Source organism: Dreissena polymorpha, chromosome 11, assembly GCF_020536995.1.
Source record: "Dreissena polymorpha isolate Duluth1 chromosome 11, UMN_Dpol_1.0, whole genome shotgun sequence".
Lineage (NCBI taxonomy): Eukaryota > Metazoa > Mollusca > Bivalvia > Myida > Dreissenidae > Dreissena > Dreissena polymorpha.
The window spans coordinates 60409793-60553971 of NC_068365.1; the positions used below are offsets into that span (position 1 = coordinate 60409793).

The 144179-nt window shown below is 34.7% G+C and overlaps 4 protein-coding genes across 8 annotated transcripts; 1 reads left to right on the forward strand and 3 right to left on the reverse strand.

The window, feature by feature from the left end:
• Positions 1-24476: 24476 nt before the first annotated feature.
• On the reverse strand, positions 24477-39030 carry LOC127851919 (uncharacterized). 4 transcript variants are annotated; one of them, XM_052385910.1, is made up of 2 exons: positions 38883-39030; positions 24477-26535 (listed from the first exon to the last, which is right to left on the reverse strand). In XM_052385910.1, exon 2 carries the CDS (start codon positions 26509-26511, stop codon positions 25099-25101), a length of 1413 nt encoding a protein of 470 aa, XP_052241870.1. In that variant the 5' UTR covers positions 26512-26535; positions 38883-39030; the 3' UTR covers positions 24477-25098. The 4 variants fall into 4 exon arrangements, with proteins under 4 accessions (XP_052241870.1, XP_052241869.1, XP_052241868.1 ...); XM_052385909.1 differs by lacking the exon at positions 38883-39030 and adding an exon at positions 38433-38840; XM_052385908.1 differs by lacking the exon at positions 38883-39030 and adding an exon at positions 33123-33610.
• A 752-nt stretch (positions 39031-39782) lies between these two features.
• On the forward strand, positions 39783-111298 carry LOC127851915 (TPR repeat-containing protein DDB_G0287407-like). The gene is made up of 20 exons (XM_052385902.1): positions 39783-39893; positions 50145-50341; positions 50667-50777; positions 53324-53479; positions 54671-54855; positions 56209-56319; positions 84027-84144; positions 84771-84866; positions 85951-86077; positions 87880-87993; positions 88313-88333; positions 89720-89838; positions 90722-90830; positions 94114-94247; positions 94740-94946; positions 100043-100255; positions 102135-102326; positions 103258-103406; positions 104784-104856; positions 106714-111298. Exons 2-20 carry the CDS (start codon positions 50267-50269, stop codon positions 107050-107052), a joined length of 2649 nt encoding a protein of 882 aa, XP_052241862.1. The 5' UTR covers positions 39783-39893; positions 50145-50266; the 3' UTR covers positions 107053-111298.
• Positions 66394-68569, reverse strand: LOC127851920 (E3 ubiquitin-protein ligase TRIM33-like). The gene is made up of 2 exons (XM_052385912.1): positions 67961-68569; positions 66394-67202 (listed from the first exon to the last, which is right to left on the reverse strand). The coding sequence occupies exons 1-2, from the start codon at positions 68290-68292 to the stop codon at positions 66884-66886; spliced, it is 651 nt and encodes a 216-aa protein (XP_052241872.1). The 5' UTR covers positions 68293-68569; the 3' UTR covers positions 66394-66883.
• On the reverse strand, positions 73326-81773 carry LOC127851918 (uncharacterized). Of its 2 annotated transcripts, XM_052385906.1 has the most exons (4): positions 81151-81773; positions 79048-79119; positions 75916-76916; positions 73326-75738 (listed from the first exon to the last, which is right to left on the reverse strand). In XM_052385906.1, the coding sequence occupies exons 3-4, from the start codon at positions 76901-76903 to the stop codon at positions 75386-75388; spliced, it is 1341 nt and encodes a 446-aa protein (XP_052241866.1). In that variant the 5' UTR covers positions 76904-76916; positions 79048-79119; positions 81151-81773; the 3' UTR covers positions 73326-75385. The 2 variants fall into 2 exon arrangements, with proteins under 2 accessions (XP_052241866.1, XP_052241865.1); XM_052385905.1 differs by lacking the exon at positions 79048-79119 and having other exon boundaries at positions 81151-81771.
• Positions 111299-144179: the final 32881 nt, after the last annotated feature.

The window sequence follows — 144179 nt, forward strand, 5'->3', positions numbered from 1 at the left end:
GTGGTAGTTATTATGCAATGAAACTATACTTAGTATTTGATATGAGTGATCTTGTAAATACTATTTATCTAACTGGTAAGGTACCCGTTAATCAACAAATCAATTCGTAACACGTAAAAAGCCTTTCAGGCATTCTTTTCATATGGCGTACGGCTGTAAGTATATACACACTACCTGTACTAGCGTTGCACGTGTCAAAATGCGCCACTAAAGCTACACCATATTCAATAAAAATTATTCAACCTGCCATAAGATTTTATTAGCAAATTTAATGTTTACTGCACTTAAACGTACCATCCTCGCCATATTATCTTATACACGCATATTTGGATAAGTGTTCTTTCATAATATTCAGTGCAATGCATGACTAGCCAAAACATCCCTTTTAAATTGACATGTTCACTGATTTTCTGATTTTTTTTTAAATGTTAACGAACAGGTATAGTCTATACATGTACTAACAATCATATTTGAAATAAAAAAATAACCATCTTCAAGACGAAAATGAAATTAAAACGTTTGATTTACGTAGGATTCGAACCATCGACTTTTAGCAGCAACAATTTACAACTGAACCACTCAGGATGTATTGTTTATATAGGCGGATACTTCAAACACTATTCAGCAATGCACGTATATTTATTGCAACATTGTGGGAGAAATCTCCATACTTAAAAAACGATTTCATATCTACATCACCAAAACAAATTTTTGCGTATACATTCCAATAAACGCTAAATTTAATACGTTTTTTGCTAAACGTTTTAGGTGCATATTTATCGTGTTTGCATTTAAAGTTAATTGGAATACGATATATATTTATCGTATTCCAATTAACTTTAAATACAAACACGATAAATATGCAACTGAAAACGTCTAGAAAAAAACCTTTTGCAGAGAAAATTCGGTGTTCAATACAAATTCCTTGATCCACATGCGTTTGTTGCTGCACATGTAGAGTGCAATCTCCATATTACAATATAAATAATTTTCGTAGCTAATCTCTGTGAAATGGCAGGGCTAATCCTGGTTTTTACGACTTGTATACGTCAGCAAATGTTTTAAAACGTTATTGTATTAATTTAGTTTCAGTAAGGACCATGTTACAATATTAAGTAAATATTATGAGACCATATCTATTATATATTTTAAGTCCGCACTAAAACACATCATTTAATTATACAAACGTGACAATATTCATTCGCAATCTTTTAAAAACGATATTGTATTTATTTAGTTTCAGTAACCCCCCGTTCACACATGGACGCCACTTCTACTACGATCAAAGTGTGGCCGAAAACGTGGCCGATCGTGACAAATCGCAGGAGAAACGTAGTGGAGTCTTCATAAGCGCAGTATAATCGCGGAAGAGTCTTCATGATCGGAGAGCTCTACGCTCTCGCCACGCTTATTTTGAACATGCTCAAAACAAGCGTAACGGGATCGTGGCAACCAAGAATCGGTGTAAAGTCGTAAAAAGAGCGTAGTAGAAGCGCCGTAATCGTATTGGCAGCGCGGAAGCATCGTGGAGAGATCTTTATGATCGTAGTAAACGCGCAGTAAAAGCTCTGAGTTGCGTCGTAGTATGATCTTGAATGTCGCGGCAGTAAACGCAGTAAGTGTTTGACGTAGGGGCATCGTAGAACGGTCGAAATGAAGACCAGAATTTTCCAAATTGCTCGATTAAGTCTCCGATCGGCCTCGATCCTTTTTGTCAGATCGTGGCTTGATCGGGATGATCATCGTAAAGTCGCAGCTATGTGTTAACGGGGGGTAAGGACCTTGCTACAATACTTAGTATTTATTACGAGGCCATACCCATTATATCTAAATCCGCACTTAAACACATCATTTTATTATACAAACGTGGCAATATTCCTTTGCAATGTTGGGACAGTGTAAGGTCAAGGGAAATGTTTTTGCAGAGCGCATTAGCAAAATGAATCCAATAAATTATTCAATATTATCAGGGTTGTGGCATTTAAAAATAATTGCCACCATTTTGTAGAAAACTTAAGCCAAAAAAACAGAGAACCAATGAAGATCATACCTTTGGGATTCTTATTTGTATCGACTGCTTTTCATCCTTGTTTCGTACACGGGTTTGAATTTTTTAAACGATTCTCGCGTAGAATTACGAATGTATTGCGAATGTCGATTTCATGTTAGCTATGTATTGTTCTAGAACGTATTGGTATTTCGTAGTACAATCGATTCGCACAGTTTCTCATTAGGTAAGTTATTTGCGTCCACTTACATCAAAAGAAAAATGGTGTTTATAGGTAGGTCAGCAAAATCCTTTTCGTTAATTAGTTTACTTAAAACATGTTAAAATAATCAATAAAAGAAATTTTTCTATCTTTCTAACGTATATTTTTGTGTATGTTTATTTTTAGAAGTTTATTTTGAGAAAATTATCGTAAGTAGCACAAACGAGTAAAAGTTCAAACTGTAATTCCCCCTCCCCCCCCCCCCCCCCCCCTATAAAAAACAACATTAATTGGGCATGTATGAATTATTATTTAAAAAAATGACCATTTACGCGCATATTATATATAGTGTGTGGAAAATCATTGTTATTATCAGTTGTTTGTTTTGATATTCTTCACCAAAATGTGCGTATTTATCACTACTCATAATGAATGTGTGCATGGTATGAGTGAATCAACAAACACAGAAAGATAGGACGAATAATATCGTTTGATATATGAACAACAAATCAACGAATATGTATACCAACAATGAGTAAGAAAAATTAATAATATTTATATATTAAGACTAATATGAAACAACAAACATGGGACAAACACAATTTCTTTGAAGCTAAATGACACACAATAACGTCTATGCTTGAATGGCACATAACACGCGATACATCCCGATAGAAATAAGGCCTTCTATAGTTGTTAAAAAATGTGACATTTTTACGGTATCGTAAAATATGGAAATAACGACAACCTATAAATAATGTATTAGTTTGCGAGCAATGCTGAACATCTGTACGAAATAGCAGCCAATTGCTTGTGAATTCGAAACAAAATATGTTTCGCTAATAATTAAGTTTACTTAAAGTATATGATAAATATATATTCGCATGTTTGAAAAAAAATAATGATATGATTGAGAATTATTTTTATTGTTATCCTTGTTTGGCATTGTAAATCAGTGTATGCGCATGATCATTAGATCGCATTTTAATGTCTTTCGTAAGAGACACAAATCGGTTGTCAACATAAGTAAAGTAGTTGTCTAATAGTTTTTAACAGGAGTAGTAATTGTATTATTTATTCGGAACACCAATACGTGTCGTTATAATGTAACGAAAAGCAATTGTTAGTAATGCTAGAGACAAGCAGTTGTGTATATGTTTTATGATTTGTTTTATTTAGATACGCAAAGGACGTTTCTTATCAGGGATAATATCCTCTATATGTAATGTAACTGCTCGACATTGATTATTGCAGTTTCGATTTGCTCACAAATTAAATGCCACAAAATCAGAAAAACAAGGACGTGGCCGAAACCTCAATGGTGTGTAAAGTACAGCCATTCCATATAAAGATATAGAAAATAAATCACATTTAACGTGGAAATAAGCAGCAAATCGACCGAGTCATTTAGCTGCCGAGAATGCAAAATTGTCTTCTGTTACCTACATTTGTCAGACATCTTCACAATTGATGTCTTCGGTTTAGGGCTGGGAATATTCAAAATAGGTTCAGCTGCCTTATAATGATATATGTGACATGCAGAAATGTTTGACGTTGCCACGATATTTGCAAGTACATGTAACGGACAATTAAAAGGTTTCTTACTGACACAGTGTATCTGGTACTGATACTATGTCAATTGATAAAGAAGTTATTGATAATATTGTTTTCCTCAATGATGATTTTGCAAACACACACGGCAACGTGGGTACACTTTTTTACATAGTTTGGAATGTTGTTACAGAGAAATACATGTAAATGCTAAAAGACAAAAAGGCTGACGTTCCTAAAGGTATAATGTAAATGTGGTTTATTTGAGTATGTGCACGTGTTTAGTTTGTAAACATATAATATGTACTGTAAATATTCAATAATTGAGAACACCACCGAAGTTCACAAATAAGCCAAATGGCTTTGCTATATGATTCATGTATATTGTAAGTAATTGCAAAAGGTAAAACGAGGAAACAAACAACAAAGATTGGATATGCCTCCTCTTGTGAATACTTCTCTCCTCTGAGGCTAGAGTTGTTGTATTTGATTAGAGTATTACTAATTAGAGGATTTATAATAAGAGTAAGTATAAATCTGAGACGAACATTGTGTAAATGTGCAATAAAAAAAACTGGGTCAGTAACTTGCACCATTGTCATGTTATTATCCGATCATTAGATATTGTTAAGAAACGCGTTGAAGAATGGTTTTATTTTTCTTGAGAACCTAACTTGTCGGGAAAGACTAAACAAATATCACAAGAACAGGTAGACAGTGTAAAAAGGCTTCAAACGCCGTTTTAAACGTTGTTTTATTAATTGATTATAAAAGGTTTGGATGGATAGTATAACCCATTGACTCTGCTGTATATCATACAAGTTTAAGTTAGCTATTGTTTACTATATTTATTGCTTTTTTACTGAATGTTAGGGTTGTTGTTTATATAACTAATTTATGATATATTTAATATTATAATAATTAAAAATAATAGTTACTTGTAATATTGATATTTTAATATTTTGATATTGTGTTGACATTGTGCAGTCACATTTTTTTCATAATGGTGTTGTTGTATTCTTTTCGTAAACACCGGACACAAATTTAAATTAATACTAAAATGATAAATGAATGGTAGTTTGTAAGGTGTTGTTAGTTATTCGTCCCCCAGTCCTTATGACTTGTGATATGGCATTTGCATGTAGATAAAGCTCGTTTCTGAAATGCATAAATGAAAAATGCGAATGGGGCAATATTTTACTACTATTAATTGAACATTCAAGTGAAAACTCAATTCACTTGCTAGTTGGCAAACAAACAACAGTTTCGATTCTCATATTGTGTCATTTAAATACAATAACTACAATTACCCCATATTCTCATAGTTTGTCGGAAATTAAAACCCAACTAGTTCAAGAAAATACACTACGTTCATACCATTGGAATTCTTAATTGTATCACATGTGTTCGCCTTTGTTAAGTATGCGCATTCGACATTAACGAATTATTCTCGTGGATATGACCTATGCAGGAAAGAAAGTTATTGATACTGTTTGATAACTAAATCGCATGTAACGGTCGTGTAATGTTTTGTCACATTTTCTAAATTAATAACTTATTTAGTGAACATACTTTATTATGCTATTTGCAGATAATCTAATGACAGCATATGTTTATTTGGTTTACATATAAAACATATGTTTCATGTAAACTTGTAGTCAAATAATTATAACGCTAGAATAAAAACTAATTGCAGTCAATTAAAATTAAAAATATATGTTATAAATATAAATATTATTATATTATTGATTATTAGACACGCTATCGAATGGTTGGAGAAGGCTACATGGTTACAACTAGGCTGTGGTATATTATAAGTACCGAACACTAGCGTAAAGATTTTAATTCTTCCAGAATCAATACGTTGTGTACAACCAAACGATACTTGTTAATAAGACAGACGTAAATTAGAACAGCCAATAACATGTACTAATGAGAATGAGACACGGACATGAGAATGCCTTATCATATTGGCATATTCTTTGTAAATGTATGAGCTTAGATATGTGATATGTACAAGTCTTCGATATGTCTGATAACCGAGGCTATTGATTAAATTGTTTCTTGGCGCGGAACATTACGCAATTCATTAAATTTATCAACACTTTTATCTTAAGCATTATATCTAGCGCATTCTTCAACCGTGTTATCCGGGTTCCCGCACTGGTATCTGGTCCTGGGGGTGATTGGTTAAAATACAGCGCCTGGGATCGGGTTTTACAATAGTCTGGTCCGAGTTTGTCAGCGCTTGGATTTGGTTTACAGAACATGCATAAATGAATAAGGATTTAAGAACGGAGCTGTTGTCATATGTGAAATAAAGGTCATTTGAAAAAGTAATGCATACTTCTGTTATAACGCTTAATCTGTATGAAAACAATTAATTTCTTGTAAAAACATGTTTCCCATTTTCATTACAGTGTACCGGAGATTGATATCTGGTTACAAATGTCTTTCAACATCTTAAAATTGCTTTAAACTAAAACACTTGGACATCTGTGAAGAGTTAAATCTGTATGCAACATTACGCAACGGGAAATTAATTTGAAAAATGGAATGAATAGCTTGGACCTATTCTTGATAGGAAAATGAAAAGCATTTTTTCTATCACTTTGTCTTTGAAAAACAGTGAAAGCTTTGTATAAAAATAAGGAACTTAAACTGTATCATGTAACGTACAGTTTGTATTGTTTAATTTTTCTTCGCGAACTCAAAACCGAAACAATCATGTTTAGAAATACAAAGTATGTGTACAAAGTATATGTTATCAACAAGCCAAGTTAGTCAACGCTTAAATAATGTTTAAGAGTTTTAACATAAGCTATCATTTTTGTCCAGCCATGATTTTTGTCGATTGAATTATTTCCGAACATTATGGCAGCTAACACGGGCATATATTTTGTTGCAAAACAAAAACGAACATCATGGATTCCGTCCATTCTATTTACACAAACATGCAAATTCATTTTAATAACCAGTGTGTCATAATTGAAATACGCATTCCACCGAACACATTAATTAGTCAATAAGAGGCCTACATAATGTCTTTCATGAGGCACTAAACATAGAAACACATACGATGAAATGAAATACGAGCACGAGATAAGTCCCTGCGGATATAAGACCGCCTAGATTACCCATAAAATGTGACATTTTTATGATAAAATAACAAGAGCAAAGTGAAAACATCAATTAATAATTAATAATATATAAATGATTCTGGTATGTTAACACTTCCCATAAAAATACAGTAACAGGACATCCTCTAGGTTGACTTTGTAGCGACGAGACAGTTCCGTGTTCTTTGCGCGCATGAAAGTGTTCCATCGATCAGGGTTGTTCCAAAAAATCCGCTACTACTTCTATGCATCTTATTTCAAATGGTGTACTCATTAAAACATGTTATACACAACATAAAATTTCATTACGCTAACAGAGAATGAACGTTTGATATTCATTAACACAGTTAATGTCGGTAAAATTTTATCAAGTTTGTGCTTCATGTTGGTGGAAATAATAAACTTGATTATACATTACACATTTAAGTAACGCGTTTAAGAACAATTTTCTGACATGCAAAGTATTCCTTGCACTGCATGTTTGGGTTTCAAATTCACAAGAAAAGGGAAAAAATAGTACAAAATTTCATAACACAATCTTGTTAAAAAACTGGAGCTGTGTGTTAATAAATCAGTACATTTCTTTAATGTATTGAAAACAACTTGCTAAAAAAATTCTGGAGGAAAGAACAATCAACTAATAGAGTTCGTTATAGGAAAGCTTTGAATGAATAATACATTTGTTTCCGAGGAATTCAAATATCATGACGGAACCCACATTTGTTACTCAAAAACCGTTATTAATGATGTCACTGAGTATGACTTGGGGATATCTAGAATTGTGTATGGTGCCAGACAATGTTAGGTCAGAGTGTCTTTGAAATATACTTTTCGTGAATAAGCTTATATTCCGCACATTTCTCTATATTTATTTAAAGCCCTCATAGCGGGTTCAATCACAAATATTTTTCATTACCCTTTCCCATGCGATGAACATGAATCTTTGTAATTGTATTGTTTTTATTCTGTTTCAAGACTTAAATATAATAATAAGGATTCCCTTCCTGATAAGGTTTCTGAAGTTTTATTGTTTGCTACATTTTGTATCAAATATGTAAAGCACAATTAGAGATCATGTTGTTAATAGAAATGAAACAACATAAGTATGCATTGTTTTGATTTCACAAATTATCAAAGACAGAGTGACTTCAGTGACTTAAGTGATTGTCAGACTGTAGATGTGGAAATCAATGTATATGAAATGCACCTATCTTTAGTTTATTATAAAGAATTGTAATGGAATAAGTTTACTAATCCATTCTTGCAAGACCAACACGGAAATGCGTTTTTCCCTATCCCTTGGTCTTTTCAAAAGATTACTTGCTTGAAACAATGCATATTAATAAAATCGTTAACATTGATATGCACCGTTAAGGACCAGCGAATAGACTTGGCATGCAAAATACGGACTTCAAAGTGTACCTCTTTACTATTAGTCGAAACAAACTCATCAACAATATGAAGTATACATATCAATCAGTCGAGTAAGCCAACGTGATTTAGCCTGCGATATCCTGCATTGGCTTGCCTATAGACTACGTGTTTGAATTACTTCAATCAATAGTTAAAGTAATGCCCAGACAGTATGGTAGCGTTCATTATAATATCTTTGGTAGTCAAAACACAAGCAACTTTACAATTCAGCAAGGCGGTAAATAATTAGGGGTTTTAAGGTGGGATACGATTTTGCACTGTGACTATAACGCATTTTTATAATATAACAAATTAAATATTTTTTCTATTATTAAATCATTTTATCATTATTACTATTATTTGCAAAGCGTTATTTGTCTTATATTAAATGATTCAACCTAATAGTAAAAATATATCAAAACGCATTCACTTTATTATATTAGATCTAACAGCTAAGATTATGCAAAATAGCATTTTGTTTTATCAAAAAATGAATAAGATTTAAGAGTTTGGCTTAATTACTTTTTTATTATAAGCATTGTAATGGTTTTGTGCAAAATAATGCCCTGATGTCCATTGATTTAAACCATAAATGTATATCAAGTAAGCATTGGCTCCTAAATTAGGTAGCATCTATTATCATATTAAAATACCAAGAAAAGCATTACTGTGTGGTCTATGCAAATGTATACGTATATGTAATAAATACATTTTGTTGAAGACTTTATTAAAAAAAAACTCCGCGCTAATCTACAGCTTTAACACACACAGTCATACTGTTAACTAAGAAATTACAATTGAAATACACGTTGCACTGAAAACATTAAATATTTGACAAGAAGCCATCATAACTCAAGAAGCACCGGACAACTATTGAAGCTTGCACGTAGGACGGGGCATGTCCCGATGGCTTTACGACCACTTAATTGTCCATAAAATGCCGCGTTTAAAAAAAGTGCCTACGTAAAAACAACAAGGAATGAATGAATACACTGTTCTTGTATAGTGTTGGCATTTGGACAATGCCCAACTCTATGCATTAAACGGACATTCTGCGGTTTAATCGTGTAGCTAAGAGTGAGTTTCCGTGTACTTACTTTTTTGTGTGGAAATTGCCGAATGTTCCAGATAAATTAATAGAAAACCACTTGGATGTATCAATTTTTTAAATCGAATATACATACCGCTCACAACAGGTCTCTCATAACCACTCTTCATACAAATGGTTCATATGAATTGCACTAGTATATTATATTGCAGCTTTATTTGTTTGAAAGGTGTAACAAGTGTATATACAGGCTTAATCAGCACGTTTTCGAAATAATTTCTAATTTGCTAGGCGTGTCTTGCAAATTTACGGGATCAGATCCAATTTGCACAAAATGTTATAACATTATATAATTTAATTTAGAATTTAGAAATTTGTTAAAATAAATTACTAACCTGATTTGCACACATGTGCCATTAGGACTAAATTAATGGTTTAAATTGAGAACACGAATTGCGCATTGGAAAAAAAGGAATCGTAGGCCAAATTACCTATACAAATATATATCAGTCACATGATATATTGGTATATAAAAGCGTTCGAACGGCTTATGACATTTGTGACCGAGTTCAATAGTTCGGCCTTTTAACTGCAAGGATGCAAACAAATATTTTCGGAGTTGAAACGTGGAAAAAATAAATAAAAGAGGTCTCTGGATCTATCGAATATTAACAGAACATACGTAGAATAAAGAACCTTTGAATAATTAAGAGAATTTAGTAAATAACATTTACAATACAAAAAAGTGAATGTGCACTTCTGAGCAGCGTCATTTTTCCCAATGTGTTTATTTAAAGTTACAGTGCAGTGAGTATGCCAAGAGAACGTCTTTGATAAAAAAAAATCAAATGCTGTGTTTTATCAGACTGCATACGATCAACTAGGCCATACGAATTCCATAGAAATGCAAATTTTCTTGCGGAATCTACATTTGCAGTACACACTGAACACACTTAAAATATGTGACATATGTTTAAACTTTGGAATATTCAGAATTTTCAGAATTTAGTTTGTGACTCATTGCTTTTATTACTGTAGATCGCAAATTTGCTGAGTTGTGTATAAAGCTGGTATTTCCAACGTGTCTGTACCTAAAATGTGAGCCTTGTCCTAGAAAAAAACACACTGGAGTAAATGAGTGCGAATAAAGTATCGTTCCATATAAGCCTGTGCATGCAGTCCGCACAGGCCAATAACGGATGACAATTTCCGCTTTAATTGATTTTTTACTTGAATTGAAATCTCTTCTTAACCAAAATCAAGTTCTGACTATACTGGCTTATCTGGGACGACACTTAACGCACATGCATTAATTCCAGTTTTCCAGAAACGAGGCTTAAATTTAGGTGAACGAAAAAATGCACCTACGGTTAAGGAATCGATAATACGGCTTCCTTTACTTATGATATTCTTGAAGTCGTTTGGTTATTATCCCAAAAGTTAGCAATGTAAACACATAAGTGGATTGCGTAAGGTTGTCTTGAAATAGTTTTGATGACTGACAGATCACATACACTACCTGTAGGCTGCTCACATGCATGCGAGACAGTGCCAAGAAATCAACACCATCATAAATATAAACTTTTCAAGAAACGAGTGTAGATATTCAACATGAAGACTTTAAAACATGCATTTTATTCTGCAAGCAATACGCTGATTTAAAGAAAAGAAATTGAAGGTTTAAATTAAACCTGTAATCGAGAGAGAATTGATAAATCCAAGTGGCACTTTTGTGATTAATTTAAATATGAAATTCCTATCACCGCCTGCTGTTAAAATGAAGAAAAACACGATATGTATCTGCATGTGTTTTGTGATTTTCCAATAATAGTGTTCCCGATATAAAATACCATAACGCCTGAGCAATGCATAACCCGTCGGTACAGAATATTTATTTAAGATATTACATTTAGAACTCGACTCACAAAATCGATCGATTGTTTTTTTTGTAGTTTTGAAAATCGTTGCTGATTCTTTTGTTTTGTCGAGGCAAACGATTTATGCAACAGAACATACGTTCGTTCTTGTGTTGTTGTTGTTTCGGTTATGATATTTTATTGCATCCTGAATTTTAATACGTGTTATTTCGTGCTTTATTATGCAGGTTTGGCATATGACGTGAGAATTTTTCACTGAATGTCGTTTAAATTGATTTGTGTTTTGCATATTTTAAGTTCATATGTGAACACATCACTGAAAAAAAACGTAACCGAAACAACATTGAATTACTATTTCTGAAGTGTGCTGAAAGGTTGCCGAAAAAAACAACAACAGCAATTCAATCTTGTATTCAATAAATTATGCAATATTTACAAATTTGATAAGAATAGCCCACATTCGTATAGCTTGTTGAAAATAGCATCGAAAACAGTATTCCACTCCAGCGGTTAAAACGTACATGCCAGCAACCGAAATCCGTTGTTTCAAGATCTCTTCATAATGTAGGCGGGAGTATAAAAATGGATAAACAATTAAGTTTATTGTTTACTTAAAAAACGTGTGCTTATTAAGTTCGAATAAGTGTATAAAGACAATTATGTTACTGGCGCTATGCAGTTCCTTATTATTGTTATAATTCTATGTTTTGCTGTGTATTTACTCACAGCTGTTACAATAGTTAAGTATTAAGTATATCCGACGTTGACCATTAGTGATTATATAAATTAAAAGAAACCACAACTTAATTGCGTTTTTGTGTGTATACTAAGCTTTAAAAGTACAACTTATATCAAATAGAACACCCATTTGCGTTAAGTAATATTCACATGACATTTGGTTATTTACGCAGTGTTGTAATAACGCTGAGTCATTATACCAAGTGTCTTTATTATATCTATACTTTTTTTCATTAAAGTCATTTTTTCCCATTTTGATTACAGTGGTTCGGCCTTTGAACGCTGACGAAAAAATGTCATGCACTATCTTCACATTGCCCTTGACTGAATATCGTCTGCGCTTGGCGGAATGTAAAGATGCAAATCGAAACGCATCAATGCGCATCGGTACCCTGTCTTTAGTTTGATAAATGGAAAAGATAGCGATTACATGGGTCTATTCTTGCAAGATGAACGCGGAACAACAGGGTTTTTTCTCGAATGCACGTCATTTAACAAAGTTAAATGCTTTATACGAAAAAAGACAATAAACGTTCTTTAAAAATACGTCTTAAAGACCTCCATCTTGATATGTAGCATAATATTTTGAGCGTTTACCTTTTCATCGCGACTCAAAACCGAATCAACCAGCAATAACAGCACCAACAATAACAATCAGGTGAAGTAGGAAGTCGAGTCGGGAAACGCCTTAATATTATAACAAACAATAACTTAAGTCGTAACATTTAAGTGTTTCAAACTGGGTAATCATTCCTATTCCTTCCGTCTTATCTGTTGAATTACATCAATACACAAGTTTAATCTTCTCCAGATAGTTTAGCAGCGTACAATAACATATATATTTGGCTTTATATTTATCCACAACATTTTATTAGTCAGTGAACAGGTAATGAATATGTTACTGTAATAGCGAATATTAGAAACTTTTGCATCTAAATTCCTTTGTTTTAATTAAAATAATAAATGTTCTTTTCTCGACATGATAAAATCGAAGGATGGTTTAAAAATGATGAGCATTGTCAAAGCGCAGACTAAGTTCAGATATACATTTTGAATTAATTTGTATAACCCAAATAATGCACACTATTAAAGGCCAATCACCGCGTATATTGTTGTCTGCACATTTTTCGAAGCGTTAACAGAGTACAATGTTTAGTTACGATTAAACCTATATAACTTAGCTCGATTGAATCGTAAGCCTAAGACTAATTAAAACGCTCTCGAGATTGTTTCCTAGGTAACAATTACGTGGTGTCTTTGAGAGAGATCTTAAAATCCCTACACTGGGGATCGAACCAGTAAACTCCGTTCCCTAGGAGTACACCACATCCATTACGCCATTGCGACCGACAGTGTTTAGCCATGCATTTGTTACTGTTGGTAGCTTATAATCTACAGTAAATTTGAATTGATATTTTCCGGTTAGTATATATTTATTTAACTGTACATGTAAGAACACTGAACATAGACAAACAATATTGTACGGACTTATGTAATATTTCAATAATTGTTGTTTATAGATTTTAAAGATGAAAAACATAAGATCGTCCATAACTTTCAAATGGTACGTCCAATATTATAATTATAATGCCATAACTATTTAATTCATTGAATATTTTAAATAGTCAAACAGAGATCGGCATCATGTCGGTCTAGAGGCACCGAATGAAAATGTAAACAAACGAATGGAAACAGAGCGCACGAAATGTATTAAGGCTTAAAAGCCTCTTCGATTGCGTATAAATTATAGCAACAATAGTGAAAACAACATTGTGTGTGTTTTAAATTACAAAACAACTAGTTTAGAATATAGACAACGTTCATACCATCGAGATTCTTAATTTATACATTTGTTCGCTCTTGTTTAATATGCGCATTCGACATTAACGAATTATTCTCGAGTATAATTACGACCTATACAGGAACGTAAGTTCTTTAGGCTGTTTATATATTATGCCAATCAATAAAACTAGTTCAGAAGTAACGGTCTTGTAATGTTTTCGTCCAAATGTCTATTATTCATAACTTCATTTACTGAACTTACTTTATTATGCTATTTACAGATTAATCTAATGACATCATATATTTATTTGGTTTACATATAAAGCATTTGCTTCATGGGAACTTGTAGTCAAATAATTACTCCGTTAGAATAAATTAATAATTGCAGTTAATTATAAATATTATTAGATTATTGATCATTAGACACGCTATCTAATAATTCGAGGCCTTAATGTTACAAGGAAGTTGCGGTATGTCATAAGTACAGAGCACTAGCGTAAAGAATTTAATTCTTCCAACATCAATACGTTGTGTACATGCAAAAGATACTTGAACAAAATAAGATATACGTAAATTAGAACAGTCAAATTACATGTACTAATGAGAATGAGATACGGACATGAGAATGCCTTAGCACATTGACATATTCATGGTAAATGTAATAGCTTAGACGATGTGATATGTACAAGTCGTGGATAAAAATGTCTTATAACAGAGGCTATTAATTATATTGTTTCTTCGTGCCTACCATTACACGATTCACTAAATTTATCAACATTCATATCTGAAGCATTATAACTAGCTCATTCTTCAACCGTGTTATACGGATTCCCGCACTGGTATGTGGTCCTGGAGGTGATTGGTTAAAATTCTGCGCCTCGGATCGGGGTATACAATTATCTGGTCCGAGTTTGTCAGCGCTTGGATTTGGTTCACAAAACATGCATTAAAACGAATACGGATTTAAGAACGGCGCTGTTGTCACTTGTGAAATATTGGCCTTTTGAAAAAGTCATGCATGTTGTAATAACGATGAATCTGTATGCAAACATTTCATTTCTTGTAAATACATGTTTGCCCATTTGCATTACAGTGTACCGGAGATTGATATCTGGTAACAAATGTATTTCAACATCTTATTATTGCTTTTAACTAAAAGCAACTGTGGCCAACTGTGAAGAGGTTAATCTGTATGCAACACCACGCAACGGGAACTTAGTTTGATAAATGAAATAGATAGTTTAAATCTATTCTTGCTAGTTAAATGAATAGCATTTTTTGCTACCACTTTGTTTTGAAAAACATTAAAAGCTTTAAAGGGACCGTCAACCGCGATTGACGATAAAAGAAAAGTTCAAAAATACCGTATTTTTTTTACAATTATTAGTTTATATTGATTAAAATATCACGAATGGTATATAACATTACTTGATATTATATTAAATATACGTAAATATACGTAAGGAACTTAAACTGGACATTTAACTGGACAGTTAGTAATGTTTAATTTTGCTTCGCGACTCAAAACCGAAACATCATATATACAAAAATAAATTATGCGTACAAAGTATATATAATCAACATGCCAAATTAGTCAAAGCCCACAACAACATGCATTTCGTCTATTCTATTTCAACAAACATGCGAATTCATATTAATAACCAATGTGTCATAATCATAATTGTTATACGAACATGCGAATTCATATTAATAACCAATGTGTCATACTCATAATTATTATACGCATATCAACGAACACATTAATTAGCAAACTAGAGGCCTACATAATGTATATCAAGGGCACTAAACATGGAAACACAGACGATGTAATGGAATACGAGCACGACATATGTCCCTGTGGATATAAGACCGCCTAGATTACCAATTAAATGTGGCATTTTAATGATCAAATAACAAGAACAAAGTGAAAACATCAATTAATGATTAATAATAAATGAATGATTGATTCTGGTGAATGCTTTCTATCAAAATACAGTAACTGGACATTGTATGGGTTGATTTTGTAGCGAAGAGACAGTATCCGTGTACTTTGCGCACATGAAAGTGTTCCATCGATCAGGGGTGTTCCAATAAATTCACAACTACTAACATCAACTTCTATGTATCTGGTTTCAAAGGGTATTCTCATTAAAACTGCTATGAACAACTAAACATTAACACAATTAATGTCATAAAACTTTTATCAAGCGTGTTCTTCATTTTTGGTAGAAATAATAAACTTGATTGTACATACGCATTTAAGCAACCAGTTTAAGAACAATTTTCTGACTTGCGAAGTATTCATTATACTGCATGTTTCGGTTTCAAATTCACAAGAAACAGGTAAAAATAGTAAAACAATGCTATAACATAAGCTTGTTAAAAAAACTTGAGCTGTGTGATAAAAAATGAGTATTTTTTTTAATGTATTGAAAACAACTTGCTATAAATTATTCTGGAGGAACGAACATGCAACTGCTAGAGTTCGAGTATGAATTTGGGAATATCTAGAATTGTGCATTGTGCCAGACCATGTTTTTCGGACAGAGTGTCTTTGACATATCTTTTTCGTGAATAAGCTTATATTCCACTCATTTCTCTATATTTACTTAGAGCCCTCAAAGCGGTTTCAACCACAAATACTTTTCATTGACCTTTCCCATGCGATGAACATAAATCCTTGTTTTTATTCTGTGTCAATAGTAAAATATAAGAAAAAGGATTCCCGTCCTGATTATGTTTCTGAAGTTGTATTGTTTGCTACATAAAGTCGAGTCAGCCAACGTGATTTAGCCTGCGATATCCTTCCTTTACTTGCCTTTAGACAACGTGTTTGAATGACCTCAATCAATAGTAAAAGTAATGTCCAGACATTGTGGTAGCGTTCATTATTATATCTTTGGTAGTCAAACCACAAACAACTTTTCAATTCAGCAAGGCGGAAGGTAATAAGGGGTTTTAAGGTGTGATACGTACACTAATTTGCACTGTAACTATAACACATATTTATGATATAACACATTAAATCATTTTTACTATTATTTAATCATTGTATAATTATTACTATTATTTGCAAAGCGTTAAAAATATTAGTCTTATATTGAAGGATTTACCCAATAGTACAAATAAAAGTCACACACGCATACACTTTATTATATTATATCTAACAGCTAAGATTATGCAAAATAGCATTTTATTTCATAAAAATGAAATAGATGGAATAGTTTGGCTTAATTACTTGTTTATTTAAAGAATTGTAATGGTTTTGTGCAAATTAATTCCCTGATATTCATTGATTTAAACCATTTATGGCTATCAAGTAAGCATATGCTCCTAAATAAGGTAGAATCTATTATCATATTAAAATACCAAGAAAATCATTACTGTGTGGTCTATGCAAATGTATAATTATGTAATACATACAATTTGTTGAAGACTTTATACAAAAAAAACTCCGCGCTTATCTACAGCTTTAACACACAAAGTCATACTGTTAACTTAGAAATCATAATTGCCATACACGTATCACTGAAAACATTAAATATTTGACAAGAAGCCATCATAATTCAAGAAGCACCGAACAGCAATTGATGCTTGCACGTAGGACCCGAAATGTCCCGTTGGCTTTACGATCTCTTCATTGACCATAAAATGCCGCGTTTAAAAAAGTGCCTACGTGAAAACAACAAGGAATGCATGAAAACAATATTATTGTATGGTGTTGGCATTTGAACAATGCCCGACTCTATGCATTTAACGGACATTCTGCGGTTTAATGTGTAGCTAAGAGTGAGTTTCCATGTACTTTTTTTGGAAATTTCCGAATGTTCCAGATAAATGAAAAGAAAACCACTCGGATGTATAATTTTCTAATTGAATATACATACCGCTCACAACAAGTCTCTCATAACCCCTCTACATGAAAATGGTTTATATCAGTTGCACTATTATATTATGTTGCAGCTTTATTTATTTGAAAGGTGTAACACGTGTATATACAGGCTTGATCAACACGTTTTCGAAATAATTTCTAACCTGCTAAGCGTGTCTTGCAAATTTACGGGATCAGATCCAATTTGTACTAAATGTTATAAAATTATATAATTTAATTAAGAATTTAGAAATTTGTTAAAATAAATTACTAATATGGTAAATGTGATTTGCACACATGTGCCCATTAGGACTAAATTAATGTATTTAATTTACAACATTACTTTCCCATTGGAAATTAAAGCAATCGTAGGCCAACTTTACCAATATGTATCTAATATCAGTCACATGATATATTGGTATATAAAAGTGTTCGAATGGCTTATGACATTTGTGACCGAGTTCAATAGTTCGGCCTCTTAACTGCAAAGATGCAAACAAATATTTCGTATATTTCATCGTGTTTTGTCCTGCAATAAGCATTATCTTCTTTCACTTTTCGGAGTTGAAAAGTGGAAAAAAACAAATAAAAGAGGTCTATGGATCTATCGAATATTAACAGAACAAACGTAGGATAAAGAACCTTTAAGTTAGAGAATTTAGTAAATAGCATGTTCAATTCAAAAAAGTGATTGTGCGCTTCTGAGCAGCGTCACCTTTTCCTATGTGTTTACTTTATTCACAGTGCAGTGAGTATGCAGAAAGAACGTCTTTGATAACAAAAATCTAATGCTGTATTTTATCAGACTGCATACGATGAAATAGGCCATATGAATTCCATAGAAATGTAAATATTCTTGCGGAATCGATATTTGCAATACACACTGAACACACTTAAAATATCAGTTGAAACTTTGGAATATTAAGAATTCTCAGAATTTAGTTTGTGACTCATTACTTTAATAAAGGTTGATCGCAAAATTGCTGAGTTGTGTATAAATCTGGTATTTCCAACGTGTCTGTACCTTTTATGTGGGCCTTGTACTATAAAAAACAGTGAAATAAATAAATGTGAATAAAGTATCTTATGATATTCTTGTAATCGTTTGGTTATCATACAAAAAGTAAGCCATGATATCACATAAGTGGATTGCGTAAGGTTGTCTTGAAATAGTTTTAATGACTGACAGATCATATACACTACCTGTAGGCTGCTCACGTGCATGCGAGACAGTGCCAAGAAATCAACACAGTCATAAATATAAACTTTTCCAGAAACAATTGAAGACATTCAACATGAAGACGTTAAAAACAGGCATTTTATGCTGCAAGCAATAAGCTGATTTAAAGAAAAGAAATTGAAGGTTTAAATTAAACCTTTTATCGAGAGAGAATTGATAAATCCAAGTGGCACTTGTGTGATTAATTTAAATATGAAATTCCTATCACCGCCTGCTGTTTAAATGAAGAAAAACACGAAATGTATCTGCATGTGTTTTGTGATTTTCCAATAATAGTGTTCCCGATATAAAATACCATAACGCCTGAGCAATGCATAACCCGTCGGTACAGAATATTTATTTAAGATATTACATTTAGAACTCGACTCACAAAATCCATAGATTTGTTTCTTGTGTTTTAGAAAATCGTTGCTGGTCATTTTGTATTGTCGAGACAAACGATTTATGTAACAGAACATACGTTCATTCTTTTGTCGTTGTTGTTTCGGTTATGATATTTTATACGCGTCTGAGAGTGGGATTGCATCCTGAATTTTAATACGTGTTTTAATACTTTATTAGTATGCAGGTTTGGCATATGACGTAAGAATTCTTCACTGAATGTCGGTTCAATTGATTTGTGTTTTGCATATTTGTAAGTTCATATGTGAACAAATCACTGAAAAGCGTAAACGAAACATCATTTATTACTATTTTTGAAGTGTGCTGAAAGGTTGCCGACAAACAACAATCGCGAAATGTATTCAATAAATAATGCAATATTTACACATTTGATAAGAATAGCCCACGTTCTTATAGCTTGTGGAAAATAGCATCGAAAACAGTATTTCAATCCTGCGGTTAGAACGTACATACCAGCAATCGAAATCCGTTGTTTCAAGATCTCTTCATAATGAAGGCGGGAGTGTAAAAATGGATAAACAATTAAGTTAATTGTTGACTTAAAACACGTGTGCTTATTAAGTTCGAGTAAGTGTTTGAAGACAATTAGGTTGATGGCGCTATGCAGTTCCTTATTATTGTTATAATTTTATGTTTTGCAGTGTATTTACTCACAGCTGTTACAATAGTTAAGTATTAAGTATAACCGACGTTAACCATTAATGATTACATAAATTTAAACAAACCACAACTTAATTGCGTTTTGTGTGTGTATACTAAGCTTTATAAGCACAACTTATATCAAATAGAACACCAATTTACGTTAAGTAATATTCACATGACATTTGGTTATTTTTTTAAAAAGCATACACAATGTTGAATTAACGCTGAGTCATTATACCAAGTGTCTTTCTCATATCTATACTTTTTGATTAAAAGCATTATTTTTCACATTTCGGTTACAGTTTTCTTGCCCTTGAGCGCTGGCGTAAAAATGTCTTACACAATCCTCACATTGCCCTTGACTAAATATCGTCTGCGCTTCACGGACTGTAAAGATGCAAATCGAAACGCATCAATACGCATCGGGAGCCTGTCTTTGGTTTGATTAATGGAAAAGATAGCGAATACGTGGGTCTATTTTTGTAAGATGAACGCGGAACAACAGGGTTTTTTCTCTTATGTACGTCATTTAGCAAAATTAAGTGCTTTATAGGAAAATAAGACAATAAACCTTATTTGCATAATACGTTTTAAAGACCTCCATCTTGATATGTAGCATAATATTTTGAGCGTTGACCTTTTCATCTCGACTCAAAACCGAAACCACCAAGAATAACAGCACCAACAATAACAATAAAGAGAAGTAGGAAGTCAAGTTAGGAAACGCCTTAATATTATTACAAACAATAACTTAAGTCGTAATATTTAAGTGTTTCAGAGTGAGTTATAATTCCTTTACCTTCCCTCTAATCTTTTGAATTACTTCAATACACAATTTCAATCTTCTCCAGATAGTTTAGCAGCGTACAATAAAATACATATATATTTAGTTATATATTTACCCACAACATTTTATTAGTCATTGAACAGGTAATTAATATGTTATTGTAATAGTAAATATTAGAAACTTTTGCGTATAAATTCCGTTGTTATAAGTAAAATAATAAATGTGCTTTTCTTGACATGGTAATATCGAAGGATGGTTTCAAACTGATGAGTATTATCAAAGCGCAGACTAAGTTCAGACATACATTTTAATTAATTTGAATAACCCAAATAATACTATTAAAGGCCAATCCCCGCGAATATTGTTGTCTGCACAGTGTTTCGAAGCGTTAACAGAGTACAATGTTTAGTTACGATTATACCTATATAACTTAGCTCGATTGAATCGTAAGCCTAAGACTAATTGAAACGCTCTCGAGACCGTTTCCTAGGTAACAATAACGTAATGTCTTTGTGAGAGATCTAAAAATCCCTACACTGGGTATCGAACCAGTAAACACCCGGTCCCTAGGAAGACACCACATTCATTGCGCCATTGCGCCCGACAATGTTAAGCCCTGCATTTGTTACTGCTGGTAGCTTATAATCTTAAGTAAATTTGGATTGATATTTTCCGGTTAATATATATTTAGCTAACTATACATGTAGTTGGAGAACACTGAACATAGATAAACATTATTTTGCGGACTTATTATACGTACGAGTATGTAATATATAGCAATAAGTGTTGTTTATAGATTTTAAAGGTGAAAAACATAAGATCATCCATAGCTTTTAAATAGTACGTCCAATTATATAATTATAATGCCATAAAACTTCAATTCATTGAATATTTTAAATAATCAAATAGAGATCGGCATCGTGCCTGTCGAGAGGTACCGAACACACATGGAAACTGAGCACACGAAATGTTTCTAGATTGCGTATAAATGATAGAAAAAATAGTGAAAACAACGTATCATATAATAAATCAATATATGATCTTGGTATGTGAAATGTGCCCGTCTTGATATTGTTTACGGTTAATGGATATCCTGATGGTTAATTTTTACCGACTTACTTTCCGTGTTCCTCGGATGCAGGTGATTGTTTTATCGATCTCGAGTGTTCTAAAGTAGTTTATATTGTGAATATAAATGTCCATGCCATAGCATTAGAATGGAATATACATGCAAATAAAATCACGCCCTGCATTCATTTATTTGGCATTGTTCTCACTCACCGATACACTTTTTATTATTTTATAAAAAAATTGTTCAAACTATTGTTACTTGGAAGGCATGTCGGGGTTGAAAATCATATCAAAGAGGCATCATATGGTATCAATGTAACCAGTAAGCTATACGCATTTCGTAATAATTAGTATTTATAAAAAATCATTTATGAAGTTATATACAGAGAACACGTGCTCCATTTCTTATGGAAAAAAATCCGGTTTAACATTGACCAGATTTATTGTTTGTTTAAACTACTTGCTTCGTAAGCCCAACCGCTACGATCTCCTAACAATTACGAGCGAACGCGAGATTTGCTTCGGGCGGCACATGAGAACTACGTCGTGCTTCCCACTGCCTGAGGCCAATATCGCGTTCGCTCGTAAATATTGAGATATCGTCGCTGGAAGTTCACATAGAATATATTGTCACACAAACAAATAAAAACGAGCATTTTGTACCTTGTATCTTGTATCTTGTTAAATATATGTTACCATACCACATCTAGCGTTGAAAGTTTGCTATTGCTTTTAGGAACACTGATTTTGTATGGTTTACGAAATATTTAACGAAATATTGGTTGATTTTGAGTGTTTATGTGGCTTTAACTTCAAAGACTTAACTAATTTAAACATCTTGAGCAAATAACAAGCTACTACTTGAGAGTTCAAAATAGTCAAGCGTTCGTGGAAGCATTCTTACATAGCATACTTCAACATGCCTTAACTATATATTATACAGCCACATAAATTGTTTGATAGAACAATTGGAATTTTTATATCCGTGTTTGCAATAGTACATCGACTCAGATACATGATTTTTGAATCGGCTAGTTTTATAATACCTAAAGCTTGTTGTCTTGTTTGAACTTTCCTCGCGACTTGTTTTTGCTTTCATCTTTTGGTATATTAACCTAGTATTTGTTTATTTTTGTACATTGATTATTTCACTTTTATATACGCAGGGAATGGTTTCAGTTTAGGGCGAATGTTCTCCATCTGTAATTAACACATTCACATTTAAAACTGATGATTCGCTTTACGTAATGCCTTTGTAAGGATAACAGACAATCTTTTGCACGACGGTCACATTACATTCACCTCTGTGTTGGGCTCAGAAAGGACTATTGTTATGAAAGCGTCTCATTCATGTCATGATCATTCCAAGCGTTCATCATTAAGGTTACAGTATACTAAACAATCTCTTGCACGACGGTTACATTGCATTAACTGCATTAAAGAAAACCATCTCATACCATGATATCTTATATCAGTCTTAATTCATTATTATATATAATTGATATGTTTTTTATGTTAAGAAACCAACATACATACACACGTCGAAGCAATTCCTAACGTCACTCAATAAAAAAGTATGTTCAATTGTGTCATTTTTGAAGTGCATGGAATGATTCCATCTGCGTAAATGGGCGATAAAATAGTTCCAAAGAGTTGCATTAAAACTCGCATGTTTTTGCACGAATTATCGTACATTTTAAAGTCATATTTCTTAATTTAATGCATGCGATCTTAAATATCTAATCAAATATACATTCGATGCGTTTGTTCGGTTTTAGCTATTTGGTAGACAAAATGGCGTGCTGAGCCTTACGCAGAGTTGTATGTGATAGCAAGGAACGACAACTCTGCGTGGAGATTGGATAACAGAGTGCAAAATGTTATGGAAAGTTTCCATAGTTTCGTATAGAGATTGGTACATATTCAACGAGATCAAAATTAAGTAGATTAAAGATTTGATGTATATTTGTTTATAAGACTAGAAAAAGACTTTTCCACTTATATCATGTATTTTTATTTTAATTGTTTTCGCACGGTTAAGTTATATGTTTATATTGGGCTGAATTTTTGACAAGAAAAGCCTGAAATGACTCCTGTATGTTCAATCCACTCTCAATTATGTGGTTTTATTGTCATTGTATGAAAATAGTAAAAATAAATTGTGTCTATAGAATGTTTGCAAAATTACATAATTCTATCAAATATATAACTATAAATAACAGAGAAGTACACAAGACAAGTGTGTTTTTCTTGGCAATATCCCATTTAAAACGTGCTTCCGTATACCAAGTTTAAAATAATTGTACGCATGCACATAACTTTTTGAAAATAGCTACGATAACAGTGTACAATTTAGGTTCGTATCTTGGGGATTTTTGTTTTATGGTGTTCGATCTTGTTACATACGCAGGTTTTACATGCACTTACTCTTGTCGCGTATAAACACGAGCAATGCTTGAACGTCAAATACATTAAGCAGTTTAAATATTGTATTAGTAAATATTCCTAACTCAGAGGTCATGGCGTTTCAAAAGTCGTGTCCAGTTTCTTAACTTAAATGCTAATATACATTGTACGCAACACAAAACTGGTGCACGTATAGTTATACCAATGTTTGTTTAAGTGAATATTCCAGTTCATTATTATATAAACATACACTTCTACATGTGATTCTGTGTGAATGATTTATGTGTGATAGAAGCTGCTAGTTGACGGAAAAACGCAGTTAAAGAGTAGAGGCTTTAATGTCATTACATTCAATGCTTTATGTACAAGTAAAATGTATATTATGTAAATAAATCAGCAATAATTATAAGAAATCAGTCACTCACATATACATACAGGCAGTAGTATATTGGGGTTCGGTAGTCGTGCATGCATGCAAATGACGCAACGGCTCAATGTTAACCACATAGCATGGATTGAATAGTTGTATCGAAATCAATCGTATTTTCCACAAAACTTTACAAAGTTTTATTTTATTATACATACGCATTTTTCATGGCTTTGGCATTTTGCATATGTTTTCATATTCATAATAGTTACTTAATTGTAATTATTTACTCCCAGTTTAATTTGTACTTCAAGTACATGTTAAATGTGCAATTGGTCACTGTCTGAACTTTAATGAATGGATGATAATAACTGTATCTCTCTTGATGATATGAATCTAGAGATTCATTTGTTTTTACATATTAACGAGTAATAAAGTGTTGTACGTGTACTCATGGTTACATCAAAATCCTCATACATATGTTTCATATTAAAGTATAAATATGAAATCTGATAACTTTTGAACAATATCGACAGGTAAATATCATGTAAATCATTTTGTAAAAATAAGTCCATTATTTCGAATTCTTGGAAGAGTTTCTGTCCTCGGACGAGAGTCCAGAATCTACACTACTCGAACTGGCGAGAGTCAATTTACTTCCCAACATGTTAGGCAAACTGCCTGAAAGCGAATTGGAATCAGTCGCTGTTCCGGTAACATGCTTAAAATTAAACGGCGCCGAAATTTCGTTGACTTTCGGTGAACCTTTTCCCGCGTTTGACAAATCCGATTCTGACATTGGGCGATCTAGTTTCGTAACGTGAACAAAACAACACGGCTGGGATATTTCAGTTTTCTTCGGGAGTTTGATTTTCTTCTTTTTGTCTCTCATGGATTTTGATTTTTTCTTTATGTTGCCTAGCTTAAGCAGATCATCATCAGGGTCAGAAGTAAGCTTCTCTAAATGGCAATAAAATTCTTTGGCTTTATTAGCGTCATCGTAACTCAGGCCGGCTAACTTAGTGTGATCCTTAGATAGATGCATTGTGTGGAAATTTGCATTGGGCGTTTTAAAGCTGGTTAGATTGTCAATGACCTCTCGCCATATGGTAAATCCAGTACCCTTTTCCGCCAGCACAATATAAAGTTTTCTTTGACGATGATGCTCGCCTGAGTCCAATAATAACAAAGGAATCCCTGTGGCGTTAAACACCCACTGTTCAGGGTTTTTCACTGAGCCGATGTACATGTTGGCTAAACAACCACAGACAAAAACGTCTGATTTATGACTTCTGTAGAACGTATCCACCTGTAGCAAGTCCTGCTCGGTGACCCCTTCTCGGTATTTCTCCGACATTATGATCTCATTTAAGGACAAATTACCGGTATCACTACTTGATGATAGCTCAGGGGACCGCAATGGTGTGGTTGGTATATTATCGGTATAGTCGTACTTTTCGTTTGTAATACGAGACCCGTCTCTCGCAGTGGATTCGCTTGTAACTATTAATGGCACTTGGTTAGAAATTCCAACTGATTGGTTCGTTCTTGTTTCAGTGTAGTGAGCACCTTGCTGACCGATGCTCATAGGATGGCTGCTTGGTGCCGATCCTTGCATATGATATTGCTGAAATAGTGTCCTATCATTAAATTGATCGGCGTGTTTTTGAGGCGGATTATAATTAGCACTTTCTTCAGCCATGTTATATGGATTTTCGTACGCGTCTCTGCTGCTCGCGGGATGATAACCGCCTGGATATTGGTTAATGTTTTGAGCGGTAGGACCGGGATATGCCATGCTCTTGTCTGAGTTCATCTGTACTGGGATCTGGTTCATAGACTTTGGCACTGAACAAGTATACGGATTGGGATTTACGAACGGCGCTGTTGCCATATGTGTTTGTGCGCCTGTGTGTTGCTGAGGTGGAGGTCTAACTCCTGTCGGTTGACCTTGCATGCCAGCTATCGAAACTCTGTGTTTTAACATCTCTTCCTAGTTTGACTAGATGTCCTGAAATATACGGAAAAGAGAACATTTAAAGTGTCTATTAAACAGAAAATATGTATGAGTTTTGTAACATTTACTGCCACCTGCAGGTACATGTTATTGTTACAGGTTCGTCGAAAATGTGAGTTGGTATTGTTTTGTATTTAACAGACCATTTGCCATTGTTCTTATAGAAAGGACTAATGGACAAATAGTTCTCTCATAATAATGTTGTGGAGTTTCATAGATTGAAACAAGCCTCCAATTGAGCCTAATGTGTGTACCAGGTTTTATGTGGTGCATAACTAACGTATTGTACTTTTAAAGTATTAGTTTCTAAATATTTTAATAGCATTCACATGGACTTTCAACTCTTGAAAAAAAAATGCATACAGTTGTCATTACGATTTACATGTTATCGAATACTCCTTAAATGAAACTTCTGATGCGCAAGCAGGAGAGAAAACCCTTATAACGCATTCCTTTATTTAGGGCCGGGAAACTAATGTCCGACAGAAGGACTAAAAGAAAATGTACTAAACAATAAATACATTGAACGTTTTGAGAAAATACATTATAATCATTTGTCCAATAGTAGTTTCAGTGTTAAGTAATATGACCACACGGAAAAGTCTTGCCCACTATTCCTATTGACTTGGACTAAGCAATTTCAGCGATTCATGGACTTTGAGGAGGCAAGTCTAAATGCATCAAACGCAAAGTCTTAAGTTTGATACATGAGGAAGATATCGAAACGTGTTTATCTGTGCGTGCAGGATAATCACCGTGCAGCATCTCTCAGTTTCTAAGAAACAATAAGTGTTTAAACAAAAATAAGATAATGGGTGTTATTGTTAAGAACGCTCTAAAAATCTTCAACTTAACATGTGACAGTTTGTATTTGCTTATGGATTTAGGTGAAGCGGAATTGCATGGGGCCTTACAATTTTCATTTACAATATCGGGCCCCGAAAGCATTATATGACCATGGCTTTTAAAATATGCCCGAACCGTTTTATCCGTTTTTCATGTACCAATGTTCTCGTAAATACAGACACATCAAACATGTTGCATTTTTTATTTACGATTTTATAGAATAACGTGCGGTATTACTTTATAGTAGCATTTATTTTGTAATAACGAACATACCTCATGGAATATATGCTTACCGGATCATTAAATATAAGTACATAAGTGGAAACAGCACAATTAAGTCACGTGCAATAGATCAAATTTAACGTTCGAAGGTTTTTCACGAATCACCATCCCCCTTTTCAAGCCCCTGGCATTTCATTTTTGTCTCTCTACATCACTACTCACAACCGAAACAGTCAACAATACACAATACATATTATCTATTAGTACAATGAGTTTACGCCTTAATTAAAATACAAACAAAAGATAGTATCACATTCTTCAGGATTTTCAGCCCGAGTTAAACTTCCTCTCCTATCCTTTAGTTTTGTCTTTTGAATTACTTCAATAAACAGTTTTCAATATTTCCAGCCATTGTGGCACCGTTTAATTACATTACAATTGGTTTTAAAACCACAAGAAACACTTTATTACAGTCTTGAGAAACTGAATGTGTTATTATTATAGCGAATACGTGCACGTGTTTGCATGATATCCCAACAAACCATTGTGTACACAGGGAAGCGGACAAGGACAACGAGCGAGGCATGGTAGTGTAATGCTCATGGGGGGGTTAGAGGGTTAGGGTAAGGGGTAGCGTTAGTGTTAGGGGTCGGGTTAGGGTTAGGGTTAGCCTTAACCCATACCTTTACCCTAACCCGATTCCTAACACTAACCCTAACCTAACCATAACCCAGAGTTATCTCCCCTATACCATGCCTCGCTCGTTGTAATTGTCCTCTGTCCGTGTACACACCGGTCTTACTGACCTGTGTGCTAACGCGAAAGGAATTGTGGGTAGGACTTCATTTACGAGTGAAAAGTGAAAGCGAAAGTAGGTCAGATATTCGTGCTTCTGATAATCGCTATCAGTCTTAATAGAGATTCAAAATCACATTTAAACATAATTAAATAACATTTCTTTAAACAAAATTCCGTTTTAAACACACAATAACAAACGGTTTTTATTTAATAATTAACATTTTCATTCCTACGCTGAACTACTTTGGCGGAAGTATAATTCCCTAAACCAGGAGAATGTGATGCGTCTTAGTATAGAGATGACAATAACGTAGAGACGTTACCATCTATGATTAGAATGCCAACAAACGGGCTGTCATTTACGTGGTAATATCGAACACTGGTTTTTACCCTTATGCATCTATATTATGATCTGTTTGCACAACCGTAAGGAATATTAAACAGACCTGGTGGACTAATCCAAATAATGCCCCATATTAGTAACAAATCCAGTGTATACATAATGGTGTATGGACCGTGGTTCGCGGCTTTAACAAATTAGATGTTTAGCCATTCCAGTAAAGTTTTGAGCTTCGAATCTAACGGGAAAGTGTGTGAACGAAAACCGTCGAAAGGGCCTTTTCTCGTGGCAAATAGTTTATTTTACTTAAGCTTTATATATAAATGGTCATATACCAATACAACAGCGTGAACTTATCTCAATAATATGTTTTATATGAAAAAAGTTAACGATACTTGACCAACGTCATGCTTGGCTATTGCACGAAGTCAAGTTGTTTTCAATAAACCGTCATGAATAAAATAGCACTAAGCATATCAAACAGCCATCAAGAGACCAACATAATGCCTATCAAAAGGCACCGAACAAAAAATGGAAACATAGAAGTTTGAAAGGAACATGAGCACGTGATATGTCCCCTTGTATAATAGACCTACTAGAATGTCCATGAACGCTGACATGTGTGTGATACACAGAAAAAAATGAAACAAACACTGCATGGTTAATAATTAATTAATGCATGATGATGGTATGTGAACAATTATCAACTCGATGCAGTAACCGGAAATCCTGTGGGTTGATTTTATAGCTAAGAGTTAGTTTCCGTGTAGTCGACGCCTGCGTGATTGTTTCGAGTGTGGTAAGCATGCCAAATACATGTCATTCGAAGTTGACATGACATAGACCTAGTATGCTGATACACGTTCATAATAATTATAATATATAGCTAAAAATATTGCATTTATATTATATTTCTCATGCATGGGATCGAAATATTTTAATACAGTGTATATAAAAATGTATATATCTTTACTAGCAAGTTTACGAACTATTTTCTGACTTGCAATACATGACGAGGTTACACATTCAAATAATATTAATTGTGTTTCTAGTGCTATCCGTTTATCTAATTTATTTCAGAAATTACAATGTCATTATCATAAATGAGCAATGTGGTAACTATATTGATTTATTTCATAGACCAAATTAAAATATGTAATTGGCGCTCGATTGACATTGACAGCTCGGGTACGACTTAAATGTACGCTGGGTACACTTAAGTATACTAATACTTAAGTATACTTAAGTGTACCCCGGATACGGACAATATATTAGAACGTGCCCGTGAATTCTAGCGCTAAATTGGTCGTTGTCAGCCTTTTTTTCCAAATGTATTATTTTGATATTAATGTCGATATTTTGTCAAATGGCCTCAATAGTGGTAAAACTTATACTGAAAAAAAAAGAATGCTGAGGCAGGTTTTATTAAAAAAGAATTGTGTTTCGTAGTCCGCAGCGCGTTTTACGACATTGGATTTTGGGTGGGACTTAAACTCGGGTACAGTCTAAATTGGTCGGGTACGTGTTATAATATTAACCGTACCCGGTGTACATTTAAGCATACTTAAGAGTGCCCGGGGTACATTTCAGTAGTACAAGAGCCGACAATGACCAATCGGTTGTAATCTTTCTAAATTGGATCAATTTATTTCCAAAATTAGGGATGTCTAGTATATTTATTTCAATATTTAGAAAATTTCGTACAGAAATTCCTTTACGCCAACAGCGCAGACCCTGGTGAGACGCCGCATCATGCGGCGTCTCATCTGGGTCTACGCTGTTTGCCAAGGCCTTTTTTCTAGACGCTATGCATGAATGGGTTAAATTTAAACATAAGGTGATTTTATGTAAAAAAAGTTCCTTGTCTAGAGTCATCGTTTGTTATCCTTAAGCTTGTGCACCGATTTCCCTTTCACTTGATTATAGTTATCGTTTCAAACGTACCGATAAGCAATTATAATTCATGCTTGAAGCAAGTATTTTCGTAAACAGCTGTAAACTCATCATTGCAAGAAAATGTATATACATCATGGATGGGTTCAGTTCAGGGCGAATGTTCTCTTTCTATTATTAAAACATGTTAACCATCAATATTTAAAATCCAGTTTACATAAACTTCGCACTCAGATTACAGATATGCAACATGTTATCGTAAGGAAAGTAGTCAATTTTCAAACAGGTGAGATGTACATTTCTGTATAGTTGTTATATTCATAATTGCATTGAGGCGGGTTCAAGTCAGTGGGAATATGTTCACTGGCATTACGCAACATGCAACAATCAATAGTACTGATTCGGTTTACTGAACAAGTTCGTACGAATATTGACAAAAAGCAACATGTTATCGCATGGAAAGTGGCCATTTGGTCAAAGTAAATTCAAAATGGCACTAATTAAAGATATGATTCCTATAACTGTATTTGTATCGAAGAAGAACTGGCCAGTCATGAAAGTTATCAGTATAATAATTGTGTTCGCATGATTAGTAAAGGCTGAAAGAACTCGTGCTATTCCATGCAATCGCCATAATTTGGTTTCAATTTTTGGGTATGAAATAAGGCCGTATTATTAACGTTTGTCTATAAAACGATAACCAAGGAAATCAGTCTACAGAAACCAAATTAACAGAAAAAAATAGAATGAAATGTACGTGTGTTTCTTGGCAACAATCCATTTTTGCAAAGTACATCCGTAGACCAAGTGCAATAAAGACCAAACAGAATGTCAGTGATCAGATAATTTATAACCATGATTTTTTTCCAGACTAAATGCGGAAATTTGCAGCTGATCGACTTTGTTATATTATTTCCCGAGGAATGCAAATAGTCTGGCGGGACCCAAATTCTTACACCAACATCGGTATAATTGATGTAAATGAGTTCTTTTGATCTATAAAGCTCATATTCCGAACATGTGTATATGTAACGAAATGAAATGTAATGAAATGACACATATTTGATGACATGACTAATTGTACAAAAATGTTGTTTTCTTTCATTTCTTGTGGGACAAAAACCGAAAGTAAAAACACCATGACACATTTTGCTACATGCAATATTCTTGAATTTGAGGACTCAGGGAAATAGGTAAACCGTAAAGCGCCTGTAGGTAAACCGTAAAGCGCCTGTAGGTCGATGCACATTAGAGACTTTGCCAAGAAAACAACACCATCAAACAAAGTTATACTATAAAGACGACAAGTCAAAACAAGGAATTCATAATTAAGTAAGTCATGGTGCATGCATTGAGCTTGTGTTGAATAATAAAATCATAAATTGTGCACCTGAATGTAAATATATCTCACTGCACCCGCGATGAAATTGATAATGAGGCAAGTGGCACTTATGTGTTTCAATTTAAAGATGAATATCGCACCACCTCGTGTGGCTTAACTGATGATATACGCCAAAAACAATGTGCATGTGGTGTGTGAAATTACAATAACGCCGAAATAAAAAAAAACGTCTCAAGATACGGTTTATTACTTACGACATTTCATTTAGAACACTATGACCATTACGTCTTAAGACATTAAATTGTGATTACGCTTTTGGTAATTCATAGTTATTAATTTATGATAACATAATTAGGTATTTTCTAAAAATATAAAGACTTATTTACAGCGAATTTTACGGATACGATTTAGACATCAAACAATAATGCCCTTAAACACCGAAGATAAATAAATAGAACGGCTTTTACTAGGTACATGTGTAAAAAAATGTGATCCATGCTCTGTGAAAAAGGGGTTTAATGCATGTGTGTAAAGTGTCGTCCCAGATTAGCATGTGCAGTCCGCACAGGCTAATCAGGGACGACACTTTCCGCTTTTATGATATATTTCGTTTCAAGAACGTCTCTTCTTTTATAGCAAAAATCCAGAAAGTGTCGTCCCTGATTAATTAAACATTCATTTACATTCATTAAACCCCCTTTTCACAGAGCGCGGCTTAAGTATTTCTGATGGCAGCCCATATTGATACATGAAACATCAAATTTTAAAATAAAATGTTCACTAAATGTTTACAAACATATGTGTAAAACATAAGGCAGGGTTTTTAACCAGTTGATTCCTACAGCATGTAACAAACTATGGATTACACATTAGATTCGCTGCCTGCTTAGTGTTCTGACAGCGATAAGCCGGATATATGGCATCTGTTTCAAAGACAGTTCATGTGTTTAATAACTTTACATTGTTGTTTATCGTATACAACAATATTGGCAGAAGAAAGGTAAATAAGAAAATATTACGTAGCTTAAGAAGTAAATACGTGTGACTCGCTTTACAAAACTAAAAAACAAAACAATTACACAACGTTAAGACAGTGGTATTTACCTAGAAAACCATACACATAATTTTAATGTGACATACCGGTGAATCTTATCCATCAGTTTTTACAGGTACACAGTTTTGTTCAACATGACGACTTATCATGTAAAGTTATCATACACATAATTGTATGCACTGACTAAATCCATGTTTCAAGTGACTGTATTGATAATCCATACACGAACTGTTATCTTGCGCTATTTCAATCGAAATGACAAAGCCAGTGGATTTTTTTTAAAATAAATTCCCCGAAAATCAACAAATGTGTTTTTTTTAAAGATAGTTCCACAATTCTCGTCTGTTGACAAGGAAATCCACAAAGATCCACATCTATAACGACTATTTTTGAATGTTATCTAATAAGAAATCTTTTCGCACACACAAGTCTGCATCCCAATAAACTTTTTAAACAGCGATACACTTCTCCTCCCGCACAACCCGTGCGATGAATAATGAAACGATATACGCATGTGTGAGCTATGGTGTTAGCCTGTTGCAACATTGGGTCTCGTAGGGGGTGATTCACTTTCAAGTGGTGTTACTACTGGGATGTGTTTAAAGCGGTAACGTCACGCTGACGTTTAACCCATTTATGCCTAGTGGACTCTCCCATCCTTCTAAATTGGATCAATTTATTTTCAAAATTAGGGATGTCTAGTATATTTATTTCTATATTTAGAATATTTCTTATAGAAATTCATTTAAGCAAACAGCGCAGACCCTGATGAGACGCCGAATCATGCGGCGTCTCATCTGGGTCTACGCTGTTTGCCAATGCCTTTTTCTAGCTAGTCATAAATGGGTTAAAGCGGTAACGTCACGCTGACGTTTAATCGTCTAACAGAGCATATCGACATATATAATCTCGTGTTTTTTATTGAAAAGGCAGTCGACGTATTGCTGCCAAAGCGACTTTTGTTTATTACAACACACCTAATGAAACAGTGAAATTCGGGGTTTTACAATAATAAATCTGGAAAAAAAACGTAATTCAAGGCACTGTGTTACCAATCCTGTGTTGATTTTATTTATTCATGGAAGCATGCACGTTTTTGGGCGCAATCGCACTAAATCGCAGCAAAAAGTAATATACTTGGTAAATACCAAAAAAGTACACATACCAACTTTCCAATAAGTAAGTATATCAATCGACCTTATGGCATTTGATTTTCAAGAATAATTAAGTTGATCCATTTTAAAAAGTGGTTGGTCAAAACAGGTCTCGTTAATATAAAGGTTATGATTTATTTTCATAATGATAAACGTTGCCACTGGGACACCTTTAGCGGGCGCTGGAAAAGTAAACTCGTTATAATTGAAATGTACACGATGTACCTATATAAGCATGCGCAGTGTCGATAACGAGGCTTTAATGTAGTACGTTCTTATTTACGTAGTAATTTTTTGTAGGCGCGAATCCGAGTCCCACGATAGGCATGTATCGAACACATATTGGTATTTTCATATATATATATATATATATATATATATATATATATATATATATATATATATATATATATATATATATATATATATATATATATATATATATATTTTCTCAACGATTTTAACAATATAACAATCTTACTATATAAGTATCTTGATGAAAACACGGAAAATGCAATGTTTAATACATGTCTTACTTGGGGAAAAGGCCTTCATTTACGATCACAACAATGTTGCTTTAATCAATAACACGCAATAATGTAAAAGCGACGCCTACACGATCATATATCTGGATTCTGGAATTCAAATAAGAGCCGGATAAAATATTTAACGATGCGGTAGACTCGGATTATCATTGATTTCACATCCTCGCCATGGGAAGTACTACTTGTTGATCGGTGGTATGCTAATCTTATTTACGTATTTCATGTGAAACAGGACTTTGATCGAAAATGATGGCTATAGCGTGAATTCCAGATTAGTAATTGGACAGAAATATGTAAACACGTAATGCATTGTTGTTTTTTTAGGGCTGTTGTACTTTTAACCATATTTGTTATAACCATATTTAGGCAGGCGTGATCATTACATACATGTTCATATCATTTGACCATTAACAAGCCACATGAATAGTTATATTCTTATGTACAAACATATATAGAAAATAAAAGACATTTTAAACCATACAACCACGGGAAAACGAATATTTGTGCTTGGCGGTCGAGTAGAGAACGGTTAATGAAGTCTTGTTTAAGAATTATTTTTTAACCTTTTACAATATAGTAACAACACAGACTTATTGTGGAAGCTAATGTCATCGAAAACCAAACATTATAAACTGACACGTTTCCTTAAAAAATCTGTCTATACTTAAACATCCATATTGTTTTCTTCATTGTCAATGTACGGATTGTCAATAAATACATAAAAACGACGGAGGGAATTATCTTATATACATGAACATAAAAAAGAACATTTGCAATAAAGGTACTGATGATGCTTTCAGTATATAAATATTACATGGCTGACAGGGTGACAGTAAATTTGTCAACTTGAGGAAATACTGTCAACCAAGGCGAAGCCGAGGTTGACAGTATTTTTCCGAAAGTTGACAAATTTACTGTCACCCTGTCAGACATGTAGTATTTATTTTATTATACCGAACAAACTATTCCAACATGAACAATTTATATGAACCATTAACAAATTTAATATTCATTAATTGTATCTAAATTCAGCAATGAACAACCATTAATATGTTGAGTGGGTCAGATTTTCGGGCCGAGCAAAATAAACTTCGCTTTATTCGGAACCGACCTAGTAATCGATTTATCCCATCAATTTTCTTAGTCGTCAATTATTTGTTTAAAAATATATTACCGAACCAGCTTTCCGTATTTTATTTTCATCACTTGATTACGCAATTTGTGACGTACTCGTGTGATGTCATTTCGGTGACGAAACATTTTGGGACAACAATATGGACGTGGTGGTTTTTAACAGTAAAATATTTGTTTAAAGAATCGAACGAATCCAAAACGTATTTCGGATTGCGTGTTTGTCATGCATAACACCTTAAGAACAGACACTGGAAGTGTATATCGTTGTAACTAAGCATTGGATTAAAGTTACCATTGAGGTAAGCGTGTCGTTTATACTAATTTGATTTTTTATGACTCCTGTCAAAGCTTAAATAATGGCATTAATCTATTCTACAGCACAGTTTCAGCTGCAATCGATATTTTAATTATCCAAACACAACAGATATGCAAAACTGCGTACTGCGCATGCGCGAATGGGACAGTACAATTTTCGAACATTCCGCAAGTGATTGCTAAGGCAGCGGGATACAGTATTTTTTGGACAGTAATTTTTTTCCCGCTGGTGGCACGTGATTGCCAAGGTAGCGGGCGACAGTATTTTTTGGACAGTAAATTTTTTCCCGCTGGGTCTTACAGTATTTCTTTGTCACGATGGCCTATGGGAGTTTAGCATTGTGAATAAAAGTGAGGTATAATAATAAATAATATGAAAGTAAAGGTTAGGGAATGGGTGTCACAATGGTGAAAAGTAAAGTATCCCCTCTCTATCGAATACACGTAAATATGTTTAAATGTTGCCGTTTCAATAATAAATATGGGGTCATATATGATAAACAGAAAATCTGTACTACAACTGTTGTTTATAATACAAGCCACTGCGAACATGTTGTTAAACTTCAGATGCTGAAACAAATATGAATGAGCCTCGTCCGGGGAAAACAGGGCTTAATGCATTTGCCGAGAGTTTCGTCCCAGATTAGCCTGCACAGGCCGCACAAGATAATCAGGTACGAAAAGTTCCGCTTAAACTGGATTTTCGCTAAGAAGAGACGTCCGTTAAACGAAAAATACACTTAAAGCGGGCAGTGTCGTCACAGATTAGCCTTTGCGGACACTTTACGCACATGCATTTACCCATTTATGCCTAGCGTCTAGAAAAAAGGCCTTGGCATGAAGCGGCGTCTCATCAGGGTCTGCGCTGTTTGCTTGAAGGAATTTCTGTATGAAATATTCAAAATATTGTAATAAATATACTAGACATCCCTAATAAGAAATAAATTGATCTAATTTAGAAGGAGGAGAGAGTCCATTAGGCATAAATGGGTTAAACACGTTTCCCCAGAGCGAAGCTTAATTATAAATGAGGATATTTACCGCATTTAACAACTCTAGAATATAATACTGATCAAAAGCAGTAACAATAATAAAACAAATCGGACTCTTCCGGGGAACCCCTTATAAGATATAATATTAATTTTCTGTATGTGATTGCGTAATTTACATTCTTATGATTTTTACAACCCATGACAAAGCAGCTTTAAGAGAGACATCTTACAAAATTTAGTTAATACCTACGAAATAAGAAACATGTGCAATTTCAAACGCCCACTGCATGAGTAGGTCGAGTCAACTTCTCGCTTTACAAATTCGTTCAACAAATGTAAACACCCGTGAGTGATTTATGAAATAAATGTCACGCTAACTCAGTTATTAATCAGTTGATCAAATGTGAGATTGAGATAACACGTGCGCTTTAAACGTTTATGTGTACCCCTGCAATTAAATGCAATGAAAGAAAACTACACCCTGAAACTAAGTTTTCGGCTTTTCATAATTGCTGATAATACAAACGGTATTTTAAAGTAACGAGTTGGCGACCAGATTTGTAGGCAGTTAATAAAAATTTATCCGTTCATTTTCTAATGTGTGGTGAAAGAAAGAAAGAAAGAGTTGTGTTATTACGAAAGTCACTCGATTTCCTTGCAACATGCTTGTAACCACTTAACTTGGCGTTTCGGCTTATACCGGATGCGGCGGGCCGGAAGCATGTTTGTATGTTCACTTGGGAGTATGTTGCTGTGGTGAAGTAAGTAAGCTAGGATGCAAAGTGGTTTGTTACGCGCAAGTCTCATATTGAAGCTCTGATGAATTCTTGATGTATATGTACGGCTGCTTCTATATCAAAAATAAAAATTCTCGCATTGCTGCCTCCCCCATTGATGTGCTCTGCTCGTAGGTTACCCGCCTGTAGTTGTGCTATTGTCAGAACCAGTCATAATCCATTTCTGTGCGAATGTTTAATATTAACAAACATGATATTTCGTGGGCAACTACTCGAACTATACTTGTATAGCATATACACTCATACTTGTTAGCCTTATTGTCAGCTTGAGAACTGTGCAAGTATGGAAAGTCGGAATCTTTTATATGTTTAAACGTACGTTTAAATGTGGTTTTTAAACAAAGCTATTGAATAATGAATTAAATAATCTTGTTCTAACTTATGCGAACACATTTAAGATCGATACAAGTTTCCCATAAAGCAAAGTAACTGTTTATATGAAAAGGTCAATGCACTTACCGAGGAGAGTATATATTCGAATAGTACAATTCATTTATCATCTGATGTGGCAATTATTTACGTCTAGTTCACATTCGAACGAATTATTTCGGCAAACTAATTTTTCCCACACGTACTCGAACTAAATGACACTTTGCATCCACATATCTTCCCGATTTTAAATTTTAATACGTATTTAAAGCGCTAAATCATCACAGAAATAATGATCGGTATATATGCAGATACAAGGAAGTTTCCTCAAACGAAAGTTTCAGACAAACACATAAAATCGCAAGAACAACTTTTAGCTTCCTGTTTTAATACCATATATGGTGCTATATCTGATCAAACTCGTCCGCTTTCAGTAGCTGTGGTTAAACTTGAACACTTCATTTCAAGCTCATTATACAATTTTACATTTACCGCAATAAACAACATCACAACAAACTAGTATATTTTAAACCCGCTTACTCGTACATGTTTACCGTATCCAAAGCAACACGTTCCACTCGTGCTTTCAAGAAAATACTGAACGCGATAATACGTTCCCTATTAACCCATATAACTGAAAAACAATAATCAAGGTCCATGACTCATAACTACAACAATATTGCTCGAGCTAGCGCGCGTGCGAAGCATGAAATTCAGTAGCTGAAATTGATCGATATAAAAATGTCCAACACGTGTGTTTTTCCGCAACATTGACTGTAATTGATCGGACCGATATTGGACTTTGTTTTGCTGCTGTAGTTTTTCTAAGCTTATTTTCTGTCTACATATGCCTGGCGCACAAAACCTTCCATTTTCTTTTCAACTAAATAGGATGAACGCTGCTAAAATAATGGCGTCTAATCCATGTATTTTCCATAAGGCAGGTCAGAAATTATTGGAATTGAATATTATCGTCATTCTTGAAAGTTGTTTTCTGGATCGATGTTGATCTCCCTAGCTCGTTCTCCCATATATATTTCATAACTCATTTGCATATGAATAAGTCGAATGAATCACTCAATAGAACTAAAGACTTTAAACGCGAACACAACATAGTGTGATAAATAGATGATATTTATAGATTTCATTGAACGATCATTCCATGCGTGGTCATCCAGAGCATATATTTTCATGAGTGGCGGACCTTCGAGTAAAAATAATTGATTTATATGGTCACAAATGGAAATTTTTTTTCTCTTGAATATATTTATTTCATAGTCGCTTTTGTTGGTCTAAAGGCATTTGCATGATCATGATCAGCATGAGACATACAATGATTGATATAGATACCAACATGTGTAATTAATACATACACGTGCATATTTCTAAGAATAGTTTAATGTAACCTACTGAAAATCTTTAATTGGAGTCGCGACTGGTATCGATTTCCGCGCGAAAATGTCAAGATTGTATGTTGGATACCGTTGTTTACATGGTTAGACGCGTGGTTTTGTGAGATATTTGTGCACAAAAGCACGGACTTCTTCGTAGGTTTGTAACACCATAACTTTAATGACAGACTTAGAATAATTTCCGTTAGAATAAGGTCTAGAATTTTATTTAGCCGTTACTTTATTTATCAGTGAGGTTGTCCGTTCCGAACCTTCCCACACCTAGTTTCACCTAAAATCGGTCATGTGTTTTATAGTAAAGCTGCAACAATTCACCAACAGCTCGATTCGATTCGATTTCGATATCAGACAGTCCGATACCGATTGTTTCGATTCGGTTTATCTTTCAACCTAGTTTTCATATATTTACTCTTCTGCCTCAAAATAAACATTTCTGTTCAAATGTGTTGCATACCGAGGCATACCTAGATATCTTGGGCATTTGTGTGTTTGTTAGATTTAGTTTGGTTGGTTCAACAGTGTTTTAAAACTGTTAAAAGTGGGTTAAATTAACATTTGTAAGAAAAACTTAGCAAGAAACAGCCAATTTTCTGACAAACTATGTCATATTTCAATAAAACACATAAAAAAGAATAGCAAATTAGGAACTCGATATCAATATCAATAAACTTCTGACTAGAAGATTGTGTTAACTACACAATAACATAATAAATAAATAAATAATAATAATGCTGGCGACTTGAGTAGTTGAACTGGTGCTACCTCCTGCTAAATCAACATTATGATTGCGTTTGACATGTTGCATTAGATTAGTGGTTGAGCCAGACTTAGGGTACGTCCGTGAAGCAGAGTTTACACGTAGCTTTATCGGGAGTGCTACCAATCCGAAACCTAAAATGCTGCCACACTTTTGATTTAAGCTTCTTAGGCTCATCTGATAATTTCAATTTGTCGGCCACAACCCCTTCAGCCATTTTGACGCTTTTTCGGAAAGTAGACCGTAACGCGCTTATTGATTGGATGACTAAAGTAATAAGTAACCAATCGCGCATTTTTACCGTTAAAGATAAAACCTATACCTTCCCGTATCAAATAGTCAGAGTACAGCGCTCTTTATGTATCCATGACTATATGTTAAATTTGTAGGGTTGGTATCGTAATTGAATAGACGCATTAAAAATCGATTTTCGATGCATCGGATTGAATCGTTGCAGCTCTAATTTATAGATCTTTGGTTTCACACATTAAACCAACCTAAGTCAAACAAATTTGGGATTCGATGGGAAATCCCCAGTACAATGTCCATCTTTGATTTAAAAAAAAATCGTCAGGCAGAGCATTTATCCTCCAGTGACCAAATACCTGTATATTAATTGAAGAAGTTACAGAATTTCTGAACTATTGCAAACCATGTAACAACAAACGATTTACTTTCAACAATTTATTAATTCAGTGAAATCTGTGTCATATTTGTTATTTTGCAGCATGTTTAACCACCCAAAGGTGATAATTCCATACACACTTAAATAGCATACACTACTTGTGCTTTCTTGATTGACTTATTTTCAGTGACTTCACACCAAAGGGCTAGTCTTATTTATAAGACGCGCAAAGAATTTAGAGATACTTTTTATATGGGCTAAATGCTTTGGAACGTCTTATCGGGGAAAAGTTCAAAATGTCACATTTTGGACACCAGAAAGTTTAAATTTTAATTAATTTGCGCAAAATTCCAAAATAACATTACCAACTCATTCAGTTTTAGTTCAGAAATCCATTTTTACCTCAAATATCGTTGAATTGAAGTTAGAAAGGCATAAATTCTTCAGTTAAACTTCTGCTTAAATCGCAACAATATCACTGACCTCTTGCCATATTATGAAACAGATTTAAATATCAACCAATTATAAGAAGGCATTACGGTGTAACGTGTACGCGTAATTTTATTTAACATGAGCTTTTAACACAGACTTTTACCTAACTAGATCTAGTATGCTCATCGTTGTCGATATATGTTCAAAACAGATATGGTGCAGTTTCTATTCACTCTTCTAAGTTTCAGCAACTTTTTCATGCATGACTTTTTCGCACCTCTGTCTGTGTTGTTTTATGTAAATACATTCTACGTTACATAGGACGTTATACTGTACGATCTGTATCAATATTATTTATGTACAGTATAAAAATAAAAGATGTAATTTATTTCAGAACTGTTTAATTGTCACTTTAGAAAAAAAACAATGCTTAATTTATCCAGAAAAGTATCGTAACATCGGTTACTATGTAACGCTCTGCTTCATAACAGAATTAACAGACGAACGCAAACTGTATTTTACATCGTTTATTCTTCCTTATTTAAACCAGATGCTTTACATCGAGGCCGTGTTATTGATTTTATATCTACACAGCGAGCGAATCCAAAGATATTGAAAATTTGAATAGTGGTTGGATTTAAATTGCTCAGGCATGCAAAATTCAAAGAGTCATTACATAATTTTTACGGAACATTATTGAGAAATGAATTATCTACACAGGTATGTAAATATTATTGCAATCCGTTGATATTAAGTGTCTGATATTGGGGCTTGAATGTTGCACACAAAATCCTTGCGCAACAAAGAAGGAAAACAGTCCACCATTAATTGAATGGTACAGCCGTTGTACGCTCCAAATATTACCAATATAAAAAGTAGCTTAATATTTGAGAGCGTCAACAAGTTGGACAAACCAAAGGGCGAGTACTTCATTGCAATTGGTATGAGAAGTGATGTGTTTACACTTCTGCAGTCGTCTGCTTCACTACGCAATTTATATGGAAATCACTTGAAGGGGACCAATAGAATGTTTAAATGTATGGAATATTGATGAATTTAGATCATCTACAATGTAAGTTGAAGTACGATTTTGAAATGCAATTATACCTGTTTTTGTTTTCTAATTTTTATTGCTTTTGACTTTATTTTCAATCATAGATAGTGAGTCAAAAATACTCAAACATATGCGTGTGAAGCCATTACAGTCAATATACTCAAAACACATGCGTGTGACATCTTCACAAGAGTCTTGTTCTTAATGTTAACACAACCACTGGAAACAGGTCTCCACCAATATAATATTTCTGGAAAAAGCTGAAGGATAGATCTCATGGTGGTGTAAAAATACATGTTCTTAAAATATACAGGATATTTGTCTTTTTATACGCCCGTTTTAAAAAAACAGGATGTATTATAGTTTTACCTTGGCGGTGGGCGGGCGGGCGGCGTCCACAGCAGTTTCCTCTCTCTAATTCAAATAGTTTTTATCTGATCTTCACCAAACTTGGTCAGAAGTTGTATCGAGACAATATCTATGTCAAGTTCGAAAATGGGTCATGCGGGGTCAAAAACTAGGTCACAGGGTCACTAAGTGCATTTCAAGCATTTAGCATAGTGTCCGCTCTCTAATTGAAATAGTTTTCATCTGATCTTCACCAAACTTGGTCAGAAGTTGTATCTGGACAATATCTAGGTCAAGTTCGAATATAGGTCATGCCGCTCTCTAGTTGAAGAAGTTTTCATCCGATCTTCTCCAAACTTGGTCAGAAGTTGTATCTGGACAATATCTAGGTAAAGTTCGAATATTGGTCATGCTGGGTCAAAAACTAGGTCACGGGGTTACTTAGTGCATTTCAAGCATTTAGCATGGTGTCCGCTCTCTAATAGAAGTAGTTTTCATCCGATAATCGCCAAACTTGGTCAGAAAATGTATCTAGACAATATTTAGGTCAAGTACGAATATGGGTCATGCCCGGTCAAAAACTAGGTCACAGGGTCACTTAAACCATTTCAAGCATTTAGCATGGTGTCCGCTCTCGAATTGAAGTAGTTTTAATCCGATCTTCACCAAATTTGGTCAGAAGTTGTGTCTAGACAATATCTACATGTAGGTCAAGTTCAAATATGGGTCATACCAGGTTAAAAACTAGGTCACGAGGTCACTTAGTGCATTTCAAGCATTTAGCATGGTGTCCGCTCTATAATTGATGTAGTTTTCATCAGATCTTCACCAACATTGGTCAGAAGTTGTGTCTAGATGATATGGAGATCAAGTTCAAATATGGGTCATGGTCATGCATGCCATAATTTTTCAGACCAATTCCGGGACATTTAGATAAATTGTCCGGGACTTTTGCCGATTTTCCGGGACATGTATAAAAATGTAGCGATATTTATAGACATATGCATTTTTGGTACGTTTTTTTTTTTGTTTCGCATCGTTGATTGCAAAAGTTCGAAAGCCTATCCGAAATACACTTGATCTATTAACGTCAAATTAAACATTACTACTTCCGTTACTAGATACAAGCCACGTGTTTTCAGTGTAAGCGTTCTAAACATAGATGGTGACGTCACTGCGTTATTGTTATTAAGACCGGTGTGTAACGCGTAGTTGTTGATACGCCTTTATTCATTTATAACATGTATATAATAAAAAATACAGCAATACAGTACCGATAGATCGTCAACTCAAATCAATTCACAATACATACAACCAATCACAATAAAACAAATACAACAAAACAGTAACGTCTTTGTCGGTTAAACGTGCAAACATAAACTGCTTTTAATTTTTTACTCAGCGATGTTGGACTTCAGATGTGTGAACAATTATCCTTTGCCCTTACGCAGCGGGAAATAATGACGTAGTAGATTAAAGTCAATTAACAACCACATTAAACAATGCCGCCTTTTCGGTTTGACCGCGAACGTGAGACAATCGATATGATAACAGGACCCCTGTTAATTGATCGATTTTGACACGTAGCGTAGTCTGCCTATTCGGGTAGGCATTGTCATGGAAACGCTGCAGATATACACAGATTCGAGGTGCAGTTAAGCCTAAGATAAGGTACATGTATATATGGATTTTGTAAATTCCGGGACATTTGACAGATTTCCGGGACAGCGGGACAAGTTCTTCATTTCCGGGACTGTCCCGGACAATCCGGGACGTATGGCATGTATGGTCATGGTAAAGTTATCAAGTTGTCCAAAGCCTTAAAACAGGGGTATCTTGTGACAGTTTAGCACTCTTGTTTCATTTCGTATAGGCTCAGGTTTAAGGTTCCGAGCTCATTTCTGTAAGAACAGCAAAACTTGGGCGATTTATACACAATTAATCAAAGCAATATTACATTGTATGTCTCTACAATTTATGTTTTACCCTCTTGTGTGTGTCAAAGAGAAAACTTCTGATAATAGTCTTTTTTGCATTAGCACAGACAACATATTGGTGTGATTGCTTATTGTATGTTAGTGTATGTTTAACCAAACAAATTGTTCGAGGAAATAAGAATAATGTACTCAGATAGATATTATAACTTACTGAAAATTGACTTAATAAGTGAATGAAAAAAGTCAAACAATTGCAAATGTAAGGGTATTTATATGCCATAACTGCTCTGTTAAGAGGGTGTTCAAAAATCAATTAGGACATTTGTCTGTCCGTCCGCTAGTCTGTTTGTCTTTCTGTCTATCCTTCTATCTGTCTTTCAATAGAAACAAGTGTTTGGGTTTCTCCTTCATTTTTGAACCTACAATATTGAAACTCGCGGACATTATGATATGAAGTTATACACGTTTTATTTTTATCATTCGTTGTAAACAATTCAAAAATGATTCTCCCTTTTCAACATATACATTCCAAAGCATCATGTATCATCTTTTCAAATGCAGTGTTTAGGGAAGAGGGGTAATCTTCAGCACAAGTCTTAAAAATTAAGTTTTAGTCAGTATGAATATGGAAGATAATGATTATAAATGCATTTACTTATTTAGGTTAAATTTATTAATAAATGTGTACAACTTGCAGAAAATATGAGATTATAATCTTCTTGATTATTGTTTGTAAACCTTTTTGCAGATTTGACAATGTCTTTGCTAGCAATTATTGAATAATGCTAATTTCTACAGAAGCAGACTGTCCCTGATTTCATTCATGTATTGTGATGTTTAAAATAACTTTAGGCCAACAAAACCATTGTGAGACAATTGGATTGCATTTCATGTTAATTTTTTTGTAATAGGACATTGTTTCAGTATTGAATATTCCAAAGGTTTTATTATCCAGTTATTACATTTGTTGACAACAACACATTGTTTGTATTTACCTGTTGATAATAAATAAGACTAAAGTGCTGGTTTACAATGTTTACAGATGAGTCAAGTGGTTCCTAATCATTGAGTTTGTGTTCTAAATGTATTACAAACAAAGGAGGCTAAATGTAAGGAAGAAATTGTATGGAAATGTTATAATTGTTTTAGAATAATTGAAAACTTTGATTCAATTACCTTTCAAGGTATATTTTATACTTTTTATTAAGAAACTGTATGTTTGTTAAATTTTAACTTTTCTGTTGAATGAAATGTAATTATTGACGTAATACAATATATAGAAAATATGAATTAGCACAAAACATAAACGTTGATAACAGACTGATAATGTTTTTGAATAATAAGAAAACTTAAATTGGTTAACATGAATTATTTATGAACAATAGCATATTAATTGTTTCACTGTGTTTAAGTCCCTGCAAATATATCTTAGCATTAGAAAGTTAGTCCCAGCGCTTCCGTTAATGGACGTCTGGGCGTAAATCATGCTAATAAATGGTAGTAATACATCCGTTTTACAAATGGTGGAAGTCACTTGGACGTCTGATAATCCGCCTGTATACTGTTTTCTAATACACAGGACATACAAATCACAACAGTAAATATAGTAATTCACTCTGTTTATTCCGCGCTTAATCGCCATAAAAGCGACATGGGGTAATAGATTATCCAGTGATACGATATATCAAAGTATCGTATAATAAAGTCACATAACACAGTCATGTATGCTGACACCGATGCACCATGAGAAGTTCTCAGGTTAAACTTCGCCAAACTGTGCTGTTCAGTCGCCAAATTGTGTTGTTGAGTGTCCAATCGGTAACAAGAATATGTATAAGGGCAAGGTTAACCGCTGACCATTATTTTTGGTGGGTTCAGTCATGAAGTAAACATTTATCTCAGATTGATTAACAAGGAATCACACTTTTAGAATTTACATAATATCCAACGAATATTAAACAGTACATTAAAGATGGTGTCGGGCATCATCATCACACCTTTTTACTATACACAATTACTGTTATCAATTGTTAATTATGAGAAGTTAAATGCCAATGGTGAGCAATTTGAAGTTGTGAACACTATACCCATTACAAATTTTATGCGGTAACAATTTTATTTCAGTACACATATATTTCATTATGTCCATTAGACTCCTATAAGCCTATACGACTTGTACCTGGTTCATTATAAAAATTAGAGGAGTAATTCCTAATCTCAAAGTTTTTTCCAGAGTGACAGCCCAATATTCACAAGTTTAGTTTACAACTAGAAATGGCGAAGCAGAGGCCGAGCGTATCCCCACGTTGCATATTTGACCCAGGGGCGCCCCAGGGTTGGTGATCGGGCCATGCATAGTTGAGATTGACCGTATTGTCATAAGAGAAGTTCAGTATCAATAAGAAGTGAATCGGTGTAGAGATAAAGAAGATATAGTAAAAGGCAATTTTGGGTGGGTGTGGTCTATGTGGGCGGGGAACCCCAGGGTTGGTAATGGGGCCATGCATAGTTGAGATTGACCCTATTGTCATAAGAGAAGTTCAGTATCAATTTGAAGTGAATCGGTGTAGAAATAAAGAAATTATAGTAAAATGCAATTTTGGGTGGGTGTGGTCTATGTGGGCGGGGCGCCCCAGGGCTGGTAATTTGGCCATGCATAGTTGAGATTGACCGTATTGTCATAAGAGAGGCTCAGTATCAATTTGAAGTAAATCTGTGTAGAAATGAAGAAGTTAATGTAAAATAACATAAAAAAATGAGTGAAAATCTCTGACCTGGCCCCACCCCAACCCCCATAACTTTTGACCCAGGGGTCAGATCAAAATTCCAAATAGTGCAGGGTCGCACATATGCTCATAGCTACAATGTATGTAAGTTTCAAGGTTCTAGTGCTAATAGTGTAGGAGGAGATAGTGGCCAGGACGGATGGAGATCAATACAATATCCCCACTTTTTCTCCGAAAAACGTGGTGATAATTAAAAAAATAAATAAATCTTAACTGTCAGTTCATCTATCAATCCTGCTGTATAGTGCTTAAACGGGTACCCGAAAAAACCCGAATCCACAGGTCAAAAAAATACCCGCAGATCCGGGTAAAAGTTTCTGCGAACGATACCGGTTTGGGTAGCAAACTACGAAGTACAAGATTACATGTTGAACGTGTAGTCAAATCATCTCTTTTCAACAAGTGAAGTAAAATCACAACCTTTATCAGTTAATGCAGTATTACAAATAGTCATAAATGAATAGAAGTGACGCACCAAAATCATGAATGTTAAGTTTTATTTGTTATTCAGATCATAATGGCGACGTTAAAAAAAAGAAACTTTTATTCTAAAATATATTTACTTCAAAGTAGAAAATGCAGTTAGAGCTAACAGTGAAAGTTATTTTGGCTTCTCTCCTCAAAATAATATTTAAGAACGCTTAAAGCGAGTATAAAGGATTTTGTCAAATATAAATGAATTTATATAAAATGTGTAAAAAACTTATTATATATATCTTTCAATATAAATTAAATTAAAAGTTAAGAAGAACATGTGTCGAAAAATGCGAAAAAAGCCAGATATTTAATTTTGAAATCGAAAAAGGCTGTACAGCCGAATTCGCCAGCATGTAAATCATGCATGTACGACGATATGAATCATAATTTAGTTTTAGTGCAGATTCGTTCATGCGACACACAGGCACAATTTTGTTTTACGGATCATTTTAACGAATATTTTTGTCACAATCGGCTCAGGGCGCTAATTTGTCTTTGCTGCATTTTATGAAATTCGTCTTGTATGTATACTTTTTCTTGCCTATTTTGTTTTTTTGTAACATATTTTTATCAATATATTACAATTTACACATATAAAAATCGTATAATCTCGCTTTAAACATGCTATGACAATTAATGTAGTTTTATTTTAATTACCTTGTGTATTATCGGACCCGACCTGACCCGAATTTTCTTGGATATTTTAATTTTGACACGCGGACCTGACCTGAAGAATATATGAGCCCTACTGTTGTATATGTTGAACTTTATTTAATATACATTAAAACAATTTCACTCTCAATTGTAAAGTGTTTAGTAGTAAAAACAACACCAATACCAACGTTCCAATTTTAGTTATAACTACATGATTTTTCCTGACAGCCCAACCCCTTTTCCAAAAATGATAAAAAAACCACTGTGGTACATTATGGGATTTAATGATTAAAAGTTTTTAATTGGCCATGGTGAATTTACTTTTTATGCCCCCGGAAAGAATGATCGGGGGTGTTTTGTTTTTGGCCCGTCTGCCTGTCTGTCTGTCATTGTATGTGTGTGTCTGTCCCAAAACTTTAACCTTGCTCATAAAATGAAAACTCTTGGGTCTATGTTCTGTAAACTTCACATGTGCATGCATCTCATTGAGATCTACAATCAAACATGGTTTGAGGTCACTAGGTCAAACGTCAAGGTCACTGTGACCTTTACATTCAAAATATAACCTTGTTTCTAAAATAGCTGCTGTGCGGCTTCAAAGTGCAGTAGGGGGCATTGTGTTTCATAAGCACAGCTCTTGTTTAGTCAAGCTTTAAAAGTGGATCTTTTGATAAGCATTTCTTAACAAAATATTGGTATACGCGTACTGCTCATTGAATCTGAAACTTTGACTAAGTTTACAACCTGCAAAATCTCACTTAGACTCTTCCCTTTACTGCTCAGATACCAATTTTGTCTTGTTTGTAGTCCCTTAGAAGATCAAATTAAATGAAAGACCTTCCTTTCTTAATAGATTCAAGTTTAAAAGCCTTATTTTCCAACCCTTCGATACTGATACTGATGAGCAGCAAACCGCATGAAGCCTGAGTAACTCGCAAGCTGTTGTGGTTGTATGCTGGTTGCATATTGCAATTGTTACTTTGCTACTATTATGGGGGAAGGAAATTCTGACTTAAAGTATATCATGGTCAGGATGGCCATTTGTTGAATGTTTAAAATTAAGACTAAGATCATACATAGAAATATTTGTAAATGTGGGGCACTGAGTATTGATTGACAATTTTGTGAGAGTATTACTGACGGTTTTTATCAGACAATACTTGTACTTAGTTTATATACATTAAATGTGTATTCTACAGAGAAAGAAAAAGATAACAAGTCATCGACTAACTTTTATGCAACACTGGCGGGTTGATTTGTAAGACTTTTTGTTAATTTAATATTTAAACTGGTCATCAAAACATGCATTTTACTTCACAGGGGGCTTTCCAATTGAAATGAAACCACATGTACAGCTGATGTTTGACTGACCAAGTGATCTACAGATGGCTGTTGTTTGACCAACGCCTTTTTCAATACATGTGATTTTGCTCATCCAACTGATGTATAGACAGTACAAAAGCAGTGTTCACTCAGTAGACACTCTACTGGAGAAGAGTTTCTCAAACCTCTCAGTGGTAAGTAAATGAGCCGCACTCTGTGAAAACTTAGCCTAATGCATGTTTGTAAAGTGTTGCCCCAGATTAGCCTGTGCAGTCCACACAGGCTAATCAGGGACAACACTTTCCTCCTTAAATGGATTTTCCTTTCATTGAACATTTTCATAAAAGCGGAAACTGTCACAATACAGTATCTTAAAGAAACATGTTCGCAGTTTTACACTGTATAACTTGATGCAAAACAGATCTCTAGCAGAATTTCAGATAGTTTGTTATAAATAAATATAACATAGAATTTTTCCACTTACATGAGCAGAGCATGTGAAGTTCTAATATGTTTCAGACAGATTTAAATAAGAATATTGATGCAAGGGAGGAAACTGAGGGATGCAATGGCGCCACTCCAGAGACAGAGTTGCCTACCTTAGACCACAGTGTTCTGACAGCAGTGGAGGTATTTATGATTTAACTTTACTGTTGATGAATTCTTCTCTGTCAGCAGCAGCAACAATAGATTCAGGTGGTGATTGGAGTGGCACTTTGAAAAATTATTCAGGACCTACATTTTAACTGACAACAAAATCAAATCAACAACAATTTTGGAAATTCTTTGTTACATGTTATAACATTATCTTTCATTTTTTTATTAGCTCGGCATTTTTGGAAAAAAACCTGATGTATTGTCATAGCCAGCTCGTCGTGTCGTCTGCCGTCCGCTTCGTGCTAAAACCTTAATATTTGCTCTAAAATCAAAGTGCTTCCACCTACAACTTTGAAACATCATATGTAGCTGCACCTTGATGAGTACTACATGCCACACCCATTTTTGGGTCACTAGGTCAAAGGTCAATGTAACTTACCTTTCTTCCTTTTCTTCTGCCAAGCTTTCATTTACAGGGGACAAAAATATTTCTAAACTGCACTCGTCCTGCAGGACAAGTGCATAAAGATTTTCACTCGTCCTGCAAACACATGCACTTGTCCTTCAAAGTATGTGTGAAATAAAGATTGCTGATATGACTAATACAGTTTCCTATATCACTGCTAAAATGCTGCTTACTCAGTTATTCATGCCAGCTGATCACAAAAGAAATGTTTAGCAGTGAAATAAGTTAGATCTACTTTATTTATGAGGAACACAAAATAACTAAATGAAGACTCGCGTGCTTTCTGTTTCGGACGTTTGAACATCGCTTCCGCCAACTTTAAAGAACACTTGTATGTCAGACATTTTTCAGACGAAATTCAGACTGGTTTCAAACCGTACTTCATGATTAAAAAATTCTTTAAAGATCAATACTAACAGTGAATGCAGTCGGATAGTTCCCTGTCAACATGGACGCGCAAAGTTTATACCAAAAAGCCAATATTTACTCGGGAAACAGTCTCGCATAACAACGCGCTATTGCTGTTTGAAATTTACAATTACAATTTCCGGTTCATTCGCATTCTACTTTTGGAATAGATATGCTTTAAGAAAATGATTTTATTTAATGAAAACGAGTCTTTCTGGTCAGAATATACATATTTTAACATCAGTTTTTTTCACTCGTCCTGTAGGACGAGAGCTTTAGGAAAATTCACTCGTCCTTTCAAGATTTCACTCGTCAATACGAGCGGACGAGTGGTATTTTTGTCCCCTGATTTACTGGTATTCAAAACTGCACCCACAACCAAGCCTTGGCATCCGCTATGTGGTGCTCTTGTATGATTATATATGCAAATATATGACCACTATATATGATCATACTGCTTAAAAAATCAGTTTTGAATGATGTCATTGTTGTGTGGCAATCTGAACAATGTTTACCAGAACTCTTTTTATTATCTTTCAAATTTCTATAATGATTTATTCTTACTTCATGTTAAAGTTTTAAACTCACTGTTTAGGGTAATTTTACTTGAGTCGAAAGGGTTAACTGTATACAAACAATGTAAGTCTATAAATAACAAGCTCTGTGATCAAAGCCAGGACTCAGCGTGTTCAGGCTTTAAGTATCATATCTTATGAATCTATTTTTTTTTAATTATTTGGTTCCCAGCTAATGTTCATTTAAAAATTGTTTATTAACAATACACATACAATTTGCCCATGAGTCGGACACATTCGCCAGTAACACAGACACATATTTGTCTTGAGCAATTATTGGGTTATCCATTCCCTATATTTATAAAAATGCAACAGTCCTGTGTTGAATATATAAATTTATTATTTTGTCATCATGTCTACTGCAAAAAATAAGTTATTGAAAGAGGACATGTGACATGGTCGCAATTAGTGTCTATCCGAACTTTACAACAACGTAACCATTTTTAGCACTGGGGGTTGACAAAGGGCAGTACAAAAATACAAAGATAAAACATTATATGATTCTTGTTGTTTTAGAGCTTAGAGATTCATTAAAGATTGAGTCATGTTAATTGGAACGAATATGTAGTTGATTCTCATCCATAGGCCTATGCCAGTTAATAAACTCATGTTTGCCATAAGGGTGAACTGGGTTCGTCTCAAGGGCTATTTGGGTTGTAACACATTTTTTACCGTAAAATACATAAACAAGAGCAAACCACTGAAGATGTCCTCTCATAATTACAGAATAAGGCACTATCAAGTCATTTGTGAACGCTGTGAACGTATCTGACCAAAATGCCCATGGTATAAAGATGATCAATCATTGAAAATTCTGAATTCACTGTCGCCAGAAGTTATTAAAACTGTTATGTATCCAAATTCATTGTGAGATCATATTTGATAACATTTTATTTCAAAATTTTATTTTTGAGTATGAAAGGTCAAGTGTTTGTTATAACGCCACAAATCATGCCAATCAAAACTGATCTTTGCAAACTACAAAGATAAATGTTCGACTCAAGGGCAGAATTTACTCAATGGCAAGTAACTCTATGAGTCTATTGAAAGAAATGCAGTCTATTTATAGAAACATGTTTTTTTTTAAAGAAATACCACTTACCGGTATATATTTACATATATATTTTTAGAAATGCTGGGAGGAGATTGCTCTCCAGTGTTCACAATACGAGGAGAACCAGCCATACACACAAGTACCTGATGATGGAGATTGGAAGACGTTGCGCGTATTTGTGTCCTCAACATTTACAGACTTCTTTTGTGAGCGGGAAATTCTTGTGAAGAAGGTATTACAACTTTGTGAGGGTAGAACAGTTTTATGCCACCAGTAGGGTGGCATATAGCAGTTGAACTGTCCGTCAGTCAGTATGTCAGTCTGTCCGTCCGTCCGAAAACTTTAATGGTCATAACTTTTTCAATATCTAACATAGCAACTTGATATTTGGCTTGCATGTGCATCTCATGGAGCTGCACATTTTGAGTGGTGAAAGGTGAAGATCAAGGTCATCCTTCAAGGTCAAATGTTTAATATATGGCGTCTGTCCGTCCGTCTAAAAACTTTAACATTGGCCATAACTTTTACACTATTAAAGATAGCAACTTGATATTTGGCGTGCATGTGTATCTCCTGGAGCTGAACATTTTGAGTGGTGAAAGGTGAAGGTCATCCTTCAAGGTCAAATGTCAAATATTCCGTCCAAAAACTTTAACATTGGCCATAACTATTTCACTATTGAAGATAGCAACTTGATATTTGGCATGCATGTGTATCTCCTGGAGCTAAACATTTTGAGTGATGAAAGGTGAAGGTCAAGGTCATCCTTCAAGATCAAATGTGAAATATTCCGTCCGTCCGAAAACTTTAACATAACTTTTTAAATATTGAAGATAGCAACATGATATTTGGCATGCATGTGTATCTCCTCATTTTTAGTGCTGAAAGGTCAAGGTCATCCTTCAAGGGCAAAGGTCAAAAATAAAAAAATAAAAATTTCATTTCTCCACTCAATCTCTTACTTACTTCTCATGGAGCTGCACATTTTGAGTGGTGAAAGGTCAAGGTCATCCTTCAAGGTCAAAGGTAAAATATATGGCTTCAAAGCGGCGCAATAGGGGGCATTGTGTTTCTGACAAACACATCTCTTGTTATTTTCCTCATTAAAACAAACCACTATACTATAAACCTTGTGAGTGTCCTTGTTTTTTTCCCCTGCAATTTTCTGTGTTAATTTCTCATGTAATGACAGAAAAAAAAGATTAAAAAAAATAATTATTTATCGATACCAGTTAAGCAGAATAATTATTCGATTTATAGAATTAATCAATGGTAAGAGTCAAATGCAAATAAGTTAATTGGTTTGACAAAGGCTGTTGGTTTAAGTTTTTTGTTAGCTGTGCTAAATAAACATTTATTTCTTTTGCACTTTCAAAACATTTTCAATATTACACCTATATGGCTTAATTGTTGAATTCCTCAGGTGTTTCCAGAGTTTCGGGAATGGTGTCAGGCCCGTAAGCTGTATTTAGTAGAGTGTGACCTGCGATGGGGTGTCCCTAATGACTCAACTACGGCGCTCACGATTTCCATGTGCCTGGATGAGCTGGATCGATGCCTGGCGGAAACTGGTGGGCAGCCTCTATTCTTGAACCTGCTTGGAAAGAAGTATGTACTGGACAAGTGGGAACAAACAAGTACACAGCTTGCGTTAACGAAAGTTTAAAAGAAATTTACTAACAATTTTACAATTGTTGTTGTAGAACCACTAAAATTGCACTCATAACAGTATCCAAACAAGATAACATGTATTGTTATGTCATACTTGACTTGAGTGACATTAAAGTTTTTTGACTTGAGTGTCATAAAAATTGTGTACAAGAGCAGACACATATCCTTTGAAAATTGTAAGGTACACGTTTATAACTGCTCAATGATGTCAAAACTCTCATATTCTAAGATGAAAACATTTCAAGATGGGAGACAATGAAGGTGTTTTCAGTGTTGGAGACAGGGAATGATTATTGTGTGAGGCTTTGAAACAAATTCAATTCTATTCTTCCTGAGTGCTCATCTGATTTTTGCTTGGAAAAATTAACTTATTTTCTATTTATCCTTTTATGATATGCTCATTACAAATGTTAAAACAGTGAGAGTATAATTTGCTTAAATCTCATTTCTTTATTATTTTAAACTGGTTTTGTTGTTGTGTAGTTATACCCCCATTACCAATGGTAATGGGGACTATATAGGAGTCACTTTGTCGGTCTGTCTGGCGGTCTGTCCCGAAATCTTGTCCGGGCAATAACTATGTAGTTTATTGTGAGATTTTAAAATCATTTGGCACATTTGTTCAACATCATTGGACGGTGTGTTGCGCGAAAGAATTACGTCGATATCTCTAAGGTAAAGGTCACACTTTGAGTTCAAAGGTCAAAAATGGCCATAAATGAGCTTGTCCGGCCATAACTATGTCGTTCATTGTGAGATTTTCAAATCATTAGGCTCATTTTTTTCACCATCATTTGATGAAGTGTCGCGCAAAAGAATTACGTCGATAGCTCCAAGGTCAAGGTCACACTGAGTTTAAAGGTCAAAAATGGCCATAAATGAGCTTGTCCGGGCCATAACCATGTCGTTCATTGTGAGATTTAAAAATAATTTGTTCACCATCATTGGACGGTGTGTCGAACGAAAGAATTATGTTGATATCTCCAAGGTCAAAGTCACACTTTGAGCTCAAAGGTCAAAAATGGCCATAAATGATGATGGCATAATAATTCTTAAAAATCGCCATAAATTAGATTCTCTTGTTTTGAGAAGACAACATGCAAAATAGTCTCTGTCAATGCAGCAGTTCTCAAAATATTTTTCAAATAAATGTGGATTTACAATAATAGTCAGATGAAGTTTTAAGTTAATTAAATTCTTAAATTATTAAATTTAACATGATACAAGATGACAACTTGTTCCGAATCCTAGCTCCTGCTAGTTTCTCTATAAAGTACATGTTTGTCATAGATACGGGTGGTGTCCCAGTGAGACAGACGTGCCTGAAGATGTGAAGACAAAGTTTGACTGGGTACAGGGCACTTCCATTACATTCATGGAAATACTGCACGGAGCATACAGGTTTGTTGAAGACATTCTTATATAAAATCAGGTCACCTGTTCACACAAGATACAAAATAGCACCAAGAGCTTTTCTTTTTATCTCACCTTGCAAAACGTATTCATGGTGAGCTATTGGGATACTTTGATGTCTACTATCCCTCCAGGTGTAAGTCAGTGCATTTGTCCATCAACTTTTTAAACAAATGTCATGTCCCAACTACTTGGCAGAATTTGACAAAACTTCGCAGGCATTTTCCTTCTGTTTTCTTGGTAACTTTGTTCAAATCATACATGTCTGTTAATCAATCATATCACTGGGCAAAAGCAAGATAACTTAAACAAATTTCTTTGGAACCGCTTAGCCCAGAAGTTTTATATTTAGGATGTAACATTGCATTTTAGTCCTTAACAAAGTTTGCTCAAAGTTTGGCCTGAAGTCAAAAATGGCTCTGCCTGAGGGGTCACCAGTTTTTCATAGACAGAATGAATTCCTGAAATTTGTTTGTGTGTCTGAAACAGCAAAGCCCAAGGCTTTTCTGTTTGGTTGGTATTATCATCTAGAGGTCCCATACAAAGTTTTTCCACTGTATACCCCTGTGGTCAAAATAGGCTTTGCCTTTGAGGTCAACAGTTTTGCATATATGTGGAAAATCTTAAAGATCTTGTTGCAACTTTCAGCTCATTACCACTCAAGGGGTCAATGTTTTCATGCATTCTTGATGAAACTTGGTCAAAATGTTTATCTGGATAATATCAAGATTAAGTTCAAATCTTGGTCAAGTACGTCAAAAAACTAAAAAATATTTTGACCCCTCAAGAGGTCACATTTAAGACTCAATTTTGATAACAGTTGGTTGAAAATCTTATTTTTACAATATCTTGGCCAATTTCACACCTAGGTCATGTCATTCAAAAACAAGGTTACCAGGTCAAATAACTTTTTTGCCGTCAGGTCATGGTGGCATATAGGAGTTGGACTGTATGTCAAGCATGCCGTTTTCTGGATATTTTTTTGTAACACATTTAGCTATTGAGCTGATTTTTGGTATGTGGGTCTACCTACATTACCTACTGGTTATGTGTATCATTCCGGTCAATTGATTTTTGGCTAATTTATGGGGCTTTGACTTCAAAATTTTTCCTATTCTGAAGGTTTTTGAGGCAAGGCTTTCAGATATTGAGCTGATTTTTGGTACATTATATTTGAGTCTACCCACATGACCTACAGATAAAGTCTGCGTTTTGTTCCGTTCTGTTGATTTTGGGCAAAATTATGGGCCTTTAACTTGGAAATTTTCTCCTTAATAACCGTTGTTCGGGAGGTTTTTTACGCACCGCTTTCAGATATTCAGCTATTGAAATGTCTTATGGTATGTGAGTCTGCCTACATGACTTATAGTTGAAGTGTGAGTTTTGTTCCAGTCTATTGATTTTTGGCAAAGTTATTGGCCTCGGACTTCAAAATTGTCCGTATTTTGAAGGTTTTTACACAACGCTTTCATATATTGAGCTGATTTTTGGTTCGTGAGTTTACCTACATGACTTAAGGTCAAGTGTGAGTTTCGTTCTGATCTATTGATTTTTTGGCGAAGTTGTGGGCCATCAACACATTTTTTCACTTTTAAACCTATTATCTAAAGTTTTTTTACGCAACGCGTTCAGGTATTGAGCTGATTTTTGGTGTTTGAGTCTACCCAGACAGACATTTCCAAAACTGCCGGACCCTTGGACCTGACCGATGTTTTTAAGACAGGTCCGATTGAAAATTCTATGTTTCCGGTCCGAATGTGCAGTAAATAATAAAAGGACAGATGTTTATTTATTTCATAAAATTAAAATCTGAAAATAAAAGAGAGCTTAAAAGAAATATGAGCAGTGAAAATTACGTATTTTTTATTAACATTCATAAAAATTTAATGTGCACGCGCACTTCCGAGTAAATATGTCATCAGTTTTTACAGTTAAACGAAAACACGTTCTGCTTCTAAAATTGTTGTTATTAGGGGCATTTACAGTTTGTTCCTGATCACATTTAGGCTTAATTGTTCATTGATTTCTATATCTTTGTGGCCAGTTTATTGACATTTGTAGCATAATTCTGAGTTGTCATATAATTTCGCGACTGTGAAATAGTTGTCAATTCAATTTTCGTAATACCGATAAAGTGTTGTGTACTTTAAAATTAAAAGTGATTCTGTCTCTTTATGTTATACATACTTATGCCACTTGTGTACTGTTTTTTGGATACTGCATTAACTCCTAACAAGTATTGATGTGATTTTTTGTGTAAAAATAATTTATTTACATTCTTGAGTCACTGTCGCAGTCACTTAACTATCAACAATGCTTTTTTCTGAATGCAAGGAAAAAGTCTGGCCTTCAATTTCAGGGGGAAATATCCACAAAACTGAGAAAGGCGAAACTTTTTCCAATGTGAACTTAAAATTTTGGGAAATTTGAATGATTTTAAAGAAATTAAGTTAGGGGGAAGGGACCCTGCTAAAGAAGGGAAAACAAACCTGAAAAGTATCTGAAAACTTTTGTTTTAACTTCAATTTGCATACCAGTATACAATAATTGAATTTTCAATTGAGAAAATTTCTTTATTTTTAACTAATTTTTGGTTTTAATATTTTTCTGTAGAATACTGAGTGTTGTAATTTGTTATTGTTCAATGTTGTGCTGCTTATTTTCCATTGCATTTTCCCAATTATCATTTTGTCAATAAATTTGAGTTAGTGACGTGATGTTTTGGTCCTATGAAACATAGCCCGGTCCTGCAAGTTTTGTCCTTTGGACTAAAAATACTTTTAGGAATGTCTGCCCACATGACCTTCAGATGAAGAGAGCGTTTTGTTCTGGTTCATTGACTTTGGGCTAAATTATGGGTCATTACTTAACAGGTACAAATGAGTTTTAAAAAAATTGACAAAAGGCACAACCCTTCACTTATACCTTTTCTTTTAGTTCTACACCCATCCATAAACAAAATTTATTTGGCAAGGGATATCAATTCAACAAATTTGCTTGTTGATTTACACTTTCTGTTTCATGCAGTATTCCAATTATTTTGATGATTCCAATGAACGTTTATGAAATGACAATAGACCAGTTTCACAATACTATCACTGTTCCTATTTTTAGATATCATGTGGTGCGTCGAACTTCAGTACAAGGCTGAATGTGTAACTTTCTTTTGCGGATCATTTCAATGATTATATACCAGTTAATTGTAACTCTTTATGTTTGGGATTTTCATGTCAATAATTTGATAATGTATTATAAAACAAACATTTACTGAATAATAATTAAACGACGTCATATATCGTTAGTATATATATTTATAAATATTATTACATCTTTATAAAAATATAGTTGCCCATAAATGTCACAGTAAAGATGGCCTTAAGAATTAAAATTGATAATTGCACAAAACAAAGGTATGCATTAGCCGTATAATATAGTACAAAGTATAATGTAACTATAATTCTAAAAGTTATGGGTGTGTTCAGTGTGTTGGTATGTGATATTTGTCATGAACGATCGAACATGTAAGAGGTGTTTGTTGAATGAACCATAGGGCGAAGCACTATAAAGGCGAAGTACATGACACTATTTAAATGTTATGCTAACTTTTACATAGCCTAATGTGGAAAAACGCTCACTTTCAGCAAATTTTAAAAGTCTATTATAATGTAACATTCATTCATATTGCATCAAATTTCATCTCAATTTTAAACCGATTATTGTTGGATGTAGTGATGTTTTTCCAATGAGACATGTACACATTCTTTTTTCAAACAATATCCTCGAATGTCGACTTTCCTACCCCATATTTCTCTGAAAGAATCGTGTAGGTTAAGGCAACATCTCTGACTCTATATCATTTTGATTTTGTCTTCTAGAGACAATGCCACAGGCCTTCGCTTAGATGGAGGTTCGACCATTTTTAGTCTCAGTTATCTTAATTGCCAATTTGAAAATCTAAATGAATATCTTAATGCAACTGCTTTAAGAACACTGCAAATTACCATTTAATATGACACTAAATAAGCAATTGTAATAAACAATTCAAGATTATATACCATTAAGCTAACCTACAGTTTCCTTCATCAAAAACAAAACACACTTAACAACCCTATAATGTTTGTTATCAGTAATTATAATCAGTTTTTTCACTTGTATTGATCGATATGTACTTCAAAGGCTAAGACTCTTAATATTGATTTGAGATTTTTACAGTTTGCAAAATTTTCGACCATCTTTATTTATTTCACGCATCTTTAATCTGCTATTCACCTGTTTTTATGTCCCCCACTATAGTAGTGGGGGACATATTGTTTTTGCCCTGTCCGTTGGTTGGTCTGTTGGTTGGTCTGTTTGCGCCAACTTTAACATTTTGCAATAACTTTTGCTATATTGAATATAGCAACTTGATATTTGGCATGCATGTGTATCTCATGGAGCTGCACATTTTGAGTGGTGAAAGGTCAAGGTCAAGGTCATCCTTCAAGGTCAGAGGTCAAATATATGTGGCCAAAATCGCTCATTTTATGAATACTTTTGAAATATTGAAGATAGCAACTTGATATTTGGCATGCATTTGTATCTCATGGAGCAGCACATTATGAGTGGTGAAAGGTCAAGGTCAAGGTCATCCTTTAAGGTCAAATATATGTGGCCCAAATCACTTATTTTATAAATACTTTTGCAATATTGAAGATAGCAACTTGATATTTGGTATGCATGTGCATCTCATGGAGCTGCACATTTTGAGTGGTGAAAGGTCAAGGTCAAGGTCATCCTTCAAGGTCAGAGGTCAAATATATGTGGCCCAAATCGCTTATTTTATGAATACTTTTGCAATATTGAAGATAGCAACTTGATATTTGGCATGCATGTGTATCTCATGGAGCTGCACATTTTGAGTGGTGAAAGGTTAAAGTCATCCTTCACAAGGTCAAGGCCATCCTTCAAGGTCAAACGTCATATAGGGGGACATTGTGTTTCACAAACGCATCTTGTTGACTCTAGGTCTGAGGTGCAATAAGCTGGGTCCTGACTGGTTGAGAGAGGTACAATTACGTATTGAATGACCCAATTTTGATCCAAAGAATTACCGGTATTCCAAATTGAGGGGGATTCTGGTCTTGAGGATATATTTTGCGCATGGTTTTATAGGAAAAAAAAATGGGATCGGAAATTTTTTCTGGTTTAGAGAGGATTCCAGTATATAGAGGATCAGGTTTAGAGGGTTCCACTGTATTTATTCTAATACTGACAATGTTATATTTGTTGACAGTATCATTACGTTGCCGAATGTTCAAAAGAGTGAAGGGTTAAAATTATATGTGGCGTTGCATGGCACTATTAGAAATGACTACACATTCAGCATTGTTCGGGAATTCTGCGAGTCACGTGACCTCGTGCTCTTATTGATTTTGGCTTATTGTGAAAAGGGTCTATTCAAGGAACATTTTTGCAAAAAAAATACAATCCACCCTTTAATTGTTACTGAGAACGAAAGATGATGATTGAGACTTAAGCTCTGTATGCACTTAATTGAAATAGCAAGCCTTGAAAACAAAGAAGCTGTTGCATCAATGATCATTTATTAATAAGGATTTGTTTTCACATTTCATGGTGCATTTTTATTTAAATATTTCCCTTTTTTATGCTTTATAGTCTTTATAATTGTTCCACAACAATATCAATTTATAGATATAAGTGTATTTTTCTGCTAGAAGTCTGACCCACCACAGGGCTTATGTTGTAAGTGGTTTAATAAAAATCTGTGTTATATGTTGACCACAGTAGAAATGTAAGCCTTAAGTAACATTGCCAAATAAACACTTATCTTATTGTTACATGTTGCTGAAGTCCAGAGAAGTGTGCCTCCAAAGTATAACTATATTTCAATAGGTCATCAAAAGCACACATAGGAATATGGTAAATATATCAACAGTAATTCATGAAAAACGAAAAACATCTGAATATATAAATAATCAAATGTTTATACATCTAAATACTTACGTAACATAAAACATTTATAATTGTGTATTAAAAAAATGAAATAATGTAAATCCAGACTAAATAACTAATCAGCATCAACATTATACATAGTTGTTATAAATTCATGTTTAAAATGGTCCAATCTTTCAAGCATGAAAACAACTCATATTCAAATAAAGTTTAATTACTTGTTCATAACAAAACTAAACTATATGAATATGTTTTTTCTTTACCTAGATATAAGCTGCTAATACTAAATAACCATTCAAAGAGAAATTGGCAATTATGTTTTTAAACCTGTTTTATTTCAATGTTTTAATCAAATGCCAGAGCTATTGCAAGTCATTAACAGTGATTTTACTGTTACCACATAGTCCCACAATAACCTGGTGAGTGTTGGTGTTGTAGCAGACAGACGCTGGTTGGCTCAGTCCATCTTTCTGAGAAGCCAGAGTTGCCAGTTTCTTTTTTCCCTCATGATCCACTTGTATGACAGTATTGCAGCTGTTTCCGCAGACTAACACTTGTCCTGCAGGTGTAACATGTAAACCCCTTGGGTTTTGTAGTTCAGGGTCCATGGAGGTGGATATCCGGGTCTCATCTGTAGCCAGAGTAAGGAGCTTGTGCTGCCGAAAGTTGGTTACATAGATCCTGTCTCCTGCAGGACTCACTGCGCAGTTAAACACTTGAAAACAATTTACAAACATGTTGTATATAAATAGATTAGGATTATGATATACGCATTAACACTGTTGTTATTTTTTATGCTCACCTGAGCACAATGTGCTCATACTGAGCTTTTGTGATCGCCTTTTGTCCGTCATCCATTGTGCGGTGTGCAGCGTCAACATTTGCCTTGTTATTTCTCTAGAGGCCACATTTATTGTCTAATCTTCATGAAATTTGGTCAAAAGATTGGTCTCAATGATATGTTGGATGAGTTCGAAAATGGTTACGTTTGCTTGAAAAACATTGCTGCCAAGGGGCGGGGCATTTTTCCTAATATGGCTTTTTTGAGTAAAATCTTGTTAACACTCTAGAGGCCACATTTATTGTCTGATCATCATGAAACTTGGTCAGAAGATTCATCCCAATAATATCTTGGACGAGTTCAAAAATGATGCTGGTTGGTTGAAAAACATGGCCGCCAGGGGGCGGGGCATTTTTCCTTATATGGCTATAGTAAAACCTTGTTAACACTCTAGAGGCCACATTAATTTTTCGATCTTCATGAAACTTGCTCAGAAGATTTGTCCTGATGATATCTTGGACGAGTTAAAAAATGGTAACCTTTGCTTGAAAAACATGGCTGCCAAGGGGCAGGGCATTTTTCCTTATATGGCTATATATGGCTATAGTAAAATCTTGTTAACACTCTAGAGGCCACATTTATTGTTCAATCTTCATGAAACTTGGTCAGAAGATTCATCCCAATAATATCTTGAACGAGTGTAAAAATGATGCAGGTTGGTTGAAAAAAATGGCCGCCAGGGGGTGGGGCATTTTTCCTTATATGGCTATAGTAAAACCTTTTCAACACTCGCAGAGGCCACATTTATTTTCCGATCTTCATGAAACTTGGTCAAAAGATTTGTCCCAATGATAGCTTGGATGAGTTTGAAAATGTCAACCTTTGCTTGAAAAACATTGCTTCCAAGAGGCGGGGCATTTTTCCTTATATGGCTTGGCTTTATATGGCTATAGTAAAATCTTGTTAACACTCTAGAGGCCACATTTATAGTCCGATCTTAATGAAACTTGGTCAGAAGATTCATCCCAATAATATCTTGGACGAGTTCGAAAATAATGCCGGTTGGTTGAAAAACATGGCCACCACAGGGGCGGGGCATTTTTCCTTATAAGGCTATAGTAAAACCTTGTTAACACTCTAGAGGTCACATTTATTTTCCGATCATCATGAAACTTGGTCAGAAGATTTGTCCCAATGATATCTTGGATGAGTTCGAAAATGGTTTTGGTTGCTTTAAAAACATGGCCACCAAGGGGCGGGGCATTTTTCCTTATATGGCTATATATGGCTACAATGTATAGTAAAACCTTGTTAACACTCTAGAGGCCACATTTATTGTCTAATCTTCATGAAATTTGGTCAGAAGATTGGTCTTCTTCGTCAATGATATTTTGGATGAGTTAAAAAATAATTATGTTTGCTTGAAAAACATGGCTTCCAAGGGGCAGGACATTTTTCCTTATATGGCTATAATGAAATCTTGTTAACACTCTAGAGGCCACATTTACTGTCTGATCTTCATGAAACTTGGTCAGAAGATTCATCCCAATAATATCTTGAACGAGTCAAAAAATGATGCCGTTTGGTTGAAAAACATGGCTGCCAGGGAGCGGGGCATTTTTCCTTATATGGCTATAGTAAAACCTTGTTAACACTCTAGAGGCCACATTTATTTTCCGACTTCATGAAACTTGGTCAGAAGATTTGTCCCAATAATATCTTGTTATCTCAGGTGAGCGACTTTGGGCCTTTCAGGCTCTCTTGTTTTACATTTTTGTTCTGAAAAATAATTAAACAATGTTGAAGAGTTTTAAAGTATCATAAATAGATTAAATATTTTATGTGTATGAATGAAAAATACCTGTATAAGAGTCTCCAGCATCCTCAAAGAGCTTTTTCACAAGTGTCCCAGTCATATTGTAGTGGTACAGGGCAGTCCCAGAGGTGATATACAGCACTCCCTTATGCATACATGCCAGACGTCCCAATCTCGGCAGGACAGTCCCGCTTTTGGGCCCTTTGTCCCGGCGTCCCGATATGAGACGATTTGTCCCGACATTCGTAAAAAAACGATGTAAGGTCTATAGGTTCCCAATAAAATTCGCTATTCAAGCTCTGTTTCGCTAACACCACCCCTAATCCCTTTATCGCCCCCAATTAACAATCCGATTCTACATTCTCGTGTGTACCAATGTGGTTTATGACACCTTATCAGCGATTTATCGGCTAATTATTGATTTTATCAGGCATTCACACCATGGTGGTCTTCAAGATAGTGGTCGCTTATTGCTATCGATAGTTGTATTATAATGAAATAAATGTTGAAAATGTGTTTGTTTTTGTCTTTGTTTGAAACGGTTAACAAAATAATTGTTTTGTAAAATTAACTCTACGTCATTAATGAGTCTTTTACATTCAATGTTTAGTTCCAAAATAGCGGGATAATCCGAATGTGCAATATACCAAAATCGCAACAAACAGTCCAATAAGTGATACCCATCCTGTCTAGTGTAATTGGGTGTAATTGTAATAAAAACAACGAGGTGCTATGCATGACTGTTTGTCCCTACTCCAATTAAGCTAAAAACAACGAGGTGCTATGCATGACAGTTTGACCCTACTCCAATTAAGCCGCGACAATTGACAAGTAACAAACTGCGCTGTCAATCCCTCACTCAAACGCCGATCCAGAATGTTGTTTCAGCACACTGAAAAAAAATCAGAAAGAATAAAGGGAAAATCTGGGCCATAGAACGGTTGAGGCGTTGTTGGCAGTTAAAATGAACACAAAGACGGTTTGCTTCCACCAAAAATCTACCTCGGAAATGTGTACGGCCGCGCATTCCGTGTCAAGCTGATCAAACTGTTCGGTAGCTAGTTTACTGTAACCCGTAATTTCAGTGTACTGGATAGCCTCCCCTGCGTTAATGTTTGCCATTGAAAGTAATATAATGAGTATTGTTGTCTTAATGTTCCAGATTTTGAACTCTAAAAAGATGAATATTATCTTCGTTGTTTGCTATTGTCTTATTTAATAAAACTGTTATTGTTATGTTTTAGATTTCATGCTTCATATCAGATGTTTTATGTCTTGAATAAAAGTATCAAGAGTTTTTGTTAGTACTATACTGACTCTAGTAAAGGTGGAATGATAGATCATTTTAGGTGTCCTGCTTTTTGGTCAAATGTCCCGACAATTTTTTTATGGAATGTCCCGCTTTGGACCTAAAAAATTCTGGCATGTATGCCCTCATGGTGGGCAATACCATAAGCTGCATGCTGTAATGAAATCTTCCTCCCACTCACCAGCTGCCCATTACTCACAGAGATAAACTTAACATCTTTATTGAAAGTTACAGCCACCTCACTAGATGTAATTTGGCAAATTTCCTGAGAACCAGACACATCACAGTGACTGGACACATTGTAATGCTGGTCCAACAGCTTCACTTTATTATTTTGGGAATCTGAAACAATGACCTTGTCACTAGGCATGCCAACGATGCTGACAGTCTGACTTGTGTCACTTGACATTTTCACAATGTACTTGGATTTCCTCCGCACAGTTAACTGCTGGTTTGGATTCATCTTGTGTCTAAGAGACTGGATACTGTCTACAATCTTCCATAGACTAGACTGTTTAGATAGGTACTGCTCAATGTCAGCATTTGCATGGAATATAAAACTCTGCACCTTTACAGGGTTCTCCTTCAGATATGACTCAGACTCTTGTATTTTGTCCAGACACTTCCTGCTGGCTATGAACTCTATTTCTTTCTTGTTCTTATCACAAAGGCCATTTACAGCTTCACTGAGTGTTTATAAATCATCCTCCAGTTTGATGCAGTTGTTAACATCTTTCTTGAGAGAGGTTAGCATTGTGGTCCAAATTTCATCCAATTCTTTCAATGTTGTATTTTCTAGTGCATCCGAAGCAGTATTTAATGTCTTTCGAAGGTCTTTGATTTCTTGCAGTTTTTCATTACATGATACCTCAACGGACTGAATGCTGGCCTCTTGTTTACTCTTAAACTTATTTAGTTCACCAACAATAGTTTGAAGATTGTTCGACAACTGTTGCATATCCATTGTCAGGTTTTTGGCTGACTCAGAAATTAAAGCCATGTTTGTGCACTGTCTGAAATAGCAACAAGAATCAAAATTACTGCACGACTCATTTGTGCGCATGCATTTTCTTATGAAAATACAACATAAACAACTATCAAATGTTTAATTTGCAAAGCAGGTCATGTCCTGGCAAACATTTTGAGTCAAAATAAAAAACTTATCATAAAAGAAATTATAAAATTCATGATCTATTAACACTAAACAGTTTAATAAACAAAATTTTAACAGTTTTGTAAACAAGAATTTTACAGTTTTATAAATAAGAATTTAACAGTAATGATGAACATATATATAGTCATGTACTGACAAAAACCATAACAAATAAAGATTGTGCATATCAACCAATGTATGCCCCATTTTGTAATAAAGACATCTAGCAATAATCTCTGCAAACATTGCAGCCATAGACACTCTAATCTTGTTTAGATTAACTGTAAAATGCATTTAACAACTGTGAAGTTCAGCAGAAGAATTAAAAAAGACAAATATTTTATTGATTCTAGTGAATGATGCCTTCTTTCTTAAACCTCATAATCATACAATACTTCTCTTGGATTGTGATAAACATTGGAAATAACCACTAATACTAAGGTACAAATAAGGCTAATCCCCTTTATGTACCAATGTTTGATTCATTCAAATAATAAATGTGGATTGATACATGTATATGGTATGTGATTGGGAAAGGATTTCATGAGGCCAGCTTTGTTTGTAACATTTGAGATTGGTGGGTTTTCCCTATTTATTGCATAACTTTGTAGAACTTACCTGTGACACAAAAAAGCACAATCAGTGCAACACAGCTTACTGTGGTCCTGACAAAACATCCTCAGTTTCTCGTCCTTGTGAACATCACATTTCAGAAGTAAATCCTCCATTGTCTTTGTTAGTGGCCATTTGTTTGTGTCTCCTCCCTCATATTTGGAATGGTTTGCGTATGGTTTATCATGAGGATTAATGCATTTTCTGCAGAAAAACCTCGTACATGTTGCACAAAAATAATCAGCACTTTCATAAATTTGTCTGCTTTCGCAACCTCCACAAAAATAGTCCTTCACTAAATCTGAACTGTTGAGACCTGAATCGAGAGATGCCGTCATTTTGTGATATAAATTGTGAACTGTCCTTGAGTTTAAAGTGCTTTGTTTTCTCTATTATTATGATCCCATTCCTGCAAACATGAGTATTTATGAAAACACACACCGTTTTGTAGTTAATATGTATTGCCCATGTTCTTTATTAAAATCTTGTATATAGCTCAATTATGTTGCATGTTTAAGCCCACACAACTTATTAAATTCACATTGAATACAAAGCCCATAGCATAGCTACAAACAGATAAAACGATGTATATTGTTGCTTAATATTTTGCTGATAAAGCAGGGTTAAACCATTTTCAGAAAATAGGGTGACACATGGTATTTTCAGTGAACAAGCACTCTCTAAACTTGGAGGCTACAAATCATCTGATTAGTCTTTGCTGATTTAACAGTTTTCACTTGCTGTATTTACCAACTGTTATGTTTAGAAATTTGAAACATAAGAATCATGAATTGCACTTTATTGAAAATAAACATATCTACTACAGTGTAAGACATGTTTCATATCATTAAGTCAACTCAGCAATGGGTTTAATGTAAGTCCTTCTCAGTCATATTTAATATTCCTCTGCATATCAGATTTTGTAGTTCATATGAATTGAGGTATAGGAAGTCTGCATTAAATGTATATGCAACATTTTGAAATAGAGGGATACAAGAACTGGATATGAAAAGATAGATGGATGCTCCACATAAAAATAAGCCCACTGTTAGAATTTGATGGAAAAAAACATTTTTTAGCTGACCTGACCGTAAAATAAGCAATTTGTAATCACCCTATTTCAGGCAACTATCATAGTGTTACATGCAGTGTGTGTTGTAAATATTTATCTTGATACCACTCAAGATGCAAAATGTTATCTAATCTTGATGAAACTCATGGATGTTCGTTCATCAGTAGAATATTGAGGCCGAGTTCGAATCTGGTTCAAGTGTGTCCAAAAACTAGGTAACAAGGTCAAATCTTAGAAAAAAGCTTTGTTTCTACTCCAAATATTAATGACCAAACCTTGATGTAACTTAGTCAGAATGTTTATTTGGACAATTTATAGGCCAAGTTTTAATCCGGATCAGGTGCATTCCAAAAAATAGGTAACCTAGTTAAATCTTAGAAACACCTTGTTATCATTCTAAAGGCAACATTTATTGAATGAAAATTGGTAAGAATGTTTATATTGACAATATCTAGACTTAGTTGGAACCTGGGTTACGAGTGTCCAAAAACTACATCACCAGGTTGAATCTTTTTACCAATCCAGAAGCAAGATTTATGACTCAGTCTTTACAAAACTAGGTCAGAATGTTATCATTTCAATATCTAGGCCCATTTTGAATCTATGCTACATGCTTTCAAAAGCTAAGTCACCAGGTCAAACTGTGAAAGGGCTTGTTTTCATTTTTGAGGCCACATTTTAACTCTGTGCTGGTGAAACTTCGTAAGAATGACTATTTCTACAATTTATAGGCTGAGATTGATCTGGGACATGTGCGTCCAAAAAAATAGGTCTCGAGGTCAAATCTAGATAAAGTATTTTGGCCACTCTAGAGGTCATATTTATTACCGGTAATCAATTTTGATCAAACTTGTCTGAGTGTTTATCTTGACAATAAATACGTCAAGTTTGAAGCATGTTCACATTTGTCCCAAAAGTTGGTCACCAGGTAAAATCTTAGAAGATCCTTGTAAATAATCTAGAAGCCAGATTAATCACACAATCTTATTGAATCTTTGTTCATCTTACCAATATCATGGTGACGTTTGAATCTGAGTCGCGTTATAAAAACAGACCACAATTAAGGTTGAATCATAGAAAGTACTGTTTTCTGAATTTTTTTTCAAAATGAGTTAAGATATTTAGCTGATTTTTGGTACGTGAGGTTTTCTACATGACTAACAAATAAAGTGTGGGTTTGGTTCTGGTCCATTGATTTTTGATGAAGTTATGTGCCTTAGACAATTTTCTTTAAAATAGCAGCAGTGCAGCTACAAAGCGCACTAGGGGGCATTCTGTTTCACAAAAACATGGGTATTGTTTTTATTACATCGGTAGAGGCCACATTTATGACCAATCTTGATGAAACATGGTCAGATTGTTTGTCTTCACAATATCTTGGTCAGATTCCAATCTGGGTTACATGCTTTTAGAAACTAGGTCAACTGGTCAACCTGAAAAGAATCGGTATCACTATACAGGAAACTTTTAAAGGCCCTATAAAGGTGACAAATCCAATTATTATGCATATAAACTTGCCTAATTTTTACCAGATTTCAGTTACTCTTGCATAAAAAATGCTAATAACACAGCTGAGGTGCAACGTTGTCAAGAAGTATTGAAGATATACCCGTTTCATTATTGGAAGAAATGTTTACAACTTGGCAACTAATGTGATGTGTAGCCCCAAAGAGGTGATGTATGCTAAAAATAGCCAAAAGAACATTCACTTTTAATCCTAGTTAAAACAACTTTTTACCAGCAAAAAGTAACAAATTAGATCACTTCAAACGTTTTAACCATTATTAGAAGAGACATACTTTGTGAGTGATACCGGAAAACATTGAAAATCAACAATATATTTTTGGTGACCTGAGTCACTTTCACTTTCACTTTCCCTAGTAAACAGCGATGTAAATAAACTGATTGGTTGTTAACACGATTGACTTGTAGGACACTGTATTTTGAGCTCAAAACAAGTTGTATTGCTCATACACTCCAACACCGTTATTTCGAACACCGATAATCCGAAGTCACCGTTATTTTGAAGTAATTTTCGGGTCCCGATTTCGGTTCTTTTTTGTTTAATGTAAAATTTCATTGTTAATCCGAACTTCGTTAAACCGAAGAAATCGTTAATTAGAAGTGATTCTGTCGGTCCCAACACTTCAATTCGCACCTTATTATCAATCTTTAATCCGAAGTCAAAACTGCAAAACACTGAGCGTAATTTCACACCTTTGTCGTCTGAGCGTGGCCCGTCAAAAGCCAATAATTACACCTTTGTCGTATGCGCGTAGCGTGTAAATTTGATAATTTGTGCTATTCTTATGTTTTATATGTTCTGTAATTAGAGGACAATAAAAAGAAGAAAAAGAATCGTTTTATTCCTCCGTGTGTTATAAGTAGAAATCTATTGCTATCTGACTAGTTTACGTTTTTAAATAAAACAATTATTAATAGTATCGTGTAACCGAACCATGCGAATTCCACAACGTTTTAGTTTTAAATAATCAATCAAAGAAGTCTTCTGTCAAATGCTTATTTCGAATTATCGTTAATCCGAAGTTTTTTTAACGGTCCCGACGACTTCGAAATAACGGTGTTGGAGTGTTATTTTATGGTAATGCCCAATAGCATATACATATTGTTTTTTGATAACCTTTATATATAAAATACGGAAAAATTATTAAAAAATCGGTAAATAATTATGGATCTTCACCTTTATAGAGCCTTTAAGACTGAAGCCTGATGAAAATATTTATCATCACAAACATTTGGCAATTTTTTATCTGGAACAGATGCGCCAAAAAGCACAGTATTAAACATATTTGATAACAGAGTGTTGGCACTTAAAATTGCACTTCCACTCAAGGTCCTCAATCAATAAAAAAGCGTTTTATTGAAAGACTTCCAATAACAACACATTCATGCTCCTCAAAGGAAATTGACTAAACTGCAACAATTCAGTACATTCTGAAGAGTGTTATGGTTCTTCTACTTTAACATTTCCAGACAGCCCTTTATCAGTATGTGAATTTCATTTTAAAGGGGCCTTTTCACAGATTTTGGCATTTTTTTTAATTATTCATTAAATGCTTTATATTGATAAATGTAAACATTGGATCGTAAAAGCTCCAGTAAAAAATCAAGAAAAAAATTAAAAAAAGAAAAAGAACATTGCCCGGAGCAGGTTTCGAACCAGTGACCCCTGGAGTCCTGCCAGAGTCCTGAAGTAAAAACGCTTTAGCCTACTGAGCTATTCCGCCCAGTACACATTCTTGACGTATTTTATACCTTATATAAGCAATCTTCGTAGTTTCACAAAATTTAACGACAAAAACAGAACTCTCCAAATTATTCAATCGTTTCGCGTTGCAACGCTTTATAATTTTTAGGTTTTAAAATCGTCAAAAGATGCATATAATGGCTGTATTAGAGCATGGTTAATGTTCAGTATTACTGTTTCCTCACAAATTTCATAACTAAAACGAAAACTTACGAATCTGAAACAACTTTTTTCAATTTTGTCAATTTACCAAAGCGTGAAAAGATCCCTTTAATCTCTTCAATTCTTTCTGAGTTATGCTATAAATAAGAGGTCTGAGAGACTGATGAACAAAAGGACAATTTCATCACTGTATTCCTCTCTTTGGGAGACATTTAAAGTGTGATGCCTATTAGCAGCCATGTTTTTATTTTCATTTAAATAATCTTAAGAAATTGTGTGCGGGATCACCCGATGCACATATCTGATATTGTGAAATCAGTGGAATTATACCAGACAATAATACAATAAACAAGTGTTCCTGCTAATTTGTAACACCAGTTTTACAAATATTCTGATGATTCCAAGAAACTTTTATTAAATGACAATGCAATGAATATTTCTGCAAAAATGAATACAATCAAGTTAATAGGTGTATTGTATTCATTTTGCATAAATATTCATTGAATTGTCATTTTATAAAATTTAATAATTAACCCTTTCCCACTTAGAAGCAAAGTAAAAATGGCAATGTGCGAACAGCATACAACCAGAACAGCCTGCGAGTAACTCGCAGTCTGTTAAGGTTTTATGCTGTTTGCTGCTCATCAGTATCCATTAAAGGGTTTAAAATTAAGTCTTTAAAATTTGAATCTATTAAGAAAGGTCTTAAATTAAATATTACTTTCTGAGGGACTGCAAATGAGTCAAAATACGTATATATAAGTGGTAAAGGGTTAATTGTTACTGAGAACAAAAGATGATGATTGAGACTATATAAAGCTCTTCATGAACTAAAGTGAGATAGCAAGCCTTGAAATCATAAAAAGCTGTTGCATCAATGATCATTTATTAAGGATTTCTTTTCACATTTCATGGTGCATTTTTATTTAAATATTTCAATCTTTTTTGATTCATAGTCTTTATAACTGTTCCAGGATAATGGCAATTTAAAGATATTAATGTATTTTTCTTCTAGAAGTCTGACCCACCACAGAGCTTATACTGTAAGTGGTTTAATAAACATTTGTACTAGAACACAGTAAAAATGTAAGCCTGAAGTAGATACATTGGTACAAATATCAATATACATTATTTTATGAAAGAAAAAGCATAAATGACATAAAAACATTTGTTACTCAACAATAACTAATGAATAATGAAAAACATCAGCATTTATAATAATCAAATGTTAATACATCTTAATAATTACCAAACATAAAACATGTATAACTATGTATTAAAACATGAAAGGAAGCCAGACTAAAGAACTTATAATCTGCATCAACATTATAGATAGTTGTCATAAATTCATGTGTAAAATGGTGCAATCATTCAATATAAAGAAGTGAAACTCCAGCTGCTGGAGCAGTATTGAATTCCCATTAAAAACAATTAGTTGGTCCTTTATTTAAGGCAAGTGACCGATTGCCCAAACAGTACAAAACAGCACAATACAGCACAATACAAACCAACATAAACACAAAATATGAATAAAGCTGGGGTGCCTTGGAACGGTCAATGCAAAGCAATTTGGGGGTTTAAACCAGTTAAAGAGTGCTCAACCTCACACTTGGCCCAGCAATATTCATAATACATTTAAGTGTAAATAAAATTTAACGTCATAGCATTGTAACTCAAATCAAACAATAATAAAAGGGAATTAAAACGCATTCAATTTAATTACAATTTAATTACTCAATGGTATTGCAGATACCAGAGCAACAGAGTTACAACTTTTTGACGAACGATAAAATGAAACTACAAACAAGTGTCAACTACATTCCTTCTTTATAGAAAAAGATTTAAGAATATAGCGTCATTAAGTTAATATTTCAGATAATCATCGCGCAAATACAGGAAGAAGCAGCAATAATGGGTGTAAAAATTCCATATAACATTGCTTGGTTGTTTATGTGACTGCTAAAAATTAAATTAATAATAATTAAATAAAAAAAGAATTGCCTATCAGAGAGAAAATATAAATAAAATTGAACGTTATAAACCCAATGACCTATGCATGTAGCAAAAACTGGAAAGTTGATCGTATGACGTCAAAAAATCCATGTACCCAGAAACAGAGAAAGAGTTATGACGTAATTGACAGGCGAAGACACAATGACATGAAAAAAATCCAGGGGCTGTACTGTAAAGTAATAATAAAACTATTAATGGGGGGCTACTGCAAAATTGTACTTTTAATAAAACAAGTTTAGTTGATTAAATATTAAGAATCAAATATATAAAAATAGTAATTCCATTAAAGCGACATTATTGGAATCAAACAGTATATAGGTGTTTTGACAACTGACGACAGAAATGATTTGATGTACGATTTGAGTCCAAATGTAGTTTTCATGCAGATTTGTTCATACAACACAAAGACACAATTTTGTTCAACAGTAAAAATGCCTATAATATCACTAATGATTCCAAATTTTAAGAGAAGAAAGATATAGTGAATCGAAAACCATCAAACATGTGTTTTTAAGTACATAAGCATTGTATCCTTTTGATAAAAACAAGTTAATTAAATTGAAAAGTTTAATAAGAACATTTGGTTTAACATATTTTAATTTGCGGACACGCTTCAAAACATCACCGTAAAATGATGGATGGGAGATTCCATTATGTTAATGCCATTTTAAAGAAACATTATATTTTGTAATTAAATCACCATACTTAGAGTAAAATTTAGCAAATTTCAAGCATTGAAACAACTCATTTTCAAATAAAGTTTAATTACTTGTTAATAACAAATTAAGATCAACTCTATAAATTTGTTTTTTCTTTACCCAGATATAAATTGCTAATACTGAAACAGCCATTCAAACAGAAATGGGCAATTTTGTTTATAAGTGTTTTATGTCAATGTTTTTGTCCAATTGTAGAGCTATGCCAAGTCCATAACAATGATTTTACTGTTACAATTTAGTCCCACTATGATCTGGTTAGTGTTGGTGTTGTAGCAGACAGACGATGGTTTGCTGAGTCCATCTTTCTGAGAAGCCAGAGTTGCCAGTTTCTTTTTTCCCTCATGATCCACTTGTATGACAGTATTGCAGCTGTTTCCGCAGACCAACACTTGTCCTGCAGGTGTTACGCATACACTCTTTGGGTTTTGTAAATCAGGGTCCATGAAGGTGGATATCAGGGTCCCATCTGTAGCCAGAGTATGGAGCTTGTGCTGTGTGTAGTTGGTTACATAGATCTTGTCCCCAGCAGGACTCACTGCACAGTAAGACACTGCAAAATAATTAACATGTTGTAATAATCAGTAGAATAGAATTGTGATATATGCATTAACACTGTTGTTACTTTTTTACAATTTTGTTCTGAAAAATAATTTTAAAATGTTAAGAGTTTTAAAGTATCATCAAAAGATAAAATCTTGTATGTGTATTAATAAAATAATACTTTTACCTGTCGAAGAGTCTCCAGCATTCTCAAACAGCTTTTTCACAAGTGTCCCAGTCATATTGTAGTGGTACAGGGCATTGCCAGAGGTGATATACAACGCTCCCTTATGGTGGGCAATACCATAAGCTGCATGCTGTAATGGAATCTTCCTCCCACTCGCCAGATTTCCATTGTTAATAGAGATAAACTGCACATCTTTATTGAAAGTTACAGCCACCTCACTGGATGTGATTTGGCAAATGTTCCATGGACTGCCAGACACATCACAGTGACTGGACACATTGTAATGCTGGTTCAACAGCTTCACTTTTCGATTATGGAAATCTGTAACGCAGACCTGGTCACTAGGCATGCTGCAAATGCCAACTATGCTGAAAGTCTGACTTGTGTCACTTGGAATGCTCACAATATACTCTGATGGTCTCTTCACAGTTAACTGCTGGTTTGGATTCATCTTGAGTGTTAGAGACTGGATACTGTCTGCTATCATTCCTAGACTAGACTGTTTAGATAGGTACTGCTCAATGTCAGTGTTTGCTTGGAATATAATACTATGCACCTTTACATGGTTCTCCTTCAGATATGACTCAGACTCTTGTATTTTGTCCAAACATTTTCTGCTGGCTATGAACTCTATTTCTTTCTTGCTCTTATCACAAAGGCCATTTACAGCTTCACTGAGTGTTTGTAAATCATCCTTCAGTTTGATGCATTTGTCAACATCTTTCTTGAGAGAGGTTAGCATTGGAGTTCGAATTTCATCCAATTCTTTCAATGTTGTATTTTCTAGTTCATCCAAAGTAGCATTTAATTTCTTTCTAAGGTTTTTGATTTCTTGCAGTTTTTCATTACATGATACCTCAACCGACTGAATGCTGGCCTCTTGTTTACTCTTAAACTTATTTAATTTGTCAACAATAGTTTGAAGATTGTTTAACAACTGTCGCATATTCATCGCCAGGTTTTTGGCTGACTCAGAAATTAGAGCCATATTTGTGCACTGTCTGAAATAGCAACAAGAATCAAATTACGCAAGAATCATTTGTGCGCATGCATTATCTTGCTACAATAAAACATAAACAACTTTCAAATTTATAATTTGCAAAGCAGATCATGTCTAGGCAAACATTTTGGGTCTAAATTAAATCTCATCCTAAAAGAAATAAAAAATCATGATATATTTTTCACTAAACTGTTTCATAAAGTAGAATTTAACAGTTTTATAAACAAGAATTTAATAGTTTTATATAAAACAAGAGGGCCTGAAAGCCCCAAAGTCGCTCACCTGAGATTCAAAGGAACTGACCTGTTCTGTGCGGCCCAAGATGTCATTAGAAAAATATGTTCTTACCAACTTTGATGACTAGTGAACACCATGGCAGCCACGTTTTTCAACAGACCAGAACCATTTTCATACACATCCAAGATATCATTTAAACAAATATACTGACAAAGTTTCATGAAGATTCATAAGTCCATATAAGGAAAAATGCCCTGCCCACTGGTGGCCATGTTTTTCAAGCAACTGGAACCACTTTCGAACTTGTCCAAAATATCATTGGGACAAATCATCTGACCAAGTTTTATGATGATCGGACAATAAATGTGGGCTCTAGAGTGTTAGCAAGGTTTTACTAAAGCCATATAACGAAAAATGCCCCGCCCCCTGGCAGCCATGTTTTTCAACCAACCAGCATCATTTTTGAACTCGTCCAAGATATAATTGGGGTGAATCTTCTGACCAAGTTTCATGAAGATAGGACAATAAATGTGGCCTCTAGAGTGTTAACAAGATTTTACTATAGCCATATATAGCCATATAAGGAAAAATGCCCCGCCCCTTGGCAGCCATGTTTTTCAAGCAAACGTAACCATTTTCGAACTCATTCAAGATATCATTGAGACCAATCTTCTGACCAAATTTCATGAAGATTGGACAATAAAGGTGGCCTCTGGAGTGTTCACAAGGTGTTACTATAGCCATTTATAGCCATATAAGGAAAAATGCCCCGCCCCTTGGAAGCCATGTTCTTCAAGCAAACGTAACCATTTTTGAACTCATCCAAGATATAATTGAGACCTATCTTCCGACCAAATTTCATGAAGATTGGACAATAAATGTGGCCTCTAGTGTGTTAACAAGGTTTTACTATAGCCATATAAGGAAAACTGCCCTGTCCCCTGGCGGCCATGTTATTTCACCGATCTGGACCATTTTCAAACTCGTCCGAGATATCAATGAAACCAATGTTTAGACCAAGTTTCATGATGATTGGGCAAAAATTGTCACTTCTAGAGTGTTCACAAGGTTTCTCTATAGCCATATAAGGAATACTGCCCCGTCCCCTGGCGGCCATGTTTTTTAATGGACCGGAACCATTTTTAAACTCAACCAACATATCATTTAGACAAACATTTTGACAAAGTTACATGAAGATTGGGCATCAAATGTGACTTCTACAGTGTTCACAAGGTTTTTCTTTTTTTTGACCTAGTTTTTGACCCAGCATGACCCAGTTTCGAACTCAGTCGAGGTATCAACGGGACAAATGTTCTGACCAAATTTCATGAAGATCAGACAATAAATGTGGCCTCTAGAGTGTTCACAAGGCAAAATGTTGACGACGCATGACCGATGACACATGACGCACGGACGATGGACAAAAAGCGATCACAAAAGCTCACCATGAGCACGTTGTGCTCAGGTGAACTAAAAAGTAACAGTAAGGGTGAGCATTTAGTCCTGTACCAACAAAAACCTTATCAATAAAAGATTGAGAATAACAACCATTGTATGCCCCATTTTGTAATGTTGAGATCTAGCAATAATCTCTTAAAGCATTGCATCCATTGACACTCTAATCTTGTTTACAATAATTGTAAATGCTTTCAACAACTGTGAAGTGCAGCTGAAGAATGAAAAAAGGCACCTATTTTGTTGATTCCAGTGAATGCAGCCTACTTTCTAAAACCCCAGTTCCAATCAAAATACGAAGCTTGGAAGGTACAAACAAGGCTGATCCCCTTTATGTACCAATGTTTGATTCATTCAAATGACAATGGTGGATTGACACATGTATATGGCATATGGTATGTGATTGGGAAAGGATTTCTATGGACCAGCTTTATTTGTACCATTTGAGGGTGTCCTCCCGATTGTCCCACATTCAGAAATCCTATACCACGTTCAAGTAGGTGTGAAGAGGGCTGTGAAGGAAAAGTTATAGGTCGGTTCACGAATCGCAGTCCACAAGTATTGGACAAAATTGCACAAGATAAACCATGAAGATCATAACTGGGCTATATTTTGATTAAGTTTGATCAAGGTATAAAGCGATAATTAAATATTCTGTGTTTGTCACACAAACACAATATTAATTAAAAATTAAAAAATCAAAAGAAACAACTGTTATTTTATATAATTAAATAACTGTCGAAAATCACAAACATTCATTAATCTACATCCATGCATTATAAATAAATTAACTGTTGCTAGTATAAAACCCTCACTCAAGTGCCATAATAAACCACCCTAATTTCACTTATTTTTTAAATTTCTGATCCGAAAACATGACATATGCGAAACTTCTTGTTGATTTGGTTACTAGTAAATGAGGGATGAGCATTGTGCTGGACGGTTTCCAATTTGTAGTTTAAAGCAGACGAGGTGATCGCGTTTATTGGACGTGTGCTGTGCGTGACTGTCCCTCTATAGGGCAACTACGAGAGAAGGAATCCTTGTCCAAAACAACGGAAATCATTAGCATGAGGGAAATCAATTTGAAGTAGCATCCAACAGGGTGTGCAAAAGATACAAAAAAGATGCAGAAAATAAAGGACACCAGTTTCAACAATCTACAAGGAAGAGGTAAATGCGCTTCAAACCCCTGAGTGGATTGGAGACACTGCTTCGCTGGTTGCAAGTTTACCGACATACAAAGGGTGGAAGACACAGTTGTAACCCCAAAGAAATACAACCAGACCTCCACTCCCCTTAAACAGACACAATATCATCCTTGAGGGAGAATGGACACGTACCGACGTCGACAGGTCAGCGATTCCTTCTCTAAGATGAGGGAGACGACCAGAGATTTATTGTATTTGCCACAGACGTTAATTTACAGAACCTTTGTGCGTCGAGAACTGTATATGGTGACGGAACATTTTAAACCTGCCCTGACCAATTCTACCAGCTTTACACCTGGCATGCTTTCGTTGACGGACACATGTACCCTGTCATGTTTGCCTTACTGCCAGGGAAGTCAGAGGCAGTATACAGCCGATTGTTCGAAGCTCTGGTGAGAGAGTGCACGCAGCTAGGCCTGATGCTTCATCCAAACATATTATTTATGGACCAAAAAGTTCAATGACCTCACAGACATGGGCGATCTGGACCTTCCAGCAGCTGTAGAGAGCTTCACCGACTATGTCACCGAATAGTGGGTCAAATGCGATAAGGCAGTATGGAATCATTTCAATACACATTGTCCCAGAACAACCAACATCTTAGAGGGATGGCATAGTATGATGAAAAAAGTGATCCATCACCCGCACCCAGACATATATGGCATCATCCGAACGTAACAAAAAATAGAAGCATTGAGCTACATCAGACAGCTACAGTACTCAAAGGGGGGCACCGGACCCATCAGAAAGAGAAAATACAGAAACATCGACCTGCAACTTGATGCCATGAAGGGGCGACTATGTGATCAGACTGTGACTGTGGTTTAGTAAGCCGATGGGTGTTCATACTTTGTTCATCTGTAAATTTATTGATTTTGGCGTATGTAAATATGAACATGATATTGGTTGTTAAATATAATATGTTGATAAAGAAAAGAAAAAAATTGTCTGAGTATTTTAATGCATTCATATTACACTTTCTATGGGTATTTAATCTATTAGTTGTTAAATATAATATGTTAATAAAGAAAATAAAATAATTATTGAATTGAGAAGCATTTTTTGTGTTTGTTTTATTGATTTAATCAAATAAGTACACGTAATAAATACAAAAACAATGAGAGAAAAACTCCGCAGTTAACCCCTTGCAATCGAGACGGACTACGCATAGTGTAGAAAGTGGACCACAATATGAATCTAACTGTAGTTGGATTTTAGCGACTTACCTGGATTTCCCGATATTGATTTTTAATCCTTAAAATAAAAATTTGGGAGTAAACCCATTTGATATTAGTGGGATTACCCCATTTATTGCATGACTGTGCAACTTACCTGTGATTCAGGAAAGCACAATCAGTGCAACACAGCTGACTGTGGTCCTGACAAAACATCTTCAGTTTCTCGTCCTTGTGAACATCACATTTGAGTAGCAAATCCTCCATTGTCTTTGTTAGAGGCCATTTATTTGTTTCTCCTCTTCCATATTTGGAATGGTTTGTATATATTTGATCATGAGGATCATTGCATTTTTGGCAAAAAAACTTTGTACATGTTGCACAAAAATAATATGCACTTTCATGAATATTTCTACTTTCACAACCTCCACAAAAATAGTCCTTCACTAAATCTGAACTATTATGACCTGATCCTAGAGATGTTGCCATTTTACAGTAGATATTGTGAACTGTCTTTTGTTCTGAAATGTTTTGTATTTACAATAAGAATTATCCCTTCCCTATGAAGTGAATGAGTATGTTTGAAGACACACCACACCGTCTTTATGTTAATATATTTATCCCTATATATTTAAATTAACCTTGTAAATAGCAGAATTATGTTGCCTGTTTAAGCCACACTACACTGAAGTACAAATCCATAGTCGACCTACATAAAAGCCATGCATATAGCTCTACATTTCACTGATAATAAAGCAACGAACCATTTTCAGAAAATGGGTGAAATGTGATATTTAGAGTTAACAAGCAGGCTATTGATATTGGTAGTTACAAATCGTCTGATTTAGCTTTATTGATTGTAGACGAGCTCTGGCATTTTTACCAACTGTTTTGTTCAAATTGGTCGTTTTAACCCTGATTTTACTTTTGTTTTTTAGGTTTAAAGAGTCAACTTCAGAGTTAAACCGGTCTCTTATCTTGAAGTTACAGCACAACATTGAGTTTTACCTACTCTTTCTCAACCAAATTGAATACTCATCTTCATGTAATATTTTGCAGTATGAATTTAGAAAAATAAAGCTTGCATTAAATTTGTATGCAATATTTTGCAATAGATAGAGAAAAGTACCTTTGATAGTAAGGTTAAAAAAATTCAGCCCAATACGAGAAGTTGATGGAAATATATATATCGAACAATTTTAAAATGTTTTATCAGATTAAAAAACCTGTCAACTTGTTAAAGTTCTTAAATAACCTCTCAGCAGTTTTAAGCTAGTATGAGCAAGAAGTGAGCTATTGTGACCACCCGATGTCAAGCGTCTGTCTTCACATTGGGTGTGGATGTTCGCAAACTTTCAGCTTATAACCCGCTCTAGAGGCCAAATTGTATTTGTCTTATATTGATGAAAATTATGAATATTTTTATTTTAATGTTGTTGTTTTTTTGCACAATTTTATTTTCAATATATTGTATTACATACATGCATGTTATATAGGTATCAGCATCAGTACATATAATATAAACTTACAAATGTTTATCTGGAAAATATATAGGCCGGGTTTGAACCTGGGTCATGTGCGTTCCAAAACGAGGACACACGGTCAAATCTGGTAAAAACCTAGCTACCACTATTGATTTGACATATACAACTTAATCTTGAGTAAACATTGTCAGAATGTTCATCTTTACATTTTCTTGAGCTTTGAAATTTGATATGGGACATAAGATAGTCAGCCTCTTTAAAATTTGTTAAAACCATGCATACTCTCGGGCCAAAACTGGACAAGCCCGGGGTCATATGGTCTATTAATACTTAATATTTCTAGCAAAATAACTTCCAACATATTTTTTTTAACCACAAGTCTCCGAGGTGTTTTTATTACTGAGTAATATCACATTGTGGTCTGGTATAAAGTTTGTTCAAGTTATGCACTTGGCTGAAAAAATAGTCACACTGAACGGTCACACAGTAAATAACTTCAGACAAACTGTATGAGCTAATAACTGAAATACTTTTCGTTCTCTGAATCCAAATTTTATTGAAATAACATTCACAATTCAAAATATATTTTTGTAAATATATTTTTATCATAATCATGAAAAATCAGTTAACATGCAATCCTTGAAAATCAGGCTTAATTTACGTCTTTTTAACATAGGACCAAACCCTAATAGATTGAAAATGTTTTGAATCAGGTCTTTTGATTTCATAAATGAAATGTTTAAAACTTAAAACTTAAATGCCAATATTTCTATACTGGAGGGGACATTATCTTGAAACATTTGACTAACAAAGACCTTAGTCAGTCAGTGGAGGGGACATTATCTTGAAACATTTGACTAACAAAGACCTTAGTCAGTCAGTGGAGGGGACATTATCTTTAAACATTTGACTAACAAAGACCTTAGTCAGTCAGTGCTTTAACCAATAAAATCCTTGATTAATTGAGCTGTGTTTGAATTCCTCAGGCCTATTAAAAGTGAAGGTTATGGGCCCTGTAGCAATAAGCTTATGTTGGAAGTTAGGATTAATATTTCATTTTAACCTTGAAGATTTTTTAACTGCTTACAATAACTTAAGTCATTTAAAGTACACTTTTCATGGGTAAACTGGTTAACCAAAATCAAGTGTATATGCTTATGCTAGTTATTGGTGACAACAGTTGCTGCTCTTCTTGAATCAGAGGTTGGGGGCTAATGTACACATACACAATTTCATGACTAATCCCCACGCTTGGCTTTTAGTATGGCAAGGATGGGTATTGAACCCAATTTTAGATTGTCAGATGTTTTTTTAGTACTTTACCCACCCAACCAGCTAGCCAGGCTAATTAGAAGTAACACTTGAAGAAAAACAACACACAACTAGTAATATGCAAAAATTACTTACCACCTGCCTGATGGCTTTTAGTAATTTCAGTTTTAAATGTCTGATTCATAATTAATCTTATTCTCTTAATCAGTTATATTTAGTGTCATTAGGCTCTTTTGATCAATCATGATAATGTTGATGACTGCATTTTTTTTCTCAGATTGAAGAATCCGAATGCACTGTTCATGCTGAGGACAGAGTCCATTATTGAACACATTCCTGAGAATATGCTGTCACGCTATGCAAGCACAGATGCCCTAGATGTCCAACATATGAAGGTGGAACAATTTATATCATAATAAATATATTACCTTTGTTTAGGGGTATATTTGAGTCGCTCTGTGGTTCGGTCTGATTTTTTTCTGTTTGTCCATATCAGTTTGTAATGCGAAATTCTTCAACACTTCTGATTAGATAAATGAAAGTTAACAAATATAATCACTGTTTTACTTTGAAAGACACCTTTTTCATGCACATTTGTTTTCAATTTGGTTTTATTTGCCCTTAAACTTAGCTGACAAAGAACATTGTAAGGGTGTTGGTAACATTTTTGACAATCTCTTGCTTTGAAGTACTGCCTAATATTATAAAGTCCTTATCTTTGCTTTATCTTTTTTTAATTGTTTTGATGCAACACATTAAAATAGTGCACATTTTTTTATTTTTAAAGCTTAAAAGTGATCAATTTTATGAATTCTTTGACTAAGGCTGGATGAATACTGTTACTTTCACAAAAATCATTTGTTCATTAGCAAATGTCTGATGCGCAACTACTCATTTAGGGATGTATCCTATGTTTTTTTGTAATATTTAGTTGTTTAAGTCCAACTGAATTTAAAATAAATATTTCAAGTGTGGAATGCTATCAGCAGAGTAACTGTTGAGATTTCAATGTTTATTGCAGAAACTGAAAGCAATGTTGAAGTCACGATTTCCAGACCAAGTGCACCATTATGATTGCCAGGTGGAAGGAATGGTGCAGAAACACGGCAAAGACATGGTGATTGGAGCTTGATATGGACTGCATTTCCTTTTTTTGCAATTAGAGATTGTTTCTAGAACTTTCAATTTATTTATTCTCTGATATTATATTTTAAACCTTAAGAGGTGACTGTTTCCAGACTCAGACTGGTCCTTGTTAATTCCCCTTCATGAAGGATTTTCATGAATCCTGCCTTCATTGACATTCAATGGTGTTCAGAAGGCATGAGTCAGTCACTATGACTCAAGGGCATAATTTCATTTAGTCAAGGGGATTAGTCACGTTTTTGACAAAGCACACCCGTTAGTTTTGTTGATAATCTATTTATGCAATTTAATGTCTTAATATTTAAACCCTCCAGCCCAACAGCTACTGTTATTAAAACCTTCCATCGCCAATATCCAACACTTAAAACTCAGGCCAATAAATCCTTATTACATATTCAAATACCAATGGTAGAGTCATTAATAGTAATAATATAATAATTGAGATTAAGATCAACCTCAAGAACAGCTCAGCCTGGAATCCATCTGTGGTGGTAAAAAATTCTAAGTAACCCTTCCCCCATATATAAGAAGCAAAGTGAAAATGCCATTTTCACTTTGCTTCTAAACCAGAAAAGCATGCGAGTAACTCGCAGTCTATTCAGGTTTTATGCTGTTTGCTGCTCATCAGTATCTAAGGGTTGGAAATGAAGCCTATAAAACTTGAATCTAGTAAGAAAGTTCTTAAATTCAATGTAACTTTCTACGGCACTACACATGCGTCAAAATACATATCTAAGTGATAAAGGGTTAAACCTCAAGAATAGCTCAACTTGGAACCCATCTGTGGTAGTCAAAATTCCATTTAATGTAGATCTTTGTATGGGCCTCATTCTAAAAAAATGGCTTAATGAATGTGCATTAAGTACATTGCAAGATTAGGTTGTGCAAACTGCACAGGCTTATCAAGGAGAACTTTTTCAGATTTTAGGGAATTGTTTGTTTAAAGAAAGTCTCTTCTATATGAAGACTCTGTCTAGGCAGAAAATGTCCATCTGGGATGACACTTAACCCTCATGCATTAAGCCAAGTTTTCCAAGAAGGATCTTATTTTTCAGCCAAACATTGTGGGGCTGGAGAAGTTTGCAGAGCAGGTGCTTCACTTCCTGAAGTGTGCGGCAGAAAGGTTGTATCCTGACAGGGACGTGGTCTCCACTCATCAGTCCAGGGTGCTAGCAGAAGATGGTAGGAATTGGCTTGAGCATCATTCTGGGAAAACTGGGCTTAATGCATGTGTATAAAGTGTCATCCCAGATCAGCCTGTGTAATGTGCGATTTGGGACCACACATTATCTTTATGCATTGAGCCTTAAGTTATCCTAGAATGCAGTATGCCTTGTCATAATTTTTGCTTGTTGTTTATCAAGACCCTTTTTCCAATGAAATATTTGAACTAACATTTTGAAAACAATTTGTTTCAAGTTTTTAGTTGTTCAGTGGGGCTGTGGATGGGCAGCATATGATTGGATTTTCAACTCAATAAATTGGCAATCAATTGTATATAAATGAAATGTAATGTATAGATTCCATATATCGAGAGCTTGCTCTGGATTGCTTCTGAAAATGAGATTGGAGGGGTCAAGATTAAGGTCAAAATAATGTATGTAAAAGAATGGTTTTACGTTTAATTATTGAAGAATTTAGATAATTATCCTCCGCCATAGGCGGAGGGATATTGTTTTGGTGTTGTCCGTCCGTCCGTCTTTCTTTCCTTCCTGCACTTTTGTGTCCGGAGCCATATCTTGGAAGTGCTTTGGCAGATTTCATTGAAACTTGGTATGAGTATATATATGGATAAGAGGATGATGCATGCCAAATGGCATTGTTCACCATTGAATAATAACGGAGTTATGACCCTTTGTATCTTGAAAAAATGCTTTTTTGTGTGGCCGGAGCCATATCTTGGAAGTGCTTTGACGGATTTCATTGAAACTTGGTATGCTTATTTATATGGATAAGAGGTTGATGCACGTTGGCGTTGTCCATCCGTCCAGAAATATTTGTGTCCAGAAGTATATTGACAGGGGATATCAATTCAACGAATTTGCTTCTTGTATTATACACTCATATTGTTACTTTTGCTCATATATTATTATGCGCATGGTCACTGCTTCTAAAAACAGAAATTATAAACAATATTCCTGTTTGTTGACTGAATAACAAAGTAAGTGTTTTGGGTTTTAAGTTTGTTTCAGTGAAAATCCCATGATTGTTTCCTTTTTAGCGAGGCTGTTTTTGGAGAAAACCCGAGGTATTGTCATAGCCAGCTCGTTGTGTCGTGTTGTCCGCCGGCGTCGTGCTAAAACCTTAACATATGCTCTAAAATCAAAGTGCTTCCCCCTACAACTTTGAAACTTCATATGTAGATGCACCTTGATGAGTTCTACATGCCACACCCACTTTTGGGTCACTAGGTCAAAGGTCAAGGTCACTGTGACCTCTAAAACAAGCTTTCGCAGCCGAGCGTGGCACGCGTTATGCGGTGCTCTTGTTAATTAGATTTTACACTAACAATGAAAATTTCACATTTTGCAATATACAATGATTTGTTAGTTTTTATATTGTATTTGCAAAGCTTCTACTAAAGGTATACAATGGAAATGTATTCTTAAAGCACTTATAACATGATCATTGTTTCTAAAAAAGCTAGATAATGGTTAAGATCATATAAATACGTATACTAGTTAGTCTGAATGGAAGGATAACCCCTATTGATTTTGAGATCAAGACATTTATGGTCATGGTCACAAGGGGTAAAGGGGTATAAAAACAACTAATTAATTGCATTCTGTGATTACTTGGCTGCTAGGTGTAGGCAAAATGTTTTTGTTAAATGTTCTATTAAATGTTCACCCCAAAAATGGAATATAGTTTTCAAATAAACAGCAACTTTGAATCCAAGCAGATTCTATTTTCTGGTTTTGTGACCATAAGCAAAAGAACGTGTCATTTGCAGGACTAGCAAATTTATTTGTTCTTGTTAACAGCCAATCAGAAGAAGTTCCTTGAAGATGCTAAAAATTCATTGGTTGCCAGGCAAGAGGAAGCACAGCTGATATGGTCATTTGTTGAGGGTGACACATCCCGGCTGGAAGAAGGAGGTAAGTAAGATATTAACAGTAACTCAGTAACTAAAGTAGTACATGATAAAGTTATAATTTCATGTTATACAGCAGCCATTATTTTGTGTGTAAAAGATAAGGGCTTTGTAGAAGGATTTAAATATTAAAGCAGATTTGAATTGCACATAACTTAATTATGAGTCACAAATGTTACAAATGCTTATCCTTTAAAAGTTCAGTTTAAGATTGCATTTGGTCATTTCGATATGATAATATAAGCTCCTTAAGTGATAGCTCTAGTATCACCAAATTTTGTAATTGTTAAAATTAAACATGACAATTAATTTTGTTATTTCAGAGATTGGCACACCATTTGCTAGTAAGTTAATTAAATTCAGATTGATTTTGTTGTCCCCTACCGGTGAAACCGGAGGGGACTTATGGTTTGCGCTCCGTCTGTCAGTCTGTCTGTCTGTCCGTCACACTTTTCTGGATCCTGCGATAACTTTAAAGTTCTTCATATTTTTTCATGAAACTTGAAACATGGATAGATTGCAATATGGAGATTATGCACGTCATTTCATTTTGTTCCTACGTCAAGAATTCTGGTTGCTATTAATAAATATTTTTTTTATGACAATGGTGGAGTTAAACCGGTTGGGGACAATATTGCTTGGCAATCTCTTGTTGTATTTAATATAACCCAGCAGGGAGGGATTATATAGGAGTCCATTTGTCAATCTGCTGCTTGTCTGCATATGTTCACCAAATAGTCTGAGCTGTACTACACACCCAAATGTGGACATTACTGTTAACCCTTAGATACGTATTTTGAAGCATTTGCAGTCACAGTTAAATTTAATTAAAGATTTTTCTTACTATATTCAAGTTTTAAAGGCTTCATTTCCAACCCTTAGATACTGATGAGCAGAAAACAGCATAAAACCTGAACAGACTGCGAGTTACTCACAGACTGTTATGGTTTGATGCTGGTTGCAAAAGCCATTTTCACTTTGCTTCTGGTGGGAAAAAGGGTTAACATTTGCTTGCTTGTACCCTTTTTGTATGTAGAAAATTCAGATAAACGTACACTAAACTATCTATTTGGAAGAATAAATGAATAGTCCTGGGGAAACCTCCTATTCATCTACCCTGGTAAGACTTTCTGTACTATAAAGATTATTAATATACACTATTAGTACATTATGAGAAAAGAGGTAATGAAGTGAAGGAGGGTATATTGGGGTTTATCTGAATCACCGTTGACATTTGTCCAACTGTCTGTGAATCTGTTCATTCAACTTCTTGTCTGTCTTGTTGTCTTTCTGTCCATCTGTAGACACAAAGCTGTCCTTCTTCTTCACTTTTCAAAATACATCATTCAAACTTACAGGCATGGTTCGCTTTGATATTAAGTTATACTCGTGTTTTTATCAGCCTATAATACAAATTACAATGGTTATGCCCCTTTTTCTACTTTGACATTCTAATGCACCATGCCCCATATTATTACACGTGGCGTCGGAGGGTATTATTCATCCATATAGTTTATGCAGGTGATATGAACACTTAAGTTTACTATTTTGTGCTTAAGTTTTGTACTTTCTTTTGCAAGGTTATGATACGTTCAACTATTTAATTTGTGTTTGTTAAGAAGATCTTTTAATATCATGTTATTATAGACATGAAAGACAATAAGATGAAATGAATAAAGTAATTCTTTATTTACAACTGATTGATTCATTTTCTTTTTATCTTGAAACAGGAAGTGTAGATTTCTGGCATGACCTGGTTACCATTGACAACAACATCCTGTGTATCCAAGGGCAACCAGGCTATGGGAAGACAACTCTGCTGGCTTATGTGGCTGACAAAGCTATTAAGGTTATTGAATTTCTGTCTGAAAACTGAGAAATGTAGTTGATCATATATTTGTATGAACACTGATGAAAAAATCATTTCAATCTGTGAAGACCTTTCAAGCAATATAGGTGATTGAATTTTCTGTTTATCAATGAGCAAATAATGAGTTTGATTTTACTTATTAACTTCATATGTAGCTGCACCTTGATGAGTTCTACACGCCACACCCATTTTTTGGTCACTAGGTCAAAGGTCAAGGTCACTCTGACCTCTTAAAAAAAATAATTCTGAAAAGCTTTCATTTATTCAAAACTGCACCCACAGCCGAGCGTTGGCACCCGTTATGCGGTGCTCTTGTTGTTAATAAATTATAACACAATGAAGAGGATTGAGTTTTTGACTGAACACTGATACACCTATGAATGGTATAGTATGTATGTACAAATGAATGTTGAAAATCTAAGTTAGGTAATATCATTTTCAATGTAACAATAATAATGTAGATATAATGACTTGTTTTTTGGGAGAATTTCCAAAAAGGTTTATAATATATTTTAATTAAACACAATATTTAAACTGCTGATAACTGGTGAGTGCAAACAATTATAATTAAAACTGTTTTAATTGTTCAGTTTAGCCCCAATTTGAGAAAACTGTGCTTGACGCATGTGGGTAAAGTGTTGTCCGTGATTAGTGTGTGCAGTCTGCACAGGCTAAACAGGGATGACACTTTACGCTTAAACTAGATTTTTTGCTAAGAAGAGACTTTCTTCAAACGTAAATGCGGAAAGTGTTGTCCCTGATTAGCCTGTGTGGACTGCAAAGGCTAATCTGGGACAACACTTTACGCACATGCATAAAACCCCATTGTCACAGAGCAGTGCTCATATTTTTTCCTTTGCAGTCTGGATATCGTGTATTCTACCATTTCCGAGGCAGCACTCAAGAGGGTCACGAAGTTACCTTGCTTCTTCAGAGATTAACTGCCTTCCTCTCTGGGGATTACTCAGAAGGTAATCTACAGAACACTTTGTTACATATGAGCCATGCCCTGGGAAAATGGGGATTAGTGCAATTACTCAAGGTTCCGTGAAAAAACCTGTGAACACTGCACAGGCTAGTCAGAAACGTCATTCTTTGCCTGAACCGAGTTTTTGCTAAGAACAGACTTAGAATATGCTCAAGGCTGAAAGTGTCATCTCTGATTAGCCTGTGAGGACCACATTGGCTACTCTGAGCCAGTGTCATCTCTGATTAGCCTGTGAGGACCACATTGGCTACTGAAAGTGTCATCTCTGATTAGCCTGTGAGGACCACATTGTGTCATCTCTGATTAGCCTGTGAGGACCACATTGTCAAGGCTGAAAGTGTCATCTCTGATTAGCCTGTGAGGACCACATTGTCAAGGCTGAAAGTGTCATCTCTGATTAGCCTGTGAGGACCACATTGGCTACTGAAAGTGTCATCTCTGATTAGCCTGTGAGGACCACATTGGCTGAAAGTGTCATCTCTGATTAGCCTGTGAGGACCACATTGAAGGCTGAAAGTGTCATCTCTGATTAGCCTGTGAGGACCACATTGGCTACTCTGAAGGTGTCATCTCTGATTAGCCTGTGAGGACCACATTGGTTGTCATCTCTGATTAGCCTGTGAGGACCACATTGGTTGTCATCTCTGATTAGCCTGTAAGGACCAACATTGGTTGTCATCTCTGATTAGCCTGTGAGGACCATATGGCTGAAAGTGTCATCTCTGATTAGCCTGTGAGGACCATATGGCTGAAAGTGTCATCTCTGATTAGCCTGTGAGGACCACATTGGTTGTCATCTCTGATTAGCCTGTGAGGACCACATTGGCTACTCTGAAAGTGTCATCTCTGATTAGCCTGTGAGGACCACATTGGTTGTCATCTCTGATTAGCCTGTGAGGACCACATTGGTTGTCATCTCTGATTAGCCTGTGAGGACCACATTGGTTGTCATCTCTGATTAGCCTGTGAGGACCATATGGCTGAAAGTGTCATCTCTGATTAGCCTGTGAGGACCATATGGCTGAAAGTGTCATCTCTGATTAGCCTGTGAGGACCACATGGCTGAAAGTGTCATCTCTGATTAGCCTGTGAGGACCATATGGCTGAAAGTGTCATCTCTGATTAGCCTGTGAGGACCATATGGCTGAAAGTGTCATCTCTGATTAGCCTGTGAGGACCACATGGCTGAAAGTGTCATCTCTGATTAGCCTGTGAGGACCACATGGCTGAAAGTGTCATCTCTGATTAGCCTGTGAGGACCACATGGCTGAAAGTGTCATCTCTGATTAGCCTGTGAGGACCACATGGCTGAAAGTGTCATCTCTGATTAGCCTGTGAGGACCACATGGCTGAAAGTGTCATCTCTGATTAGCCTGTGAGGACCACATGGCTGAAAGTGTCATCTCTGATTAGCCTGTGAGGACCACATGGCTGAAAGTGTCATCTCTGATTAGCCTGTGAGGACCACATGGCTGAAAGTGTCATCTCTGATTAGCCTGTGAGGACCACATGGCTGAAAGTGTCATCTCTGATTAGCCTGTGAGGACCACATGGCTGAAAGTGTCATCTCTGATTAGCCTGTGAGGACCACATGGCTGAAAGTGTCATCTCTGATTAGCCTGTGAGGACCATATGGCTGAAAGTGTCATCTCTGATTAGCCTGTGAGGACCACATGGCTGAAAGTGTCATCTCTGATTAGCCTGTGAGGACCACATGGCTGAAAGTGTCATCTCTGATTAGCCTGTGAGGACCACATGGCTGAAAGTGTCATCTCTGATTAGCCTGTGAGGACCACATTGGCTACTCTCAAGGCTGAAAGTGTCATCTCTGATTAGCCTGTGAGGACCACATTGGCTACTCTGAGCCTATATTACTTTACACACAGGTCTCAAGCTCTGTTTTACCAGTAGGCTCAATATTTTTTATAAGACAACCCTCACTGTTTAGATTTTGCTTCAAACATTTAACAAACAGTATTGAGATTCTGCTTATTTTGACATACTTTTAAATGATTTAAGTAGAGCAACTGGTCGCCAAACGTGAGTTTCTTTAGACTAATGTTTAATTTTAAGCCTGTAGTTAGTCGTAAAAGGTTGATTTAACCCTAACAAGGTCCATAAAATACAATTATTAAAAATTGTGGTTAATGTTGAAAGAAAGGAGAGCAAAGTGAGACATTGTGAGTGCCAATAACCAGTTTTATTTTCAGGAATTATTTGGAAAGCCTAATTGAAATAGATTTCAAGTGAAATAATACATATTTTGCAAATTTTGAAGATAACAATGTCAAAGACTTGTTAAAACAATGGCATATTTTCTACAAGAAATACTGCTGGGCTTTTTCATTTCAAGGAGAGCTTTCACTTTGGAAGATTTGGTTTTATTATTTATTTATTTCTTGCAATTAATGTTCCATTTTTAATAAAGTAGTTGTTTATGATCAGCGGCAAGAAGCAGTAACAAATCTATTTTATCTGGACGATTTGTAAGTGTTTTTTTTTTTCTCTGCCTATGGTTTAACTTAGCTCTGATCTTGATTATATGTTTATATTTTCAATTGATGTGCATGAAGCTTTACTTTAGCTACAAATCATACACCATTTTCAGACCACTTAACCCTTTACCACTTAGATGAGTATTTTAAGGCATTTGTGGTCAGTTAAAAACTTAAATATTTTAAAAGACTTTTCTAAGTAGATTCAAGTTTTAAAGGTTTCATTTCCAACCCTTAGATACTGATGACCTGCAAACAGCAATAAAGCTGAACAGACTGCAAGTTACTTGCATGCTGTTCTTGTTTTATGCCGTTTGCACATAGCAATTTTCACTTTGCCTCTTAGTGGGAAAGGGTTAAATAAGAGCCCCAATTATTGTCTCACATGCTATGAGTATTAAAGGTGTATTTTACAACAATTATGTCTACATTTTTATATGCTGAATGTTTGTACTGGTATTATTACCTATTAGTTATAAGAATTATTGGTTCTTAATATTTTCTTCTATTTTCTTTTTTCTTTTTATTTTTTTTATTTTCTTAATTATATTTTTTCGACTAATACAAATTATTGTAAATTTATTCATTTCAACCCATAACCATGTCATGGTATGCCTCTAACACAAACTGTGTAAGGTATGAACAGGATGCCTTTAACCCAAATCATAAATATTAAAGGGGACAATTCAAGCGTTAGACAAAAAATAAATAATAAACATATATATGTACACAAATGCAACAAAAACAACAACTAATCTCTTTACTGTTTAGAAAGTGTTGAGCATCTTTCTCAAAACTACACCAATGAAGACTTGGCGAAGAAAGTCCGAGATCTGTTAGTAGGGATGACAAAAGATACAGGAGCAGCACAGAAAGTGGTCATAGTCATTGACGCATTGGATGTGGTAAGTCTGTCAAAATGCAATAAGGCAATACATTTATTATGACGTAGATTAAAATTGATATTTTTGTTTTAAATCTAGTGGATAAGAAGTATGCCACAAGTTCGAGTAGTTGTATAGTCAAAGATTGCAATAATAAAGAGTTGCTTTATTAGCTGATGAACAACAATTATGTGAAAATTTATTGATTCTAACAATCTGACAATTTTTTAAATATGGAAATGAAGACTTAAATTTAAGCAATTATGTGCCAAAAGAAGGGATTTTAATTATATTTATTCTATATAATATTCAGCATAACACAGAAAAATGTCTAAACTCTAGATGTCTATATTTATTGTTCAATTGTCATGAAACCTGGTTTGAATATTTCTTTTATGATATCTCAGCTCAGTTGGAAAATGTTTCTGGTTTGTTGAAAAACACAGATAAACATTAAAAAACTGCAGATATCTGTTCAGGTGTTCCGTTTTATTGAAAATCTTTTTGTTGCAGCAAACAGTGCCAGGTCTCGTCAACCACCTCTCCTGGCTGCCACCTCACTTCCCAATGAACGTGCGTGCCTTGGTCAGCACCAGCAACCTTGACCCACCAACCCTGGCAAGGATACGGGAATATCCATATTTTCTCCTGCATCTGGACCAGTTGACGAAAACAGATGCCAAGCTGATTGTAACGTCTTTCCTGTCCAGGTTTAACAAGGTTTGATTGTTTATAGATTTGAGATAAATGAGCCGCATTCTGGGAAAACTGGGCTAAATGCATGTGCATAAAGTGTTCTCCCAAATACGCCCGTGTAGTCTACACAGCTAGGCTAATCAGGGACAACTTTTTCTGCGTCTGTGGAATTTTTGTTTAAAGGAAGTCTCTTCATTGCAAAAAATCTAGTTTATGCAAAAGTATGGTGACTGATAAACCTGTGCAGACTACACAGTCTAATCTGGGATTGCACTTTATGCAAATGTATTAAGCCTGGTTTTTGTTTTACCAAAACAATGCTCAAATAATAATTCTTATAATTTTATGTTACAAGGCATTATAATTTTTAGCTCACCTGTAAAACCAATTAAAAGTTCCAGAAACAATTGAGCAATTTGAAATTCATTTTGTTTCAAAGAAAGCAGCTCCTCTAGATTTTTATGTCCCCCACTATAGTAGTGGGGGACATATTGTTTTTGCCCTGTCTGTTGGTCTGTTGGTCTGTCTGTTTGCGCCAACTTTAACATTTTGCAATAACTTTTGCTATATTGAAGATAGTAACTTCATATTTGGCATGCATGTGTTTCTCATGAAGCTGCACATTTTGAGTGGTGAAAGGTCAAGGTCATCCTTCAAGGTCAGAGGTCAAATATATGTGGCCAAAATCGCTCATTTTATGAATACTTTTGCAATATTGAAGATAGCAACTTGATATTTGGCATGCATGTGTATCTCATGAAGCTGCACATTTTCAGTGGTGAAAGGTCAAGGTCAAGGTCATCCTTCAAGGTCAGAGGTCAAATATATGTGGCCCAAATCGCTTATTTTATAAATACTTTTGCAATATTGAAGATAGCACTTTGATATTTGGCATGCATGTGCATCTCATGGAGCTGCACATTTTGAGTGGTGAAAGGTCAAGGTCAAGGTCATCCTTCACAAGGTCAAGGTCATCCTACAAGGTCAAACATCATATAGGGGGACATTGTGTTTCATCAACACATCTTGTTGCTAATGTCTCTCAGAATGGCATTTCTTTCCCTTGACAAAATCAACATCTCTCGAGGTTTAGTCACACTGTTTCTACATTCTTCACATGTGGCTGCAAGTAAATAAATTTACTAGTTTATACATTTAACAAAACTATGTATTAAATACAACACATGGCACTTTCATGTATCAGACAAGTGTGGTTGTCAAAAAAAACACAAACCAGTCATACCGGTAATAAGACAGCATGACCTGTTATTGATTCTGAAAGTTAGTTTTTGTATTGTGATATTTATCTATCTTTCTAAATTTAAACTCAAAATTTGTGTGTGACACTAATGCTCTACAGTCCAATTACTTCTTTCCAAATTCCAAATATGTCGATCTCGAAAAAGAATTTTAAAAAATACAAGTCGGTTAATAAGTTTATTTAAAAAATGCAGCAATACTTTATCCCCATTTATAACAGAGTAAAATGAGAAAAAAGAAAAATAGAAAACATAAATTGTTGCATTTTTATTGTAGGAAATAATAAGCAGTCAGCTTTACTATAATTTGTAGAAAAAACTAATAATTACTATTTGTTGCTTCTGGCTTCCGTTCTCTGTTTTCTGATTTAACACAGTTGGGTGACGCAACTTCTGTTTGAGTTTTGACAACCCTGTTCTCTGTACATTGAATTGGTGCATCATGTTCAGGTCTTTCAGCCAGTGATAACATTTGCCTTGTTAACTCTCTAGAGGCCACATTTATTGTCCAATCTTCATGAAATTTGGTCAGAAGATTGGTCTCAATGATATCTTGGATGAGTTTGAAAATGGTAACCTTTGCTTGAAAAACATGGCTGCCAAGGGGCGGGGCATTTTTCCTTATATGGCTATATATGGCTATAGTAAAATCTTGTGAACACTCTAGAGGCCACATTTATTGTCCAATCTTCATGAAACTTGGTCAGAAGATTCATCCTAATAATATCTTGGACGAGTTCGAAAATGATGCCGGTTGGTTGACAAACATGGCCACCAGGGATGGGGAATTTTTCCTTATATGGCTATAGTAAAACCTTGTTAACACTCTAGAGGCCGCATTTATTTTCCGATCTTCATGAAACTTGCGCAGAAGATTTGTCCCAATGATATCTTGGATGAGTTTAGAAATGGTAACCTTTGCTTGAAAAACATGGCTGCCAAGGGGCGGGGCATTTTTCCTATATGGCTATAGTAAAATCTTGTTAACACTCTAGAGGCCACATTTATTGTCCAATTTTCATGAAACTTGGTCAGAAGATTCATCCCAATAAGATCTTGGACGAGTTCGAAAATGATGCCCTTTGCTTGAAAAACATGGCCACCAGGGGGCGGGGCATTTTTCCTTATATTGCTATAGTAAAACCTTGTTTACACTCTAGAGGCCACATTTATTTTCCGCTTTTCATGAAACTTGGTCAGAAGATTTGTCCCAATAATATCTTGTTATCTCAGGTGAGCGACTTTGGGCCTTTCAGGCCCTCTTGTTTTATAAGCATATGATATCTCTTAACAATGTTATCTCTTAACAATTTTACAGGCCCTTTTTTAGGCATCAGCGCCTGCATACTGCTTAAGTTAAGTTAAAATTTGTTGGCTAAGGTAAGGTTTGCATGCACGATGAAAATTAGGTTAAGGTTTGCCTGCAACAAGAACTTATGTTTGTACAAGTACACATATTTGTTATTACTGCTGATATTCAATTGAAACTATACTCACGTTTTCTAGATCATCAATCGAAGTCACAAACCAATGTCCATAACTCTGATGTGCTAATTAGCTGAATTTTTCTTAATTGTATTAAAAAAATAGAAAATGTTTGCCTGCAAAAACTCAATATATCTATTTTACTCCAACATATATTAACATGAAACAAAACTTATGTGTTCCGAGTCTAAGTAAAGATTTACTGTCAAAGATATACTGAATGATTGTGACCTGCCTTTTAGCAGGATTATGTGACTTTTGTTTTCGCAAAATTCAGACTAACCTGCAAGAGAAAATTTGGGTTAAGGGTTGCAAACAAAAAGTACATATCTGTTGAAAAGGCACACATATATATATCGTGCAAGGTCACAAATCAACACTTACTTTGACCTGCCATTAAGGGCAATTATGACCCATTTTGTATGTATTTCTATAACTCCTGTCAATGTGTGTATTAGTTGTGATTATATATGGCTCATGACCAATCCCCATAACCTTCATCTGCAATATGGCAGAATAATGTCCCTTTTTTAGTTATAAAAGAGTTGCTGTTCAATAATTTCAGTTCAGGGCTTTTTTTCAGCTTTTTGGGAAGATAGCCCATGGCTTTGAAATTGGGAATTTCATCAACATTTTCAAGAAATTGGAAAATAAATTGGGATTTAAATCTACATGAATAAAGTCTTCAGTCACATCAGGCACCATTTGATTAGGAGGCGCTTCATCTTTTTCTGAAGCACTACTGCTTTCAAGATGTTGAATATCAGTCAGCACTTTGTTTTCAGAAATCAACGGTGATGCAATGATGCAAAAGCATGAAAAGACTCACTTGTTATTAAATTTCTATCATTAACAATGAAAGGAGCTTCAATGGGAAGACTTGTACTTTTTGACGATGTTTGTTTATTTAATGACGCTTACTTAACAAAATTAACAGTTTTGGTTTTGCCGCCAGGGTTTTGCTTGCGAATCTTTTTCACGTAATATTTCGAATTGCTCAACATATTTGTTTTCCATGCATCTGAATCACAAAACGCTTGAATTTCATCGCAATTGTAATAAGCGCCTGAACAACACATAGAGTATCTTGCACACGATTAAAGCCGACGTTATCCATATCGAAGTATAGTCTAGGACCCATATGAGACCCGATCGGACTACGCTTTTCGAAAAGTGAAACAGCTGATGTCATTAGCCTTTTTTTTTCCCAATTGGGAATTTTGTAGCAAATTTTGGGAAGAAAGTATACTTTTTGCGATTGGAAATATAGACGAATTTTGGCTATAAAATCAGGCCAAAAAAGCCCTGCAGTTAGCATGAAAATATTCTGTATAAATATAGCTTACATGCTTACATAGTCACTCTTTTATACATGTAACATAAAATAAATGTTTTTATGCCCCAGTAGGGTGGCATATAGCAGTCGCACTGTCCGTCTGTCCGTCCGTCTGTCTGTTCGTCACACTTGTGTGTTAAGGTTTCGAAAAATGCTCATAACTTCTCTGTCCCTTCAGATGTAACCTTCATATTTGGTATGCATGTGAATATGGACAAGGTCTTTCCATAAGCACACAAATTTTGATCCCTTTGACCTTGACCTTGAACTTATGGTACACATTTAGTTTTCGAAATCTGCGTTTTAACTAAGGTTTCGAAAAAGAATTTTTGGGGGCATATGTCTTCTGATGGAGACAGCTCTTGTTACTAAATATTTTTTGGCGGTAGTATAACTGATAGAAAATGTACATTATAATGCTATCAAAGCAGAAAAAAATTCAGCTTTCTGTCTTTGCAAAGCTCATATGTTGTTTTTTTTTATGACTATATTATGTCATCTCCATAGCAGTTCATACAAGGCCATTTTATTCACACTTTTAGAGTCCTTGTTTTGTTTTCATAATATATATTTTTTACAAGAGGCCTTGTTTTATTGTTTTTTTCTCTGAAATATATACCATAGTGAAACAACATATGAGCCTTCAAAATACTCATAGCTTTTTTGACAAAACACTTTATTATTTGTATTGGGGTTATATTATGTATGTATAATGTAACACATCATCAGCCTTGTATAATTTTCAAAACATATTATTTTGTCTATTTTATCTCTGGCAAAATTGGGCCAATTTATTGTGTGTAAAGTGTTGTCCCAGATTATGTTGTGCAGTCTGCACAGGCTAATCAGGGACAACACTTTCTGCTTTTATGGTATTCCAGTTTAGGTAGAAAGTGACATCATTGATAAGCCTGTTTGGACTGCACAGGCTAATCTGGGATGAATCTTTATTCACATGAATTAGTCCTGGTTTTCCCAGAGCAAGGTTCATATAGTGTGAAAATTGCATTAGTTCTCAGAAAACTTTCTTCTTTATTTAGATACTGGATTCGGGTCAGTTGCAGACAATCATTGATTCCAAGTGCTCGGAAAGCCCTCTATGGTTGTACCTGGTCTGTGAGGAGCTCCGTATCTATGGAGACTTTAGGACTCTGACCAATCACCTGAAGGCCATCACAACTTCTCTAGAAGGAACGGTAGATGCCATAGTAGAGAGACTAGTATCTGAGGATGACACTGGCTGCATGGAAAGGGTAATTTGATGTAGTATTTATTTTATTATGCCCCCGGAATGGTGGCATATAGCATTTGAACTGTCTGTCTGTCCGTCCGTCCGAAAACTTTAACATTGGCCATAATTTTTGCAATATTGAAGATTGCAACTTGATATTTGGCATGCGTGTGTATCTCATGAAGCTGCACATTTTGAGTGGTGAAAGGTCAAGGTCATCCTTAAAGGTCACTAGTCAAAATATACAAATCAAGGGAAGTAATAAGCTTTAAAAGGGAGATAATTTCTAAACCTGCCTAATTATATATTGAAATTTTATTTCAAGCGGCGCTATAGGGGGCATTGTGTTTCTGACAAACACATCTCTTGTATATATAAAAGTTTACATTTGTGTTCCAGGTATTAAAAACATTTACTGGCTAAGAATTATAACTGAGACCAGCTTTTAAGAAATATTGTACCTCCTTTCTGTATTGACAAAAGTCTTGTTAAGGTTTGTGTGCAAGATGACATTTTGGTTCAGATTAAGTGTAAACCTATTTATTTTAGCTTGATTGCATCGAAAGCCTTAGGCTTATTTGAAACGCTCTTGAGTCAAATTTCTGGGACTTGAATCAGTACTAAGTGTCTTTGGGGGAGATCTAAAGAAAGATCCTACAGTGGTGATTGAACCCATGCCCTCCCAATTGCTAGGCAGACACCATATCCACTATGCCATGGTGACGTTAAGTTCAGGTTTTGGTTCAGGTTTGCATGCAATAAGTAAATATTTGAACATGTCTCAGTGATCATAAGGGAGGTCACTGACCCAGAAAAATAATTTTGACAAGCCTATTGCAGGATTATGCCCCCTTTTTAACTTTAATTAAGTCAGTTTAGTTTAATGTGCAAGTTTTAGTTCAGGCAAACGTTCATGTAAAAGTTTTTTATGCAACAAGTATGATTTTCTGTCACTACTAAAGTTATTTTATGCGAGCTTAATACTTGTCATCTAGGTTATAATGACATTTTGGTTCAGGTTTGCGTTCAACAAGTACATTTCTCTGATGCTCTGTAAACACTTAAAATATTCAAATGAAATTTCTGACATATATCAATGATCATCCTAGGAGTTCACTGACCAAGGCACATAACTCCGTCTGCAATTAAGCAGAATTATGCCTCTGTTTGTACTTAAAAATACAGGTTAACATTTTCACACAGCAAGGCCTAATTATAGCAGACAAAAAGGTTAACATTTTCACACAGCAAGGCCTAATTATAGCAGACAAAAAGGTTAACATTTTCACACAGCAAGGCCTAATTATAGCAGACAAAAAGGTTAAAATTTTCACACAGCAAGGCCTAATTATAGCAGGCATGTAGGCCTAGCATGGGGTTGCATTTGGTGCCAGGTTGGTCAAGGCTAAGGTCCCTTAACATTTTATACAATGTTTGTGTTTAATAACTTTGTAAATTTTGTTTCTTATCCAATGTTTCTGGTCCCCATTCCCAAATTTGTAACACAAACACTGTAAGGAAATACCATGTTATTTATCATGTCATCCTTTACAGATTTTGGTAATATATAACAACATTAGTTTTGTCATTTTTCAGCACTAAATCTAAATGGGCCTCACACTTGGAAAACAGGGATTAATGCATGTGCCTTAAGTGTCACAAATTTGCCTGTGAAGTCTGCGCAGGCTAATCAGGGTGACACTTTTCTCCTTAATGCAATTTTCGCTATCCAGAGTTTTTAAATATTCTTTTAAACAAAAAATAAAATAGAAGCTGAAATGTTATCCCTGATAACAGACTGCACAGGCTTATCTAGAACAACATTAAACGCACTTGCATGGAACCTTTTCCAAAGCCAAGCTCAAATATCACAAACCCCACTAATTGTTCTTCCGTGAAAGGCGCTGGGACTCATCTGCTGCAGTATAGGTCAGCTGACGTGCCTTGATCTGCAGAGGATGCTGGGTAATATCGAGGCACAGGAACCGCTGGCCTCCCTCACCTGGGCATCGCTAAGGAGGAACCTCCAGGCGTACCTTCGTATAGCTGACTTCAATGATGTCATCATGTTTGTTCATGACCAGATGAAACAGGTTCATTGAGTTCTAAATGATGCTTTAAAGGCAGTTTTCTTTGAATATCTAATGATGCATTTAAGGCAGTTTCTTTGAGTATTAAATGAAGCTTTAAAGGCAGTTGGTATACTTTAGATACTTTTTGTCAGAATCAAATGTTACACGTTTGTGAAGCATTTCATCATCAGATAAAATACATTCTTTGATAGATCTATATAATTTTACTCTTCTAGCTGCAGAGAAGGGGAGTCACTCTGTCAGTCATCCTTCTTTTAGATAGTCCTTATTCAAAGTTTCTGTCCCCATTAAAAGTGTGTGAATTTTTTGGACATATGTCCAGTATTGAATTTAAACTTTAAATAGGTCATCATTAAGGGTAGATGTGCAGGACACTTTTCATCCCTATTTAAGCTTGATTGCATTGTGGGACACTCTATGCCTATAGATAATGTCTCAAGTCTGTATGTCGAAAACTACTATTTCGTGACATCGGCAACATTTTAAGAATGCTTAAATTGATTGGTGATCTAACCCGATACACCAATGTGATATTGAGGGTTATCTAAATCTTTCAACAATTATGTTAAATATTTCAGATGAAAAATGTTGAGAAACAATAATGCATAGTTTTAATTATGGCAACAATATAGAAATTCCTTAAAAAATATTCTGTATTATTTGTATGTTGAGACATAAAAATGAACCATTCTCTGGGAAAATGGGGCTTAATGCATGCATTAATAAAGTGTTGTCAAAGATTAGTTTGTACAGACTTATCAGGGATGACACTTTCCGCCTTAACAGGATTTCACCTAAGAATATACTTTCTTTCAACAAAAACTCACCATAAAAGGGGAAAGTCTTGTCCCTGATTTGGGATAGCACTTTACACCCAAGCCATTTTTCCCTTAAAGCATCTGTAATTAGCGAAGGCCATGTCTGGTTTCAGGTTGTATATAGAAAGCTTGTACAAGACAAGAATTGTTTGGAGAAGTACCATAAACTCTTTGCTGATTACATTGAATGGTGGAGTGACAGTAGGGAACTGAAGATGCATAGTCTGCCACATCACTTTGTGGCTGCAAAATTGAATAGAAGGTAACATTACTGCCACATACATCTTCACATTTTAGTTCTGTGTTTTATACAAAACTCTTTGTATATTAAAATAAATACAGAATATTACGCTAGTCAATTGTTCCAAGAGTTTGCATCAAGCGAGTGGCTTGTGTAATGACGTATCACACGAGAGGCGGAGCCTTGAGTGTGATGCGAAATAGCACAAGCAACGAGAGTGATACAAACTCTTGGAACAATTGACTAGCGTAATATTCTGTTTATTATATACAACAACTAACGAAAACAGTTAACAATTGTATTTTTTTGCTTTAACAAAACTGACAAAACAATGACTAAAACAGTACGCCATAGTTTATTTAAGACGCGTATGAATACAGTTCATGTGAATTAACGTGTAAACATTTGAACCGGGAAAACACAGGTTTCCGACACGCTTACCTTAATGACATTGTTAATCCAGTGTTTATAACAATTAAGTTGACAACTTTAATCCAATGTTTATAACAAAAATGTTGAAATGATATGCACTTCCACTTCTATTCTTCCATGTCTTTATCGAAACTTAGTAGTTAGTTTAAACCACACTATTTTATTGTATTGCTATCAAAATTTACATTTATGCATGATAAACACACACTCTGAAATACGTTTTAAACGAATAGTTTACTGTTAAAAAACACTATGTCCGACATGTCATTAAATTCCAGAGAGTTTAAATAAAACTATTGTGTTTGGTCACAGAAATGATGTCAAACTATGTACTACGTAATATATCTACGTAATATATTTCGTAATATGAAATAGGGGTTTCCTATTTTTGGTCCGCATATTGTGACGTCATTTAATGGGTCGAAGAAAGTAGTCCGGCTAGTATGGTAATACGGAATCGGAAAACAGCGAGAAGCATAATACCGAATTTATTTCAACAATTAATAAAACCTGTATTTTGTTAAAAGCATTAAACAGGTATATAATAAATAGTTTAAACAACGTCTACTTTTGAATACTGATACTAGCATTTGAAGGTTTCAGAGTTTTTCTAAATGACACAAAATATGCTTTGTAAAAAAACATTTCCAAAGCACTCTTAAAATTCGTATACATAAATAGAAAATGATGTCTGCAAAATATAAACAAGATATACATGTGGTTTTTCGTACTCTTAGGGTATATTGGTTAAGATTGCATGAACATGATTCAATAATTGTGTTCTGATATGATTTGATATCTTCAACTTTTTTTTTTCCTAGGTTGTTTTTTTTTCCATGGAGATTTCAGAATATCAACTGCATACAATAATGTTCACACATTAAAATGCCTTAATGTTAATGTCTCCATTCTATTTAAAAACTGTTAATAGGTTTAACAAAGATTTATCTATTTTATGTTATTTAGACTCATCAATTTTCTGAGGAACACCAAAGAAGGTGGTGAATTGCCATTTTTTCATCGGAGCGGTTACTTTCAAGTAAGTTGTTCTTATATTATAATTATTAATATTTGTAAGAAGATGAATGATATGGTCTTAATTGAACATAATGAAAATTAACATTTGTTAATACTAGATATAATATCTGCCCATAGAGTCCTGTAATTTTCTTTCTTGGCGGCAGAACTTGTTGAATCGTTTCATGTTACCCTGATTTTTCAAACATTCTGACACGATAAACATTTGTGTCACTTTTTTCAATGAAGTAAATAAATAACAATCTTAAAATGAAAATTATTATAGTATATTAAAATAACATAATAGCAAGTTTCAGCAATTTTTAGTATATATGTCAATTGATCTTCAAATGGAATGAATTATGACTTTGTACAAACTTGAGGGTTGATTTGTATCTGATAACAGCATAAATATTCTTATTGTCATGTCCAATATCAACTCACTGTTGTTTCCCATCCCAAGGTTACCAGTATAGTGCCATCATTAAGCTCTTGAAAAAGGTGTTCCTCCATAAATAAATTAATAAGATGCTACCAACATCACATACTCACACACATTCATAATGTTTAATGCATACATTCAATCCCATCATTTATTGTGAAGAATCTAATTCCACCAGGAAAAGTTTATTGTTAATTTTCACCCTAAAGCTTTTAATTTAAGTAGCGTCGAACCATTGCTCAGCATTAAAAAGCATTTTTATGGCCTCAGGGCTGTCAATTTAGTATTTCCAGATTGCGTAAAGTGCAATAGTCGTTAAGTGTTTGATAGATTTGCTGCTCTTATAATAAGTGTTGCATGCATCATGTCAATATTGTGAACATATTTTTGTCTGATGACATTTTCCATTATTGTCAATACATCTTCCATAAATCCTGAATAGTCAAGCTTTATTAGGAGAAATATGCTGGTATTAAATCTAGTATATCTTTCTGAAAAGTAATATTACAGATCAAGTCGAGATCAACATGTCTAACAATGGTTAGTGTTCGTTTTGCGGCTTGCGTTGTTGGTCGTCAGCATTTAGCTCATTACCGCTTAAGAGGCCAAATGTTTTGATGAAACTTGGTCAGAATGTTTGTCTAGACAATATCTAGGCTGAGGTTAAATCTGGGTCACATGTGTCCAAAACCAAGGTCACCAGATTAAATCTTTGAATACCCTTGTTCCCACTCTAGATGTCACATTTGCACCTTATTTATTACTCAATATTGATCAAACTTGGTCCGAATGTTCATCTTGACTATATCTAGGCCAAATTAGAATCTGGGTCACTTGCATTTATAAACTAGGTCACCAGGTCAAGTAAAAAAAATCTATACAAGTCTATGTGTAACATTTATGAATTAAGATTGATTGAAATGTGTCAGAATGGTTATCTAAAAAATATCAAGGCCAAGGTTGAATATTGGTCAGGTGCATCCAAAAATTAGGTCACCTGGTTAAATCGTAAAAAGCTTGTTACCACTTGAATGGCCATATTTATGACTAAGTCCGTATGAAACTAGGTGTCTACTAATATGTAGGCATTGAAGGCCATTTGATCACCTTTTGTTTGTCCTCAGTGGTGCTTCCTATGTCGTAGGTTGTCAGCATTTACCTTGTAAACACTGAAGTAAACAGGCTGCAGTTTAGATAAAAATCATAACTTATGATTTTACTGGGGAGTGATTTTACTGGGGAAGTCACTACTTAAAAGATATCTAACTACATTTTGTTTGTTACATATAATAAGTAAAATTGATGGAAATAGATTTGCGTTCTGGGAAAACTGGGCTTAATGCATGTGTGTGTTGATGGAATTTTGGGACAACACTTTACGCATATGCATCAAGCCTTGTTTTCTAAGAGCAAGGCTCATACAATGTTTTCTTTCAGCGGATGAGATGCAACATGCTGGCTGATCCAGTCATCAAAGGTGTGCAGCCGGCGGTTATCTGTACTTTTTGCAAGAATAGCCGGTCTGTGTACCACCCCTCACGATTGTTCACAAATGAGTCTATGTGTGTCGTGTGTGGTAACCAGACTGTGAGGGTGCCACAGCTCACTAAAGATGCGTTCTATTGTCATTGGCATTCTGTAAATATTCACCCCACCATGAGGAAATGTTGTCTGTGTGGAGGAATTGCAGATCGAAGCACAGTCCCAGCAAAGTTGTGTTCCAACTGTAGTTTTGGTAACTCCGGGAATCAGTGTTGCATTGTTGATCCAAAATGAAACCATGACTGTGTAAAAGCGGAGGGATATAGATTTGGCGTTGTCCATCCGTCCACCTTTCCATCTGTCTGTCTTTCCGTCAGTCTGTCCCTCTGTCACAAAATTTTTCATTGCTATATCTCAGAAACTATACAAGATATCAACATGAAACTTCATGGGTGTATACCTAGATAGCAATGAGTAGAAGTGCCATGTACATAAGCCATAACCCTACACTTTCTCAAATAAGAGTTATTGCCCTATTTTACGATGTAAATTGTCAGGGCTATATCTCAGATTCAATAAAAGACTTAAACATAAAACTTCATGGGTGTATTGATATCAACTATGAGAAATGCCATGCACAAGAACCATAACACTAGACTTCCTTAAGTTAGGGTTATTGCCCTTTGTTGTTTTTGTATTGTGTAACTTGTTATGGCTTTATCTCATATAGGCTACAAGACTTCAATTTAAACTTTATGGGTGTGTAGATATCAAAGAGGAGAATTACAATGCATAAAAACAACTATCCTACACTTAAATATTTTTTAAGGTTATACCTTACATCAAGGGATTTGCACCCATCCATAAACAAACTGTATTGTTTCTATGGCTTGTTGAGCTTCATTCTGGAAAAAATTGGACTTATCAGTTACTACATTCTCCGCTTTAATGGTATTTTTTTGCTTACATGAAGTCTCTTTTAAGCAAAAATCTAGTTTAGGCAGAAAGTGAAGTTCCTAATTATCCTGGGCGGACCGCTGAGGGTAATGTGAGATGTCATTTAGCCTTTTACCACTTTCCTAGAACGTTACTCATATGTCCCCCTTCCCCCTCTCTTCCTCACCTCTTTTTCTATCCCTTTTCCAAGTATTGAAGCTGTTTGTTACTGTCATAAGTACACAGTCCCAGTGTCAGAGATTGTCATGATAATTTAAGTGATGTACCCATGTGTGTATGATCTTTTTAAATGATGTGCAAAGTAAATTAAGCATGAAGTAAAACGGAGTATATAAACTAATAGTGATTTTATATTATTTTATACTGTGTTTATAGAATATCTCCGAATGTTTATAAGTTTTGAGTATGTTTAAAGATTGTTTATGTTTTCCTAGAATACCGTATGTATTGCATGTTTTTTTAAACACTGTAATTGGAAATATTTTAGGTTATTTAGAAAGTTTGTCTCTAGTACCTCTATTCTGATTGGGTTTGTGATAATTTTTTGTCATGAGTGCAGAATGAAAGATAAAGCAATTATTTAGTCTGTGTGTCTGTCTAATTGTGTGCACTTTGTACTAACCAGAGTACAGAGGAACAGCGTGAGGAGGTTAAGTGGTGGTTGCAATATGATGGAAATATTCTTGAAAAGGCATGAACAACAACGAACAAAATACTGTACAATTACATTCCAATTTAGAAAAAAAATCCACACATTTGTTCTAAATACATGACTGCGCTTCTAAAATGAACCGCATCTCTGTATTATACATTCCATGAATTCCTTCTACAAACGACTTAATAAAAAAGTACTGAAAAACATGTTCAGCTCTTTATATAATGTTTAGTCCTACTATGTCTGGTTGGAAGTTCATATAAAGGCAATATTAGTGTTTGCTGTTGTTATTTTTTGATTATTCAGTTTTTATATGTTAGGGTTGAGAAAATTTAACTGATTTTTATAAGGATCTTATGTACATGTAGTTGTTATTTGGGAAGGTTGAATGATATTTTAGAAAATGTGTTACTTGTTTTAAAGGGGCCTTTTCACAGATTTTGGCATGTATTTAAGTTTGTCATTAAATGCTTTATGTTGATAAATGTAAACATTGGATCTTAAAAGCTCCAGTAAAAAAAAGTAACACTCAACTGGTCTCGAACCACGGACCCCTAGAGTTAAATTCTATCGCTTAGACCACTCGAACATCTGTGCTCATACAATGAGCGATGTATTTTATACTTTATATAAGCAATCTTCATAGTATCTCAAAATATAACGACAACAACAGAACTCCAAATTATTCAATCGTTTTGCGTTGCAACGCTTTATATTTTTCAGGTTTTTAAAGCGTCAAAATATGCATACTATGTTCAGAATTACTGTTTTCTCACAAATATCATAACTACAACGAAAATTTGGGAATTTGAAGCCTTTTTGTTTTAATTTTGTTTATTTACCAAAACGTGAAATGTACCCTTTAAATAAAGGGATGTACATTTCAACAAAAGACTCGCAAAGTATTTGTTATGCATAAAGTATATTTTAATTTTGTTATTATAAGATTGTGCGTATAGTCTATATTAATGTTTTAAATAGTTATTAGTGTATTCCAACAGTAAGCAGTTATAATACTGCAGTGTAAAACATATGCTGTATTTGTTTATATATTTGCTGTGATAACAGTTGAAGTTTTATTTCAAATTTGTTATTAATTTGTTATTTATACCTTAAATTTTAATAAGACTGCATTTATTATAGATATTGCATTTTATTGTATTGAATAGTAAATGTTTTGTTTTGTTCTTACATACTTCTAACTAAAATTGTATATGCCCACTTTGGATGAGTAGAATGATGTTTTTTTTTGCAAAATAATGTCCCTTTATTTCTCAAATATATAATATATAGATGCCTGAAACATGTGTTTTCAACCCACTTTAACCCTTTACCACTTAGATTTTGACTTATTTGTAGTTCCTTAGAAAGTTAAATATAAAAAAAGACCTTTCTTACTGTATTCAAGTTTTAAAGGCTTCCTTTCCAACCCTTAGTTACTGATGAGCAGCAGACAGCATAAAACCTGAACAGACTGCGAGTTACTCGCAGGCTGTTCTGGTTTTAGGCTGTTTGCACGTCATAGCCATTTTCACTTTACTTCTGAGAGGGAAAGGGTTAAGTAGTTGGTGGATGAACCTCAATCTAAAGAGTTAAATGACCATTAACATGTTTCAGTAGATGATTAGAAGGGAAATAATTTTTTCTTTGACACGTTTTGTATTTATAGTCCCTACTTGTTGTGTGCTCAACTTCTCTTTAACTATTGGATGGATCTTCCTCAAATGTTCACAGTTGAACGACATCATTGTGTAAATGATCTGTAAAAAATCATTTGGCTACACGTTTTGTAAACATCATGCCCTTTTGAATGTTTTTCCAATCAAAATATGGTGTTTGCAATTTTCTTTTAACTACTGGGTGGTTTTTAAACGTTTACAGATTAATTACTTAAGTGTGTATATCAATGTAAACAAATGTTTTTTGACTGAGACCAATTGTGGATTTATTATGTCCACTGTAGACTATAATGTTGTCTTGTCTGTATCCAATATGTGGTTGTCTGTGATACAGGTCTAGTTTGTATATTGTGCATGTTGATAATTATCTAAATAGGCCATTGCAAATATTCTGATATATCATTGATAAAAAAATACACAAATTTTAGTTTTTCCATTTTTTGTTATGTGAGTGTTTTATCTTGACATTTATCTCGTTTATGCTCTTTTTATTAAATGTTTATTAAATATTGTTTAATTTGTATTTTTTATTATGTATGCATGCGAAAATGGGTCTTATGCCATAGACGACAAGTGTAACTCCAGACCAGCTTACACATCTGTGGAGTCTTGTCAGGGAGATACCCTGTTGGCTATAAAGTCACACAAGGTTTTGTGGTCTCATAAGTGGACAGGGTAGCTCCTGACCATACTGTGCCAATGTGCAGGCTCATCTGTAGATACGCTGGCCCATAAGGCAGTGTTCCTTTTTTCGCATGATGTGGGGCAATTTTGAAATTATGCTTAAAAAAAGCATACAACATAAGCTCTGAAGAACTCTGTTTAAGACGTTCGAACCTATTTGACGTATCCAATTTAAGCATTGAAATGTAAGAGAAACTTAAAAAACCTTGATAGAAACAGAAAAAAATCATTTCATTATAATTTGAATCTTTGAATGCGTACGTAAACATTAAATCAAATTAAATTCAGTTTATAGTGATATACTTAAAAGATGTAAGAAACTGAGTTGACTTTTCGAAACTTTGTTATATGCTCACAAAGGTTTGAACTTTCAGGATATGGATCCTGCATGCTTCTGGTGTAACTATTTATTATAAAAATTTATGTTTTATACACTTTTAGCAATCACTGTAGCAATTTTTTGGCAAGACTTTTCGAAGAAAAGGTAAACAATTGTTATGTTGACTATATGTATTTTATTTTGTAGCATTTTAACACTGCTTAGCAATAAAATTATATAAACCAATCTCGTTCATATTGTAAATTCATGTATATTAATGCTGATGTATAAATATATAACATTATTTGGCATTTTATGTCATCGGATGAAAATTGCAAAGGTTTACTTTTTTGTTTAGGGTTATTTCATTTTACAGCTGTTATATTCATGTTTACGAAAATACGCTTTGCTTTTTCTGATTCTCCAAACAAAGCCTTGGTGTTAAGATTTTGTGTGAAGTTATCTTAACTACCGGTAAACTAAGCCTTTTAAACCTTGAATTGTTTTACACAGTTGTTACCACATCTATGACGATCTTGATCTCGTTACAGTAAAAACATACTCGATGACACTACGTGCATTTTTGAAACAGTTTTTTTTCTGGGTACAGTAGTTACTACGTGTATTTGAGTGAGATCTGAAGAACGCAATGACAGTGGGGATCTCGCCTGTTACCTCCCGGTCTTAGGCGGACACAATATGCATTACGCCACGGACTCGAGAGCGTTTCAATAAGCCTTAAGCTTTAGATGCCATCGAGCTTAAATAAGTAGGTCTAAACAAAACAAGTTTGTATATCAACCGAGAGCGTCTGTTTGTGATTTTTCGACTGCACAACATAGATATAGAGAATAACAGGTTACTGTCCCATCGTTTTGTATTATATCAGGCGAGGCTTAGAATAACAACGGCGAGGATTGCCGAGCCGTTATTTTATTCGTGCCGAGCCTGATATATTACAAAACGATGGGACAGTAACCTGTTTTTCTGTTTATCATACCACATTTTCCTAAAAATATGCAAAACAATCCATTTTGTATATTTAAAATGTACGCTGATTTTGTTGATCCGGCTTTTACACGTTGACATACATGTAGCAACAGCGTTCGAAAAGACGACATGAATAATCCCTCATTTTAAACATCGCATAGACACTGGGGGCTGACGAGGTCAAAGCGTAGTCCGTTTCGCTACGACGTCGGGTATATGTTTTACTACGAAAACATTGTGTAAATACACTACTTAATCAGGCGATGTAAATACACTACTTAATCAGGCGAGGTTCATCTTTTCTGGTGTTTATGGATTAGAGAACGGAACATCCAGTAATGGTAGGTTCTTATTTTCAATAACAAATGCGCGTAGTTGCAACCTTTAGGTTTATTTTGAGCTAAAATTGAAATATTTTTATTTGAAGCAATGCATAAGGTGGTTATTCTGTTAAAATAGCCAATTACGGTAACTTAAATGAAATAAAACTACATGTTACGTTTATTCAGTGTACATTACACATTTTAAAGTACAAAACAGGATACGAACATGTATTTTAATTATTCAAATGCTTTGTTTCGAAGGAAATTACAAGTAGCTTTATGTATAGGTTGCGCAACGAAGTACAAATATAATGTATAGGTTGCTCAACGAAGTTTCAGGATATATCACATGCAGTTACTCCAGACTGCCATTTCCCAGTGCAAAAGATGCCTTGCTTCACTGTGCGCATGAACATCCAAACGAAAAGGTTGAACCCTGTGAAAGCCGGCAGAGCCCCGGTATACTGTCACTACGCCGGCACTCACCGGGGCTATACCGGCATCAGACCCCGGCAGAGCTGCGGCAACGCCCCGGTTTAAACGGGACAACCGGGACTCCACCGGGAAAGTATTCAAATGTTTAATATCTCCTGGATGAACCAGGAGTTACCGGGAAGGACAGGCAATGACCAGCTTGGCACTGGAAACAACCGGGACTGCACCGGGAACAACCGGGACGGCACCATCAGAGCACCGGTTTACTTATGTAACGTAGCTATAAAGGGACTATGCTGGCATTCAACGGGGCTCCACCGGGGCGTTTCCGTAGCACTGCCGGGGTGTGTTTGGGCCCCGGTGGAGCTAAGGTGCCGTCCCGGTAAAGTCCCGGTTGTTCCCGGTGCCACGCCGGTCGTTGCCGGTCCTACCCGGTGACTCCCGGTTTATCCTGGAGGTATTAAACATTTTTAATACTTTCCTGGTGGAGCCCCGGTTGTTCCCGGTCGTCCATGGTTCATCCCGGTGGAGCACCGGTTCATCCCGGTAGGGCCCCGGCTCATCCCGGTAGATGCCTGATCACGCACTGGAGCTCCGCCGGCATCATAGTGAGACTGGGCCTTAACAGCATTGTAAAAGAGGTAAATCTACCGGCCGTCATGTACGCAGTAAACAATAACCTGTGACAGAAACCCACTGCCACACCTTTACAACAATATATTGGTTATGCAATTGCGGATTTGTGCCATTGGGGTCCTACTTTCCACACCTTACGGCTGTTACAGGTGTGGATTTTACAGGTAAAATCATGTATACGAACATGAAAAAATTATCTCAATTCATCTCAAAATTAGTAAATGATAACCAATTTTCAAGAAATATATACAATGTAAAAATCAAAATCCGTATGAGATAAATAATGATCGAAGTTGGGACATGGGATTTACTTTGACATAAGCGGAGTTTCGAGATAAGCGAGTTGGGATAACGAGAATCAAATGTTATTTGATAAAGAGTACCGTATGCTGAAAACCTATCGTCGGTCTCTATCAAAATGAACGTATAAGGGATTGTCACGAGGTGAAGATGCGTCATTTTGATTGAGACCGACGACATTAGGTTCTTGACTCTCAACTGTCATCTTATATCTGGATTTTCGATTGTAATCGTTTCCTTTGGCCTAGTCGTGAATTAAATTATATCATAATAATGTGCATTACCATGTCGACTGTGCGCTTCAGATCATGTTGTGCCGTTGTTACTACCTCTGTCTCAAAGGAAACATCCAGCCACTCCATGACTCTGTATCAAAAATAACTTCTTTATTTTGCCTTCGAGAGATAACCAATACGTCTTCTTTGAGAAACGCATACACGCTAAAGCGTTGTCGTAGCGAGGTATATACATATACTGTCAGAGACACGATCATGCCTAATAATAATATTTAGCCTTTATTTCTGATAACTGAGTCACCCTACACATTTCTAAACACACCATTGGCTTAACGATACATAGATCAATAAGGAAATTATCAAATTGTGTCAATTAAACACAGGTGTAAACCTTAATTGCATTTTTTAAAGTGAAACTTGACTTCCGCTTGATAAATCAGCGGTATATTTCATGTCTAACCGCATAAACCACACACATCTTGGATTATTGTTTGATGTTACAGACCTATGAAATGTCATTATGCTCAAATTCAAAGTTTTGTTATTAGAAAAGCATAATCTTACATGTTTTAAACACAATTTTCGACTAATCCGTTCTTGATGTCATGTGTATTTAAACAATGTTTTCGTAGTAAAACATATACCCGACGTCTTAGCGAAACGGACTACGCTTTGACCTCGTCAGCCCCCAGTGATAGAGAAAAAAAGTAGTTTGCACTAAGAATGGGAAGAGTACACCCGCTTTAATTAAAAATGGGAAGAGTACACCCGCTTTAATTAAAAACGTCTTGAATTGGAGATCAGGAATGGCCTACAGCGACAAATTTAATCGAAGAACACACTTCACCGAATAGTTTGGAGACGCCATTTTGAAGATGTGTATTGAAATTGACATTTTGATGATGGTGTCAATATTGACATAAGCGTGTTAAATCGTATGTTTAAATAGTTGAGGATCATCATGCAGTTATCATTTGTCTTGACTTTCTGTGAACACTTGCGAGTGCAATGACTATATCGATATTTAAGATTTATTGTCCCATTGATGACGTCATTAACTTTTGTAGTGCGGGTTGTGGTGATTTTTTTTTTAAATAAACGTTTTTGTATTTTATGACTTTAAACTAGAATACAATATGTACGTTCTTGGTATCAATTTGTTTGTTTTGTTGAACCTGATTCATGTTGATAGAAATTGTTGACTTCATTGCAAATCCCACGTAACTCCAAACATTGACTGATATAAGAACTTTCTGTTGACCATGATAAAAAATATATCAGGCAACATTATATCAGGCAGATATCAATGCGGTGGTATGATAAATTTCTTTAAAACGTTCATACGCATTGCAATGTGTCAGATTATGTTGCTGGTAGTCTTGTTAAAGTTTATGAGCTACCGAATACAAAGCAAGTGAGCTTCGATGTGGGAAAGCTGGGCTTAATGCATGTGCGTAAAGTTTCGTCACAGACTAGCTGTTGTTCTAGCCATGCATCTACTAGTATGTCTTTTTTTAAGCCTTACCGATATTACAGGATGGTCATATAAATAGCTTTCACTGACACTGCTGTCATGAATTCACATTTCACTTACTTAGTTTAAGCAACATTTCAATCATAACATTACGTTCTGGCCACATATTTCCCAAGGTGCAGATTGCACGGAACACTCTATTTATCCCCCACATTTGCAACATTTACTTGGCTATGATGTTTTTTGTTTTGGTAACTTTAGGTTAGTTTGAGCAGTTTATTAAAGTATTTTGAACCATTATGGCCAATCTACGTAGTTTATAAAAATTAAATATATTATAATTATTTACTGCTTTATCTATCACTTAATTAATAATATATTTACCTCTGCGTATATGTCTGCTTTATCACGTGTTTTTGGAAAACACTGAAGAACAGTATTACACACAGGATTTTCACATTTTTCTAAGTTAGATACTTCGTTTTGCATTATATAAATTTGTTAATTATCCCCCGCCATAGGCGGAGGGATATTGCTTTGGCGTTGTCTGTCCATCCGTCCGTCCGGCACTTTTGTGTCCGGAGCCATATCTTGGAAGTGCTTTGGGGATTTCCTTGAAACTTGGTATAAGTATATATACATGGATAAGACGATTATGCACGCCAAATGGCATTGTACACCATCGGATAATAACGGAGTTATGGCCCTTTTTATCTTGAAAAAGTGCTTTTGTGTGTGTCCGGAGCCATATCTTGGAAGTGCTTTGACGGATTTCATTAAAACTTGGTATGAGTATATATATGGATAAGATGATGATGCACGTTGGCGTTGTCCATCCGTCCAGAAAACATTTATGTCCAGAAGTATAATGGCGGGGGATATCAATTCAACGAATTTGCTTGTTTGAAGATATATTTCATAAATGATTAGGAAAATTGAAAAGTGTTGTTTGTCATCTCATGCAACTACAATAGAATGACTGAAGAACATTCCACTGCACCCTTGCAATATGCAAGCTCACCCAACCCCCGCAATCACCACGCTGATTACAATTTAACGATGCGTATAACTGCTGCAGCGCAGTCGCTTAATTCGTGACGGTAGAACGATAATACCTGATATCAAAGGACAATCAGCACATCATGTTTCTTTGAGAAGTAAGCATGGTCTATTCCGTAAAATACTGCTATAAAACACGCACACAACTTTATAGTTAATTGACGTCAAAATGCCATTGACTGACACATCAAGTAATTTATTTCTTATTGTTGCTAGAATTTTTCGTTAAGAAATGCGTGGATTGCTTTTCAAAATGAATTGTACAATAATTTGAGTTGGAAAATGTTGAATCAGGTCAGACTGTGTGTGCCAACTGTATTGTTTTAACAGCTAGGTAACTAGTTATTGTTTTTCAAAACAATTACATCAATAAATGGTTATTAATAGGGATGCAAGAGGTTACAAAAATCATTAACCGGTTAACCTTTTTCCGTAACCGGTTACTAACCGTTTAACCGAAACGCCTTAAGTAGTTAACATGATTTAGAGTACGTAAAAATGTCATACCGCGAACCGCTCTGTAGAAACAAAAGTAATTTAAAATTTGAAATCGCTTGCGTTGATAACATGCCAGTTTCGTAATAAAATGTACTATACAAATTATTTTCATAACTTTGTAAATGTATGCTATATATTTTATTTATTTTTCCTGCGTAAATGCATAGGAGTAAAAAATTAAAGAACTACACAATGTTCATTTTTACGTGTTATTAACTTATTTTTGTTTGGGCCGTTTATATTAAGTTCACGTCGTATCGCTCACAAAAATGGCGTGTTCCTCTGTTCATTTTGTTATAATTTTTGAAACTCAAATTGGCTCAAATTTCCCTTTGAATGCGACGTAAAGTGGGTTATTTGTGTTCAACGAATTCGCATCTCTTCTTCTTCGATAATTGCATATTTTGTTGTTTGCATTTTAGCGTTTGTAGCCGAAGTTGTATCGTTTGATTTTCATTATACAATAACAAAATGTGCGTAAAATAAATGACTTAAATGCAAATTAAATTAAAAATTAACGAAATGTAAGTTGAATATTTAATATAATCAGTACATTAATTTAATAGCGAAGTAACTAAGTATTATGATCTCAAATACTGATAGTTACGTATGTTTGTTTACGTACCATAGCGTGCAAATTTTACGCAATTACACAAATACTAAATTTAACGGGTTCATTTTTTTTAAATATTTTTAATTGATGTTTAATTATTTAATTAGTTAATAATTTGCTTTCTTAAATGAAACTTGCATCGGACGGTAATGGTCGAATCGTTGGGCGTGCATTATCATAATGATATTAATTATATATATTATACTTATAATGTATTCACTCTCACAGTATGTTCTATCAACACTCGCATAGTAATATGAGCTGCTCCCAGTGTTTTACTCTCGAGGTTCAAGTTTCAATATTCCTTACTTTATTTTATTATCCCCAAAATGTTACGTACTATATTGGAGGTTTTGTGTGTTAACCTACTTTTACTTACACTGCATGGAAAAGTGCTATAACCTCTAAGGCTCGTTGTTTTTGGAACTCACATTTGGAACTCACATTTTTACATACGAAACGGGACATTTTAAACCACAGTCTCGATAGTTTGCATTCACATTCAATTTAACATATAATTTAAGGCAATAACCACGGATGATCAAAGCGCTGTCAAAATAACTCGAAGAATTGAAGAAGATGTAGCGCGAGGCCGATGTGCCTTCCGAAACTCTCAGTAGGCATATCACACATTAAATACAATTTAACAAAACTTTTCTCAGAACGCCTGCCTTATGATGTTAAACATAAGATAATCGAGTCGCCACACATATATAGAATACGACAAACAGGGGACCGTTGCCTTCAAAGAAGCTTAGTTCTAAGTTCAATATCTTCACTCTTCAATGAACCTCTAGCTCTTCGTCACCCAAAGGCCCTGTTTAAACTTCCGGCACTCCATTGTAAACTTCATCGTTTGAAGATCTCTTCACTACAAACAGGAACTTTTTAGCCCGGGCAGCACCGTTTAAAGTCACGGCAATCACCCAAATGCTCCAGAGTTTAGAGTAATTAAATATTAAAAGTTCGGCTGACTACAGCGTATGCTTGATAGTTCTAAAATAAATATTTATATTTAATTTAACTACACATACAACGACAGCAAGTATGATTTATCTACGCACAGGTTTATTTTTAATGCTATACATGTTCTAGACCTGCAGTAGATCAGGCTTTTTTAAACAGTGTTGATGCAGACATAAGTCTTTAAGTATTTCATTATGTTTGTCTGAGCTTCCAGATATTTAATCACTGCCATTGCATTCGTTGTAATTTAAACTGTTGTCATTAATTTACATGACTGACTACAAGTATAAAATTAAACAAAGTGAATCTTAAGCTGCATCGTCAGGAGAGCAACTTTATAATATTAGAATCTTTTATGTTTGTCAATAAACAAATGGTCCAACAATGGGACACAAAACACGTGTACTAGACATGAAACACGCACACTACAGAAAATAAAAACCACCTGAAACCGCATTTAAAGTGCTTCAAACCTAGAACTTGATCCAAAGTTAACAACATCTTATACATATAACAAGTTGATCACAATGCAATCATACTATTATGTTCTGACTAAATGATCAGATTATCTCCCTCGTTTCGTTCCATTTATGGGGCTAATACATTCTTTGTATGTTCAATCTTATCAGTTTGAACATGTATTCACCATTGTTAGTCCTTAATACTATATATTTCATAAACGAGCATTTGGTGACAATAAACACAATTTAAATGACTTGCCTTTAATCTACCACATTTATTATGTTTTAATATTATACTATATATTTATATATTTTAGCTAAAATAAAATAAATACATTGTCGACGATTGCAACTATAATAGGAGACTTGACACATCTTCATGAGTATAGAAGGTCAAGGTAAAGTAGGTAAGAGTGCGTAAGAACCTCAAACATCTAGCCAAACGCATTAGTGATGTTGATGTTGATCTGGTCGCGTTTGCTATTGATTTGTGTATTTGCACACTCCATTCAAAAATAGTCTGTTCCGTCTCCAACGTAAAAAAATATTACATATATATGGGAACTATTTTATAATTGAATCAAACAACAAACTCGTGTTTTTTATTAAGCGGCGTGTCGTGTCAGTCATTCTTACAATCACCATTTTTGTACACGACCCTCGGTGAAGCACGCGTTTTACTGACCTTAAAGAGGACTGAAACACATTTATTAGTGTGAACTGCTAATAATAATTTATCAAAATCGACAAAGAGATAACCACAGGCAGCTGTAAGAAGGACTACAGCACCCTCACGGCACTCACAAAGAATAGTCAGCCCAATGCCAATCTGATAGCAGACTCTGACACGAGTCTCCTAACCTAAAGCGCCGCAGTCCTAAACTTGTAGCCTGACTAAAGTGACCTCTACAACTACCCGCTTCAACCAGACTCCAGTTGTCTTCAGAACGAACCCAGACCTGATGCACAGTTTGAGGAGGCAGTGTGTTGTCTTAAGAAAGGAAACGCCACAGAAGTTGACAACGTCACTTCCGAGCCAGAATTTAGCACTGAGAATTCGAAGACCATTGTACGACCAGCACGACCAACACCAATGCAGACATTATCATGAACGGCGAGGAGCTAGAAAAAGGTTACCAGCTTCAATTGCTTGGGCGCAACCCTGTCCAAGTTTGGTACCAATATCGCTGAGGGCCGAATAATAATTGTCATGGCGATGGCAGCGATGGCCAGACTGATCAGGTTGTGCACACTCAGTTCCATCAACTTCCCCAGCAGTACATGCTATTGAAGTCCCTCGTACTATCCATCCTACTGCACGGCTGCGAGACCTGGATGCTTAACGATGACACAGAGCGCAAGATACAGGCAAATGAACACAAATGACTCCGAAGACTGCTCCGCATCTTCTACACGGAGCACAAGACCAACGAGTACGTCCGGAAAAAGACTGCAGCACTTGTTTGGACACAAGCGCCACTACTGGCGACCATCGAACGACGAAAACTGGCTTGGTTTGAACACGTCACCAGGCATGACTCTCTAAGCAAGATTATTCTCCAGGGCACGCTAGAGGGAGGTCGACGTCGATTTGTACAATTTTTAATAAACAAAAATGGCAATTTTTCTAGTTCAAACTATAAGAATTACACAGGACGTAATTTTATTTAACTTATTTAAATTCTTTAAACGTGCATCCATCAGTTTCCGATGCACACTAAATGTTTGGCGCGTGCTACATCTTTAGAAAGTATGACTGATAATACTTCTTTGAATGAAGTCCTTAAAGATACTTATGACAATGCACACGTATTGATGAATTGTGTTCGTTGTGTCTTCTTTCTTTTTCAATGTTAAATGTACGTAATATCAAGTTGGGCAGTACAAGTGTAGAACGGTTTGTTGTTGCCTTTTCTTTTGAACCCTTAATATTGTGTTGTATACTTTGTAGCATAGTGTATCTTAAAAGACACCCCGTTATTTTGCTGTTATAAAATTCTTGCGGATGTTAACAATAATTATCCCGTGATGATGATTCCGGAGTTTTATTATTCTAATAATTAATTGCATACATGGAACAGTTGTGTTTTGCTTGAAACTACCAATACATGTTCACATGAAATAAAGTTCTTATTTAAGAGAATAGATACTCGTATATTCAGGAAGAGGTTGTACGTAGGCCAAGCATTAATTTACTGTAGCAAATAATGTTAATGTACTTATCTGCTGAAAATGTAACCATGGCATCTGTATTATATATGCTACAAGATCTAAAACCGTTCATCGTCAATTGTGCAAATAACCGACCGAATACATGCTATTGACTTTAGCTATCATATAAAATAAATAAATCCGCAGATTAATTAAGACAGATTCTGGAATTAAGCATACGACGTTTTATTGCTGTAAATCGCGTTCAACGTGCAAAACCATACAATATGATTCCTTTGTGATATTCAATATATTAGGACATCAATTACTAGAATGAAACAATTACTCGTCGGGATGAAATTTTCAATTAAATGATTTTGTTAACCTCAACAACAGCACCTGCTTGCTGCTTAGTTAACACTTGTAACGTACTATTAAACATTGATTTCGTTTAAAAACAAATGCGCTATTATCGTATAAGGCATTATAATGCAGTAAAGTCGACCAGTCTGTTATATTTGTTACATACGATAAGTTGACGGAAACCATATCATTTTTTGTGGGAAACAAACGGGTTGTATCTGCTTAATATGACTTCAATGGAAATAAATTTCTTCCCACTAAACAATTTACCTAAATCGGTATATTTTCTAGCTCGTAATATTGGCCGACTTTACGACATAACCTTAAGCATAGTTTCAACACCTACTTAATCCAAAAGTACAGCATGCTTGTAAATATTATTATGACGTTATGAACAATCAGTTATCATGTATTTGCAGCAGTTATTATTAAAAAGGAGAATCGGACGTCTAAGATAAGTACCAAAGGTTACATAGAGAGTAATATTAAGAAGTCCAATAGGCTAAACAAAGATAAGTCATAAGCTTAGTTTTAATTGCATCTTTGCAATACTAGATCACCCACAATGATGCATACTCGTTTGTCATGCGCTTAATAAAGTCATCGTAACCCGAGGAAATAACCATCGAATGCCCAGTTAAAATGTGTCATATTCACGGCCATAAGTGAATACTGGCCGGCCCTTCCACGTTGAGATGAATACAGCAAGCATACAAAATATATACAACTATAAATTGGCTTACCTAATTGACTCATTCTTAAAGTGTCATACAATGTTTAATATCAATAAATAAACGGATTTGCATTTACAAGCAAAAGATTTTTACTGCACGTAGTAAACATACTTAGACAAAGTAATATAACGATCTGCATACATCCATTCTTGGCTAATGTAGGTATGAGAAACACATATACAATAGCAATGCCAATTGATATGATTTATATGATTGAATATAGGCTACATTACTATCCTGGTAAGAGATGAAGACATGATTCTTTAAATATGAGTATGTATGCGCTAAATGAGCATTTTCCTGATGTAAAATTGAACTCAGACTATTTTTTAATATAGAATGTGAAGAAAGGGCTACGTAACGTTTAAGAAAACTAACAATTTTTAAAAGGGAAAACTACTGTACTTGAAACAATCGACACCCTTTTACACTTTCCTGAAGTTGAAAAAAATTGAAACGTGTTTGAAACGTGTTTTATTTAAAGCATATTGTCGTCTTAGAAAAATCACAACCGCTCTGATGGCATTTAGCTTAAAACATGAGTGATCATACATTACCTTACCTGTATCGGAGATTGAGCCGATGGCTTTTAAATAGTCATATTAAATTTATGAATTGCCAAAGTTTTCATAGTTGGTTCAGGCTCATTAGATTAATTGCAGTTTTTGCAGACACATAAAATGTGATACTGTGTCGGATAGCAATCCCAAGATAAAGAGTCATCACAAATTGGTGTTCAAATATGTTCTGTATGTCATTTTATAAGAAAGCGACCATACACAAGATAACCCTCAAATATTTAATCCAGATATAACACATATAACACATGTAAATAAAACATGTTGCATTTTGAAAATAAAGAGATTTACCGTTTGTGTATTTAACAAAAGGAACTGAGTTACAATAGCGTTTCTTAATGTTAGAAATTATAACCCCAAGTGTTCGGAATACATGCTTTTGAAGTATATAAATGCAAAAAGACACAACACAGTCGCCATTGCACTAGTTATGGAAAAACAGATTCAACAAATTGCGAAAGACTCTCCTTTGTAATTTTATATCAGTGTCAATGTCAACGCTAACATAATCGCAAAATGTATACAAGGTACGTGCTATCAGTATATAAGTATCTCTCAAATGTATTCAGTTTCGACAGTTTCACTACACACATTCGCTGTCCTTTTGCCCACTTCAAACGTTTGGCTTGGAGACATTGTTCTGCTTTTTCGTAATGACTAAGTAAAGAAATATTTTTTCAACATTCCTGTGTGCTTTTTGTTTGAGAGTTCGCGCTTGTAGATCAGGGGATGATCGAATAACCGGCGTAAGAAGTCTATGACAAGGCTGACGCTGAGCATGTAAATGATGCTAGCCGAATTTGAATTTATTTTTTTATTTCGGAATATTGAGCCCATGCCTGCGTTTACCGCCGTGCTTCCGGACATGCAGACAACCATTGTTTATCTTGCAATGTTTTGTCGTCGAACCACTCGAAATACGAATCTATAGAAAAGAAAACAATTTTCACAGTAATTATATACCAAATTATTTAGTATGTATCCAACATATATAAATTGGTTTAAATATCCACATCACTTGTGTGGTGATGATTTTATATTGCCGTTCTATACAAACACGAAGGGGTTATCTCGAAGTAACAACTTAGTGCAGGGAGACTGAGACCAATGAGACCAACTAGTGCAATCATTATCTTGCACGCGAACACGCGGGGCCTTGTTATCGAGTGTTTCGTAGGCTTAACTACAGTATAATACCTACACATGTATCGACGCTTATTAGAAGAACAGCGAAGGAGCAACCTGAAGTAGCTAACACTACCAGGCAGTATTTGGCGTAGCAAAATCCAGTCTTTTGATAGTGCCTGTGAGTAAAACAAGAAATGTCGCTGTATTACATGGAGGTATCTCAGAAAGTATATCATCTTAAGTCAAGTAATAAATTTTGATCCATCTCATTGGTCTTCGGTCGCAGTTGTATTATTGCCAACCAGCGCTGCCAGAAGCTGTCTTATAATCAAATTGATGCAAAAACCGAAAAGCGAATTTCCGAAGAGTGTTTCGGAAAATCATACTTGCAGATGTAACAATGTCAATAATATATGAATCATAACAGCTATGATTTCAGATATTTGCTGCAGCCCATGGGAAGTTTAACCATGACGCTGTGCTATAAGAATAATATTTTGCAAGTACACTTCCTCAAGACCTCAGATTTATTTTATTTTGACATAATGTAGAAGAGATTTTACAGTATATTATACTATAGCAACAGAAAATAACTTCATTTTTCCCACTTTTTGATTGTTACCATGGTAACGACAATTGTTTTTTCATTTCTGTGCATTGTCATTTAGAAAAGTTGATAACTACGAAAGTCACAATAATGCGTTTAGGTATTAGTATCAAAACTCACGAATTAAAAAAAAAGTATATACGGTTCTTATTTTGAATCTAAAGTTTCATATTTTATATTGTATTTCCGTAATATAAAGAAGACAGTACTCTTGTTATATAAGTTTAAGAAGATAGTATCAAGGACTATTTTTACTTTCGTTTTTAAGAGATTAAAACACAATTACATTGTAAATCGTTTGATGATTTAAATTCCACATAAAACCAGCGCATTTATTCGAAGTGCAAAGCATACATTCACTTTTTGTTTCATCGGACATTTTGTGATAATATTCAGCGTTTCAGATGTTTTGATTATAATGACATTTACGTAAGTCTTTGTTTCTTGTAATTATACTTGTAAATTAACGGACTGGGCAGATTCAGGTACAGATGTCGTAAACAGTTCAAGAAAACGTAAACTGACTTGTTTGTTTTACTATATGTCGTGCTCGTTCTTAACACTTTATTGAATAATTCCTTGGACTTAATCATGTTGATATTGACACGTTTAGAAAATTAATAAACCTATGTCCCTCTGCTCATGCATTATTGTGGCACAGTGCCTATAACTGCCATATTTGGTCCAAAAAATATTAAACCGATCGGCACACAATTGAACTTATATCAAGTCAGTAACTGTGCATACGCTCGCGTGGTTTTGGTTAGTGTCGATGTTGTGAATAGAAATTATAATAAGCAATTTTAAACGAATTATAGTGATATATTAGAAAGCCTTAAAGGGGCTTGTTTACATATCTTCGCATGTAAAAGAATGTAATTAAATATGTTTACTGACATATCTATATTTTTCAATAGTCTTAACTAATATTTATGGTAAGAAAAAAGTTGAACGTTTATATTGCCGTCCCCGGGATCCTAACGCGGCTCCTCTGGAAGCAAATGCCAACGCGCAACCGCTGCACTACACAGCCTTTATTATTTGATGCGTAACACAATCGTTATTCTAATACTCGATGTATTTCCCGAATAATTGAGTAAAAGCATTATACACGATTTATTATTTTACCGATTTCGAATGATGATTATGTGTTAAATATCAAATGTTAAAAAAAATATCTAGACATGAGCCTTATTTCGCTTGTTTAAACATAATTCATAATTCTCTTTTGAATAAGTGACAATTATTTTCAAAATAGTCATTTTTCCAAACATGTGAACAAGTCCCTATAATACGTAACCCTGCTACATTTAAGTACTTGCATATAATATATTTCATTGTATCCTTGTTAAAAGCAATGTCAAGTCATGATTGAATTTTAATATTAAATCATTTATTTATACGAAATTCATTCCATGGTTGTTACAGGGAATGGTTTTAAAATCGGGAACAGTATAAAGCTTACACGATACACGTTTAAAAATTCCAAGCTTCAATAACAAGCAGTTCCCTATGCGTTGCGTGTACGGTGTGTCAATGGGTTTAATTACCTTTTAATTTTTGTTTGGTTAAGACTTAAATATTTTCCCCTGCGTATGGGAACGAAGAATTTGATGTTTTTATGACAGTGACTGTGCAATGAAATCATTTATATGCAACATGCACTTCTGACTTCATATGTATTATTTCCGCATAGAAATGTTAACATCTAAAACAGTTAAATAATACAAATAGATGTAATAATTCATCACTAATGCAAGTATGTCAAAAACTTGCGTGTGCGCATTATGATTGATTTGCACTACTCATTTATTACATCAACATCAATAGTAAGCACAAATTGTTTGATCTTTGTAGTTATTATCGACCAAAGGTCTCTTACCCTTTTTATTGATAACGGGCTTTAATGCCTTTTAAACAAATCAACATATCATTTTAACAATAAAACTACCACCTACGATATCAACTGTATGAAAACATTTTTCATTAAATCATTGGACTCTCTTTTCAACACATGATTTGGATGTTTAATATCGCGATGTTGATCTTTTTTAAATCTTTCAAATCTTCTTAAAACTTTCTTTTGAACTTATCGGAAATTGGAATAAGATCAAGACGAATATTTGTCAGTATGATTTATTGAGGCGTTATTTAAATAAAAAAACACAATCATTTATCCAGTAGCAAAGATAAATATTTATTAGCTAGACAGTTGAATTTAGGTTATGTAATGTCAGAGATATTGCTGACATTTTGAGATGCACTATGTATCTATCCAATAGAGAGGCCTTGCGTGTTGTTGCTCACAGCTGAGTCGTTACAAAAAACGTTTTGAAACATGAACAAGAAAAACGATTTTCTCTTAATAAGTAATGTACTTACACGTGTGTACCTCATCCTCAGACCTCGCTGGGAATTGCGGATGTGGTAGTAAGGAGTCAATGAAACTGCATCTTGAAGCAATAAAACATCGCCCCCTTAATAACCCGACAATTAACTGTTATATTTTAAAGAACGTTAACACAGTCATACTTCTGGTTTGACCTAACTTGCGAATGTAAATGGATTAAGTGTGTAAAGATTCTCGTGAACAATTTTGTTTTCGATAAATATTCTCCTATTATCTTTAACTGTCCATATTTTATTTATTTTAAAGTCGCTTATAATATATGTTTAGGTAGCAGGTATTGAACTGAAATTCCACATGAAGATTAGAGGTTCTTTAAATTTGAGATCTTCGGCAAGATCCAACATAATTCGTCATTATTATTAACATAGTATAGTGTACAGGCTAGATTACTAACAAATAGTAGGATAATAGAAGCGTCCGTTATGCATAGCTTTTTTGTTTTCTTTATATGCAATAAAAAAGCAAATAATCAACAAAGCGTAAAATCTTTCACTAAGTTATGAAGTGTGATTATATTTCAGATGCCGCTTTAAAGGGATCTTTTCACGCTTTGGTAAATTGACAAAATTGAAAAAAGTTGTGTACACGGCGGAATAGCTCAGTAGGCTAATGCGTTTTTACTTCAGGACTCTGGCAGGACTCCCGGGGTCACTGGTTCGAAACCTGCTCCGGGCAATGTTCTTTTCCTTTTTTATTTTTTTTCTTGAATTTTTACTGGAGCTTTTACGATCCAATGTTTACATTTATCAATATAAAGCATTTAATGAATTAGTTAAAAAAATGCCAAAATCTGTGAAAAGGCCCCTTTAAAGGTTAATATTTGCATGTGTCTTTTCATTCGGCTGTACATTTATTTTCTACATGACTGTGTACGTTTAAAAATGCATTCTTAATGTTTTTACAAGCTTTTGCGACATATATCTCTATAGATAGGACTGAATGAATACGCTGTATAATATGAAATTTAATTGCCGAGCGTTTTTTTCAGTACAATTCATAGTTGTAGTTTAGTTCCTGTAAGTAATTAGGCGAGTAGTGATACATACCGATGCAACTCTTTCTGTGTGACGCAGAAAATTTTCACAAATCAAACACATATATATGATTTGTACACTTATTCATAATTGCGAGCGATTCATATAAAGCATAAAACCAATTGTATTATATGTTATCTACAGCATTCACGACAAACTGATGTCAAAAAGCGCGCAACAGACTTGCTACGGCTGAAAACAAGACTCTCTGCTCTTGAAACCGAAATTCGAAAGTTACAAACTAAACTAAAACGTTTGGAATCGCGTATTGTGGTATGTATAATTGCACAATATCATGTAAATATTGCTTACTACTAGTAGTAAATGAATGTGAGGTATGTTGCTGATAATTTAGTATCCGTGTGTTTTAAAAGCATTATTGTAAAGGTATCTGCAATTGACAAAGACATTAAAAATCAAAGATCGCAATTTGAATATCGATTATCGAGCTGGTTCAAATATCGTACTATCTATGACATCGGTAATCAAACCAAGTCCACCCATATCAAATGACAAATACGAGGATCGAGTTGGATAGAATATGGTTGTTTCATTTGATGTATTTGTTCCGTTGAAAGTACGTGAAGCTCGCTCACTAGAAACTGTAATCCCTTAGTAAAGAAAAGTATGACTCGAAAACTCGTGACCTTGGTGAAAAAGCTACGGAAAATATTTCATCACCTTATGTTTGTTTCACACTAAATGTTAAAATGCTGTTGTTTTCTTTAAACATCTTTACATTTTTATACAATATTACAATGCAATGCTAAATGCATTTCAGATATCCGTTCTTGCGGAAGCTTGTGAACTATGATCACTGCAGTTAATTTCCGTTATATCACAATGTGATTTTAATAATTGTGTTTTATATTATTCTTTGGCCCGCAAACTATTCTTACCTTACGATACAAATGGGAGTCAGTAGCCAGCAATTGATGTATTAATAATCAATTGGCCAAAAATGCCTTTGGCAATCCAATTTATAGTGTAACCGTTTGCCATTTATCTCTTACTGCGATTAATCTTGAAACGTATTACTTGTATCTATCTGGACAAAGAGTTGCAGGTTGCGCCTGTTTTCAACAGTTTAAAATACTGACCACTGTGCCTGCATAACACACATTCACTAACGAGTTCCTGAAGTTCAAGTGTCCCTCTTTCGAATGAATATTATTTTTTTTTCCGTTCTAAAGACGTAGTCTAAAAGTAACATTCCATTTAGACTCATATGCTATATCCTAGTTAAACCATTCCCTAAATTAGTAACATTTAATGTGCTTGTTAAGCGATGCAGGTGAATTCGCTGCTAAAATCTCTTCATGTCTATTGAAACCGTTTCACATCATTGAACCCTGTTCAGTATGTGTTTTGGATTTTGTCGCCTCTAGCTTAAAAATTACACACGTGCTGTTCTTTTTAAGCTAAACGGGTTTCCATTCGCATAAAGTCAGTAGGGAGGAAGTAATATGGGCATCACACTAATGTGTTTGAAAGCTAAAATATCTGTGTCGTTTAATTCGTTTTATTGCATAGCAACTGGACACAATTTTAGGAGCTTGAACAGACGATAGAAAAGCTAAACACAGACTTTGAAAGCGCAACGGTCGCGGGTGATGACAGAGATACGAAGACCATTTTACATGAGACGTTTGAGAGTATTGGAATATTGGCTTCAGGATTAATATCGTTGGCATTATTTGGTAATTATCTCTAATGTTTTTTGAGTCTCATTATTGCTTTAGTTCTTGTAAAATATTTCTTTATACATCAGTCGAGTTGGAAACAGGTTTATGTATATTGAAACACCTGGTAAACAGGCTAAAATAAATCATAAAAAAGAAGATTGTCAATAAACACTTGCATCTTTATATGGGTATTGCTTTACAGAAAGTGTCTTAACTGATCATACATTGGTTAAATTGTATTAGTTAAATTACGACAGCTATATGAATATAATTATATGGAATTGACAACGTTTTAAATATTTAGTTTAACCTCGCTTTGCTCGATGGCGATTAATTTAATTTAAATTGTTGTGTGAGACCATATATCATTTTTGTATAAATTTGGCATTATTGGAAGAAGCAAAAGTTTCCACCGGAATGGCAAATGTCCATATAAAGCTAAATATTTTTTTTTACGAAATCGTTCGTTATGGCAATTCCTGGATTTGAAATAGTTACGAGCGAATTTCGTTTCTTTTATCTAAACTTTCAAATCCCTTCAATTCTTCGTTATGACAGTGTTAAATACATCATGGCATCGAGAGAGTGTAGCTACTTGCATAATTGCAATTCTTAAACAAATAGCTTTGTCGCATAAGTTATGTTTCTGTTATTTCCATTTAAAGTCTTTATCGACAATCTGCCAGTTTTAACCCACAAAAGTGCCTTAACAAAGTAACATACTTTTTTTGAATCATAGTATCACAGATAAAATAATAGAAGCCAATCTCGCGTTTGATAGTAAATGTTTGGATATCGTCGCGGGGTATTCACATGGAATATATTGTCACATAAAAAATAAAAACGAGCATTATGTATCACGTTAAATCTATGTTACCGTATTTTTGCCTTTTGCTATAAGGAACACTTTTTCATTTGACATATGTTAACTTTATTTTCTGAAATAATTAATGAAATATTCGTTTATCTTGAGTGTTAATGAGCTTTTAACCTTGACGTGATATTGTATCCAACTTGCATAAACACTCGACTTATTTCAAATATATGCACATTATATATACACCGGTATACATGTTAATTGTATTACGTCGATAAATGGAACCCAAGAAACATTATTCAGGCAGATTGTCCGATCGTCTTTCATTTAACAAGGCTTTCGGCTTTGAACTACCAGTCAACACTTACAACACAAATAACGTAATATATAACGTTTAAGCATGTGTCACGACTTCACATTGTCCATTTCAGGCACTTTGATGTTTGAAAAACCTCAAACTTATCACGTCAATGCTCGACGAGTTTGTTCACAAATGCATAACATACATACACATGGAAAAAATACATCAATTCTGTAGTGACAGCCGTTGAGAAGTTAATATGTCGGTTAGAATGGCAGGTGGTAAAATATTGATCACTTTGTTTCCGCACGATAGCTAGAGCATATGCTATTGATTTTAAGGTCAAAGACTACAGAGACTGATAATATGAAATACGTTTTCTTTACAAACATTATTAAGAAATTGCTTATGTATTTCCCTAACCTAATTCATCAATGTAAAGGACCCTTACTGTAAGATATGAGACACAATTTTGCTTAAAGTCTCCGTTATCTAGAGCGTTAGACCACTTCGAGGACTGCAGCTTGAATGCACTCAATTCTGGGATGAAGTCCGATCCAATCCAAATTCGAACTTACAACAAACCAATAATTATAGTGGATGTTTTCCAATTGCACTGAAATTTGTGTAGCGCCCTGCTGACAGCCACCCCCGGCTAATGGATCTTCAACAGTCGTACTGTTCTCGCCTAGTTCCTTACGAGTAGTGCAGTAGCGAGACTGCTCTCTTGTAACTGTCATAGGCAATAACTGTTTCCTCATTGTCCTCTACTTGCAATAACACAGCTCCAATAGCGAAGTCAAAATCACCAGTCTCAAGAGCTAATTCCCCATCCCTTCTGGACAAAGCAAGAACTGTTTTCCTTGTGAAGGATCGTTTTAACTGATACATTTATGTTGCTATTTTATTTTGAAAAATATTCTTGTGTACTACTGCGTACAAAGGCTAACCTAATTCTTGGAAGTGTTTGTATAAAATTACGACGGTAATTCACCAGGCCCATAAAGTGCTCAACATCTTTTAAGCACTTTAGGGTTGGTCAGACCGACACTGTTGCTGTGTCTGAATGAAGTCAGTTAGTGTATTTCCACCTACTCTTCTGCACAGGAACTGCTCTTGTTTTTGAAAAATAAATTTGAATTTCTGTTGCTTCAATTTCAGACCATAACGACTGATATGTTTCATGTCTTCCTCTTAGTTGATAAGATGGGTTTCAAATGTTTTTATCATAGCCAGGATTTCATGGGAAAGTAACTATAGTTTTATAGTTAAGCCCATGCGATACAAGGTTCATCACCCTCATCATGACCGGCGCATTGCACTATCCAAACCACATCTTCACGTGTTCGAATAGACCATATTGTGTGTGAAAGGCGGTCTTTTACGGTTTGCAGGTTTGATACCAATCTCCTAATATGAAAAATTAGCATCCTGTAAGTTTTACAGGTTTTGCATTACCCGTATCTATGGAATTCTCGAATTCAGTCAATGTATCGAAAACAAACACGTCTTTTGCAAAGAAATCCTGGTATGATATTAGAACACGTATCTGTTTCTCAAATTGTTCTGATGTAAGGTGTGCCTTAAGACACATTTAGTGTACCAATCAAGTGATATGGCACAGACTAATCTTAACATGAATTATTTGTTTCTGAGTGTTCTGCTCATTTCGGTACAGACATAATGTACCCTCAGTTGTTAGTGTTACCTCTGCAGCCGAGTCCACACCAGCGTCTGTCCACACGTAACAAACCCGCACAGGGATAGAAAACAATGACATTCATTTCACAATGCATGCTGTTACTGGAGCCTGATCATCTAGACTGGTGTAACTGACCTCGGTTTCCAGCGTCTGTTTGTTTTGTCCGTTTCCCCTTGTTTGAACCCTGTATTATCAGAGGTCACTGTTGCACAAAAGTCTCCCACTTCAGGATAAAAGTTTGTTACTGACCCATTTGGATTGTCTTCAGCTGCCAGACTGAAATCTGTGTGTGTATGCGCAGCCTCGTTTAAACTACTTCCGTTCGGGTTATTGGAGCCAACTCTTACCTAGGACCAGCTTCGGCTCTCTGACATCCTTTTTAAGTTTAAAATATCCTGTTTAAAGTGCATTTTGAATCAAAATATCCCGTTTCCTCATATGTAACGCATTTCCATTCATTTAACCTAGATGTGTCTTGTTTTTTCCAGTATCAATATCTAATAAGTGTTGACAAACTCTATTTATGGCTTCCTGATTTCAGAAACATTCCGGTAAGTCACCGGAGGCTTCGGTAGTAAGAGCTGGTACTCGGTCCTCCAATTGTCTTCCATTGATTTACCTTATTTGCGTTAGTACTAAGCATCAAACCTCCCTTCAAGCGAGGTAAAAATATTCTATAGGGCGCTTTCGGCTTGCTTTTCATTTTCTGGCGCATTAACAAGAGCTATCCATAAGAAACAGTGCAATAGTCACAATTTGCAGTCTTATGCATTCCACCAAAAATCTGAAATGATTGCCCCCGTGATTTGTCATCTACACAATACTATTTGGAACATCCCGCAAAGCTGATATTGAACATGGCGTCTCTATCTCTCCCTCCCACTGGGTCATGTCGCTGCAACGTAATGGTTGGGGTAGCTCACTAGCTTACAATTTATTCGAGTGGGAAATATCACTAACCGTTCTGTAAATAATTGGTTATGCCTGCTTCCTATCATCAGCTGACACACTCCTACATGTGGCAGTGTGGTCCTTTATACAGACCATGTTGACAAGAAACTATTTCATATAGAAGTATTCAATGACAAATGCAACTAAAATAAATATGAAGATGTTTCTTCCAAGATTGTAAATTTATTTACACACGATATCGACCGCACTAATTGTCATTATTAAATACGCATGTATCACTAACATAAAAAAGAATATATTTCTTCCAAAGTATATACTTTTCAATGTCAACATTTTTTTACATGAAATTATTTTCCACATAATACGGAAAAACATTAAAGCTTAAAATTCGCAGGTTCGTTACCGTATAATATATAGAGAAAGCGTTGAAGGTGTTGTTATTTTCCTCCAAAAGTGTGTGTTTGATTAATCAAATCTTTTTGTAATTGAGATAATGTAGTCAGATATGAAAATTGTATAGTATTGTTTCGCGTAAAATGTTTCAAAGAAGAAAATGCCTTTAGCCGGGAAAATATAAATATAGTATGCCATCAGTGTGGTATGCTCGTTAGTCTTCAGGAGGCAACACTATTAGCAAGGACCAAATACATGCATTTATTGGTGAGTCTCGATGTAAGAAAGACCCATATCGATTGTGAGATTGTGATCGGTTGTTATTGATACAGTTACAAGGAGTATTAAAAAAAATGCTAATTATGACGACTTGGCTGCATGTCGAAGCAAACCTATTTGTTTAAACGGTTGTTTATGTAACTTAACTTTGTCAAAACAAAAACTCGACAGAACATTTAACACTATATATAACTATTTCAGGCAGAAGTATTCATGCGATGGCTATTACAGGTATCGGAGCGTTTTACAGTGTCATACATGTTGAACGATCGTATTTGAAGTTTCAAGAAGATACGGGCAAGGAAGATGTTGAAACATACTCAACGGAATTAAATGAATGTTACAGGTTAAAAAGAAAAGTTCAAACAACACTTGAATCAAAGCTGAAGGATAAACGTGTATTAGCAAATACAATTGGTAATAATTGAGACATAAATATTGTTTGTTCATAGTTGCTTCTTCATAATTTAAAGTACACTCACACTTGATTAGCAGTTAATCTCAATGGGATGTGTTTTCTATAATATATTATGCAAATGTTCGATACACGTTCTTGAAATTTAATCATCGACTATATCGACATGACAACATATACAATAAACCGATACTTTTTTTCTTATTTTTTTTAACTGCACATCAACATTTATTTTGAATTTCATTATAACGCAATATAAAGAACACATTCTGTTAAGCGTAAAACTACGTTAAACCCAGTAAGATATCATTCATGCTCTTTGATTTTTTAATAACATATAATATTAACCATAAATAGCCGCTAACAGAGGCATCACTAACCATTCTTCAGTACTGGTTGTAGAATAATTTACGTATCAGAGATTATAAAACAACATTTCTGTATAAACTGTTCCTGATGATGCCAGTGAGGTTAATCCTCTTGCATAACTCAATACTATTAAATAATAAAACATCTCTGTTAAAACATGGTGATGTATCTGGACGAGTAATCAGCTGAGATACCAGATTGGACGAGTCTAAAGGCTAGTCAACTTAAGTCAACCAACTGCGCAGGAAATCAAATATACCACAGAATTGTACACACCGCTGTAAAATAGCCTTTTTTTATTTTATGCCGTATGCATTAGTGTATTATTTGCATTATGCACGTTCAGTTATGTTATTTGACGTCAAGTCAGCTGATAAATGTGTGCGCAAATAAAATAATGTTGTTTAACGACAGCGGTAAACAATTTGTAGACAATGTTCATCAAAATAGCTTTATTTTGATCTTATTTTAAACACAAGACATTTAAGTAATTACCCTTTAACTAAGTGTAAAGTTATAAACATTATCACCCTACAATTAATACCCTGTTTTACACACTATATCGAATTTGCAAGTGAAAATATGTACCATGTGTATAAATACAGGATACATAAAGACTGGACGACTGGTTTTACATTTATTATATAGACAAATGTTGTATTGTATGGTGCATGCATGCAATAATGAACAATCATTATAGCATTTCAAATGTAATCAAAAACAAAATTAGAAATTCAATAATTAAACAACGGCAATTATACTTAAGTTATTTAAAGACTGCTCGTCAAAGTGCCATAGCCCCTTTAAATTTGGTATGTAATTATTTCATTTAAAAGAATGGCGCAGATTTCAAGAAGTTTACTATAGAAGACGCTGGTTTGAATCCCAATGAAGCCTAATTATTTTTTCTTTAATCGATTCAGCCTTGCTTTAAAATAACCGATGTTTATACTAATGCAAGAAATTTGCAACTGTCTCACTAGAATCGGAGATGGTGGAAGACAAATGGCTTTACAACTTATATGATCTATTCATTCACAAACAATATACTGTTGATTGACAGTGAAACATATCTTGTACAGCAAGCATTTAATACTTCAGTCAAATTTGCCCCAAAATAATATTACAAGGAACACAATTCATAAAAAACTATATATATATATATATATATATATAAAGCATTGCAGTTTGTTTCATCTGAACATACAAGTCTTGATATACAATCCCATATAAGCATAAAAAACAACAGTTTACTATTGCTCCGTTTTAAAGCTCATCATAACAACAAGATGGTATTCACTGTGCCATGAAATGCAATCACTGCTTTAACAATTGCTTTTTAACAAATGAACTGTTCTGTCACTAACATGCCTTAAGTTTCATATATATACATGATGAATGATAAGCTATTTATTCCTTAAAATGAAAGTTCATCTTGTCTTCAAATACCTCGATACTTTACAATGACCAGTCATTATGTCAAACTTAGAAAAGAGTATAATCGTGAAGTCAAAGAGGTAAGTACTTAAACTTATTTACAGAACAGAAACAGTATCTGATTGCCAATACAAATGACTATTCCCTTGGTGATTGACCGTACCCATTCAACTAAGAGCACCGCTTGTTAAGAAAGAGTTAATGTTGTAATAAATAAAACCTATTTACACACAAAATATATGAATACAAAATAACACATATTTACACTCGCTGTTTGCAGGAGTTTTGAAAAGAGCTAACATGAAATAGTAGGATAGTACACTATTTTGCATATCTGTATCGTAGGCTGTTAAAAAAAAAAATTCCGATAATATAAACATTTAATATTTTCTTGTTAATAGACTTTGCAAAATAATATGTAGTTGCATTCCTCTTTTAGCATCAGCATTAGAAGTTGTAACTGTTTGCCCTGCTTACCAAAAATAGCATAAAACACAACAGCCAAATTTATAAGACATACAATGATTCCACCAGTTCAACTTCTATAAGAGGTCAGTGCTTCAACAATTCTCTCCAGAAGACGTTTCTTCTACGCCAAAGAAGTCAGTCGCTAATGATGGGCATCCAATCTGTCCAGTATCTGAAAATGATCTTCCATTACACAACTGTCCACAACAGATTATGCGCAAGCTTGCTCTTGCACGGATGTTTACAACATAGGATGTCAAGCTTGCTTTAACACGATGTCCACAACAGAGGACCTGCAAGCTGGCTCTAACACGGATGTCCACAACAGAGGACGTGCAATGTGGCTCTTACACGGATGTCCACAACAGATGACGTGAAAGCTGACGCATACTCATATTTCCACAACAGATGATGTACAAGCTGGCTATTACAAGAATGTGAACAACAAATGATGTGAATACTGGCTCTAACACGGATATCCACAACACAGATTGTCCACGCTGGCTCTGACTCTAATGTCACAACAAATGACATACAAGCTATGACTAATGTTCTCAACATATTACGTACAATCTGGATCTAACAAAGATGTCCACAACAGAAGACGTAGACGTTGGCTCTGACTAGGATGTCCACGATGGATGATTACAAGTTGCCTCTGACTAGGATGTCCACAACAGAGGGCGTGCAAGCTGGCTCTGAATCGGATGTCCACAACAGATGACGTGCAAGCTGGCTCTGACTCGGATGTCCACAACAGATAATGTGCAAGCTGGCTCTGACTCAGATAAGCAAACAGTAGATACTTGCATTATATCGTTCTTACCAATATAGATTATTATATTTATTATAGGCATTCTGCTATTGATATTTGAAGTGTTACCAGGTGCTTTGTTTATGTGAAGATACGTCATACAAGCAATTAGCCTTAACTCACTCTTTCGACATACATGCTATGTGGATTCTTCTTTAAGAAAAATAGCTAAGAATTCACCGTTTAAGTCAAATTATTTCGACTATGTTGACTTGCCATGCATACAAAATGTTGAATATTTAAACACAGTCTTATCTGGTATGAATATTGTTTTATTTCACTTGGTAGGTATATCATATGTGTACGCTTGTTATATGTTTACTGTTAGGATTTCGAATATCTTGCCAGTCATTGTGTTTGAAATAAATTGTGTTATTTGTGTGACGGTTAAATATAATAGTAACCTTGTTCTGAATGCCGGTCAAATCGCTCCGTGATGAACACCTACCAGTTGTGGTCAACGCGTACCTGTTTTTTGGTCAACACGTACCTACCCGAAGTAAATGTGTACCCGATATACAGAACTGAAATAAGTGTAAAATAGTAAGCTTATAAGTCAAATTCATAGAGATAATGTCTTCTGTCCTCTTAATGTTTCCACTTAATTTATTTTAGCATATGATTGCAACAATTAACGTCTCTCTCTTACGTAAGTGTCCAGCTGCAGATATGTATAGAGCAGGGAAAGGGTTGATGAAAATTGACACTTGTGGTCGGTGTCTTTCAAAGTTTCGACAATTGTGAAAAAAGACACCTGTAACCAATTGAATATTTTTAATGAGGTATTTGACCACATTGCGAGCTGACAAAAATGGGTACGAGTTGACTAAGATACGCGTTGACTTTGTGATGAGTTGTCTATAAAGAATTGTTTTTCCTTTTTCTATTGAAGATGTTAATGGGGCTTGACTCAAACACACCACTACCAAAACTCTAGCACGGCGCTCTAATAACTGAACACTACACTTCGTCGAAAAAATATTCATTTTTTTCACGTGTTTTATTCGCTACATGTTTGCATATCGATAAACCGTAAGAACAATACTCGATACTCTAAGGCTGTTTTAATTGCTTTCAAATTCATGTATGTAAAATACGAACATCGTGGCTAATGTCATCAAATTGATTTGTCCTTTTTAAGATTTTGTGTTACTGTTGAACAGTCATTTTTGTTAACGAAAGAGAAGGAATGAAGAAGACACGATGAAGGTGAAGGACTGAAATCAATAAGAGTACCCGCATAACTCCATCGTTCATTCATTGCTGGTTTTACCCGCCTTTTTGAAGACCAAGATTTTTGTTTTTGAATAATAAAAGAAACAGCAAAAAACATATTTACGCAATATGATTGATACCATACGATAGGATTTAATAATATAAGTCAAATAAAGCAAATTAAGTATGGTGTATAGAGGAGTATTACGATTGGAATTTAGTAAAATGAAGACGAGGCCATTACATACGGAGTAACATCAGATATTGTGTGGATTATTTAATTGAGTCCGTGTTTTGCAAATATTTCCGTCATACCCACGATAAAGAAAATGTCACTTAACATGTCATTTAGATGTAATGAATATAAAAGTCCGTCTTAATTACAATTGTTCTGTTTTAGACACCATCTGAACGTCTATAGGGCACGGCGTAATAAGACATCTGAACGTCTATAGGGCACGGCGTAATAAGACATCTGAACGTCTATAGGGCACGGCGTAATAAGACATCTGAACGTCTATAGGGCACGGCGTAATAAGACATCTGAACGTCTATAGGGCACGGCGTAATAAGACATCTGAACGTCTATAGGGCACGGCGTAATAAGACATCTGAACGTCTATAGGGCACGGCGTAATAAGACATCTGAACGTCTATAGGACACGGCGTAATAAGACATCTGATCGTCTATAGGGCACGGCGTAATAAGACATCTGAAGTCGCATAAAGGGTTTGCTCCTTTCTGATTTATTGGAAAGTACATCAACAAATATTTCAATATAAACGTTTACATTTATATATAATAGCGTTATAAAGAATAATAAATTTAAAGTAAACCAAAATCATGTAATATATCTGCAGTATTCGCAAATCCTTCTGATATTGAAATCATGTTTTTACATTTTTATATCTCAAAGTCTTATTAATGCTTAAATAGCTTCGTCGACTTGTTTTACGTCTTGTAAACAACCTCCTAGATAGCATATAGAAGTGTTGTCTTAATAACTAACTGTTCCACTCAGTGATATTGCATACATAAATGGCGTGTATAATTATTAAGAGCATTTTCGCTGCATTTTTTTAAATTATTGAAACGCAATTGATACATGTTTCACAGTTAAAAGCAGCAGCATACCTTTCAAACAAAACATTATGTCAGACCGAGGATCATTCAACAAATACTGTTCATATAACGTGACTGCTTCACAAAGGCTGTCATTTTCTACATCATATTAAGCTATCCATTTTGCAACAAAACAAAACGAAATCGACACACAAACGTAAAATTTTAACGTTTAAGAAAATGTGAATTTTAGTCAGTAGGAGTCTATGTCTCTGTGTAATTTTTCTATTTGATTAACAGTGTTCTTTTATGTTTTTATCTGTGAAAACATGTTAAAATGTTGTCACTTTTACATTCTGTGTATTTTTTTGTCATTCGGAAGCTCTTTTGGACCCGTCTATTTACGTTTCTAACTCGTCCAAGCACATAATCCATCAATCTGAAAGTACATTTGACGACGATTAACATCCATTATAATGTATTGCTTTTCATGTAGCACTATCTCTAGTGACACTTGTATGCCCTTTAATAGCTTGCACACTCTATCAGTAAGGCTAAACGACGAAAATATAACAATTGATTGTTCTTTCTTAATAGTCATTCTTGGGTAGTTTACACATACAATGTTTTCTTTCGTTCGATTATTCAAATATTCGTATCATAGAAGTTTTTAATAATCCTGTTGTGTAGACAAACCAGATTGCGCATACGTATATCTGATGTGTTTTTTGAAAACAATTTTAAATCATTCTGGTTTTCCTCAAGCAAGCACATGCACACAAGAAGGCGCCTTATAATTGGTCAGAGCATCGGGTCTTCATATATCATCGTGGAATTGAAAATAACAAAATATGTACACAAGAACACGAAAAAAAGAGCAGTAAAGAAAAGAACGAATTGTACATTATTGCAAATGTTTTCATAGCGGGATTATGAACGGTTGCACGTGTGTCGAATTTTGATGTACTCCACAAATGATAATCATACAACGATTGTGGCACTGACATGAGTCTCAGTTGAACGTTGCCTTGGGAACTTTTCGTTGAACGACACTCTAGTATCTAAAGAACCAGCCTAAAAACAATAATGCAAAGAATTATATACGGTTAAAGTGCTAACTAACACTAATGACGTTGATTAAACTTATAACTGCTTGTTGAAAATGAATTTCATTGTATAATATACCAAAACTCTTCATGGAAACGGAATATACACTACCGACGCCGGGTACAGATTGAGCCCTGACTACTCTCTTCGTGTTCCAAATGCAAATGCTTATACGCGAATCAAGGAGTGACTTCAAGTTTAAGGCATTTCTATGGATTAAATCTGACATACTTCAATATAAGCTAGTCAGCGTTGCTTCTAGATTTATCAAACGCGGTATATCCAAGCCCGACCTTTAGCCAGGCCTTAAGCTGGACATGACACTCTATATCCTATCAACTTGCAACTCCTACCAATCACTTGCATTTATCTTCAGGGTGGCGCATAACATACTGTTTGTGCCCTAACATTTGAACCGAACACACCAACGAGTACTTAATTGACACCACAATCTTCAATTGGTCTGTGGTGGTATTAAAACAATATACGGGTATCGCAAGTACTTCGATCCAAGCATTTGACAAAGCCTTAAATATTTTCAATAATGTATATTTTGCTGTACACTGTACAGGCAATTCATCACTTATTATAAATATAGTACTAGCGATGTTTACAAGTGTTTATCTACTGACAGTATTTCTTGAGTTCTTTGATATTGTTGGTCGATTTTTTTAAAAAGTTACATATCATCATAAACAAAACATGTATTTGCCATAATTGTATGTTTTTATGTGACATTAAAAGGTGTTAAACGGTCCAGCAGATAGCAAGTATTTAATTTTGAACAATAAAGCTGAGGGAGCTTGATTACATGTATTTCGTGTACTGTAACTACGATATAATCAGTTCGAATTTCTTTACCTGTGTGATCAATTTTTGCATATTTTCTTTTCAGTATATAAAGCTTAATCACACAATTAAGTGACCGAAATATCACAATATATGAAGCAAATCAGTAAGAAAAAACAACAACAACAAACTAAGTGAAATAAATTTAAGAATTATAGTAAGAAAATCAGGTAAAAGATATGTGAAACGTTTGATCTCATTCGCCATAACACGAACAATTACAAATAAATCACACGTTTTAAAACGTGATATTATAAATTGTTAAAAGGACGGAACATTAACTACACACTAAACTGTCACTGAATCTCCTGGGATGTATGTCCACGATATACAACTATTAAAATAATAACAAATGTTCAGATTACACCTCACAATTATGAAAAAAAAACATGCTACTGTTTCTCAACAAAACTAGAATATTTTAAGCGACATGTAAGAGTGATGTTATTGTTAATTTGTTACCATCAGCGTTCGTTGTTCTAAAATGTTTATAATCTGGATTTTTGTAATTTCGCTGGGTTCTGAAATCCTTTCAGGAAGAAGAGATTAAGCTAATACGTGCTTTAACTGCATCTCTGGGTGACTCGTAAGGTGTTAATTTTATTCAACTGGAAATAATTATACCATTTAAATGCAATTCTAAAATAGACTTGGCAGTATGCACACACGGACCGTTCCTTACACGCAGGAACGACCTGTCAATAAAGCTCGATTGGTCATTGTCGGCTCCGGTACTACTTACATGTTCCCCGGGTACTCTTAAGTATACTAACATGTACCCCGGGTAAGGTAAATATACTAAATCGTAACCGTCGATATTAGACTGTACCCGAGTTGTATTCCCGCCCAACATCCGATGTCGTAAAACGCGCTACCGATTATCTTTAACACACTTGTCTTAAAACAACTGCATCAACATGGTTTTTGAGTATGCGTTTCGATAATATAGATGCCATTTTACAGAAAATTGACATAAATGTGAATATAATTAATTTCAAAGGAATAGCCGACAACGACCGATATAGCGTTAAATTTCCCGGGTACGTTTTAGTATATTTACCTTACCCGGGGTACATGTAAGTATACTATAGTAGTACCCGAGCCGACAATGGCCAATCGAGCGTAAATGAACACTTAATTACAACAACAGCAAAGTACATGTTCGAAAAATAGTGTTTGCTAAGTTGTGTTATGTTTATATTGATGTAAAAATGCGAAATTTATTACATTAAATTATTTCTTTCCACAGCATATATCGGTAACGTAATAAATGCTTAAATTTTGTTAGTGTCATCTGTTTCCCGAATGACGATCATATGTAACAGTTCATGTCAGGTAGGATGTATTGATACTTAACGTAGATGTTTTATCAATATGTAGTAGTTCTGAAATATACAACGCAATGAGTAACCATGCATCTATGACAAAAATATTGTTAGAATTAAAAAAAACGGCATTCATAACATTCTTTTCGTTCAATATTTAAATTAAACAATTTTAGTAAACCTTGCCCTGTACCAAAAACCGTATGTTTTGACGATAAGGATTCCATTAGTCCGATTTTGAAGCTTAGTATTGTTGATTGTTTTATGGAGTATAATTATAGGTAGTTGTTTTTATTCGCGCTTCTCTACCCGGCGACCCGAGTTCAATCCCCACTCCCGGAGCAAGTAAATTTGTATCGGAGTCATCATACCAGTCAGATGAGTTTCCTCCATGTTCACCGGTGTCCGCTCACTCCACAATACACATTTCATTGAATATTTTTCACTGAAAACAATAAACAGCTAGAAATAAGTCACTCTTCCCATCTTCGCGAGTCTAGAAAAAACATTATGTAGGAGTGCTTGAACACTCTAGGAATTATTCTATAATGTAACCTAAGGTGCCGAAGAACCCCATCCATTAGAAAATACATCAATAATGTGTTTTTAATGCAGAACTGGACAGGTATTGAGATTACGCACAGTCCATTCATGTTCTGTATTGTATAATCGTGTTATTTTAATTCTTATGACAATATCGTTATTATAGTTTAATTTGCACGAGGTGCAAAATCTGCAAGTATTTCGTAATGTGTCTGAGCCGTTAGATATATTTAAGAACTGTCTTTGCACTGTTTTAATAACAAATACTGATAGACAGTGAAGATTGAGCTGCATCAGCAGGAGAGCAACTGTATTTTAGCATATGTATGGGAACGAACCCATATTCCGACAGTGTGGCGCAACAAGTTTACTGGACACGAAACTCACAAAATACACAACTTACACATGCTGGGGGCATCGCCTGGGAAGTTCAATTC

Excerpts from the sequence above, each read along its gene's own strand:
- LOC127851920 (XM_052385912.1), bottom strand. The coding sequence starts at position 68,292 with ATGACGGCATCTCTCGATTCAGGTCTCAACAGTTCAGATTTAGTGAAG. Across the intron at positions 67,203-67,960 it reads TGTGCTTTTTTGTGTCACAG|ACAGTGCACAAACATGGCTT; the intron begins GTAAGTTCTACA and ends TTGCTATTTCAG.
- LOC127851915 (XM_052385902.1), top strand. The coding sequence starts at position 50,267 with ATGTATAGACAGTACAAAAGCAGTGTTCACTCAGTAGACACTCTACTG. Across the intron at positions 54,856-56,208 it reads TTGAACCTGCTTGGAAAGAA|ATACGGGTGGTGTCCCAGTG; the intron begins GTATGTACTGGA and ends TGTTTGTCATAG. Across the intron at positions 86,078-87,879 it reads CAGGGTGCTAGCAGAAGATG|CCAATCAGAAGAAGTTCCTT; the intron begins GTAGGAATTGGC and ends TCTTGTTAACAG.
- LOC127851918 (XM_052385905.1), bottom strand. The coding sequence starts at position 81,482 with ATGGCAACATCTCTAGGATCAGGTCATAATAGTTCAGATTTAGTGAAG. Across the intron at positions 76,917-81,150 it reads TGTGCTTTCCTGAATCACAG|ACAGTGCACAAATATGGCTC; the intron begins GTAAGTTGCACA and ends TTGCTATTTCAG. Across the intron at positions 75,739-75,915 it reads TGCTGGAGACTCTTCGACAG|TGTCTTACTGTGCAGTGAGT; the intron begins GTAAAAGTATTA and ends ATTATTTTGCAG.
- LOC127851919 (XM_052385910.1), bottom strand. The coding sequence starts at position 26,511 with ATGTTAAAACACAGAGTTTCGATAGCTGGCATGCAAGGTCAACCGACA.